The 139,343-nt window shown below is 51.9% G+C and overlaps 5 protein-coding genes, 1 long non-coding RNA gene and 1 pseudogene across 9 annotated transcripts; 5 read left to right on the forward strand and 2 right to left on the reverse strand.

The window, feature by feature from the left end:
- Positions 1-23,271: 23,271 nt before the first annotated feature.
- Positions 23,272-36,104, forward strand: LOC138071293 (long-wave-sensitive opsin 1). The gene is made up of 6 exons (XM_068962815.1): positions 23,272-23,383; positions 27,224-27,520; positions 29,736-29,904; positions 31,263-31,428; positions 32,631-32,870; positions 35,994-36,104. The coding sequence occupies exons 1-6, from the start codon at positions 23,272-23,274 to the stop codon at positions 36,102-36,104; spliced, it is 1,095 nt and encodes a 364-aa protein (XP_068818916.1).
- Positions 36,105-36,507: 403 nt separating this feature from the next.
- On the reverse strand, positions 36,508-46,376 carry TEX28 (testis expressed 28). Its single transcript, XM_068963167.1, has 4 exons — positions 46,365-46,376; positions 42,931-43,664; positions 37,149-37,284; positions 36,508-36,864 (listed from the first exon to the last, which is right to left on the reverse strand). Exons 1-4 carry the CDS (start codon positions 46,374-46,376, stop codon positions 36,508-36,510), a joined length of 1,239 nt encoding a protein of 412 aa, XP_068819268.1.
- Positions 46,377-52,491: 6,115 nt separating this feature from the next.
- On the forward strand, positions 52,492-79,857 carry TKTL1 (transketolase like 1). Of its 2 annotated transcripts, none has more exons than XM_068962614.1 (13): positions 52,492-52,625; positions 56,718-56,835; positions 61,131-61,228; positions 62,494-62,685; positions 62,766-62,893; positions 64,099-64,292; positions 68,012-68,176; positions 71,629-71,785; positions 73,241-73,371; positions 75,850-75,933; positions 78,100-78,196; positions 78,321-78,440; positions 79,685-79,857. In XM_068962614.1, exons 1-13 carry the CDS (start codon positions 52,492-52,494, stop codon positions 79,855-79,857), a joined length of 1,791 nt encoding a protein of 596 aa, XP_068818715.1. The 2 variants fall into 2 exon arrangements, with proteins under 2 accessions (XP_068818715.1, XP_068818716.1); XM_068962615.1 differs by having other exon boundaries at positions 56,736-56,835.
- A 3,325-nt stretch (positions 79,858-83,182) lies between these two features.
- On the forward strand, positions 83,183-90,980 carry LOC138071713 (large ribosomal subunit protein P1-like; annotated as a pseudogene).
- A 2,015-nt stretch (positions 90,981-92,995) lies between these two features.
- LOC138071455 (uncharacterized) lies at positions 92,996-94,731 on the forward strand. Its single transcript, XR_011144197.1, has 3 exons — positions 92,996-93,362; positions 93,472-93,577; positions 93,882-94,731. It is a non-coding gene; the product is annotated as an uncharacterized lncRNA (long non-coding RNA).
- Positions 94,732-99,833: 5,102 nt separating this feature from the next.
- FLNA (filamin A) lies at positions 99,834-124,891 on the reverse strand. Of its 3 annotated transcripts, none has more exons than XM_068962026.1 (48): positions 124,800-124,891; positions 121,414-121,822; positions 118,131-118,379; positions 117,945-118,042; positions 117,675-117,822; positions 117,113-117,231; positions 116,941-117,018; positions 116,686-116,848; positions 116,409-116,609; positions 115,741-115,878; positions 115,532-115,655; positions 115,279-115,415; positions 114,985-115,178; positions 114,790-114,903; positions 114,555-114,698; positions 113,558-113,681; positions 113,314-113,474; positions 113,136-113,226; positions 112,872-113,041; positions 112,493-112,610; positions 112,139-112,401; positions 111,322-111,919; positions 111,063-111,236; positions 110,814-110,976; positions 110,576-110,736; positions 110,317-110,487; positions 109,814-109,937; positions 109,567-109,723; positions 108,771-108,960; positions 108,591-108,614; positions 106,132-106,379; positions 105,929-106,024; positions 105,642-105,744; positions 105,412-105,552; positions 105,177-105,305; positions 104,839-105,012; positions 104,579-104,740; positions 104,277-104,480; positions 104,048-104,200; positions 103,809-103,931; positions 103,422-103,688; positions 103,153-103,290; positions 102,869-102,984; positions 102,209-102,341; positions 101,303-101,479; positions 100,920-101,138; positions 100,631-100,834; positions 99,834-100,297 (listed from the first exon to the last, which is right to left on the reverse strand). In XM_068962026.1, the coding sequence occupies exons 2-48, from the start codon at positions 121,784-121,786 to the stop codon at positions 100,110-100,112; spliced, it is 7,944 nt and encodes a 2,647-aa protein (XP_068818127.1). In that variant the 5' UTR covers positions 121,787-121,822; positions 124,800-124,891; the 3' UTR covers positions 99,834-100,109. The 3 variants fall into 3 exon arrangements, with proteins under 3 accessions (XP_068818127.1, XP_068818126.1, XP_068818128.1); XM_068962025.1 differs by having other exon boundaries at positions 116,409-116,612; XM_068962027.1 differs by lacking the exon at positions 108,591-108,614.
- A 4,594-nt stretch (positions 124,892-129,485) lies between these two features.
- On the forward strand, positions 129,486-131,753 carry EMD (emerin). Its single transcript, XM_068962705.1, has 6 exons — positions 129,486-129,672; positions 129,771-129,878; positions 130,046-130,123; positions 130,309-130,442; positions 130,914-130,960; positions 131,043-131,753. The coding sequence occupies exons 1-6, from the start codon at positions 129,591-129,593 to the stop codon at positions 131,377-131,379; spliced, it is 786 nt and encodes a 261-aa protein (XP_068818806.1). The 5' UTR covers positions 129,486-129,590; the 3' UTR covers positions 131,380-131,753.
- The last annotated feature ends 7,590 nt before the right edge of the window (positions 131,754-139,343 follow it).

Here is a 139,343-nt window from a genome sequence, read left to right on the forward strand (position 1 = left end):
GTGACGTCCATGTGTAGAGTCATCTCTTGTGTTGTTGGAAGAGGGTGTTTGCTATGACAAGTGCGTTCTCTTGGCAAAACTCTGTTAGCCTTTGCCCTGCTTCATTTTGTACTCCAAGGCCAAAGTTGCCTGTTACTCCAGGTATCTCTTGACTTCCTATTTTTGCATTCCAGTCCCCCATGATGAAAAGGACATCTTTTTAGGGTATTAGTTCTTGAACGTCTTGTAGGTCTTCACAGAACCATTGAACTTCAGCTTTTTTTGGCATTAGTGGTTGGGGCATTGACTTGGATTACTGTGATATTGAGTAGTTTGGCTTGGAAATGAACAGAGATCATTCTGTTGCTTTTGAGATTGTACCTAAGTACTGCGTTTCAGACTCTTGTTGACTATGAGGGCTACTCCATTTCTTCTAAGGGATTCTTGCCCTTAGATTCACCCATCCTGGTCCATTTTAGTTCATTGATTCCTAAAATGTCAGTGTTTTTTTCACTCTGGCTCTGTCTTTTCATTCTTTCACTTTGGCTCTGTCTCTTCATTCTTTCTGGAGTTATTTCTTCACTGATCTCCAGTAATATATTGGGCACCTACCAACCTGGGAAATTCATCTTTCAGTGTCTTATCTTTTTGCCTTTTCATACTGTTCATGCTCAAGGCAAGAATACTGGAGTGGTTTGCCATTCCCTTCTCCAGTGGACCACGTTTTGTCAGAACTCTCCACCATGACCCATCTTGAGTGGCCCTACACGGCATGGCTCATAGTTTCATTGAGTTAGACAAGGCTGTGATCCATGTGATCAGCTTGGTTAGTTTTCTGTGATTGTGATTTTCATTCTGTCTGCCATCTGATGGAGAAGGATAAGAGGCTTGTGGAAGCTTCCTGATGGGAGGGACTGACTGTGGGGGAATCTGGGTCTTCAATAATAATAATTACATAATTATCATTAAACAATATAGTCAAATAATAATTAAACAATATAGTCAACCTTTACTACTTGATTGAACAATATTGGGCTATAGCTCTTCTTGAAAGATAAGGAAGTCAGCCCACTGGAAATTTCTCCCTCCTCTTCTCCCTCTAACCCAGATTTCTTTTTCTGAATTAGTATTTCTGTAAAGTCACCCTTCCAGACACCGATGTTGCATTTGGTGCAACAGCTCCTGATCTTCATGGACTTCATACTCACCGTCCTTCTACAGAGTGTTTCCTTTCAGAATGGGCTGATTAAATCTGAAGCAGTTACAAAGATGCCCCTGGTCCCCCTCCACCCTGTGGGCTCACCACTCCCAGCCAGTTTGCCCCTTAGATGGACCAGTTCATTTAAACAGCATGTGCCTTGGCTGTACTCTTCAGAGAAGTGTGCACTCTCAGCTTCCCCCTTTCATAAATTAATAGAAAAAGCAACATTAGTGTCTGACAAAGGAGAATTCAGAGAATATGAAGTGGGACCCAAAAAGTATCATTTTATGTCAATGAGGAGAGTACTTTGCCATCAAGAAGTCACTGTGAAGAATCTTTATGAGCAGCCCTTCACTGAAGCAGTTTCCCTGGTGGCTGGTGATTCCCTGGGATTCCCTGGTGGCTCAGCTGGTAAAGCATCTGCCCACAATGTGGGAGACCTGGGTTCGATCCCTGGGTCAGGAAGATCCCCTGGAGAAGGAAATAGCAACCCTCTCCAGTACTCTTGCCTGGAAAATCCCATGGACGGAGGAGCCTGGTAGGCTGCAGTCCATGCGGTCGCTGAGGGTTAGACACGACTGAGCGACTTCACTTTCACTTTTCACTTTCATGCATTGGAGAGGGAAATGGCAACCCACTCCAGTGTTCTTGCCTGGAGAATCCCAGGGATGGGGGAGCATGGTGGGCTGCCATCTATGGGGTCGCACAGAGTCAGACACGACTGAAGCGACTTAGCAGCAGCAGCAGCAGCCAGTACTCTTGCCTTGAAAAGTCCATGGACGGAAGAGCCATGGGCTCCACTTGAGCTACAGTCCATGGGGTCCAAAGAGTTGGACACAACTGAGCGACTTCACTTTCTTTCTTTTCACTGAAGCAGAGAAAGCACAATTTACTGGAAATGCTCGAAGAAGAAATGGGCAGGAATATAATAGCATTTTTCTTGGGGCGAGACAGAGAAAGGGCTTTGAGTTGGTGTTTCATATTCTTTTAAAGGTTGATACAGCAGGTCCAGGCAGCAACAGGGGACAGGGCCCCAGGAAAATAAAGTGCCTTCCCTTCTCGGGTTCTAGAGACAGGATACTTGACCTGTGGGGCCACATGGGGAAGCCCCAGGGTGGTCAGAAGTCAGGAGAAGCTGTAGGTTAAGGCTGTTATTGGGGTCTCTGAGGGCAAGGCAGGACAGGATGAATAGCTGTGAACAGGGTGAAGACAAATGGCTGCTTTGGCTAGTCTCGGCGAGCTTTGGGCTGGGGGTGGGGGTCTCTAGTCACCTGGCAGCTGGCTTTGGGATGATGAGGGTGGAGGAAAATTGCCTTCCAGGCTGTCGAAACAGATGCATGAGGCCTGGCACTAAATTGGTTTGCACATCTAAGACATACACCTGTCTGGGCCCTTTGCTATCTCAGGGAATTGGATGGCCCAGGGAAGGGCCATGTTTCCCCGCCCAGAATGTCAAAACCCCATAATTTATAGAAACGTTATAAATATTTACAATAGCACACAGTCGGCTAAAACTCTCCTCCATGACATAGGTATGGACCTAACAGGGTATACTACCGGAAGACATGTTTTCCTGGTTCCCAGGAGAAATTGACAAAAAGAGCTCCCAATTGCTTCAAAGGAAATTGGAAGCAATCGCTCGAGTGTCCTGGGCTTGGAGAAGTGCCCCCAGCCACAGCTCCTACAATTGCCGCTGCTGTGCTGTACCATCCCACTCCACACCTGGGCTCTGCACTTACTCCAGGTGCCACCTCTCCCCAATGTTACAGGATCGAGAGATGTGCTGAGTTTCATCTCCCCACCCAAAGGTAAGTGCCACGGGGGCAAAGTGCGCCTTGTTCTGCACCCACCCTTGGCATTCAAACGTCAGTTGTCCCAACAGAGAAACTCCCAAGACACACCTGCTTGTCTATTGCCTTTGTTATCCAGGGCAGGAAGGAAATAGCATCTTTGTCATATCATCATGGTAGGGTCCAGGCTCCCCAGAGATGGGAAGCTGGACAGAGCTGTGGTCTGGCCTCTGCTTCTCAAGGAGCTCCCTTTCGAAGATGCCAGTAGGCATGGTCATGAGCAACTACTGGGAAACAGGGCTCCCTGGTTGGGCATCTGGCAGGGCTGGGGTGGAGACCCAGGACCGCACGTGTCTGTCTTTTACATTTTTTTTTCCCATCCAGGCTGGCGGCCTCCAGCCCTGGAACCTGGGGTTAGGCCTGACCCTCCTCTGGGGGCTCCTCCCCCATCGGTGCTTTGTTTCCCTGTAGCTCTTGCCTTCCTCTGTTGGGTTGACCTTCAGGTCCCTGAGATGAGTAGGCAGGAGGGACATTTACGAGAACTCACTGTGTCTGATGACGTCTCTATCCTGCCTATTGGGCTACTTACACAGTTTGAGGTTGGAAATGATTCTACTCTGGCATCTAGAGGAATTTGTGCCTTAGCTCTGGTTTCAAGGGTCGTGCTTCTGAATCTTGAGTCTTTCTCGTGACTTCTGGCCCCTCTCTCTGTAAATGTGTTGACTCTTCCCTTTGTCCTCAGTGCTCTGAATAAAGCATCGGGGGTGTTGCTTTGGCTAGTTTTCATGAGGCCTTCTCAATTTGGCAGTTCTTGTCCTGCAATTCTGGGAGAGTGATTGTAACGTCAGTCCCATCTGGATTCCCCAGAGAAGACATTTGTAAACCCTGGCTAGGGGCCCCAATCTGGGTACAGAAAAAAAAGAGCCTTGCCCTGTCCAGGTAGAATTTCACAACCCATTGACCCCTTGCTTGATCCTCTGACTTTGTTATTGGCTAAGTCAGTTTCCACTCACCCACGTTTTTTTTTTCTTTCTTTCTTTTTCATTGATTTATTTTAATTGGAGGCTAATTACTTTACAATATTGTAGTGCTTTTTGCCATTCATTCACATGAATAAGCCACAGGTGTACATGTGTTCCCCATCCTGACCCTCCCTCCCACCTCCTTCCCCATCCCATCTCTCAGGGTCATCCCAGTGCACCAGCCCTGAGGGCCCTGTCTCATGAATCCAACCTGGACTGGCGATCTATTTCACATATGGTAATATATATGTTTCAATGCTATTCTGTCAAATCATCCCACCCTTGCCTTCTCCCACAGAGTCCAAAAGTCTGTTCTTTACATATGTGTCTCTTTTGCTGTCTCGCATATAGGATCATCATTACCATTTTCTAAATTCCATATATATATATGTTAATATACTGTATTGTCACTCACATGTTTTCTCAGCTCACAAAATGTTGTTGCTGGGGCCTCAGCCTCTGCCCTCCAGTTTCGTGGAGATTCACGTTTTTTTTTTTTTCTCTCAAAAGTCTCTGGACTATAGTTTACTGAAGGGCAGAATTAGATACAGACGTGCAGTCTGCTCTCTCAACCTGAAATTAAACTCTGTGCATTTTTATGTTCAGTTCAGTCAGTTCAGTTGCTCAGTTGTGTCCGACTCTTTGTGACCCCATGAATCGCAGCACGCCAGGCCTCCCTGTTCATCACCATCTCCCGGAGTTCACTCAGACTCACATCCATCGAGTCCATGATGCCATCCAGCCATCTCATCCTCAGTCGTCCCCTTCTCCTCCTGCCCCCAATCCCTCCCAGCATCAGAGTCTTTTCCAGTGAGTCAACTCTTCTCATGAGGTGGCCAAAGTACTGGAGCTTCAGCTTTAGCATCATTCCTTCCAAAGAAATCCCAGGACTGATCTCCTTTAGAATGGACTGGTTGGATCTCCTTGCAGTCCAAGGGACTCTCAAGAGTCTTCTCCAACAACACAGTTCAAAAGCATCAATTCTTTGGCGCTCAGCCTTCTTCACAGTCCCACTCTCACATCCATACATGACCACAGGAAAAACCATAGCCTTGACTAGACGGACCTTAGTCGGCAATGTCTCTGCTTTTGAATATGCTCTCTAGGTTGGTCATAACTTTTCTTCCAAAGAGTAAGCGTCTTTTAATTTCATGGCTGCAGTCACCATCTGCAGTGATTTTGGAGCCCAAAAAAATAAAGTCTGACACCGTTTCCACTGTTTCCCCATCTATTTCCCATGAAGTGTTCAGAGCAGGTTTATTGTAACAGTTCCAACTGGAAACATCTCAAACATCCTTCAGAGTATGAATGAGAAGCCGACTGTGGTCTGTCACACAAGGGAATCCTGCTCAACAACAAAGAGGAAGGAAATACTGAAAGATGCAGCCACCTGGGTGAACCTCCAAGTAATCGTGCTGAGTGAAAGAAGCCAAGAGAAAAAAAAAGAGTCTATATTGTGAGTCCATTGATATGTTAATAAAACTCTAGAAAATGCAGAGAACAAACATATAGTGATAGAAAGCAGTGGGGGATTGCCCAGGGATTGGAGTGCTGCAAGGAGGGGATTTAGAGGGGGTGCAAGGAACTTTCAAAGTGATGGCTACACTCATCTTGATTGTGGTGCTTTCCCGGGTGTACATATGTGCCAAAATGTGCCATATTGTCACTTTAAACAATATGCTTTTCATATGTAAGTTATACTTCAATAAAGCTACTTGAAATAAAGCACGGGAAATATGTTTTACACTGTAAACAGCAATTCTGCAGTGAACACCTGGGTCAGCACTTGGCAGCTCAGTCAGCCCTCTTTCCACATCTTGTCTTCATTTTTGCAATCATCACGTCCTCATTCTTCTTTAGACCGTTGCCTGCTAAAGAAGCTTCCTGAACAAAAGTTTCCCTTGGCCTATTCTGGGACTTTATGTGGATGGAGTAACGCAGTATAGGTTAGTTTGTGTGTCTCTTCTTTCACTCGCCGTAATGTTTATGAAATTCACCCGTGTTATTCAACCCAGCTATACTTAAATAATTGTCATTCCAATATGATCTTTCAATGTCTGAATACAGCACAGTTGATTTCTCTGTTCTACTGCTGATGGGCACTTATGTGCTGTCCAGTTTTTGCTCAGGCAAAAGAGGCAAACGTTCTGTGAAAGTTCATCTTGGAGCCTGTGCCCAGTATGTCTCTCCGTTGGGCACAGACAGTCACCCAGGGGAGACACCTGCACCAAGTTACGGTCCCAGCAGCAGAGTGCTCCTGATGTCCCTTGCCCACTTGGCACTACTGTCAGAGCTGGGATTGTTCATTCTCGCCTACTTGGTGCGTAAGTCATGGTATCTTCTTGTGGGTTTTCTGTCTATCTTCCCCTCTGAAGAAGCAGAGGAATCTCAGGAAAAGACACCAGGGCAGGAGGGTGGGAGAAGCTTTGGGGGCCAGCGTGAGGTTGGAACTTTCACACGGGAGGTCCCCTTTGCCTGTCAACTCACACCGAGGAGTGCCTGAGTTCCTATGCATCCAATCAAGACCCCTATTTGGGACACAGTTGCAGTAGGGGGGACTCCTGTACTCATCAGGGTCCTCCTGGACAGTCTCCAGCCCACCAGAGAGTTCAAGAAGATACTTCTCCTGGGTTAGGACAAAGCTTTCTCTTCCACATGCATACCAGTGGGAAGAGTTTCCTGTGAAAGCTACCTGCTTCCAGAGGAAATGAACAAACAAAGACACCGAGGTTCTCAAAACCCCAGAGAACCCCTGTTCTGGTTGGTCTCAAAGAATCTCAGGACGCAAACCTTTTGAAGTGGAAGCTTCCACACCCACAAGGCTATAAAAGTCCTGCTCCCTCGAGGTGAAGACACAGAAGAAACCGTGGGCTGGCTCAGAGCGCTGGCAGGGTCCGGGCCACCTGCACACTCACAGCTCACCCCCAAGGGCTGGGCCTCTGAGCAAAAACCTCAGAGAAAGCTGCTGAGGTGGCTTTCCCGACAAGGACCAACACAACGGAAAGAGACTGTTCTAAATCATCTACAGTCCAGCATTGCCATCAAGCAGGCTGGCAAGAAGACAGCTTTACTTATCATTCTATTCTCTCAAAAGAAAATCATGTTTTCACAATTACTGTCCTATAAAGACGTGATCAGTGTGCAGCCAAAACGAAGTGAGAACAAGATAACGCTGTCCGCTCAAGTTGAAGTGATCATACAACAACAACAGAATTTTGCGGGCTTTTGTTGTTTTGTGGTAGTAGCCAACTGTTTGAAATGTGTAATTTGTTGGCATTTCTGGTTGGTAAACCTATTCAGATCCTTAAGTGAATTCAAGAAGTTGATCTTGTGGGGACCACACCACATCATGTTTTTTTTCTGTGGACAAAGACAATTTCTAAATGCTCCAAAAGGAAAAGAGAAACATTAATCAGTAACATCATAGAATTTGAGGTTATTATATTCTAATACATATTCAAAATCTATACCTAACCATATAAAACCAACTAGGCTCTTATAGTAAAAGTCTAAGCAGTAGGGTTTCCTCAATATGTGCCTTCTCTCTCTAAAAAGTTTTTGGAAGAGACAAAATGGAAAACTGGATTTTTTTTTTTCTGTAATTGTTGAAATATCCTGGTTGCTAAGTTACAGGATAAGGGAAAGGAAACACATATTGCTATCAGGCCAAATGTTAACAGAGACCAAGAAGCTTCAGAAACCCCTTCTGTATTAAACACACTTACCAATATGTCAAGGGCTTTAACAACATAAGAGAGATAAACAGGGCAGTGACCTTTGAGCCAAATTGGAATGGGAAAGCCAAGAGGTTTACCTGCTCCACACACCTCCAGGGGCAATGACCAGGCTCCAACACTTGGGAGTCTTCTCAAGTTCCCACCAGTCATGGGATTCTAAGGCCATTTAACTGGGTGGCCTCAGGTTGCAAAGACCCCAGTCACTGCATTCATCTCCAAATGACACAACCCTGTTTTAATCTTGTGATTAAAATGTTTGGACACGCGTATCAAGTCGTAGCCTTACTTGTACTCCACTTGATAAAATAAAGCCAAGGGAATAATCTCAAACTCCTAGTTCCTTCAATATTTCTATGCTAAGTAAATCCTTGAATAAATTGTTTTGTTAATTTTCATTTAAAAGATAGCGCTGTCTTCTCCCTAATTTTATCGCAATATAAAATACCATGAAAACACTACATTTGGGTTTTTGCAAGATTTGAGATGTATTTATTAATTTTTTACAAGAAACTATTAAATGTAACTTCCTAAACTCCTGAGAGTTATCCTATAGATCAGATATGTTAGGACTTCTTAGACTAAATAGCTACGGTTCTGTAAATGTAAACACATGATTTGAACTTAATTGAGTTAAAATAATGTGTTTTTAAACAATTGATCCTTTTAAATTTCCAACAATAGCAGTAATTATGTAACCCTACAAAGCTACTCCATTTTGTACAGTGAGTGACTCATTCATGAACTGTGATTGTAGTTTTCTTCTATCTTGACCCACTATAATTTCTAAGATTCCCTAATCCATTGACTTTGAGACCTTGGGTGAATAATAAATTGAGGTAATCAGCAAGTAATCTTTACCTGGACAATCTCCAAAGGAATTAAAATTCATAGAGACAGAGAATACAGAAGGACATGATCACTTTTTGCTGATACATTCTTGTCTGTGTATAAACAAAACTGCCCTTCATGACACTCAAATTCAGAAAATTACTGTAATATAAACATTGTTTTGTGCTCGGCATGGTGGTTTTCATTATACTCAAAACCTTAAAATCTTAATGGTTTAAAGACATTGCCACTGGAACATCTTTCACTGTCACTGTTTGTGTCAATTTGCATAATACATATAAAGTGTAATAAGTCAGTAAATGTTTTAAAAGCTTATGTATAATACAGTAGAAAGGCCTGAGCACGCAAAAGAGAAAGGGTCTTTAAGTAATCAATATCTTTTCAGCACAGGTATTCTACCGAGAGAGTGGAATTTTTTGCATCACCATACTAGGCACTGAGAGCTCAAAATTCTGCTAGCAGAGGTGCTGTCCTGCTGCCCCTGGGTATGGTTATTTCAGAACTGAGGCCAATTATAAGAAAATAAACAAGCAAACAGAACAAGTAGCAAAGGACCGTCCTTCACAGAGGAGCTAAAATTCTTACTGGTTATCGTGTTACTTTCTCCTGTGTGTTGTTATCTAATATTGTGACTCTGGTTACACTGTCAAGGCCACGGGCATTTCTGGTTCCAGGGTGCTTGCTGCGCTCTTATCCAGCAGTTGACCAGTCTCCTCTGACAGGGCTCGGAGAACAGCAAGGTTTGCCCCTTTGCCTGGCTTGAGTGACCCACCATACAGCACATGTGAATAACGTGGGGGGGGGAGGGGTCCAGGAGAAATGAAGCCTGATAAGAATGCACCATATGTATATTCCTATGGGCATTTTGTTAATTGCTTTGGATTTGTTTTTGTAGGTCTTTTTTGCCTCTTCTTTTGTTCTCTTGTGATTTGATGTCTATCTTTAGTGATATGTTTGGATTCATCTTTATTGTCTGTATATCTGTTATAGATTTTTGTTTTGCAGTTACCATGAGGTTTTTGTACAACAATCTATATATATCTATATGTTATTGTTCTATCACATACATATATATCAGGGAAGCCCTAAAAAAGTGAAAGTCACTCAGTCATGTCCAACTCTGCAACCCCATGGACTATACAGAATCTTGTGAGATTCTCCAGGCCAAAATACTGGAGTGGGTAACTATTCCCTTCTCCAGGGGCTCTTCCCAACCCAGGGATCAAACCCAGGTCTCCTGCAGTGCAGGCAGATTCTTTACTATCTGAGCCATCAGGGAAGCCCCTAAGTTGCTGATCTCTTAATTTCAAATGCATTTTAAAGTCCCTGCATTTGTACTCACCTCCCCTCATGAATACTGGTTTTGATGTCATATTTTATGTCTGATTGTTTTGTGTATCCCTTAACGGTCGCTCAGAGTCGGACATGACTGAGGGACTTCACTTTCACTTTTCACTTTCATGCATTGGAGAAGGAAATGGCAACCCACTCCAGTGTTCTTGCCTGGAAAATCCTAGGGATGAGGGAGCCTGGTGGGCTGCCATCTGTGGGGTCGCACAGAGTCAGACATCACTGAAGCAACTTAGCAGTAACTGCTTAAGACTTCCCTGGTGGCTCAGATGGTAAAGCATCTGCCTGTAATGCAGGAGACCTGGGTTCAATCCCTGGGTCGGGAAGATCTCTTGGAGAAGGAAATGGCAACCCACTCCAGTATTCTTGCCTGGAAAATCCCATGGATGGAGGAGCCTGGTAGGCTACAGTCCATGGTGTCGCAGAGTCAGACACTACTGAGCGACTTCACTTTCTTTAACTGCTTATTATGGATATGGATGATTTTAATACTATTGTCTTCTAACCTCCCTACTAACTTTGTGTGTAGATGATTTCCTACCTTTCTGGTGTGTTTGCTTCTACCAGTGAGATTTTCCATTTTGTCATCTTCTTGTTTCTGGTTGTGGCCTTTTCTTTCTCACCTAAAGAAGTTCCTTTAACATCTGTCATAAAGCTGGTTGGTTGATGCTGAATCCTTTTAGCTTTTGATTTCTCCATCAAACCTGAACAAGAGCCTTGCTGGGTAGAGTATTCCTGGTTATAGGTTTTCCCCTTTGATCGCTTTAAATATATCGTGCCACTCCCTTTCTGGCCTTCAGAGTTCCTGCTGAAAAATCAGCTGATAGCCTTTTGGGAGTTCGCTTGTATAGTATTTATTTTCCCTTGCTGTTCTTCATATTCTGGCTTTAATTTTTGTCATTTTGATTATAGTGTCTCTTGGTGTGTTTCTCCTTGGGTTTATCCTGCCTGGGACTCTCTGTCCTTCCTGGACTTGGGTACCTAATTCCTTTCCTAGGTTAGGGAAGTTTTTAGCTATTATCTCTTTAAATTTTTTCTCAGTCCCTTTCTCTCTCTCCTTCTTCTGCAATCCCCACAATGTGAATAGTAGTGTGCTTGATTTTCTCCCAGAGGTCTCTTAAACTGTCCTTATTTCTTTTCATTCTCTTTTCTGTTTGCTGGCAGTGATTTCCACTACATTACCTTAAATGTAAATGGACTAAACGCTCCAACCAAAACACACAGACTAACTGAATGGATAGAAGAACAGGACTATATATATGCTGCCTACAACAAACTCACTTTAAATCTAAAGATACATACAGAGTGAAAATAAAGGGATGGGAAAAGGTATTCTATGCAAATGGAAATCAAAAGAAAGCCAGAGTAGCAATATTTATATCAAACAAAGTAGGCTTGAAAATAAAGGCTGTCATGAGAGATAAAGAAGGACACTACATAGTGATCAAAAGATCAATCCAAGTGGAAAGACATAATGACTGTAAATATATATGCAGCCAACACAGAAGTATCATAATACACAAGGCAAACATTAACAGACATAAAAAGGGAAATTGATATACCATGATACCACAATAATAGTGGAGGATTTGATATTTTTGAAAATATCTAAATTATTGTATACATAAATAAATTATGTCTTTGATAAAAAGACATGGGTTTGATCCCTGGGTTGGGAAGATCCCCTGGAGAAAGGAAAAGCTACCCACTCCAGTATTCTGGCCTGGAGAATTCCATAACTGTATACTCCATAGGGTTGCAAAGAGTCAGACACGACTGAGTGATTTACACTTCACTTCACTTCAAAAAGGAATAAAATACTGCTTCATGCTACATTTTGGATGAATCTCAAAAGCATGATGCTCAGCGAAAGAAGCCAGACACAAAAGGCCACATATTGCATGATTCCAGTTAAATGGAATGTCCAGAACAGGCAAATCCATAGAGGTGGAAGGTAAAATGGGAGGTTGCCAAGGGTTGAGGGGAGCAGGAAATGGCGAGTGACTGTTAACAGGCATTAGATTTCTGTTTGGGATGATGAAAGTGTTCTGGAATTAGACAGCAGTGATAGTTGTACAGCACTGTGAAGGTACTAAATGGCACTGAATTGTACAGTTTCAGATGGTTAATTTTATGTTATATAAATTGCTCTTCAATAAAAACACTTAAAATATGTTTTGGCAAGTGCCTAACTTCTTAGGGTAAATTTTTTTAAAGAAAATTTTTTAAATGCTCCTATTTTCATGCAAGAGCTGAGATAAGCACAATGACTTTTATACCTGCTGAGAGATCATGCTCTGCTAAGTTGCTCAGTCGTGTCCCACTCTTTTGGGACTCCTATGAGCTGTAGCCTACCAGGCTCCTCTGTCCGTGGGATTTTCCAGGCAAGAATACTGGAGTGGGTAGCCATTCCCTTCTCCAGGGTATCTTCCTGACCCAGGGATCAAACCCGTGTCTCTTACGTCTCCTGCACGGACAGTGGGTTCTTTACCATTAGTGCCACCTGGGAAGCCCATGGAGCATATTCCAAGGTTTAAAATCCCTTTGCTTATTAACAGTCTTAGGGGTACACAAAATAGATTGTCAGGCCCAAGGTGGCTGGAAACACATGGCCCCACAAGACAGTATCATGTTGGGTATCCTGGCCAACTTTGAACAGTGTCTTCCTGGGTCTTGGGTTTTCTCTTAGATGTGAGCACAGGCAGCACTTCTCAGTGGATGGGCAGAGATGACCCCTGCAGTGGCTGCCATTCTGCACATCCTCCTGCAATACACCTGAACCACTCCTCCTCCCAACAAGAGGCAGAGTCTCTTTCCCCTTCTCCTGACCAGGTCTGGCCCTGCTACTTTCTTTGACTAAAAGACTGTGGCAGAAGTCATACAAGGTGGCTTCCAGGCCTAAGCAGAAGAGACTTTTCAGTTTTTGTACTTACCCTCTTGGAATCCAGTCCCATGGGAAAAAAGTCTGGGCTATTTTGCTTGAGAGGCCCCACAGAGAGAAAAACTCTGGAGGATGAGACGCCACGTGGAAGAGAATAATAAAACCCAGCTCAGCCAGTACCAACTGCCAGACATGGGACTGAGGCCATCTAGAATGCTTGGGCCTCCTTGGCTATGCACCCAGCTGAATCAAGTCACAAGAAGGATCCCAACCAATACCATGTGGATGAAAGAACACCCCCCAGACCTCAGCCAATACATCAACTCAGAAATAACAAATCACTGTGATTTCAGGGTAGCTCGGTAAGCACTAGAGAGCAGATAACACCTGAGATCCAGCCCAAATCATCCAATGTATGTAAACTCCTGAGAACAACCAGAAACCATGTGAAGAATCCATGTCAAGCAAGAGGGGACAGAAGCTCAAGATTTCTAGGATCAACCCTGACCAGAAGCAAATGACTTCCTGAGGTGGGCTGCTGGTCAAAGACCCATGAGCAAGATGTAATTATCAGAAACGATCAGGGAACAAGTGAAACTGATGAGGAAGAACCAGTTGTCACGGTCTCTCCTGGCATTTTGGGGGATTATCCTTGGTGTCCCTATTGCTAATAGTCACACACTGAAACCTTTTCTTCTCGCTCTTTCTCTTGTTCTCAATTTAAGAGGTTATGCCTATGCAGATTGTACTTCACAGCCCATAGACATCAGGATCACGTTAGATTTCCCTGATGTCACCATGTGAACAATAAGTATTACCATGGAGAAAATGTTCCAGAAAACCCAAAGATGATAACTACAGAGCCAAGTGCAGATTCACTGGAGCCCATGTGGATTCAAAAGCCCACAACTGTCTTTTGATAGAGGAATTGGTCTTTTGATAGTGGAATTGGTCTTTTGATAGTGTATTAACCTTGACTTTTATTCATTTATATCTCTTTTACCTTTCTGACCCTGGACCCCTGCCTAAAGACATATCCTTCTCATATGCAAAATATTATTTATTTCATCCTGACAGCTCCCAAAGTCTTAACTGGTCCCAGCACTGACTCAAAAGTCTAGAGTCCAAAAGTGAAGTGAAGTGAAAGTCTCTCAGTCATGTCCAACTCTTTACGACCCCATGGACTGTATAGTCCATGGAATTCTCCAGGCCTGAATACTGCCTTTCCCTTCTCCAGGGGATCTTCCCAAACCAGGGATCAAACCCAGGTCTCCCGCATTGCGGGCAGATTCTTTACCAGCTGAGCCACAAGGGAAGCCCAAGAATACTGGAGTGGGTAGCCTTTCCCTTCTCCAGAGGATCTTCCTGACCCAGGAATTGAACCAGGGTTTCCTGCATTGCAGGCGGATTCTGTACCAACTGAGCTACCAAAGCCACATGTAAATAGGATCTAAATGAGCTCTGTGTCAGACACAATATCCAATTCATCCCGAGGCAAACTCCTCTCCAGCTGGAAACCGCTGAAGGAAGCAAGTTCTGTGCTTCCAAAATACAACCACAGGACAGGTAGAGGCTGGACACTGCCATTTCAAAAGGGAGACATCAGAAGGAAAGAGCCGACAGGTCAAGAAGGTCTGGCAAAACATCAAACGCAAAGGCTCGAGTATCAGCTTCTTGACCCCAGTGCTCTGCCCACCAGATCCAGCCAAGAGGGAGCCCAGCCTTCCGGACTTGCTACAGGGTCCCTGTCCCCAGGGCTTAGCTGGGCACAGTCCACGCAGCAGCTCTAATTGACCAGGGTTGGGTGCCCGCAGCTCTTCCAGGCTCCAGTCACGTGCCTGTGGCTTGGCCAGTCTGAGGGCTCTGGGGATGGCCCCAGCCCCACAGCTGCATTGGGTATATTCCCCAGGCCGAGGCCCTCTGCCTTGGTCTCTGGCCTGCCCCACCAGTTGGATGGAGACCATCTGGCCTGACAAAACCCAGACAATTACTCCCCCCTCCGCCTTGGATTGGAGCAGGTAGTGCTGACGATCTCTGAGTAGCCTTTGGGGTCCACCCTGGGTCTTAAAGAATCGTCACACTGTCCCATCTCATAAACTCTGAGAAGTCCCACGGTCTCCCTTCACTCCTTCCTGTCTCCGTCCCCTTCAGTTCCAGCTGGGGTGGCCACAATCAAGCCAGTCTGCTCATCAAACACTCACTCAGCCACGCCTTTAGTACTCTCTGCAGAACACGTGTTCCTATTTTTTTGTGCTATGGGAAGGCTGATAATTTTCCAAAATGTTAAGTTCTGCTTCCCTTTGGATGAGTCATTCCATCTTTAAGTCATTTCTCCGTTTTCAGATTGGACAGTGAGCTTTCAAAGGAAGGCAAGCTGCACCTTCACCAAACATCCAGTTTCACACTCACACATTCGACCTTCTACAAAACACTAGAAGAACATGAACCCGGGATAGCCAAGTTCTTTGCCATTTTCCAACAAAGAGGGCCTGCCTTCCTCACTTCTGTTCTGCAACCTCATCAGAATGATCTTTACCATCCACACCTTTACTAACATTCTGCTCACAACCCCTTAGGCCTTCCCTGGGAAGACCAAGGTTCTCCTCTTTAACTTCTGGGTCCTTGTCAGACTCACCTCCAAACTCTTCCAGCCTCGACTCTCAAGAGGGTTCCAAAGCTGCTTCCACATTTTTAAGCATTTGTTACAGCAGCACCCCAACTATTCGTTAGCAATTTCCTGTCTTAGTCTGTTCAGGCCCCTGTGACAAAATACCATAGGCTGGAAGAGCTTATGAACCACAAACAGTGATTTTGCTCACTGATTTCCAGCACTAGGGGCTGGAAGTCAGAGATGAGGATATGAGCATGGTCAAGTGGGGGCCCTCTTTGGAATTTCAGACTTCTGTCTTTCTTCAGAAGGCAAAAGTATCTTCACATGGCAAAAGTCTCTCTCAGACTTTTTTTATGAGAGCATAGTCTCATTCACAAGGGTTCTGCCCTTATGATTTAATCAGTGTCCAAAGGCCTCATCTCCTAATACCAGCACATGAGCCAAAGTCAGTGAAGAACTTGACCAAAGGCAGTTGCCAAGGGTGTGCTGGGCCACTTCCCAAGGGCCACCGGGCTTCAGAGGAAAGCAGTCATTTGCATCGGTCCATCCAAGGTGAGCCTCTGGATAAATTGAATTCATAATCACAATCTCATCAGAAATGTCATTTATAAGGTAAAGGGCAACTGATCAGATTCAGACATCCAGACTTAGAGAAGAAAGCTCAAGTGGACCAGGCAGAAAATGGCCTGGGGCATCCCCTAAGGTGTGGAAGTTCACAGCCTCACAGAGGAGCAAACAGGTCACTTCCCCAGATAAATAGCGGCACCTTCCATTTGGCTCCCTGAATCAAAGACAGTAAAAACCTTTCCAGAACAGTGAAAACAAAGCAGCGTATCTCTCATTGAAGTGTGAATAAAAGGCAGAACAGACAAAAGGAACACACACAGAAACAGATAACATGAATACACACAATAAAACCACAGAGACCTGAGCTACAGCAAACAGTACTGTTAAAACGGCTTCTCCCTAGGCTTCTGTTTGGAATTTCATCCGTAACCAGGGTGGACAGTTAAAGGGAGTCATATTGCATATGCACATCTTGTTGATAATTTAATTGCATAAATAAATATTGGGTAAGCTTTTGTCTGATTTCCACTGTTTGTGATAGTGAAAATGTTTTAAAATTGTAACTGGGCCACAAATGAGATTCGTGATCTCAATACCCAAAGAACAAGGAAGACTGTGCTAAGGTACTAATGCCACTGAAGTGTACACGGAGAAATGGTTATGATGGTAAATTCTGTTATGTGTGTTTTACCACAATTTTAAAACTAATTTTTTTAAATGAGAAAAAAAAAAGACAATGAGATTTCTGGGTGCAGGGAGGAGTAGGGAGCAGCAAAACACCCGAACTCCTCCACTTTTAAAAGCGCAGAAACCCCCGCCACCCCCCAGTTCCCACTCGTGGAACCAGGAGGCACAGACAACGGGCAAATGGAAGAATCTGTCGGACAAGAAGCCACGAGGGCGTGGCAGGGCAGCAGGCCGGCAGGAAGGGTCCCAGGCGTCCCCGGGGCGCACCGACCGGGATCCAGCCCCTCCGGAGACGGCCCGATGCCGCGCGGGGAGCGCGGTGCGCGGACCCGAGAGGGCGCAGGACCGAACCCGAGCGGGGGTTGGAGGTGCAGAGGGCGGAAGCGACCCAGGGGGCCGCGCGCCAAGGCCTAGCCGGAGGGAGTGGCACACCGGCGCCAGGAGAGGGCGCCCGAGAGCCGGCGCCGGGCCCAGAGCAGATCCCTTCCAGGACCCGCCCCCCGCCCCCGGGACCGGGACCCCGCCCCCGCCCCGCCCCGGAGACCCCGCCCCTCGCCCCCGTAGGGTCCGCGCACCGAGAGATAGGGGTTAGAAAAGCCAAGTCGATCCCATCCAGCAAAGCATTTTTGCACGCCAGTGCGGACTCGGAGGCTGGCACACATGCCACGGCTGTCAGCGGTTCTGTTCGATGCTCAAAGGGTCAGCGGCGTGGCCGCGGGCAGCCCCTCCCACGCCTTCCCGCCGGTTCCCCCAAGCTCAGCGCCCCATCGCCGCACCAGCTGGTATGTGGGTTCCCCCTCCCACGGGACGTTCCTGCGAGATCAGACGCTTCCCCTGGGCCTCAGGTGGGCAGGGGCGGCTCCTATAAACCCCAGGCTCTGGCCCAACGCAGCTTCGAGCTCATCCAGATGCCTGGTTGGCCTCTTTGGAGTGGTCGCAACCCGGACACCAACACTTTCGAAGGGACAGCACCGCCCGCTGTCACAGACCCACAGAGACCTCAGTGCCAGCATGTAATGACTTCATGTTCTTTTTAGTCGCAGGGGAGTGGCTGAGCACTTCTCCCTTGATGGGGTATGCGTTGCCAAAAGTCACAACAGGGGTGTGATGTCATTGATGGCGTCATGAAGAATATATATATTTTTTCATTTGTATTTGCATCACACACTTAAGCTCATCATTTCTAAATGTACAGTTCAGTAGTGTTACATTTGGTGCAACCAGGGGCCATGAAACACTAACTCTATATCTGCCCTCCCCCAGCCCCTAGCCCCCCACCCTCCTACATTCTATCCCTATGACTTTGACTACTCTAGAAATCTCATTAAAAAATGGAATCATGTCCTTTTGTAACTGGCTTTGGAGAAGATGTCTTTTTCAGGGCTCTTTATATTCCAAACTAAATAGTTTAATTACAGTGGAAATTGCAGTTCAAGGCTTGCCTGTGAACTGGATTATAACTATAGATCAGATTGGAAATAAAACACTTTTCTCTCCAAGTAAAAAGGAGAAAAATAAAAATTCAAATACAAGGAAGAAGAAACAAAGAAAAGGCAACAAAATCCCAACAGGTTTTTTGGAGTTAAATTCCATAACATTGGAAATGAACAAAGCTGTGTGTTTCTCCTCAGTGGCGGTCACAGCGAGCAGAATTGGGGGACAGAGGCATGGCAACTTTTAACCCATTCAAATTTCAGATATTTGCACCCAAACTTTTTAGGTATCCCTTGTTAATTCTGTTGTTGGGGTGGGAATAAAGACCTACGGATGAGCTGCAAAGGTGTGGGAATTACTGATGACGGTGATACCAAAAGAGTCCTCATCCAACCAAAAATCAACTGAAGCCTTGTAGGGATGAGGAACAGAACAGAGGCAGTCCTAGTGGGGAGCTTTGAAGTTAGGTCTTCAGTGTCTTTATAGATACAGAGCTCTTCAGATTCCCTGTTTCCTCTCAGGCTCATTTGGTTAATTTGTGTTTCTCCAGGAGTCTGTCCATTTCATCTATATTTTCACATCCGTTGGGATCAAATTGTCAGCATGTCCGTCCTCTTTGGGTAACATCTGTGGGTTGAGATGGTGGCTTCTTGTCATTGCTCAGTTGGATTCCTGCCACTCAGACCTTCCCTTCACCAGCCACACCCCCACTGTCCTGACTTCTGGACTGCGGACCACTCCATTTTAGGCTTACTAAGTTCACAAGCCTTGGAGCTGGCTTTGACTCCTCCCTTCCTTCACTGGCTTCCACCGCAGCTACCCAGAGACTCCTAGAGCCCTGCTTGCTGGTTGCCTTGACACTCTATCACCTGGATGCCCGCAGGGCCTGTTACACAATACCCCTGCTACCTCCCTGGCCCCTAACACTCTCAGAACATCGACCAGAGGGAGTGTGCCATCATCTAAATCACTTTAGATGAAAGTGTTCACTTTCACTCCAAAAATCATAACATGCTCTGTATTTCATTCACAGTGAAAGCTAGCATGCTGAAAATGGCCTCTGGGACACACAGACACTGGCCCTCATCCCCTCTGTGATCTTCCGTTTCCTAGGCCCCACTAGTTCACTCTGGTCCAGCTGCCCTGGTCTCCTTACTGTGCCTCTACCATACCAGGCACGCTCCTGCCCCAGGGGCTTTGCACTACTTCCGGGCTCTCCCCTGGGATGCCCTCCTCAGATCTCCACATGGCCCCCTCCCTCCTTTGAGACTTTGCTCACATGTCCCTTTCCCAGAGAGTCCCACCATGCTGCCCTATGAAAAAGGACATCCGTTCTCTCCCCACCCTCTACATTCCATTTGTTCTCTTTTTTATTTTAATTTTAATTTTTTTCCATTTGTTCTCTTGTTCCCGTTCTCCATCCTGCTCGACACAGCTTATTTCTTACGTCTAATGTTCATGTTGTATTGTTCCTGCCCTCAATGAGTAGGGCAGCTGCAAGAGGACTCTGTTTGTTCACCCAGAGCCAAGAACAGGGCCTGGCCACAAGACGCGCTTGCTGGGTAGCTGTGGAATGAATGGCTAGAACTTTTCAAGAGGATGACCTCATTCAAGCATTACAGCAAGTAAATGTTCTCCCTATGTTTCCAATGAGGACACGCACTCTAGAGATGGTGGATGACTTGCTCAAGGCCCTGGAGGGTAGCCGCAGAAGACAGATGCATTAGAAGTGTGGGCCTTAGGTAAGCGTTTGTAGACTAGACTGACAAGGAACTTTTAGCAGGTTTGGGGTATCAGCCACCTGGATGGGTGAGGAAAATCTGATGGTTATCAGTTCTGAGATCTGCTGGAGAAGGGATAGGCTACCCACTGCAGTGTTCTTGGGCTTCCCTGGTGGCTCAACTGGTAAAGAATCCACCTGCAATGCGGGAGACCTGGGTTCGATCCCTGGTTTGGGAAGATCCCCTGGAGAAGGGAAAGGCTACCCACTCCAGTATTCTGGCCTGGAGAGTTCCATGGACTGTATAGTCCATGGGGTCGCAAAGAATCAGACACGACTGAGTGACTTTGACTTCACTATCAGGTGTGAGTGGAGCCATCGGGACTTGGTGGAATGGTCACAGAAATGGGGAAACAGCCTGCCCTTGTCTTTAGACTTCATATCCAAGGTCCCTGTTTACAGATATCTAAAGAGCTTAAGTTGGGAGAACTTTTCAACAGAAACAAAAATGGAAATGGAGTTATATTTCATCACATAAAAATCAAAATTCAATGTATATAAATCTTTGCCAAACACAAAGGCAATAGATGATCCTTGAAAATACCGTGTTAAGTGAGAGAAGGCAGACAACAAGGACAGACCCCATATGACTCCACTTGTATGAGGTGCCTAGAGTCGTCAGACCCTAGACAGAGAGAGGAGGACGGGGGAGGGAGTGTTGGTGTCTAATGGGGACAGAGTTTCCACTGGTGAAGATGGACAGTTCTGGGAATGGCCAGTGGGGATGGCCACACACCCACGTGAACGTACTTAATGCTGCCAAACTGGACACTTAGAAATGGTCAAGATGCTAAATTTGATGTCATGTATATTTTATCACAGTTTTAAAAACAAAAAAGGGCCAAAGGCAAACAGCCAAAGGATTCCTTGCCATGTTGTGGTGGTGGCCACGGACTCTTCATGACTAAGCCCCTGGTCTACTGGTCAGAGCCAAGAGCGGAATCAAGGTGACAGCTCTCGGGGCTGCTAATCAGCACCCTGCATTGTGTCACTTCTCCATAGTCGGATTAGAGACAAGTCTGGCATCTCCTCTTCTAGCCTGGCCAGAGGGGCCCCAAGTGGGGCAAGGGTGGGAGGCCCAGGGCCCCGTGGAGGGCCTCGCCTTGGCCCAGGAGCCCCAATTTCCCCAAGCACTCAAGCCTCCCGCCTTGGCCCCTTCTCCTTCCTCCCCAACCTCCTTCTCCAGCTGCTGCTCATTCACATTTTGGCCCCACCCTCCTGGTCTCCAGCTCCCTTCCAAGAACCCCGCCCCTTCTCTCCACCTTGGGTCTCATGCAGGACCCCAGTGAGCTTTCGCCAGGCCTCGGGGAGCACACGTGTGCACCCAAGTGCTAGGGGACTTTCCAGGGCAGTAATCTGCTTTTGGCTAAAACGGGACTTGATCTTCTGTTAGCCCTAATCATCAATTAGCACCCCCACTCTGCAGACGGTCGGCGGGGGGGGGGGGGGGGGGGTTGTACAAGACTCACTGCTATCACCTCTGCTCCCTCTCCCCCTTCCCCAGGGTCTGGGGGCAGCAGGTGGGATGGATCAGCTCTGAGGCTCTGGCTGGAGGCTCCCCCAGCATGTCTGGATGTCCAGCTGAGATGGCACTGCACATTCACAAAGGGCTTCCCAATGGGACAGCGTCCCTGGGAGCACCCTCTCCCCCATCCAACTGGCAACCCCCTGAGTGGGTGGGGTGGTTGGGGGCAGGCAGGATGGGTCTTCTTCCTTTAGACAGAAGGTGAACCTGGCCTGAGATGGTGGGATCATCCCACCCAAGACCACCCAGCCGGTCCATGGCCTTGCTAGCAACAGGCGGTCCTGCAGCCAGCACTCAGAGGGAGCACAGCTCTCACATTCTCTGATGTGCTGATTCTTTGACTCGGGTGGGGACAGGCAGATTGAGCCCCCTGCAATCTAGGCCCAAGAGAAAAGCATGGCCTTGGAAGTTGGAAGAACCTGGGGTGGCGTTCTTGGGATCTGACCTCGTTATATCAAGTGCCGTCGAACACACTCTGTTCATGCTGTGAACAAAAGCCCTGTCAGTTCTTTTGGGCATGTACTCAGAAGGACAATTGCTGAGTCACATGGTAATTCTATTTTTTAATCTTTGGAATTGCCCAACTGTTTTCCACAGTCGCTGTACCATCACCATCTAATTTTACAATTATTTCATCACCACCCAAGGCATCTCTTTCTCTACGGAATCCCTCTCCACACCCCTCCTCCCAGCCCCTGGCATCCACCAATCTGCTGTTTCTGTGGGCTTGTCTATTCTGGGCCTTCCACCATCTGAGATCGTTTGTGTCTGCTCCTTTCAGTTAACATCATCTTTTTGAGGTTCCTTCACGTTGTAACATGCATCACGATTTCATCCCTTGTTATGACTTTATAAAATTCCAGTACATGGATATACCACATTTGGTTGGGTGTCCATTCACCTGTTGATTTGACTTTGGGTCAGTTTGACCTCTTGTGAATGATGCTGCCCTGAGCATGTGTATATGCCTTCTTGTGTGGAGACAGGCAAGGCTGGAGAATCGAGCGATTTCTAGGTAACTGGTGCCCCTGCCAAGTGCTCAGCCAGCGGCAGCCAGACAGCAGTGGGTGCAATGGGACAGCGGAGGCAGCCTGTCTGGAACATTCTGCAGAGAGGTTCACTTTTGAAGGCACGTCTAGAGGAAGTCCTAGTCAAGGGCAGTTCAAGGAAAGTTGTGAATTCAGGGAAGGGAGAGTTGGACAGGTGGGGCCTGTGGGCATCCTCGGGGGCTTCAGGATGGCTGCTAGGGGGCCTGGATGAGCCCTCTGGTGACCAGGGGAGCTGTAGCTCATGGGGAGCAAGGTAGGAGGGGAAGGGAGAGCCAGATGGATGGTGGGATGCCCACCCCTTCCTGGGGAAGGAGCCCCAGTGGTCCAACTTGTATCCATCTGGGCCCTCAACGCAGCCTGACCCTCCAGGAGGCTCCACGTCCCGGCCCAAGGCCCCCAAAGTTGCTTGGGGAGGAGCCGCTGTGAAAGGCAGGGCTGGGCTCTGGACTGAAAAGCCTGCTGCTTGGGCCTGCCTGGCCTAGAGCAGGTGCTGGATGGTAGAAAGGAAGAGAGGACAGAGAAACAGGAGCGAGGGCCCACGGCGGCCCCCGCAGCACCCTGGCTCGGAGTTTGGCTCCCAGCAAATCCCTCTGAGCCACCCCCGTGGGCTCACCCAGGAGCCAGCAAGCCCAACTCTGGGGGAGGAGGAGGTCTAAGTCCCAGGCCCAATTAAGAGATCAGATGGTGAAGGGTTTGGGGGCTTTTAAGGTGAGGAGGCCTGGGCTGATCCCACAGGCTGGTATAAAGCGCTGTGGCCCCCCGGGCAGTGCCAAGGCTGGCGGGCATCAGGGACAGGGCTTTGCAGAGCCATGGCCCACACGTGGGGCCCCCAAAGGCTTGCAGGTGGGCAGCCGCAGGCCAACTTTGAGGAGAGCACCCAGAGGAGCATCTTTACCTACACCAACAGCAACTCCACCAGAGGTGAGCAAGCAGGCTGGGTCGGACAGGCTGGAATAGCCCTCCGGGGACACAGGCCCAAGTGGCTGCAAATGGGGTGCTGGCTGGCCACCCCTCCACCCCAGAGAGCCTTTGTACCCCATTGCTCCCCTTAGTTTTTATGATGCCATGAATGGTGTGTGTGGGGGTACTTTCTGAATACAAAAAGAAAGAAAGTGAAGTCGCTCAGTCGTGTCCAACTCTGTGACCCCATGGACTGTAGCCCACACCAGGCTCCTCTGTCCATGGGATTCTCCAGGCAAGACTACTGGAGTGGGTTGCCATTTCCTCCTTCAGGGGATCTTCCTGACAGGGATCGAACCCGGGTCTCCCGCATTGCAGGCAGATACTTTACTATCTGAGCCACCAGGGAAGCCCCTAAGGACACCATCATATCGAATGTGCATTTTTAAACCACATTGGCTTCACAGAGCCTCTGAGAATCCCTGTCCTAGACTGCTAGTGAGCGCTCATTGCCCTCAACCCCATTGCGTCTATGCGGGGGCTCTCTTCCTGGGGAGGGAACCCGGGCCTAAATCATCTTTGCATCTCCCAAAGCCAGATGGCCAGCAGGAGTGGGAGGCTCAGGTGGCCCAGAGGGGGGTGAGTGCCTTCGAGAGCCTAAGGATAGAAGAGGGCATGGTGGTTGTCTTGTCCAAGCTCACCCTGGAGCCCTTGGCCCCTGGCGGCATGTACTAGGGAAGAATTTAGCTCGGCTCCTGAAGAAAGGTGCTTCAGCCACACCAGACAGTAGAAAACTCTGTTGAGGCAGCTGGCATTCAGCCTTGGGCATGGCCCAGTCACAAGGCTTTGTCTGTCAGCCCGTCAGAGAGCTGAAGATACCAATGACCCCCAGCCCCTAACCCCACAGGTCCCTCCTTCCAACTGAAGACCTTCAGTTCCTTCAAATATGTCTCAGTTCAGTTCAGTTCAGTTGCTCAGTCCTGTCCGACTCTTTGCGACCCCATGGACTTCAGCACACCAGGCCTCCCTGTCCATCACCAACTCCCGGAGTTCACTCAAACTCATGTCCATTGAGTTGGTGATGCCATCCAACCATCTCACTCTCTGTCATCCCCTTCTCCTCCCACCTTCAATCTTTCCCAGAATCAGGGTCTTTTCCAATGAGTCCATTCTTCACATCAGGTGGCCAAAGGATTGGAGCTTCAGGTTCAGCATCAGTCCTTCCAATGAATATTCAGGACTGATTTCCTTTAGGATGGACTGGTTAGATCTCCTTGGTGTCCAAGGGAAAAATGTCTCACTTGCCACAATTTCTAGAAGACACATCGGCTCCTTGACACCCAGAGCAGGACCAGCAATAAGGTTCCCAAGCCAAACTGGTGGAGAACCGTGAAGTTCACATTGACCTGATGGTTTTCACCCCAGAATGTCCCTGATGGAGACCCAACAGTGTTCTTCCTGGAGGCCCCTGGGGCTTTGTCAATGCCCCAGATTTCCTTATTGTAAATTTTTTTTTTAACAAAAATTCATGTGAATGAAATGAAAATGAGGAGTAACTCCCCTTTATTATGACAGTGGGTCTACAGCTTTCTCTGTTGGAAGGAACTTTCTGCCACCACCATTTTAGCAGATTACTCAACCGCTGAGCAGATTACTCCAAATTTCTAGCAAAATAGAAGGAGAGGATAATGGCACTGGGTACCCATCACTTGTTCCCTCCACTAGTGTGTCCACCACTTCTCTTATTTCCTCTCTATCCTGTCCATTAACCACTCCTGCCAATTTCTGGAAGCAGATCCAAAACATCACATCGTTTCCTCTGTAAGTCTTCAGAAGGTAGCTCTAAAGAAAGGACTCTTTAAAAACATAAATGCAAACTCATACTTTTAGAAGTTTTCCCTCAATGTCCTTGCAATTTATTTGTTGAAGAAAATGAGTTGATTGTTCCTGGACTGACCCATGCCCTTCTGCCCAACCCCCTTCCCCATCATCCTGTTTCCATCACTTGCTGCTGCTAAGTCACTTCGGTTGTGTCCGACTCTGTGCGACCCCATAGATGGCAGCCCATCAGGCTCCCCTGTCCCTGGGATTCTCCAGGCAAGAACACTGGAGTGGGTTGCCATTTCCTTCTCCAATGCATGAAAGTGAAAAGTGAAAGTGAAGTCACTCAGTTGTGTCTGACTCTTAGCGACCCCATGGACTGCCTACCAGGCTCCTCTCTCCATGGGATTTTCCAGGCAAGAGTACTGGAGTGGGGTGCTATTGCCTTCTCCATCACTTAGTGGTTGAGTAATCTGCTAAAATGGTGGTGGCAGAAAGGTCCTTCCAACAGAGAAAGGTGTAGACCCACTGTCATAATAAAGGGGAGTTACTCCTCATTTTCATTATGTGTGTGTTTGCTCCAGCTGCCATGACAAAGCACCATAGACTGGGTGGCTAAAGCAACAGAAATTGATCATCTCCCAGTTCAGGAGGCCAGTGATCACGGGCTCGACAGGGTTGGCTCCTTCCAGTGGCTCTGAGGGACACTCTGTTCCAGGTCCCTCCCCTGGGTTATGGTGAGTGAGTGAAGCTGCTCAGTCATGTTTGACTCTTTGCAACCCCGTGGACGGTGGCTACCAGGCTCCTCCATCCATGGGGTTTTCCAGGCAAGAGTACTGCAGTGGACTGCCATTTACTTCTCCAGGAGACCTTCCCAACCCAGGGATCGAACCCAGGTCTCCTGCATTGCAGGCAGATTCTTTACCAGCTGAGCCACCAAGGAAGCCCAAGAACACTGGAGTGGGTAGCTTATCCCTTTACAGCAGAGCTCAGAGCTGATAACCATCAGATTTTCCTCACCCATCCAGGTGGCTAATCCCCCAAACCAGCCACCAGGGAACACCACCAGGGTTATGGTAGTTTCTGGTAATCTGTAGTATCCCTCCCCCAGTTTATGGTAGTCTCCAGCAATCCATGGTATCCCTCCCCTGGGTTATAGTAGTCTCTGGTAATCCACGGTATCCCTCCCCCAAGTTTTAATAATCTCTGGTAATCCGTGGTATCCCTTGGCTATTGAAACACCACCCTGATCCTTGCTTTCATTTTCACACGGCCATCTTCTCCTGAATGCGTCTGTGTCCAAATTTTGCCTTTTTGTAAGGACACAAGTCCTATTGGACTAGGGCCAGCCTAGTGACGTCATCAAAACTTGATCATCTCTGTACAAACCCTTTCTCTAAATAAGGTCACATTCTGAGGGAGTGGGGGTTATGATTCCCACATGCCTTTTTTTGGAAGGGACACAATCCAATCCATAGCAAAGGTCCTCAATCATTCATTCTCAGGGCACTGACTGTACATGCACGAGACACAGTCCAGTGAGGAAGACAGGACACGCACGTACAGAGCTCCAATATGGAGTTAAATCTCAGCTGGGGAATCTGGAAAGGGTCCTGGAAGGCAAGGGCACAGAGCCAGACTGGATGGTATGAACCAGCCGAGGACCCGGGTATGAGGGAGACCACGAGCAAAGATCTGATGACAGAATGATGTGTAGCGCACCCAGGCAACAGCACCAGGGCACCGGTGGGCTTTCAGGGGAGCAGGAGCCAGCCAACCACACTCCAGGAGTGGGTGGGCAACTCAGACCAGGGAGCAATACCTGGCATGGATGATGCTTTGTTAAGTTCAAGGATGCCCATGCAGGTGTTTCCAGCAGGTTGTGGCCTTGGGTCTGAGAGACAGAATCAAGGGAAGGTTGCCTGCAGATGAACAAAGCTAGGGGGAAAGGCCAGTTGCAAAGGCAAGGGCAGGTGTGGCCGTACAGGTGATGAAGCGGCTGCCCGAGTCCTCTGCTCACTCTGTACCTCCTGCCTCCAGATCCCTTTGAAGGCCCCAATTACCACATTGCTCCCAGATGGGTGTATCACCTCACCAGCGCCTGGATGGTCTTCGTGGTCATCGCGTCTGTCTTCACTAATGGGCTCGTGCTGGCAGCCACCATGAGGTTCAAGAAGCTCCGCCACCCTCTCAACTGGATCCTGGTCAACTTGGCCATTGCTGACCTGGCAGAGACCATCATCGCCAGCACCATCAGCGTTGTGAACCAGATGTATGGCTACTTTGTGCTGGGCCACCCTCTGTGTGTCGTGGAGGGCTACACTGTCTCCTTGTGTGGTAAGTCACCTGGGGGCCTGGGTTTGGGGGAGACCCAGCCTGCTGCACATAAAGGAGACCATCATGTGGCGAAATCGCCAGAGGCAGCCGTGGGACGCAGGCTCAGCACATCTTTGAAGGGGGACAGACCTGCTGGGGAAGCTGGGCTGGGACCATTAGAGGTGTCTGCTCTGAAATAGACCTGACCTGGTGACATTCAGTTTGAGACCATGTAGCTGGCATGGGTGGAGACAGACAGATCCACATAATCCCAGAACAGGGTGGCATAGGAGGCCTCTGGGCACCCCAAATGAGACTCCCACTCAAATCTGGGACACGTGCCCTTTCAGCTCACCTGTGTCAGTTTTTCCCTGGCAAGGAAGCAATTCCCAGGAGAGCTCCCGAGATATTGAAACTAGATCCTGCATCCCTTTCCCCAGCCCGATCGCTCATTTCTCCATGGGTCATGGCTCTACTGAGATCTCCATTGGCTGTCAAGCCCCTGTGTTCGTCACTCTGTGCTGTCAGGCATCTGGATAGTGAGAATATGGTGCCATCAGTCCTTAGAGGACCGGGACCTGGAGGAGGCTATGAGGGAGCTGGATGTTGGGTCAGAAGGATGCGAGGGCACTCACGCCAAGTGGCCGAGGAGGGTGGGGCGCCAACAGCTAGGCTGGTTGGGTGGCCAGAGGCTGGGTGGGCAGACAAGGGACGGAGAAGGCCCAGGATGGCAGGCTGAGATGGGGATGAGGGGCTCAGAGGGGGAGACCGAGAGGAGGCTCACCAACGGCTGGGAGGATGTGAGGAAACCAGGGCTGGCTGGCGTCTATCACATGCTGAGCACTAGGCAAGGCTGGGGCATGCTGGGAGGCCAGGTGTGCTTGCCAGGGGCCTATGAAGAAGAGGACATGGAGCCCTCAGGGGCACACATCCCCAGGAGAAAACCAAGGGCTGTGGGGTTGCAGCTTGGCATCCACCAAAGATGACAAGGAGTCCAAGGGCCCCAGTGCTCAGCACGTGTGCCCTGTCTCCAGGCCCCCAGCCATCAAAGCAGCAAAGGGTTGCAGCTGCCTCCTCCCGGTTTTAAGTTCCCATGGCCACCTGCTCACATGCCTGGGTCCTTGGCACCCACATCTATGTTGGGTTTGTCTCATTGCCTTACAGTGATCTCCAATTTGGATTCTCAAGAGATGAGCCATAGAAAGACAATAGGATTAGCGGGGCAGGTGAGAGGGGACCTGGTCAGTGACCTGAGCCATTGGCAGTGTCACCTCCGCTCACTGACCTGACCAAGTTCAAACCTTTCGGGCACCGTGGGTAGCTGGTGCCATGGCCCTCGAGTGGCTCCTCCATCCCATCCATCCCATCTCTGCTCGAGGTCTGCTCTCAGGTCACCAGTTTGGGGGGCCATAGATTCCCAAGGAAGCCGATGATACTGAAATACGGTTATTGAAGTATGAAACATGACTTAATGACAAAGTCCCTCATTTTTAAAGTGTTCATATTAAAAGTAGTTCGTAGAAGTATTCAGGACACCACTCCATGAAAGTATCAACTCTATCTGGCTGGAGAGCCCCTGAAATGTCAGCATGGTAATGAATATAGTCGTCTTGGCAAATGCCTGGCACCTCTGTAAAGTGACGAGCCACAGGTGCTGCTAACGCTACTGCACTCATGTTGGGAGTAAGGGAGGCCAAGTGTCCAGCAGACATTGATGGAAACGAACACATTGTTGCCCCATCCCAGCTCATGGAACCCTGAATTCCACGCAGATTGCTGCCAGGTAGGCAGTGCTGAAAGGCCTGGGCTGAGGGCAGGCATGCCCACAGCTACAGTGTGCCAGTCACTGGACACATCCTGTTTCCCGGCCTTGGCTGGGACAGTGGCACCTCAGTGTGGCCTCAGGGGTGTACATGGCCATCAGGACTTGCATTGACAGTATCATGAGAAAGGCTGGTGGCCAGATAAAAGAGAGACGAGAAGCGAGGTGGGCCATGAGGCTCAGCCAGAGAAGGCAAAGGGAGGCGGCTGCATGCACATCAGGGAAGGAACAGGGGACACAGGTGTTAGAGAAAGAAATTGACCAAGAGACCTGCTGCTCCATGGACCCAAAAACACTTTTTGGAGAATCAGGTTTTGCAGGTAGGTGGCGGGAGTGTGTGTGTGTGGGGCGTTCTCCCTCTTGATCTTGCAAAGTGTTGACTCAAAGCCCTCCTATGTCTGCTCTGCCCCAAAGGGATCACCGGTCTCTGGTCCTTGGCCATCATCTCCTGGGAGAGGTGGATGGTGGTCTGCAAGCCCTTTGGCAACGTCAGATTTGATGCCAAGTTGGCCATTGCGGGCATCGCCTTCTCCTGGATCTGGGCTGCTGTGTGGACGGCTCCACCCATCTTTGGTTGGAGTAGGTGAGGAGGCGGGGTGCCAGGAAGACAATGTGTGTAGAACAGGGCAAGGAGGGTCAAACTCGTCGTTCACTTTGAGACCTTGGGGCAAATCACTCTCTGTCTCTGGGCCTCTCTGTGGCCCCAGGAGTGAAGTGGAAGTAGACCTGACTCCTCCTGAGGGCTCTTCAAGCAGGCCGGGTCTGTGGCTATATGACTCTGCCTGGCTGCCACGTGGGCGCAGGCCCTGTAGTCTCCAAGCCTCAGCAAAGGTCTGTTTCTCCCAGACAGGAGCAGCTCATGAGAGCTCAGAGAGGAACACTGCAGGTTCAGGCCATGGGCACACTGGATCACTGGGCACACAGAGTCTTACCCACTCTGTCCCAGGCCTCTTTCTTGCACCTGCTAAGGAGCCCCCTTTGCAGAGGCTCCTTGGGTCGCAGCTCACCAGTGTCCTCATCAGGTGGATTCTTTGGGAGAAGACCCAAATTTCCAAGGAAGCAGCTCTGATATTTGGGTGGGCGGGGTGGGACAAGGCCGCTGCATTTCTGTCTTCTGCTGCAAGCTGGTGAACAAGTTTTCTTCGGGAAGCTTCCATCGTCATGGAGGCGAGGCTCTGTCTGTCACCCTCCTCCTGCCCCCATGCCCACAATATCTGGGATTGTTGAACACATGCTCATGTAATCCTCAGGGGCTCACAGCTGTTCTTAAGGCAAGAGGGTGCCTCGCCTCCCCTTTGTAAAAAGGGGATGTGATGGGAATGACGAAAATGTTCTAGAACCAGATTGGTGATGGATGCACAACATCGCGAATGCACCAAACCTCCTAATTATGTGTAAAGAAAAAAAGAAAGTAAAGTCACTTAGTCGTGTCTGACTCTTTGTGACCCCATGGACTGTAGCACACCAGGCGCCTCCATCCATGGAATTTTCTAGGCAAGAGTACTGGAGTGGGTTGCCATTTCCTTCTACAGGGGAGTTTCCTGACCCAGGGATCGAACCCAGGTCTCCCACATTGCGGGCGGATGCTTTACCTTCTGAGCCACCTATGTGTGTTTTACCACCCCCCCCCAAAAAAAAGAGGGGAAAATGAGATCAGAGATGGAGAAGGATTTACAGAAATTCTACCAAAGGCCTTCCTTTGGGGGGTGGTGATGAAAATGTCATGGAAGCAGACAGAGGCGGCAGTTGCCCCATACCGTGTATGTCCTAGATGGCTCTGAACTGTTCACTGCAAAAAAAAAAGCCAATTTGGGTAATGTGAATTTCACCACAATAATAATAAAAAATAGCCCAACAACCCTCAATCAAGTCACTGGGGTCCCGGGGTGGAGATCCTGGTCCCTGCCCATTTCAGCATGGGCTTCCGGCTCTTCTCTGCAGGTACTGGCCCCACGGCCTGAAGACTTCATGTGGCCCTGATGTGTTCAGTGGCAGCTCCTACCCAGGGGTGCAGTCGTACATGATCGTTCTCATGATCACGTGTTGCTTCATCCCGCTCAGCGTCATCATCCTTTGCTACCTGCAAGTGTGGCTGGCCATCCGAGCGGTGAGCACCTCACCCTTGCGGCTTCCCTCCTGCCGGCAGGATCTTGCAGGCCGGGGGAAGCCACAGAGGACTGCACAGTCTGCTCTCCTGCCTCCAAACCAGACGTGAGGCTCCCTTGGCCCTGCCTGTACAGGGTGGGCAGGGACGGCCCCCCTCTCTTTGTGGAGGGACCCAAAGCTGACCCCGGGAAGGTGGGTGGGGAGGAAAGCTAGCCACAGACGGCCAGATCCCAAAGCAAAACCTGCAAAGCAAGAGGTGTTTTCAAAAGGCTGCCACGTGAGGGCTCCCATCACAGGGCTGTCCAAGGGGTGCATTCACACCCTCCTCCCTGAGAAGCTGGTCCCCTCCCCCCAACCCCACTACCGGGGTGCAGGAAATCAGAGCAAGGCAGGAGAAGGGCTTCTGAGAACTCTGCACTCCCCTGAGTTGCCCGAAACACCACACAGAAGTCGTGCCTTTGTCAATCAGCTTGGCCTGAAGGTGCCTCCCGGGCCTGGCACGCAGAGTCGGAGGCCTCTGGGGTGGTGCCTTTCCTCTCCAAAGCGGCTTGTGCCCACAATCGGCTCAGCATGAGCTGTCGCAGCTCTTTGTGGAGGGGAGGTCATCTCGGCTGAGATAAGCTCCCCTCCCCCTGCCTTCAGCCTGTGATTTGCTCCCCCTTCTCGCTGCCCACCCCCACCCCCGGTTGGCAGTCAGGGATCAGAAGCAACTTAACTGACTTCCATGGACAGCCACACACAACTTGGGCTGGGCAAGTCATGAGCTGTGGAATCCGGGCTACAGGACACACCTCAGCCATCAGTCACCCTTGAGACCTGACCATGGGGTGGGGCGGTGGGGCAGGGGACACACTCTGATAAGGGACCAGAGGAGGCTGGAAACAGCCTCATTAGCTCCTTCCCCGCCTCCTGATGGGAACCAAGCGAAGCCAAGGGCATGGCAGGTGTTAGCCAAGCTCCGCTCAAAGCCTCTAAGAGCTCCCACAAGACCAGCCCTGGCCAGGCCAGGCACTCCCTTAGGTGGGAGTACTGGAGTGGGTGGCCATTTCCTTCTCCGGGGGATCTTCCCAACTCAGGGATCAAACCCGGGTCTCCCACATTGTAGGCAGACGCTTTACCATCTGAGCCACCAGGGAAGTCAGCAGCAGTGAATCTCCTGAGATACCCCTCACGGTCCCCAGGATGATTCTCCATCTCTCCCAGGTGGCAAAGCAGCAGAAAGAATCTGAGTCCACCCAGAAGGCGGAGAAGGAGGTAACCCGCATGGTGATGGTGATGATCTTTGCCTACTGTCTCTGCTGGGGGCCCTACACCTTCTTTGCCTGCTTCGCCGCTGCACACCCCGGCTATGCCTTCCACCCTCTGGTGGCTGCCCTGCCAGCCTACTTTGCCAAAAGTGCCACTATCTACAACCCCATTATCTATGTCTTCATGAACCGCCAGGTAAGGCACACAGTTGGCAGAGCAAACTGCAGATAGACCCTGGAAGAGCCCAGTGATGGCTCCCACCAGGAAGTGTGTCTGTGGGAAGCCTGAAAATGACCTCTGGGAAAATAACCTTGGGAGGCTCGGCACCAGTGACCCAGCCCCAGACAGCCGTCCCTCTGGATCCTTTTATGGTCTGGGCCTGACAGTGGGCACTTCCTGCAGGGCACTATGTGTTCGTGCCCATCCCATTGGCTGGCCTTAGCTGAGCCCAGAGCTCAGACACCCTAGGATTGCCAGAATGCATCTAGCATACAAAGTACCCTGGGCATGTGCGTCTTGATTTCACAGACACAACTCTTCTCGCGAACTTAATCTTTCCATATTCAAACCCTAATTCTGACAAGGACACAGAGGCCCTTCTTGCCTGTGCTGACTTTTGGCCTTCTTAACTTTGTGGATCAGTCCAGGCAGGACGTGCTGTGGTCTTGCCAGATGGCAGCCATCAGAAGCTGGCATATTGAGCCTCAGCAGTAAACTGCCCATGACTCCTAGACTTCTTGCAAAGTTACAGGTGACCATCATCACCTAACTGTAAGGCCCATCATCTTTGATAGGCCATTGCCTTATTCTTCCACAAATCCATCATGTCCACTCCACTAAGGTGTCGAGTAGATGTGATGTGGCTTGATAATCAGAAAGGTCTGCGGGTCAGAATACCACTCTCCCAGGGGCCTCGCATCTCACCATGGTAATGTTTAGGTTATCGAGTATGACCAACACCACTATGGAGTCCCCAGGACTTCACACCAAGAGCAGAGCTCACCCCTCGGCCCCCATTTCCTGTCTTTCCCATGGGTCTCTTCTGAGGTTTGGCTTTCGCTTGCGGAATCCTAGGCCATCTTTGTCTTTTATTGAGCTTTTCCATTCTCCCCTCTGGAACTAGCCCTCCTCTACCACTGTCTGCATTCCCAGATTCTCCAGGCTTTCGAACTTTGCTTTCACCCTTTCCACACTGTTATCCCTTCCTGTTGCATTCAGAGAGAATTTTCTGGAATGGAGCTCCACAAGGACATGAAATGTTGCTCTTTTGATTCAATGCAGATGCCCCAAGGACACATGGGTTCAGTGTGGATGCTCAGTATATAGATGCTGAATGTGTGGCCAATGGATCCCTCAGCCTCATCTGCTGGGTCTTCAGCTGAGTCTGTTCTGCTGCTCAGCCCAATTCTGGTGTTACTGACTTCAACAATTATGTTTTTGTTAGAGTTTTGATGTTGGAGGTAGTCAAGAACAGGCCCCAAATATATAGGAAACGCCTCTGCTTTGTATTCTCAAAGCATTGTTTTTAACTCAGTCATGAGATATAATCTGGGAAATGCATACATCCCATTAGGGGTTCAGTAGCAAAGAGCAGAGGGCTTCCCTGGTAGCTCAGCTGGTAAAGAATCTGCCTGCAATGCGGGAGACCCCAGTTCGATTCCTGGGTCAGGAAGATCCCCTGGAGAAGGGATAGGCTACCCACTCCAGTATTCTTGGGCTTCCCTGATGGCTCAGACAGTAAAGAATCCGCCTGCAGTGCAGGAGAGCTGGGTTCAATTTCTGGATTGGGAAGATCCCCTTAAGGAGCACATGGCAATCCATTCCAGTATTCTGGCCTGGAGAATCCCCATGGACAGAGGAGCCTGGTGGGCTACAGTCAGCGGGGTTGCTAAGAGTCAGACACAAATGAGCGACTAAGCACAGCACAGCACGGATCAGAGTCCTCCTGATGCCAGAAGACTCTTGGTTGAAAAGATGAGGTGGGCTCTTGCCTACCTAATCCTCACTTGGCCCCTTGTTGACAGAACAGAAACAAGACAACAGTCACTTTCCTTTTCACTAGAATGCCTCTGAGACTCTCCCAGACATTGGCCCCTTAGCTGGGATCATCTTTCGTCACTGTATATGTTTTGTGGGGCTGTCATAACAAAGTACCACAAGCTAGGGGTGTTCAAACAATAGAAATCTATTCTCTCTTGGTTTGAGATCAGGGTATGGGCAGGGTTGGTTCTTTCTCCTAGGTCCTGACAGGTACCCATAACCTCTGGTGTTCCTCGCGTTGGAGATGAGTCCCTGTGATCTCTGCCCTTTACCTTCGCATGGTGTTCTTCTGTGTCTGAATCCAAATTGCCTTCTTTTCCTGAGGACATCTGTCATTGGATGAGGGCCCACCCTACTCCAATATGACCTCATGATAATATGCACCTTAATCATATCTCTGAAGACTTATTTCCAAATAAGATCACAGTTACAGGCTCCAAGGATTAGGACTTGAACATATCTTTGGAGGAACACAATTTGGCCCACAGTGCTGCTGCTGCTGCTAAGTCTCTTCAGTTGTGTCCCACTCTGTGCGACCCCGTAGACGGCAGCCCACCAGTCTCCCCTGTCCCTGGGATTCTCCAGGCAAGAATACTGGAGTGGGTTTCCATTTCCTTCTCCAATGCATGAAAGTGAAAAGTGAAAGTGAAGTCGCTCAGTCGTGTCCGACTCTTCGCGACCCCATGGACTGCAGCCTACCAGGCTCATCCGTCCATGGGATTTTCCAGGCAAGGTACTGGAGTGGGGTGCCATTGCCTTCTCCGTTGGCCCACAGTAGTCACCATCAACGGGTCAATTAGATAACTCAGATAATCGAATATTCAGGGATAGACTATCCACCTGTGCAAGGAGTAACTGGAGCCTTCCTCCATCCTCCTTGTAGATTCTGAATGTGTAAGCTGTCAGTTCAGTTCAGTTGCTCAGTTCTGTCCGACTCTTTGCAACCCCATGGACTGCAACATGCCAGGCCTCCCTGTCCATCACCAACTGCCAGAGTTCACTCAAACTCATGTCCATTGAGTTGGTGATACCATCTAGCCATCTCATCCCCTGTCGTCCCCTTCTCCTGCCTTCGATCTTTCCCAGCATCAGAGTCTTTTCCAATGAGTCAGTTCTTCTCATCAGGTGGCCAAAATATTGGAGTTTCAGCTTCAGGCCTCATAAGCCATCAAGGTGACACATAAGGACTGCTGTCCCCACAGGACCCCTCCATTGCATTTAGCCTAGCACACTGGCCCTACCTGCTCTGCTATTCAATAACCCTTTCTGTCCTGCCAGTTTCGAAACTGTATCTTGCAACTTTTTGGGAAGAAGGTGGATGACAGCTCTGAACTCTCCAGTGTTTCCAAAACAGAGGCATCATCTGTCTCTTCGGTGTCACCTGCATGAGTCTCTGCCAGCCCTAAAAACGAAAACACCTGCCTCCCGAAAACGGAAAACAGAACCTGTCCCCACCTCCAGGGCTTTGGCCCCCATCCACCCCACCTCCCCACCCTTCCTTCTCCATCGCTGTGAAATAATCGTAGTTTCTCTTTGCCAAAAACAACCATGTCACGGGGGCTGCCACTACCATTTGGGGGCAACTGAGCCTCTGAGCATTGGGTCACTGGGTCACGGGAGGGCACGCAGGGTAGAGAGGGGTGCAGTACTCCACAGATGTTCATCTTTTATAAGCCTCCTGTCTGCAGGTGGGAAAGAGAAGCGTGAAGCAGGTGGGCATCACCAGGCTGCCAGGGATGAACCAGGAAAGGCAGAGCTGGAGAGGTGGGAGGAGCTAGCGAAGCCAGGCCCTTTAAGGCCCCTTGGGTGGAAGCCGAGAGGTCCTGGCAAACCGTCTCCACCTGGAGGGGACCCAGGCCTGCCAGTCTGGGGCAGAGATGGTGTGCCACTTCTGCCAGGCCAGGGTGCTGAGCCCAAGGAGCAGGAGCATGGTGTAGGTGTGCAGGCGCAAGTGCAGCAGCAGCAGGGGGCAGGCACAAATGCCAGACAGCAGGACCAGAAGCACCATGGCCAGCATCAGCAGCAGGCTCATCAAGTGGCACAGCATGTCCTGGGGCCAGCTCTGTGGGCACTCTGTCAGCCCCAGCTGGGTCACCTGCTGCAGAGCCTCGAGCTTGCCCATGCAGTTCTTGAAGGTCTCCATGACCTCCTGCAGGAGGAAGACCGTGAAGCTGGGACCCCACATCCCCACTGCCCAGGAGCCGGAGAGTCGCAGATTGTGCCCGAGTTCCCAGATTGCCTAAGCCGGCCCCGGCTCCGGGGGTGGGCAGCATGATCATAAAGACCAGGCGCTGCAGGGGCACAGTGCCAGGCACGATCCCTTCCCTGGGCTCCGGGGGTGTCAGAGCAGACTCCCTCATCTTCTGCTGGCCTGGTCCCTATCACCGCCTCCTTATCAGCCATTTCTCACAAAGGTCCCCCAGGGCTGCTCACCCAGATCTCCTTGGCTCTCTCATAGGACAGGTAGACCATTCTCTCCTTGGTGCAGGCCAGGTTCTGTTTGAGGTGGTAAACCTCGTCCAGGTGTCCCTGCAGGTGCCCATTTACCTGTCCTTCCAGCAGCACTTGTCTTGGGAGCAAAAGACAGTGACAGGCCCTGAGTGACCCTGCTCAAAGTCACACTAGATGTAGCTTCAGAACACGCCTTCCTCCTCTCTCCTCAAGCTGCGGTCGAACCCTGCCTCCTCCTCCAGGTCGGTCTCAGAACACCCCAGATGCACATCAGCCACACACACACACACACACACACCCCGATATTCATGAATCTTTCATATATATAGTCACTCTTTTGTAATGGCTTTACAAAAATAGTAATATATGAGAAGTAGAAATCGAGATCTAAACTGCCTGTGTATGCCATTAAATTCCATATATATACACACACATACATATACACCTACCCCAGTGTTTCGTGTGCAGTAGCTCTTCCCTAAAAATCATCTGTTGATTATCAGGATTGAACAGTCTCAAAAATCCACATAACTGTATGATTCCATGGATAGGAAATGTCCAGCATAAGCCAATCCATAAAGACAGAAGCAAATTTGTGGTTTCTGGAGGCTGGGGGAGAGAGGAGGTGGGGAGTGACTGCTAGTGGGGATGGAGTTTCTGCTGGGAGGGATGATAGGGTCCCAGACTGAGACAGTGGTGACTACAGCGCAGCTCTGTGAATATGATAAAAACACTGAATACGACAAAAACACTTTAAATGGGTGAATTGTATGGGATGTCAATTATATCTCAATAAAGCTGTTATTAAAACAGAAACCAAAATTGAATTGTGGTAGTGGTTACACAACTAAGTAAATTTAATAAAGCTCATTGAAACATACAGTTAAAATGGTACATTTTATGGCATGTAAGTAATATCTCAGTGGACCTATTAAAAAAACACACAAAACATCACTACCTGTTGTTTACAGCCACATATTTAAGTAGCAAAAGTCTAAAAATATGTCTGGAAAAACTAAGCACCCAACAAGGATAGCAAGGTGGGAAGAAGGGGGGAAGGTGAAGGGGAAAGTTTCAAACAACTCATCTTTTAAGCTTTTATTCCTTAAATAAAATTTGAATATGTTAAGATTTGAGAAAGCTGGGGGTGGGCAGATAAACTTGACCAAGTTATTCTCTGCTTTCCCTGGGTTTGGAATATTTCATGATGTCAAAAAACACTTTGAGGTCCCTCATTTGGGCACCAGCAAAGATGGGCTGGAAAGACACAGGCCAGACAGCTTCCGGCTCTTTAAGGAAAGCTGAGGAAAGCCTGACCAGAGCCAGGGTGACAACGCTGGATACCAGTGGGGGCCTGGAGCCCTGCAGAGAAGCAGAGGCAGGGATAGGAACTGGGAAGTGAGAAGTTCAGTTAGGTCCTGTTCAGGGACTTGACTGGCGTGCCGTGGAGATGGTCCCCAGGCAGCTGAGAAGCTGAAACACTCATTTGTGGAAGCCAGTTCATCAAGAGCCAGTTCATGATGGTATTTCAAGGAATAGTCCATCAATCTCTGCCCTGTTCCCTGTTGAGAAGAGATTGGTCTGACAACCTGACTGAGACTACTGCCCACAGAGAAGGGGAGAGAGTGGGGTGTCCACCCTGAAAGCAGATTCCCCCATGGCTGTCCTTCCATTCACATATGGGATGGCGATGCAAGGACATTCAAGATATCTACCACGTTCAAGTGTATATTCATGAATATATTCTTCATGAAGATGAAATTAGCAAGTGGATTCTTCATTAATATATTTCTAAGAACAAATGACTATACTCTTACACACATTCTTGCAGAGACTGTTGAATAAGACAATATTAACATGTAAGGCTGTTCCCTCTATCTCCCCTTATCAGTGGGGCCACAGTAGGGTCCTGGCTTGTGACACGTTCCTCCCTTGGTCAAGGACTCCTCTCTGTCTGGCTCCTACAGCCACAGAGGTAGAAGCACCACCACGGAAAATGCTCTTATGAGGGCAAAATGATGGTCGGTCAACCAAAATGCCCCTCAAATTCTTCCAAAGCTGTTAAGGACCCTGTCTGATACAAATGGCCTCAAACATCATTGCTGCTGCAAAAAAGTATATTCTTGTTCATAGCTGAGGATGGGCTTTGACAAACTGAGCTAGAACCTAACAGCCTGAAACATAGAGAAGTCTGAGATGGAGAGACTGAGGTGGGAAGGATGAAGCGGGCCAGATGGGGTAACCTGGTAGAGACAGAGCAACTCCTCCAAGCTCATGTAGTATATCACACACATCCTTAGAAGTGGAGGCAGCAGCAACGGTCACACCCAGAGGAAAAGGGCATGTGAAGATGGAGCACAGGGAAGGGGAAGGTGCTGGTCTGGAAGACTGCAGTGACAAGGCCACAAGCTAAGGAAGCCAGCAGCCCCGAAAGCTGGGAGAGGCTAGGAACAGATTCGTCCTTCCAGAAGGGACGCAGCCCCACCCACACGCTGACTTTGACTTCACTGTGCTGACCTCCCGAACTGATAGAATCCATCTCTGTTGTTTGAAGCCGCTAAGTTTGGGATACTTTGTTAGGATGGCCAGACGAAAGCCCTCCAACTGCATCTAGTGGGGAGAGAACAGGGATGTGGCTAAACAGCCCACAACACGTGGCATGGCCTCAGTACTGGCATTTTTGAATCACCTGGTCAAAAATGCCAGTACTGTTGAGGTTGAGAAAAAAACTGCGCTTTGGTGACATCATCTAGAGTTCTCGTCCACTAGGTGACACCTGAGTTTAGGAGCCTGAAACTTCAAAGACTGACCCTACCACCAAATATTGGCAAGAGTGTGCAGCAACTCAAACTCTCACAGACTCCTAATGGGAATGTAAAGTGGTAGGATCATGCAGGAGACCTGGGTTGGGAAGGTTGATTCCTGGATGGGAAGATCTTCTGGAGGAGGGCATAGCAACCCACTCCAGTATCCTTGCCTGGAGAATCCCATGGACAGAGGAGCCTGGAGGGCTACAGTCCATGGGGTTGCCAAGAGTTGGACATGACTGAGCAACTAAGCACAGCACATGCTGGAAAAGTTGCTTTAGATGTTGATCTGGCAATTCCACATATAAAAGCGTATGTTCACAAAAAGACATGCATAGTGTTCACAGTAGCTCTACTCCTCACAGCCCTAAGTGGTAGCAAATGAATGGGTCAATGCACTGCGTTCACATCACAGAGCACTGCTGGACAAGAAGGAATGAGCCACTCCTGTGTGCAATGCGGATAAATCTCAAAATCATTACACTACGTGAAGAAGACACAAAGTCTGATATAATATATGCTTCCATTTACATGAAATGTACCAGAACAGACAAATCCAGAGACGGAAAACAGATTGGTAGTTACCAGGGGCTGAGGGAAGGCAAATGGGGCATGGCAGTGTCTCTTTCCAGAGTGATGAAAACATTGGGGAACTATTATTGATAGATGTACTTTTCATTGCACAATACTGTGAATGCACTGAATGCCATTGTACACTTTAAAATCAGCAATTTTAGCCTTTCCAGCAGTAACAACCTCCCTGTGAGAACATGCCTCTCAAAAGGATCTCTCTCATCTCTCTCCAGAAGACAATAGGAAACACAAGAAGAAGCATCTGGTGCAGAGCTCCAATTCCTATTTCATGGATGTGAAATGCCTAGGATGTTATAAAATCATCACTGTCTTTAGCCATGCACAAACGGTAGTTTTGTGTGTTGGCTGCTCTACTGTCTTCTGCCAGCCTACAGGAGGAAAAGCAAGGCTTACAGAAGGCTGCTCCTGCAGATGGAAGTAGCACTAAAAGTAACCTGTATCAAGAGGAATGGGAAACTGTCCCAATAAACATGTTTTGGATAAAAAATAAAACAAAATTAATAACTTTTTGTTTTGTCAATTTTCTCTCAATTGAAAAATAAAATAGCCCTCTTGAAAGCAAATACATATAACCTGTGAGAAGTGTCACAGAACTCTCTAGTTTGAAACCTTAGTTTGTGACACACCAGAGAAGACATGACAATTGCAGGGGCCTGGGTAGTGCCCAGCTCTGGACACCGGGTGACACTTCATTGAGCTGAACATATGCCCTTGTGCCTGAGACTCTGTTTCCCCATTCGTAAAGTGGGTGCTGGATGGTACAGGTGATCAATGCTACACGCTCCCTGTCGTCACTGTGACTATGTTGTCTTCTTTAGCCCATTCACCATTTCTCTCAAGAAATCTGAGTCCTATGGACCTGCTTTTTTGTTTTTAATGTATATTAATCAAGGTAGGCTAACTGCTATGGCCAATGACCAGAACATCTTGGTGGCTGAAGATGATGCCAGTTTATTTCACAGTTCACTGGTGGTGGTGTTGGTGTGAGGAAGGTGCTGGCTTAGAAGCGCAACCTTGCACAATTCCCACAGAGTTTTCGAGGAGGTAGTTTGTTCTGCTCCCCTGCACAGCTGGCAGACACTAAAATGCTATGGGTTAAAAACTTTCTAGAGCACCACAGTCCCATTGGCCTAGGCAGTGTGGAAACATACAAGGAAATGCACAACTGTCCTGAGTTCTGGTCTTGCTTTACATAAATCCAACCTTGAAAAGAGGACCATAAAGAAGGCTGAGCACCGAAGAATTGATGCTTTTGAACTGTGGTGTTGGAGAAGACTTTTGAGAGTCCCTTGGACTGCAAGGAGATCCAACCAGTCCATCCTAAAGGAAATCAGTCCTGAATATTCACTGGAAGGACTGATGATGAAGCTGAAGCTCCAATACTTTGGCCACCTGATGCCAAGAACTGACTCATTGGAAAAGACCCTGATGCTGGGAAAGATTGAAGGCAGGAGGAGAAGGGGACAACAGAGGATGAGATGGTTGGATGACGTCACCAACTCAATGGACATGAGTTTGAGCAAGCTCCAGGAGATGCTGAAGGACAGGGAAGCCTGATGTGCTGCAGTCCATGGGGTTACAAAGAGTTGGATGCAACAACTACAACAACCTTGAAAAAGTCACCCTCAAAAGAAACCTGAATTGTGACTGGCTGCCTTACTTGACAGTGAATTGCCCCTTCATACTCCTTTAACTGCCCTTCAGGGATTGGTCCAGCGGTGTTAGTGCAGGTAGGATTTCCCTATGCAAACAGAGGGTGACTGCAGGGCTCAGAGGAGGGAGCTTGGTACCTATGAGGGTGGCTGGCACCCCAAGAAGGGCTTAATAGAAATGGGGATGTCCTTGAGAGACTGAGTTTGCCTTTTTTTTCCTATTAGTGGACCCTAGTCTGGTCTTGAAAGTAAAAGTGAAAGTGTCAAGTTGCTCAGTCGTATTGGACTCTGTGACCCCATGGACTGTAGCCCACCAGGTTGTCTGTCCATGGGATTTCCCAGGCAAGAATACTGGAGTGGTTTGCCATGCCCTTCTCCAGGGGATCTTCCCAAACCCGGGGATCAAACCCAGGTCACCCACATTGCAGGCCGTTTCTTTACTGTCTGAGCCACCAGGGAAGCCTCTTGGATGAATAAAATCAACCCACCGCACCAGGGGCTTGGGAGAAGAGAAAGCATTCCCTGGAAGGTGGTCATTTTTGGAACATATCATCCACATGGGAGCTTCTGCCTCAACTTAGCCATGAGCCCAGGTGATGGGGTCAGGGCAGACAAGGCAATTCCACTCATGTATCATCTGCTGCTCCGAGAGGAACACCGATACAACCCCCACCCTCCCCAGAGCCCAGGTGGCCAGGAGCTCCGCCTCACCTGGACTTCTCCTCCTGAAGGAACTCCAGGGATGCCTGCAGGTCAGTCAGATACTGCTCCCTGAGGCTCTGGTAGGACCCCTGCAGGCTCAAGTGGACCATCTTCACCTCTCTCAGCTCTTCCTTCATCTTCTGCCCCAGCAGGGCTTGTGGCTGGGCCCCACACTTGCTCTCCAAGGACCTCTGCTGCTGGCAGGCTGGGAAGTGAGTCTGGAGAGGGACGTGTCTGATGACGGTGGACAGGTTGCTGGATGAGCAGTCTTCTCCACCTGGCCGGGGGTGCTCTGCACACAGAACCTTCTCATGGGGCTGCTTGCAGTTGTTGTCCAGGCTGCTTTTGGTCCCCAGCACTGAGCCCTTGGGCCTGCAGCCCTCCTCTAGCTCCTGCAGCTGCTGGTGACACTGGCAGAGACTTTGCTCAATCTGGGCGATGGTGGCAGAGGTTCGCTGGTTCACCTTCTTGAAGGCTTCCCGGATATGGGGGGCCTGGTGCCGGTCGGCCTTGGATACCAGCTTGAGGTAGGCCACTGTGTTCTCATCGCGGCTGGTCTTCTCCACCCTCAGCTGCTCTGAGAGGTAGAGGATATGGTGCTTGATGCTGTCCTGTATGTTCCAGGTCAGCTCCCCATCTGAAAGGCTGGAGTGGCCACTGGGGCCATCCTCGCTGGATGACAGGGATCTGCAGGAGGGGACACCGGAGGAGAGGATGGCAGTTGGGCCCTTGGTGTATTCTGTCTGCACTGGGAGATAAGAATCACAAAATGGGTACTTCCGTAAGAGGGAAACAATGGGAGAATCAGACACATTGCTCCACCCCAAACAATACTTCCAGGTGTGAGCAGGTATTTACATGCCCTACATGCACTTCCATGTACATGCCTTCCATGTACTTACGTGTGCAAGAACATGTGTGAGTACATGTGACACAGAGTGGACATGCTTTATGGGCATGGCATACCTCACTACGACCTCCAGGTGGCTAGCACACCCTCCACACCTGCCCTGTCTGTTCCTGAACTTCTCTTCAAAGAATTACCAGCTGTGCATCTCATTTTATAGAGAACTGTTATTGTGAAGCATGGAATAAACTCATTTCCATCAACCCATACAGCTTGCTATATTGCTACTACCAGGTGGACAGAAGGGAGAGGCAGGGAGATTTGCAGCCTAACAGGTTCATTCCTTCACCTAATCATTCTTTGAACACATACTCCTGAGCCTGCCATGTGGAACAGAAGGCAGACACATTCTGTACTCTCATAGAGCTGACCATACAGGGTGGACGGTTCTACTGTAACACAAAGGAGTCTCTTACATGGAAAGGGATAATAGTAAGCACACTGCCTTGGAGACAGAGCCCAGTTCAAATCCTGACACTACCACTCTGAGACTTTGAGCACTCAGAGGGTCAGATTTCTCACTTCTAAAATAAAGATGGCCATACAGCATAACTGGAACACAGGAAACCAGGGCAGAGTGGACAGTGATGAGCTAGGAGAGGTAGGTGTGATCAGGACAGGTGGAACCTCTGTTCTATTCCTACTTTTTAACTAGAAACACCTTCATGAATGTGTTTGATCTGAAAATGCTCTCCCAGTGGAGAGCCAGGAGTGATTATATTGTAATAGATATTTTGGTTCCGTGTATTTTATTTTATGCAAATTATACCTTAATCTTAAAAAAGAAATGTGATACCACTATACACTGAGCAGAGTGGCAAAATTTAGACTAACGATAATAAATCTCAGACAGGATATGAAACAACAGGAACCCTCCATCACTCCTGGTGGGATAGTAAACGGTATAAAACTTTGGGGAAAGCATTTGGTAATATCATGAAGTTGAAGACATGCATGCTGAATGGCCCAGGTATCCTGGTGGCTTAGATGGTAAAGAATCTGCCTGCAATGCAGGAGACCCAGGTTTGATCCTTGGGTGGGGAAGATACCCTGGAGAAAGGAATGGCAACCCACTCCAGCATTCCTGCCTGGACAATTCCATGGATAAAGGAGCCTGGCAAGCTATAGTCCACAGGACCACCGCAAAGAGTCAGACACGACTGAGTGACTAACACACTAATGCTGAATGGCCTGGCAATTACATACCTAGATATACCCTTGAGAGACAAGTACAATAATACTCCCAATAATCAACTGCTAGAAACAACCCACCTGGTCTATAGATCAAAGAATATGTAAGTGAATTGCAATATATTCAGTAATATACTACAGCAATGGTGCTTCCCAGGTGGCACTAGTGGTAAAGAACCCACCTACTAATGTAGGAGACATAAGAAACATGGGTTCGATCCCTGGGTCGGGAAGATTCTCTGGAGGAGGGCATGGCAACCCACTACAGTATTCTTGCCTGGAGAATCCTATAGACAGAGGAGCCTAGCAGGCTGCAGTCCATGGGGTTACAAAGAGTTGGACACGACTGAAGCAACTTGGCATGCATCCACGCATACAGCAATAAAAATAAACTACAGTCTTAAAAACATGAATGAACAAGTATAATGTTAAACAAATGGAGTCAAACACAGAAGAATCTATACAATATATGGCTCTATTCATATAAAGTTCAGTTCAGTTCAGTCACTCAGTCGTGTCTGATTCTTTGCAACCCCGTGTACTGTAGCATGCCAGGCTTCCCTGTCCATCACCAGCTCCCGGATTTACTCAAACTCATGTCCATTGAGTCAGTGATGCCATCCAACCATCTCATCCTCTGTTGTCCCCATCTCCTCCCACTTCATATCAAGTTCAAAAGCAGACAAAATGAAATGATGTTGTTCAGGGATGCATACAGAGGAAGTAAAGTTATAAAGAAACACATGAGCTTTAGTAGCATAATCATCAGGATAGTGCTTCCTGAAATTTCCACTAGAGCGAGAGAAGGGGATTGTGATTGGGAGAAACATGTGGAAGCTAGGGTGCTTGATCTGAGTGGTAGCTAAATGTGTGTTTACCTTATCACTACTTCCTAAACTAAATGTTGAGGTTTTTGCACCTTTATATGCATATGCCAAATTTCACAATTTTAGAAAGTTTTAAAATGTTCAATAGATGGCTTTAATAGTGGATTAGAAATGGCTGGAGAAACAATTAATAAATTGTAAGACAGAGCTAAAGAAAGCATCCAGAATGTAGCACAGAGGCACAAAGAAATAGAAAACCTGAAAATACCGAAAAATAAGACACACTGAAGATAGAATGAGAAAGTCTAACAAAAAAGTAACTGCCATGCCACAGGGAGGGGACAGACTCAGGTAACAGCAAGACTTTAAGAGATAGTCACTAAGAACTTTCCAAAATTGATGAAAAATATAAATACACAAATTTAAGTAGCCCAAGATAAACCAAACAGGATAAAACACAAATATATACAAATCTAGACACAGATCTTAGAAGCAGCCAGATTTAAAAAGCTGATTACCTTTAAAACCATGACTTTTAGACTGAAAGCTGCCTTCTCAGTGGCATTAATGAAATCCAGAAGAGAGTTGAATAATATCTTCAATACGCTGACAGAATAACTGTCAAAGAGAAAAAAAAATAGGTCACATTCAAAGAATCAGAAGCACAGGAGGTGGGAGGGGGGTTCAGGATTGGGAACTCATGTACACCCGTGGCTGATTCATGTCAATGTATGGCAAAACCAATACAGTATTGTAAAGCAAAGTGAAAGTGAAGTTGCTCAGTCCTGTCCGACTCTTTGCGACCCCATGGACTGTAACCTATCAGGCTCCTCTGTCCATGGGGTTTTCCAGGCAATAGCACTGGAGTGGATTGCCATTTCCTTCTCCAGCGGATCTTCCCAACCCAGGGATGGAACCCAGGTCTCCCGCATTGTAGACAGACGCTTTATCATCTGAGCCACCAGGGAAGTCCATTGTAAAGCAAAATAAAGTAAAAATAAAAATTAAAAAAAAAAAAAGAATCAGAAGCGAGAATGTTTTCCGACTTTTCAGTGAAGCACTAAGAATTAGAAAACATTGAAGCAATGCCTTCGAAATGTTGGAGGGGGGGCGGGCAACAATTTTCTCACCTAGAAGTCTACAACCAAACTGTCAATTTTCAGGTTAGACTAAAGGTTTTTCCAGCATGAAAGAACTCAAATAGTTTACTTCCTCTGCATTCTTTTTTTTTTTTTCCTGGAAGCTACTAGAGAAGATGTGCCACTAAAATCAGAGAAAAACCTAAGAAAGAAGTAGAGATGGGATCTATGAAACCGGGGTCTCAAGCGAAAAAAACATCAAGTGCAATCTCCAGGATGATGGAAGGGGAGCCCAAGCTGGATGTGGGCCTGGAGGGAAAGTCAAAAGGCTCCAAGAAAGAGTGCTCCAAGTGAATGAAATCAATGGCATACTGTAGGACATCTTTCAGCAGCTGGAGAGGAGAGATAGCCAGTTTGGGAAAGTACTGACCTATGGTAAGTAGCAGAGAACAAGCAACTTGGGGGTGGGGAGAAACAGTGTTAACTCTAAGGAAAACAAAATATCAAGACAGGGGACTTCCCTAGCAGTCCAGTGGCCAAGACTCCACACTCCCAATGCAGGGGGCTTCGGTTTGAGCCCTGGTCAGGGAACTAGACCCCCCCATGCTGCAACTATGACCCTGCGGAGTCAAATAAATAAATATTTTTAAAAATATATCAAGAGAGAAAGGAAAAATAATCAGGGTTGTCATAGACTTGATAATGTGAACACCAAGGAATGACCTAATGCAGATCATTGTACACTGTCCTGGGAGGATGGGGGTGGTGAAAGAGCTACATCATCATCTTTTATTCTAAGAATAGTCAATAATTCCTAAAATCTAAAAACTAAAGAAATAGCACTATAAATAATTTATTTAGAGAATTGGAAGTAAATGCCAAAAGAAACAGCTAAAAGGGATGAATATAGTTGATTCTGGGGAATGGATGGATGAATGTGGGTGCAAGCAACAGATTGCTATTTTTGTAATAAACCTTGTAGGGGAACCCTTTTCCTCTTTGAACCAGGGGTTGGCAAACTCTGGGCTGGTTTTGTACACGGATGAGCTAGGTATGGTTTTTACACTTAAATGGTTGAAAAAATCAGAAGGACATTTTCTGGCATGTGAAAATGATGTGAGGTTCAAATTCAGTGTCCAAAGTGTTATTAGTACACAGCCACACTGGTTCATTTATATATAGTCTCTGACCAACTTTGTGTCATAACAAAGGTCCAGTTGAACAGCTAAAACAAAGAACATGTGGCCTCAAATATTTACTATCTGGCCCTTTATAGAAACAGTTTGCTGATCTCTGCTTTAAACTATGTTCATACATACCACAAATAAATGAAATAAGTATTTTTAAAAGAAGTAGGAAATACAGAAAATTAAAATTTGCTAATGACTTGTTCTATTGGGGAATTTTATAGATATATAAAACTCAAAATTGAGGTGACCTAAATTGGAAGGAAATCCAAAAAAAGAGAGGATATAGGTATACATGTTGCTGGTTCACTTCACTGTACAGCAGAACCTAACACCACATTGTAAAGCAACTATACCCCAATAAAAATTATTTAATTAACTCATTGACTACACTAAAGCCTTTGACTGTGTGGATCATAACAAACTGTGGAAAATTCTTAAAGAGATGGGAATACCGGACCACCTTACCTACCTCCTGAGAAACCTATATGCAGGTCAAAAAGTAACAGAACAGGACATGGATCAACAGACTGGTTCAAAATTGGGAAAGGATTATTTCAAGGCTGTATATTGTCACCCTGCTTATTTAACTTATATGCAGAGTACATCATGTAAAATGCCACACTGGATGAATCACAAGCTAGAATCAAGATTGCCAGGAGAAATACCAATACCCTGAGATATGCAGACAACACCACCTTAATGGCAGAAAATTAAGAGGAACTAAAGAGCCTCTTGATGAAACTGAAAGAGGAGAGTGGAAAAGCTGGCTTAAAACTCAACATTCCAAAAACTAAGATCATGGCATCCGGTCCCATCACTACATGGCAAATAGATGGGGAAACAGTGGAAACAGTGACAGACTTTATTTTGGGGGGCTCCAAAATCACTGCAAATGGTGACTGTAGCCATGAAATTAAAAGATGCTTGCTCCTTGTAAGAAAAGGTATGACCAACCTAGACAGCATATTAAAAAGCAGAGACATCACTTTTCTGACAAAGGTCCATACAATCAAAGTTATGGTCTTTCCAGTGGTCATGTATGGATGTGAGAGTTGGACCATAAAGAAAGCTGAGCACCGAGGAATTGATGCTTTTGATCTGTGGTGTTGGAGAAGACTCTTGAGAGTCCCTTGGACAGTGAGATCAAACAAGCCACTTCTAAAGGAAATATTCATTGGAAGGACTGAAGCTGAAGCTCCAGTACTTCGGCCACCTGATGTGAACAACTGACTCACTGGAAAAAGACCCTGATGCTGGGAAAGATTGAAGGCAGGAGGAGAAGGGGACGACAGAGGATGAGATGGTTGGATGGCATCACCGACTCAATGGGCATGAGTTTGAGCAAGCTCTGGGAGCTGGTGATGGACAGGGAGGCCTAGCATGCTGCAGTCTCTGGGATCGCAGTCAGATATGACTGAGCAACTGAACTGAACTGAACTGAGGGAGGCCTGGCATGCTGCAGTCCATAGGGTAGCAAAGAGTTAGACACAGCTGAGTGACTGAACAACAAAATGTAATTAAGAAAACTAAAAATTGAGAGAATAGGTTGGTGAAAAAAAGTGCAGGGCCACTAGTGGAAAAAAGAGACAGGTACATAACATCCAAATAATCAAGGGAAGAAAGAAAGGAACTTGATTAATTCAAAAAGCAGAAGGAAAGGAGGAACAAAAATAAATGGGATACCAAATATAAAATAGGATGGCAATAAGATGTGATTATCAGTGACTGTATATCATGTTCTCGAGAATAACACTCCATACTGTAAATATGTCAGTCCTCTACTTATTAATATATGAAAAATAAGTGAAAGTGAAAGTCAGTCAGCCATGTCTGACTCTTTGTAACTCCATGGTCCAGGCCAGAATACTGGAGTGGGTAGTCTTTCCCTTCTCCATGTATAAATTTAATAAAATCCCAATTTAAAACCCAATGGGACTATCTCATGAATCTTAGATTAGCTAATACCAAAATTTACTTGGAAGAGAAAATGAAAAACAGTAGCTAAGAAATTTCAAGAAAAATAAAGTCTTGGGATATGTGGCTATATATAAAATAAATTAAGTTACAGTGCTACTTTACATCACAGAGACATCAGTGTTCTAACAAACATCCATAAAGTCAAAGCTATGATTTTTCTAGTAGTCATATACGGGTGTGAGAGCTGGACCATAAAGAAGGCTGAGCACCAAAGAATTCATGCTTTCGAACTGTGGTGCTAGAGCAGACTCTTAAGAGTCCCTTGGACAGCAAGGAGATCAAACCACCCAACCATAAAGGAAAGCAACACTGAATATTCATTAGAAGGACTGATGCTGAAGCTGAAGCCCCAATACTTTGCCCACCTGATGTGAAGAGCCAACTCATTAGAAAAAGACCCTGATGCTGGGAAAGACTGAGGGCAGAGGGAGAAGGGGGCGACAGAGGATGAGATGGTTGGATGGCATCACCAAGTCAATGGACACGAGTTTGAGCAAACTCCAGGAGATAGTGAAGAACAGGGAAGCCTGGCATGTTGCGGTTCATGGGGTCAAAAACAGCTGGACACTACTTAGTGACTAAACAACAATAATAAGAAAGCCGAGAGAGCATAGAGTACTAAACATAAAAATGAAACTAAAAAGGTATCAGAAGGACACAATAGGAAATGTTTTTGTAATCTTTGTGTGGAGAACATCTTTCTGAACAAGTCAAGCCAAAATGCCATAAAGGAAAAGATTTACATACTGTACACGTACTACATTAAAAAAATTTTTTTTAATCTATAAACCTTCTTATAGTGAAAGAAGTATAAAATTAAAACGAAGCAACATTTCAGCTTGGTTCAAAACTTGCTCCTTAAAAATAAAGTATCTCCTGATAAACTCATTCAGTTCAGTTCAATCACTCAGTCGTGTCCGACTCTTTGCAACCCCGTGGACTGCAGCAGCATGCTAGGGTTCCCTGTCCATCACCAACTCCCTGAGCCTGCTCACATAAACTCATTAGGTGTTGCCAAAAAAAAAGTATCTCCATTAATATTTTTAAAAAGCAACAGATGAAAAGACCTGCAATACCTGTAAGAGACAAAGGACTAATCAACATAATATTTTTTAAATTCCTACAAATTAGGAAGCTAAAAAGAATTTACCAAACATAAGAACAGTAAAGGGTTGTTAACAGGCAATTCAGAAAGGATGAACTACGAATGCCAGTAAACGTACAAAAAAATGTACAACTGCAAGTAAATCAAGCAGACATGAAACGAATGATTAAAAATGGTTTTCTTATCCATCAGAAGGCCGGACATTAAAAATATAAACAATATTCATTGTTGACGGGGACCTGGGGAAAGGCGCACTCACATAACTGCGAATGACACAGAGGTTCTGGGTTTCATTGCGCCATTATCACTGCACGAAGCCTTCAACCCAGCAAGGACGTGGGTCCCTGGGAGCCTTCAGGGCCATTGTGGGAGCACTCGGGAGAGCGGCAGATTTGAACTAAGTGGCTGAAATAAGCGTGTGTTGGTGCAGAGAAGGTGCCAGGGGGACCACGGAAGAGCACCTCAGAGTCACAGGGACGAGCTCCGCGGCCTTGCTGATGGGGGCTTTCAGAAAGATGGAAAGTTAACGGCAGTCCCTTTAAGTTAGGCTCCCGTGACTGTAGCCTAGCGTTGGGCGCACAGCAGCTCAACGGTTCGACGGGTTTTTTTTTTTTTTTCCGACGGGGTTTTAAGTACAGAAGTTTCTAGAAAAAGAAACAAGGTCCGCGCAGAAACGCCTTGCTGCCTTAAGACGCTCAGACCGCTTCACCTTTTGTGAACCGCGTTCCCCACCCCCGCCCCCCCCCCACCTCGCCACCGCCCGACATTGGGCTTCTGTGGGGCTGGAAAGGGGGCAGCTGCCAACTGGAAAATTCCAGCGTGGCTTTTATCATAGTGTGAGAAAATGCACAAAACAAACTTAACCACTGTAACTCTTTTAAAGCTTGTGAAAGCACAGGCACTCCGTTATTCCAGTCAGCACGTCTCGCAACCATCGCATCATCTAGTTCCAAAAATTTATTATAACGCCCCCCCCCAAAGTAGACTCTGGTGCTGGTGCGGAGGCAGCTCTCTTTGAGTTGACAGGACAAGGGCAGATACAAAGGACTAATCTCAAGTTATCTCGAATAATGTGCAATATATGAATGACATATATTCAAAATCCATGGGATTGGAGGGCGCGCGGAGGGAGCGGCGTGCGGAGGGAGCGAGCGCGGAGGGAGCGAGCGCGGAGGGAGCGGCGCGCGGAGGGAGCGGCGCGCGGAGGGAGCGGGCGCGGAGGGAGCGGCGCGTTTGTACGCCGCGCAGCACACTCCGCTGCATTTGCTCCTCAGACGCGGGCTTGTTCGCAGCTATGGCCGACGCTGGGGCGAGCGCCGCGATGGCGGACGAAGCCAAACCTGACGCGAAGACTTTGCAGATTCTGCGGGACATGGCCAATCGCCTGCGCATCCATTCCATCAGGGCCACCTCCGCCTCGAGCTCTGGGTAAGGCGTCCTCGTCGAAGCTCTGGTCGTTGAGCGGCTCGCCCTGCGGGGACGCCTGTGGAGAGAGTTGAGGGAGCTGTCGGGGGGCGGTGAGGGCTCGGTTGTGGAGGCCCCGTTTCACGCTCTCCGGGATTGGCTGCCATATGCTCCGGCAGCCACCCCTCTCGGGTCCGTGGCCGGCCGACAGTGGCGGCCCTGGGCCTCCGGTCTCTCAGGTTAACGAAGAGCCTGGACGTGGCGGGTGGAGCGCGTGGCCCGGGCGGCTAGCGTGGGAGCGGGAGCGGGAGCGGCCTGGCGCTGTTCGTGTGAAGAGTTGTCCTCGTCGCCAAGGCCTCGAACCCAGTAGGTGGAGTTCGGCGAAATAAAGCTTAAAAGAAAGTGATGGGGGAGTAAGAATCTGAGCAAAGGGGGTATTCTGCTGGTATTTTGTTGATGTTTCCGTCAGTATTCATAAGAGATACTGGCAGTTGGTTTTCTTGGAAAGTATTTGTCTGCCTTTAGCATCGGTATAAGGACTATTCTGGCCCAGAGTGAGTTTCAACGTGTTCTCTTCAGGGTTTTTTTGTTTTTGTTTTCCTGGAAGAGTTGGAAGAGGATTGAGGATTCAGCAGTGAGGCCATCAGGTTCAAAGTTTTTCTTTGTCATGGAGCTTTTTTAGTAAGTTGTGAACTTAAGGTCTTCCCCTGGTGACTCCGACAGTAAAGAGCCTACCTGCAGTGCGCGAGACCCAGGTTAGATCCCTGGGTCCCAGGTTAGATCCCTGGGTCCGGAGGATCCTCTGGAGAAGGCAATGGCCTCCCACTCCAATATTCTTGACTGGAATATTCCATGGATGGAGGAGCCTGGCGGGCTACAGTCCATGGGGTCACAAAAAGTTGGATAGGACTGAGCGAGCTCACTTTCTTTCACTGTGCATTTAGGTTTGTTTGTTTAGTTGTTTTTTTTTTGTTTGTTTTCTTTTTCCCTTTGAGAGACTTTTTATTTATCTATTTATCGGCCTCACCATGCAGCTTGCAGGATCTTAGTTGCCGAACCGGGGATTGAACCAGGGCCCAGGGTGGTGAAAGCGCCGAGTTCCAACGACTGCACTGCCAGGGGATTCCCAGAGAGAGTTCTTTTTTAATGCAAGCCTTTATAGCTATAAACTTCTCTCATCACTGCTTTTGCCACATCCCACAAATTTTGGTATAATGTGTATTTCATTTGTCTCTAAAAGTTTATCAGCTTTTCTTGCAATTTCTTCTTTGATCTATTCATTTAAGTACACTGGAGGATTTTTGTTGTTTTCTTTTAAAATTGAATTATAGTTGACCTATTCATTTAAGTACACTGTGGAGGATTTTTGTTGTTTTTTAAAATTCAATTATAGTTGACTTGCAATATTAATGTCAGGTGTACAATACAGTGATTCAATATTTTTACAGATTATACTGCATGTAAGGTTATTTTAAGAGTGTGTTGCCTAATTCCCACAAATGTGTAAGCTTTACCATTTTGTGCGTGGTTCTGTTTTTTTTTTTTTTTTACACTTACATTTTGTTCCCTTCACCTTCTAAATTAATAATGGTTTACATTTTCTCAAGAGATCTCTAACAGGAGCATCCACTTAGGGGATACTTGCAGGACCAAGAGGTTTAACTCTCCATTTTCTGTTATTGTGAAATTTGAAAGGGGAGATTAGTAATACACATGAGCTGCACTTAAAATCTTACTCTTCTGACTTTGGGGGCATGGCAGGGCTCTAGAGTGCCTGCCTGGACGCCCATGAAAGCTGCTTTTTAAGAGCAAGAGTTGCTTCATTCTGTAAGGGCCTCAAGTTACTCCACCATGAGAAACTTCTCAGTCTGGCCATTTACTTCCTAAAAGAAATTCACTTTAGGTAGTAGAATGCATTTTATTCATTGGGGTTTTTTTAAATTTTCTTCCTCAGTGTTATTGGGATGTAATTGAGCACATGGGGCTACCCTGGTGGTTCAGCAGTAAAGAATATGCCTGCCAATGCAGGAGATGAGGGTTTGATCCCTGGAGAAGGAAATAGCAACCCACTGAGTATTTATTCTTGCCTAGGAAATCCCATGGACAGAGGAGCCTGGAAGACTATAGTCCATGGGGTCACTCAGAGTGGGACACGACCTAGCAAGTAAACAGTTGAGCACACAGCATTAATATATCAGCATAATAATTTGACTTAAATATATTGTAAAATGATGACCACAACAAGTTTATTTACCATCCACCATCTCATAGATATAAAATAACGGAAAAGAAATGTTTTTTCCCTGTAATGAAAACTCTTAGGATCTACTCTTTTAACAACTTTCAAGTGTATATCATACAGCAGTGTTAACTACAGTCATTTAGTTGTGTTTTACTTCCCATATCTGGAAGTTCATAGCTTTTGAAAACTTTCTCCAACTCCAGCTCCCCCCAACCCCCACCTCTGGTAACCACAAATCCTATGATCTTCTATGAGTTTGGATGTTTGGTGTGGGGTTTTTTGTTTTTAGAGTCTACATATAAGTGGGATAATACAGTATTTGTTTTTTTTTGAGTTATTTCAGTTATAATAATGTTCTCAGGGTCCATCTATGTTGTCACAAATGACAGAATTTCCTTTTTACGAGTGAATTATATTACATCATATATATGTACCGCATCTCCTTTATCTGTTATCTTTTTTAAAGAAATACTGTATTTTATTTATTTATTTAGTTTTGGTGGCTCAGCATGTGGGATCGTAGTTTCCTAACCAGGGAAATCCCCTATTCATCTATCAGTGGACACTTAGGTTGTTTCCATGGCTTGGCTACTAGAAATAATGCTGCTGTGAACGTAGAGGTGTAGATATCTCTTCCACATAGTGTTTTCATTTCCTTCAGATACATTCCCAGTAGTTGAATTGCTGGGTCATAAGGTAGGTTGTTTTATTGTTTGTTTTTTAAGATCTTCTTATTGTTTTCTATAGTGGCTGCTCTGGTTTACATTCCCACTGACAGTGCAGAGGATTCCCTTTTATCCACATCCTTGCTAGCATTTGTTAATTCAGCTTTTTGATGATAGCCATTCTTATGGGTGTGAGGGGATATCTCATTGTGATTTTGACTTGCAATTTCCCTGATGATCACTGATATTGAGTACCTTTTCATGTGTCTATTGGCTGTCTATCTTCTCTGGGAAAATGCCTATTCAGATCCATTGCCCATCTTTAATAGACTTTTTGTTGTTTTGTTATGAAATTGTGAGTTTTTTATATATTTTGTATGTAAACACCTTATCAGATATGTGATTTGCAAATACTTTTCTCCCATTCAATAGGTTGCCTTTGCATTTTGTTGATGGTTTCCTTTGCCATCAAGAATTTGATTCAGTCCCACTTGGTTTATGTTTGTTGTCATTTTATTGTTTTTGTTGCTTTTTTTTGCTTTTGCTTTTAGTGTCAGATTCAAAAAATCCTCACCAAGACTCAGGTCAAGGTGCTTAGTGCGGTGTGTTTTCTTCTAGGATTTTTATGGTTTCCAGTGTTAAACATTTAAGTCAATCCATTTCAAGTTAATTTTTGTGAGTGGTATTAGAGGTCCAGTTTCATGTTTTTACACGTGAATATCCAGTTTTTCCCTTACTGTTTGTCGAAGAGAGTTGTTCTTTCTGCATTGAATATTCTTGGCTCCCTTGTCAAAAGTTAGTTGACCACATAGGCGTGGGTTTATTTCTGCTTCATGGAATTTCCGATTAATGATACCACAAATGAATTCAAGTGAAATAACACTCAGATATTTACAGTCATCAGGTGAACCTCTCCAAGTATGTCGGTACTCCACTAATAGAAGGAGGCTAGTCTATGAGGCCTTGCTCTCTTCAGGGAGAGGAGTTGTGAGATTACTAGGCCTTAAAGCATCCTTAAAAGCTGTGAGCTTGAGGGGGTCACTGAGTGCCTTAGCATCCCTTTCCCTTGACTGGATTCTTCTGGGGCTGGAAGAAATGACTGCTGCTTTTGGTTTGAGGAGACCATGTGTTGAAAGGCCTCCTTGTGCACTGTGTGTGTCCCTGGTGAGTCACTTGCCTGTGAGAAATGACCTGTGCCATGTCTTCCAGCCACCCTACATCATGCAGCAGTGCTGCTGAGATCATGTCTGTGCTGTTCTTCCACGTCATGAGGTATAAACAAATGGACCCGAAGAACCCAGACAATGACCGTTTCGTCCTCTCCAAGGTAAGCTGGCACAGGAACCTAGGGCCAGTTCAGATACTCATTTTCAAAGCCACCATATGTCAACAAGGCCTGAGATGGCCTCTGTTTATCGTTTTGGTTCTTCTCTCTTTGCTTCATGTCTTCATTTGTTTAGGTTGGTGTAACAAAACATCAGAGACTAGGTGGCTTGTAAACAATAGAAATTTATTTCTCACAGTTCTGGAGGCCAGAAGTCTAAGATCAAGGCACTAACATGGTTGTGTTCTTGTGAGGGCCATCTTTCTAGTTATAGACTTCTCATTGTATTGTACGGTGGAAGGAGAAACGGTTTCCCTTTTTATAAGGGCACTGACCCCACTCCTGAGTATTCTGCCCTCATGACCTAATCACTCCCCAAAGACCCCCACCTCCTTATACCATCACCTTCAGCTTCAGATTTTCAACATAAGAGATTTGGAAGGAGGGGCACAAACATTCAGGCCATGGCAACTCATAAAGATCTAAAAGGTGTTCTAGCAAAAACTGCATAGTGGGAAGGATGACTTGCAGCAACTGGCAGCCCCTGTTTTCCTTTGGTACTTCATCTTAACCCATCTGGCACTAAGACCCCCCCTACCCAGAGTCACGCTGCTCCCATCCTATGCCACCTGGGTAGAGGAGGGCAACATTGAGCTTGATTTGGAGGTACATCCCACTCTGATCAGTCAGCTTTCTCTTCCATTTTTCTGCAGATCACCAGTAGGGAGTTTCTCATGAGTCTAGATATGGTAACCAGGTACCTCATGACATTGGAGGACAGGAAAGAAAAGGAATGTTAAAAACAAGATCGACCTAGGAGAATAAGCAGCTCTTTTGATGCTATCTGAAGGTTTGCTGTGTTCTGAGCAAAGCATTCAGAACTTAACTGGTAGAACATCATGTGCAAATAGAAGCCCCAGATCTAGGCAGTGGAAAGTAAAGAGAAGGCAGAGTACGGGCAGAGAATCTGGAGCTGTAGTTAATGACCCTTGTCTTGGTGTCTAAAATGTAATCTCAAGTGAGGTTTGCCCAAGGATGAATAAAAGATGTGTGTAGAGGAAGAGAGATAAAGCAGACAAGTGCAATTAGTAATAGCTAATAAAATCTAGGTAAAGAATATGGGGAACTTCATTGTGTTCTTTTTACAACATTTCTGTAAGTTTAGATTTCCTTCATTATAAAAAGTGAATAGCTATAGATATATAAAGTATGACTGTTTAGAGCTCTAGTTTGGTTTTGGGGTTTTTTGTTTATTGGTTTTGGGTGGAGCGGGGGAGTGGCTGCAGCATTCAGAATCTTACTTTCCTGACCAGGGATTGAACCCACGCCCCCAGCAGTGGAAGCGTAGAGTCTCAACTACTCGACCACCAGGGAAGTCTCTAAGTTAAGTTAGTTGCTTCAGTCGTGTCCGACTCTGTGTGACCCCATAGACGGCAGCCCACCAGGCTCACCCGTCCCTGGGATTCTCCAGGCAAGAATACTGGAGTGGGTTGCCATTTCCTTCTCCAATGCATGAAAATGAAAAGTGAAAGTGAAGTCACTCAGTCGTGTCCAACTGTTAGCGACCCCATGGACTGCAGCCCACCAGGCTCCTCCGTCCATGGGATTTTCCAGGCGAGAGTACTGGAGTGGGGTGCCATCGTCTTCTCCTAGGGAAGTCCCTAGAGCTCTAGTTTTAAAAAAAAGGAAAGAGGGACTTCCCTGGTGGTCCAGTGGGTGATACTCTGTGCTTCCACTGCAGGGGACTCAAGTTTGATCCCTGGTTGGGGAAGTAGGATACCCCATGCCATGGGATGCAGCCAAACAGAGAGAGAGAGAGATGTGGGAATTCCCTGCAGTCCAGTGGTTAAGATTCAGTGTTTCCACTGCCAGGGGTGCAGGTTCGATCCCTAGTCCAGGAGTTAGCTGCAAGCAGGACAGCATGGCCCCCCCCCAAAAAAATGCCTATATTATCTCATAACCGCTGCTGTCATATAATCAGAGTCATTAGCTTTAGAAGTATAGAGTGACTTTCTGGCATGCAATCGCAGGCTGGCCACTGCTTAGCTACCAGAATTTGTGTGTTTGTCAGATTTATGCAGCAGATAAAGTTAGAAGAAAAGAGAAAACACTCGGGTATAGTCCATCTCAGCTCTGGTCGGGAATAGAGTAAATGGACTTGCTAGAGGCCAAGATTCTTTACCATCTGAGCTAAGCCAGGATCTTCATAATCCATGCTCCCAGGGCACAAGTGTCTATGCAGACAACTACAGATGGAGGCCACCTGCTAAGGCCTGGCCATGGTGCTGACTGAAGTGCTCGGATTCCCTTGGAGCCCTCATGGTGCTCATGATCTCTCCATCCACCACCATGGCCTTAGTTTTTGTTTCACAAACTCTTTTGTTTTCTTCAGTGAAGCAGGCCTGGGAAGTAACCAAAAAGCCTGTTTGTAAACTTGTTCTTGAAGTGTGCTTTGTGTCAGAACAAAGATGAGAAATGCTACCTGGAAGAGAAGACTTTCTTTTCTGGGTGCCCTTGGCACACTGAGTGCATCTTTATTCTTGGCCTTGGGCTGCCTCAGTTGTGTGTCCCCACACAGTTTAGGAGTTCTTGGAAAAGAAAAGGGAACCCATGGGAAGGGTGCTTCCACCACAGCAGACGTGCTGATGCCCCGCCAGTCTCCTCAATCAATCCTACAGTTTCTTGCTGCCTGAGGGGGATTTTATCACCATCATACCCAGAAAGCAAAGCCTTGTGGGGGTGGTCTTACTTAATTGCCACATTAAACCTGGGGGCAGTGGAGTTGGTCTGAGCATAGAGCCCAGGCTTGGTCCAAGGGCACGCAAGGCACCTGGGAGCCAGAGCTTGTTATAGGAGTAAACTAGGAGCTGTGGGGGAGAAGACAGAGTTAGAAAGGTTGTCAGGAGGGATTTCATGGGACAGTTGTCAGAGCTAGAGGTGCAAAACAGAAAAAGAGTGAGGGCACGAAGCACATGGAGGGAGGTCAGGAGCCCCAGGAGGAGGAGAACCATAGGGTAGATCAAGACAGGAGAGGGATTCGAGAACTCACAAGTACCATTCAGCCATCCTGTAGTGACAACACTAACCAGTCTCTGCTTGAATGAAGCTGACATCTCAATGGAGGGAGGGGACAGAGAAGAAACTATCCCAGAAATAGCTAGCATGCCAGAGGGGCCAAGAATCCTAAATCCATAGGAAGTGGAGGGGCAGGAAGTACTAGGTGAAAGAGATGGTCCAGGAAGGTCTTGGTTTCGACATTTGAGCCGAGAGTTGAAAGGAGTGAGCTCTGCCCCTACTTAGGTGTAAGCACTGGGCACTCTGGGGGTAGAGGAAGGCACAAGTGCTGAAACCCTGAGTCAGGTGTGTGTGTGCCTGGTGCATTCAGAAGACAGCCAGGACAGCAGGCACCCGGGGCAGTGGGGGAGAGAGTGGGAGGTGATGGGGGTCACTGCAAGAGCCTGAGCTTTGCTTGACATTCGATGGCAAGACCTTGCACAGTTCTCCACAGCGATTGAGGAGCGGGCTTAGGTTTTAACATGCTCCGCCTGGTGGCTGTGTTGAGAATTGACTGTGGAGGGAAGTGGGGAGGCCACTGCAGTGACAAAGGGGAGAGAGGTCTGTGGACAGGCTGAGATAGTAGCAGTGGAAGCACTGACTTAAGTTTGGTGTCTCTTTAGAAGCTTGGGAGTGGGGCCTCAGTGCAGCAGACCTTTGACAGCACCTTCTCTCCATGGGACAGTGACAGCCTATGCATACAAGCAGGGTGGGGGGAAACAGTGGAGTGGTGGTAGAAAGGGATTTATTTCTAGCATGACCTTTTACATAACCCCTTCCCAAATCTCAGTTGACTTGAGTTTTACAAACCAGGGAAATAGAAGTCTTCAGTGTTTCTGATTCCTGTTTAAGAGCCCGTGTTCTTCAAAAACATTGAACATCTGGTTTGTACATGGCTAGATGAAAGGCCTTGAGAAAATGGCAAGGCTCATGTTTAGATGTTTTTTTTCTGGTTTGCTCTTGGGCTCTGCTTAGGCTGCCATGTGGAGAAGATGCCCTCTTCTATGTTGTCAGAGCTGCAGTCGCCCTCACCAGCTGCATAGATTCTCTGTGATTTCCTTGTCTTTGTAATGTTGATCTGAGACTTGGGGTGCGTGCGAGTGTGGGGAAGAGTAATTCCCTTGTAGGGTGGGAGGGGCTGCTGTGAAGAGTAACCTTTGTTTGGTGCCTGATCCTAGGAAGTTGGTCTGATACTCGTGCCCTGCAGGTGCACCTAATCTAGGTTCATTTGGTCCCTTCTACAGAGACTCTCATTTGTTGACGTGGCAACTGGATGGCTGGGACAAGGACTGGGGGCTGCATGTGGGATGGCGTATACTGGCAAGTACTTTGACAAGGCCAGGTAAGACACTTACTCAGAAACCATTTAACTCTCCAACTACCCCGCCCCTGGCACTTTGGCTTTGTTTATCATTTATTAGTTTGGGAATACAGTGATTTAAAAGTTCAGGTCACCAAGTATTCAAGCAGTAAAAAGAAATCATATTTCAGGAAACTGTTCTGGCATCGCTGGTTGGGTTCTAAGTGCTGCCTGCAGTATAGAAACTAGTTTGTTAGGATTCAAGTCTTTACCAAGATAGATATCTTCCTGTTTCCCATCTCTAAGTGAGCTTCACTGTAGAGTGAACAGATGGTGTGTTCGCCTTTCCATTTGGGACCCCTATATGTTAATAATCAAAGGTCTCTTTTTGGAATGGTTCCACCTTCCAAAAGACAGATTCATGCCTTTATTATAAGGGTGTGTGTCTGGGTGCTGCTGATAATAGAGCAGCAAAGTGGCATGTCCCTGTTGTGTGGTAAGTCGCTCTTTAAAAATTTCACTTACAGCATTTTTCTGCGCCAGCAGTGGAGAAAGCACAATAAAGTGCTTCCAGAGGGGCCACCTGGGCTGGAACCTGGGACTGAGGGGCCACAGACTCAGGTGCCCTGGGGGAACTGTGGGACTAGAACATATACTCCATGATGTGCTTTCTCCACTGCTGGGACAGTTGTCCTGCTCCATTTCCCATAAGACTGTTGACCTTTTTCATCTCTCCTTTTTGCCTCTATTAGTCCCTGTTGTGTGGTTAATAACTTTGTTAAAAGTTCACTTACAGCCTGGGGTCTGCATAATATTTTATTGGTGTAAACATTTCCTGTTTCTGCTGTGGAGGAGTTTAATATTTACAACAACATATGCTCCTGAAGTAGAATGTTTTGGTTGTTATGGTTATTGTAAATAAATTTGTAAGATCAGAAATAGAAGGTAGATGTGCTTTAAAAACAAGCTTACCAAGAAACTGTATGGGTGTTTAAGGGCCTTCTCTCCATCCTCTCTGGTTTATTGGACCCAGAGAAGTGGAAGAAGAACCTAGAAATAGTGTTTGCAGCTAGAATGAGGGAACTAGCCAAAGGTTCAGCCCATCTCATGAAGCCCAAGCTTTTAAAGCTGCAATTCCTCAGCTGTTGAGTTTGGGCAGCTTTGACAAGGGAAATTGTCGCATAGGAACCTGCTGATCTGAAGCACCTGCTTCATTCTCTTCCTCTGTTTCTCTTTGTGAAATGTACTTATTCGAATGGCTCAGAGGATCCCCAGGCAGGGTCCTAACCTCTCTTGACTTGCCCCAGCTACCGAGTGTTCTGCCTCGTGGGAGATAGCGAGTCCTCGGAAGGCTCTGTCTGGGAGGCCCTGGCCTTTGCGTCCCACTACAGTCTGGACAATCTTGTGGCCATCTTTGATGTGAATCGCCTGACCCACAGCACCACTTTGCCTCTCGAGCACTCCATAGATGTCTATCAGAAGCGCTGCGAAGCCTTTGGGTAATTGTCCTATTTGGTGTCACCTTCTTTCTGCTCCTTCCCCCTTCGCCTTGTAACCTGGCTGCTACTTCTGTTGACAGTTGGAATACTTTGGTGGTGGATGGCCGTGATGTGGCGGCACTGTGCCAGGTGTTCTGGCAGGCAGCTCAAATGAAGAACAAGCCCACAGCTGTGGTTGCCAAGACCTTCAAGGGCCGGGGCATTCCAAGTAAGGAAGTGTTGCTTTTATGCTTAGGGTTGTCAGCCCCTGCACAGCACATGAGGCGGAAGGAGGCTGAGGCTCGCTGAGCAGACAGACAGCTGACTTCATGTGCAGTGATTATGCTTCTAACATGTGCCAGATGCTCTCACTCTCCTTGATGCTTGTAAATAGCAGATCTGGTCAGGGCTGGGGAGGGGAAACCCAGATGCCCAGCAAGTGAGCACCAGGGAGCAGCTGGGAGGATAGTTCATCAGTTACAGACCAGCAGGGAACCATCTCCACGGGGCATGCAGAGTGAGAGAGGGTGTGTGAGCAGATAGGTAAACAGGAATGTGTGCACATGCATGCGATGGCCTGTGCCCACGCCACCTGGGAGGACACACAGGCCACTAGTAAAGTGGTCCCTCTGGGAAAGGCAGCTGTGGAACTGACGGTCAGGGGAGGAGGGGGGTTGAAAGTCATAACTTATTGCAAATTTCAAAGCGGACAACTACAGTTGTTCATCTCCAGTGTAAATAGTTGCAGTGGAAGTGATTTCTGGTGTGTTCTTAATATTAACATTTTAGAAGAAAACTATTCTCTGACTTCTCCTCAAAATAGTCTTCTGGTACACTCAGTTCAATAAATGACAACTTGGCCAATTTGCTCCTGTAAGAAACCTGGGTATTTCTTTGCCTCCACCTCTCCTTTATGTACCCCCCCCCCACACACACACACACCCACTTTGTCATCCATTCTAATTGATTCTGCTCCTAATGTATCTCTCAAGTCTGTTCACATCTCTCCACCTTTCTTGCCCAGGCCTAGTCTTCTCTCCCTTACTTCAGACTCTTCAAGCCAATCCCCATATGCCTGCCTTGGTGATCTTTCTACAACTAGGATCTGATCAGTTACCTCCCCCACTTCGAAACCCTTTCCCATCTTGCTTTGGGCAAAACTCAAATTCTTTGTACCCACAGGATCCTCCCTGCCTGTCTCCAGGCTCGTCTCCCTCACCGTTCCCTCCATTCACCAGCACATTGGCCGGTGGCCCCCTTACGAGCCTCTCAGCCTTTGTCCAGGCTGTCTCCTGCCACCGCAGTACCATGTCAGGCCCCCTGTGCCAGGTTTTTACTCTGTGGCTGACATCTTTCCTTTCCAAATGTCTTTCAGATGACTGAACAGGGGCTCGTGAGTTACAGAATAAATGTCTTTTATCCATTGGGTTACAGGTGTTGAAGATGCAGAAAATTGGCACGGAAAGCCAATGCCAAAAGAAAGAGCAGATGCAATTATCAAACTAATTGAGAGCCAGATAGAGACCAACAAGAGTCCCGAACCAAAAGCCCCTGTTGAAGACTCTCCTCAAATCAACATCTCAGATATAGAAATGACCTCTCCACCTGATTATGAAGTCAGTGATATGGTAGGCAAACTTTTTTCTCTGCTCTTGCTAAATACAGAGGACTCTTGTTTACTCTGATTTCCCCAAATGAACCAATTCTTAGGTGGTGTGACATTTAGCTAAAGGTTATAAGCAACAAAGATGGATTTACCTTGTCTTTTAACTATTTTGATATTTATTCTTTGATTTCAAAGTTAACTCGGGTCTGAACTTTCTTACCAGTCAGTCACTACTTATTTGCGTCCAGTGCTATGCAGCTTTTGCTTGCTTCCTAAATTCAGTCTGTAATCTGGCAGACCATTGTGCATGAATCTCCATGATTCTCTGTAAACTTGAAAGACAGGGGCCTAGCTGGATTGATGTTTTGGGCTTAATCCATGCTTTACACAAGAAAGAGCACCAGTTCACCAAAGGCCAGTTCTTCAAAAAGGAAACAAATTAGGTATGAAACCCTGAGTAACCCTTTCTGTTTTTATCATGATTTTTGTCTCCTGCCTTCTGGTATATTACAGCAGATCCAAAATAGGCAGGCTCTTCACAACCTAAGGAAACAAGGTGGTGAGCCTGGGAGGAAGGAAATTTTTCTGACCCTTGTTTGTTTTCCTTATTTATTTGGGGACATTTTGAGTGTTACTTATGTTTTCTTAGCCTGGTAGTATGGATTAATAATAAATGAATTGACTTTGAGAAATTAGAAAGCAAATTTAAAAGCAGAAGAAAGCTATTAATAAAAAGCACATATTAACAGAAGGTACTTTGGTAATATGTGTTAACACCAACTGTTCACACCCTTCAAAGTAGAAGTGCAACTCACAGGTATTTATCCTACAGAAATACCCGTGCAAGTGTGCAGAATAGAATGAATGTTGATTCTAGCATTGATTATGGTGAAGTGTTTATGTCTAGAAAGTATGTGAGATTATTGGAACTTTTTGTTTGAAGTGTATATATTTTATTAATAGAAATTAAGGACACAGGCCAATTGATTAAAAAGTTAGTAAATTAAAGAACAAGAAGTCACATTAATACACAAATCTAGGAGTTGGCTCTCTGAATTACTATTAAACAGTAGATAAGCCGTTATCTAGTCTACTTAAAGAGATGAAAACTATAAATGAATAAAATTAGTCACTAGAGGAGATAAACACAAATCGAGAGAACATTCAGAGAATTTTGAGAAAACTATGCTAATTGGTTTGAAAACCTTTTTAAAAAATGGACCTTCTTAAGGAGTACATAAAATACCAAAGTTAAGTAAAAATAGACAAAATGCTTAAGTAGGTCCGGGACTTCCCTGGCGATCCAGTGGTTAAGACCACGCTCCCAATGCAGGGAGCATGGATTTGATTCCTAGTCAGGGAACTAAGATGCTGCATGCTGCACAGTGTGGCCAAAAATAAAAATTTTAAAAAACACTTGAGATCAACAGCCATTAGGAAAATTTGAGAAAACTGTCTAGGAATTATACCTCCAAAGTGCCAGGTTCAGTTACTTACAAGAGTGACTTAATTTTAACCTTCAAGGGATAGATTAATTCCTCTGCTATTTCAAACCTTTTTGAATATGGAGAAGGTCATTTATGAAGCCAAAATGTTATAAAGCTAACCCAAAGGAAAAAACTACAGGCCAGCCTAACTTAGAAATATTGATTTAAAAATTCTAAATAAGACATTGCAAAGAGTTGGACACAGCTGTGACTGAACTGAACTAATGGAACTGAAATAAGACATTCACCAGCCTCAACTTCTTTAGTGCCTTAAAAGAAGTATTAGAATCAGTGAAATTCAAATTAGTAATGCAAATCATTCACCAATATTAAGAGAGGAGAAATTGTGGTCATTCACAATAAAAGACTCCATCCTAACAATGAGAAGGCAAGCCTATTTGCTGGTGGTAGAGTTGTATGTCTGGAAAACTCAGAATCGAAATCAGAATGAGTAAGAAAAGAAATAAGAAAATATGTTAGAAATAAGAGTCTAAAAAGAGAGCTTGTAGCTAAACTAATATATAAGGATTGATTGTTTTCTCATATTAATACAATCGAGAGATTATTCCTTTTTACAATATCAATAAAAGTAAAATAACTAAAAATAAATGCATATGGTCTATATTAAGGTACTTATGAAACTATAGCTTTAAAAGCTCACATGCCTTGTATGCATGAGATGCTCTGTGAGTAGACCATTCTCAAAAGGATACTTCACAACCCTATCATTTCCCTTACCTCTGGAGAGAGGAACTGGGAGAGCAGGAGGAAGATGGCCTCTTCATTCAATATCCTTTCATAACTTGACTTTTGTACTCATCTATGTGAATTGCCTGCTTTAAAAAAATATTTTTAAGAATGTTTAGATGAATGAACAAAGATAAATGAAGAGGCAAACCTTATTTTTTTTGATAACAGCTTTATTGAGATAAAATTTTCTCTGCAATATACCCATTTGAAGTGTACAATCCAATGGTTTTTAGCATATGACAGAGTTGTGCAACTATTACCACACTGAATCTTAAAGCATTTCAGTCATCCCATAGAGAAACACTGTATTCACAAACATTCCTCTCCATTCCCACCCAGCCCCTAGTAACTTCTAATTTACTTTCTGTGTCTGTGGATTTGCCTATTCCAGACATTTCATATAAATGAGATCATCTAATATGTAAACTTTATGAGTCTGTTATTTATCCATTCATCTGTTGCTGCATATTTGGGTTATTTCTACCTTTTGACTATTGTGAATAATGCTGCAATGAACATTAGTGTACAGCTTTTTGTGTGTTTGTATTTTTCTCTTGGGTAATTACCTAGGAGTAGAGTTGCTGGGTCATAATTGTAATTCTATGTTTAACTCTTTGGGAATATCAAATCTGGGGGTTTTTTTAATAGAAAAAATATAGTAAAGACGTCAGTTTTCCCCCAGATTAATCCATGGGTTCAGTCCAGTCTCATACAGTATGCTAATGGAATTATTTATTATTTGTATAATGATTCCAGAGTTCTCCATTTTAATATTTACAGTGAGTATTATCATTTTTAAAAACTACTTATTGTTGTCTGTGCTGTATCTTCGTTACACATGGCCTTTCTCTAGTTGTGGAGAGCAGGGACTACCCTCTAGCTGGTTGTGCAGCTTCTCACACTGTGACTTCTATAGTTGCAGAGCATGGGCTCTTGGGCACGTGGGCTTCAGTAGTAGTGCATGGGCTCAGTTGTTGCACAGCTGTGGAATCTCCTAGGAGCAGGGATTGAGCCAGTGTCCCCTGCATTGCAGGGCAGATTCTCAACCACTGGACCACCAGGGAAGCCCCTGTTACCAGCTTTATAATTAAAATAAGTCATAGAGGCATTTGCATGTTGGGAAATTTAAGTTTTTAATCAACTATAAGAATGAGACAAGAATAAATTTATTTTTGGGAAATTGATACCCAAGTGAGCAAAGTATGGATGTAAGATTGGCTAGCAATCCTGTTGTTTTAGATTTTTTTCCCTTTTGGTCGCATGTGTGGCATGTGGGATCTTAGTTCCCATCAGGGCTTGAACCTGTGCCCCTGCATTGGGAGCACAGAGTTTTAACCACTTGACCACCAGGGAAGTCCCAGCAGTCCTTTTTTATTACCCCAAAGGAGATTTTTGGTGAATTACAAATTTGCTTTCTTCATTAAGGAGGATGACAATTCATAATTCTACCAAATTTCACCTTCCTTCTAAATACATTCTAAGAAACTCTCCTGTTGACTTTCAGATAGCTACTCGGAAAGCATGTGGTTTGGCTCTGGCCAAGCTGGGCCATGCAAACGACAGAGTTATTGTGCTGGATGGTGATACCAAGAACTCCACCTTCTCTGACATATTCAAGAGAGAACACCCTGAGCGCTTCATCGAGTGTTTTATTGCTGAGCAAAACATGGTACGTGTGCGGAACATCACTTTGAGTCATCTCATTGACAAATGGTGACCCACTCGAGGAGGCCTGCCCCCCTTACAGTTTTTCTTTCCACTTACAAAGGCAAAGGAAGTGGAGGGAAAAAGTCTCAGGGGAAACAAGTAGAGAGCAGTCAGGAAGAGTGTGAGGGGTGGCTTCCAGGATTGTTGGGACAGGCATGGTTAGATGGCCCCACACTTTCTCCAGAGAGTCTGCAGGCTGCAGCCATCTGACCTCAGGGCTCCTAGTCTGAAGAATGTCTAGCTCCCTAGTAGCTCTAGGTGGCCCCTGGGATGTTGTAGGATTGCCTGGCTGTGGCCAGTAGGTGCAGAACCTCAAGGGATTATGGTTTGTCTCTCCACCTTGTAGTATGGGGCCTAATATATCCTAGATATTTCAGTGTTCATGGAAGTAAATGCCTTGACTTCTAAAGTTCTGCACCAGTGCAGAGGATAGCACACATTTACCCTCATATCACAGAGGCCAGAAACAGCACTGACCAGAAAGCTATGGGCCAGCAGGCCTCACGTGACCAGAGATATTTTGTTTGGAACAAATAGTATTTACAAATATTTTAAATTAGTTGCTAGCTTTTTAAAGTCAGGAAATTTTTATATGGAATCCAGATTTCTGGATTTTTCTTAAAGAATAGAAAGATCTGGCACCAGTGGAACAACATTCCCTCCTTCCTGCCACCAGTTGGCTGGAGTCAAGCAGGGGCACTGTTTAGATGGGCATCCACAGCCATCTCGCCATGTCCCTGCCTCCTGCTGGCCTGCTCCTTTGTTCATGGTGCTTCCCTGGCCCTATCAGTGTTGGAATCTAAGCCCCTCTGTTCAGTAAAGCAGGTCACTGCAATTGTAAGGATATGAGCATTTTTCAGTGGGTCTCATTAACCTATTTCCATTTTGAATGGAAAAAAAAATACAACTCATTTTTCTGAATTGAGCCTCAAAAAGTTTGCTTCCCTATGCATCAATTCTTTCAACCAGCAACTGAAAAAAAAAAAACCTAGTAAAGAAGCAGCCACCAAGTGAATAGTGTCCTGTGCTGCCAGATAAAACTGGTGGCTACAGGGAGAGCATGACTAGGGCCAATCAGGAGCAAGCTCTCAGAAGAGGTGACATTTAAACTGAGGCTTAAGTGACAAGGAGTCCGTCACATGCAGATCCAGGGATAGCATTCCTAGCAGAGCGCCCAGCTAGCTCTGCTGCATGCCCAGATTGGAGCTGTTCAGGGAGCAGAAGGAAAGGCCTGAGACTCTGGTATGGAGAAGAGCTTGTTGAGGGAAGTAGGGTAGTGGCAGGAGATGACAGCTTGGACCAGGTCAGAAGCTGTGGGGTTGGGGAGATGCAGACTCATGCAGGGTAGATGACCGGGTGTAACCAAGGCTGGCAATAGGGCATAGGCCAGAGCACCTGGGAGACAGACAAGACTAGAGCAGAAATGGGTTTTGGGGACATAGGAGCCCTCGCTGAGCCCTGAGGGGTTAGACTACCTCTTAGACTGGGGGTAGGGGTTCCAGGTAGGTCAGAGGATAGATCATTTATCTCCAGATGTGTTTGCTTTCCAAACCGCTGAATGTCTTTTTCTAAGTAGATCTAAAAGCTTTAAGTTAACATCTAAATTTTTCATTAAATTTTTTAAGTTCACGTCTAAATATATCCTTGGTATCTAGATGTAACTGATGCCGAGGACGTAACTTCCCGTATATTGTAGTTTATGACACTCGAATACTTAAATCATCCAGTTACACGAAGGCTCTCTTTGTCAGAAATTAAATGTTTTTCTACTTGAATTCTTACTTCCATTTTACTTCTTATTCATGAAAGCCTTTTACTGTTAATTCTGCAATAAACTATGCATATACATTGATGGTTTTTAAAATTTGTTTCCTACATCCACAGGCCTTAGAGCATTACCATTTTTTTCTTCTGGATTGAGATATGGCTATAATTTTTAGCTTGTGTAGCAGTAGTTAAGTACACTTATTAGAGCTAGAATGAGATAAGATTCAGAACAAAATCTATTTGTATTTAAATGATGTAAGTGCCAGAAAACCTTATTCAAGTAACTATGGTGCTAGAAAGGGTAAAAATCTTGTTGCAGCAACGTCATTCACTTCATTTGAATCCCGTTCTAGCTATAAGCCAAAAATCACACAGTGATCTTTCATGTCCAGTTGTTTGTGGAAAATTACTTGTAAAGGATTGACACTTCAGTTAGGTTCTCTTTCAGTTTTGTTAGAAGAATTGGAAAACCCCTGACTTACAGAAGGATTTGTTATCCAGTCTTTTGAGCTTTGTAGTTTTTCAAGGCTGCTGTGATTATTTCAAATTATTCTTTCTGTTTCTGGAGCTCTTATATTCCAGGATGTTGCCCCACTGAAGGAGCAACCCGAGGTGGGTGAGAGTATACCTTTTGGCAGTTAGTTGCTGGGAGGTGATTATCAGGGAGACATTGGGAAGGAGGCCCTGGGCCCTTTCCCTAGCGGGCAGATATGGGAGTCAAGGATCTTGATGTTGAGACCAGCCACAGCCATGCACCCTTTGAAAGGTCTTTGTTTACCTCTGAGATACTCATCTTCTAGTTTGAAGGCCACCAGGGTGTGTGAGCCTGGCTTTGCAGGAGAGGTGAGCAATAGAGAGACAGAGGAGACCTTAGCATCATGCAGATCAGAGTGACACTGTGGGACCCCATGCTGGTTCCCTGTGAAGGGGGCAGATGAGCAGGAGTGTGGCACTCAGCCCCAGGACTTAGTCCAGGTGCACCTCCTGGCAGATCCAGCCGGGGAGGGAGCAGCAACATCCAGTGAGGCAGGCAGTCCCTAGTGCTGGATGCTCCTCAGAGGTCAGATGTGATGCAGAGGAACTCAGGCAACCTCTTGCATTTGGCAGCTTCCAGGTCCCTCATGGGGATGGCGGCCTAGATGAAGGAGAACGTGCAGAAAGTGGGAAATGAGAGAGAGTGCAAGGTTTTCCTGGGAAGGAGAACATGGACAAAGGGCAGAATCTGGAGCAGGAGTGCAAGGGGAAATTGAGGGAGAAACTGAGGTAATGTGGGAAGGGAGGGGACAACTGCATGGTCAGAGAGCCCCTTGAGAAAGCAGGAGAAGGATGAGATTCAGCAGGGTGAGGAGAGGGGACAGAGGCAGGAGACGAGGAGAGTGGGAAGGAGACCCACAAGGACTGCAGGGCAGCCTTGAGTGTCCCGAGGTTCCCCAGCTTGGATTTGAAGAAATGGGGCCATGACTTCAGTTCCTCTCGTTTCTGGCAGTGTTCAGGGGACACGGTGAATTTGCCAGGTTTGGGATTTTCCCAGGTAGGTGGCTGGAGGAGGGGTGTGGCGAGGTGAGGGGGTGCACAGGATAGGTGATCCTGAGAAGCATACACTCTACACTGGGAAACAGGTTCTGATTCACCTTCTTTGTGATGCAGGTGAGTGTGGCGCTGGGATGTGTCACCCGTGGTCGCACTGTGGCTTTTGCTTGCACCTTCGCTGCCTTTTTGACCCGAGCCTTTGATCAGATCCGGATGGGAGCCATCTCGCAAACCAACATCAATCTTATTGGGTCCCACTGTGGGGTGTCCGTAGGTATGAGTTCTCAATGCCATCATCTTAATTGCCCTCCTCCTTTACAGAGAAAGATCAGCATGTGAGCAGTTGAACTGCCCAACATAGAGTTCTGTGATATTAGTTTGATTATTTGTAACCTGTTTTTTTAAAGGGTCATATTGTGTTTCAGAAGTTCCAGAAACTGGGTAACTTTTTAGCTGATCTCCTGGTATTACTGTAAAGTGCCCATTGTTTCAGTCATTGAGAAATACTTATCCTGAGTGCCTCTTCTGTGACAAGCCACATACTAGGTAGTGATTGGGCCACTCTGGCATCACAGAATTCTTTCCTGCTGTTTGGTCGCCTTAGTCTGAGTTGGGACAAACAGCTTGCCAGGGCTCTCCTGGGATAAGCAGCCTGGTCAGGTAGAATGGGAAGCCTCAAGGCGCCCAACATCGGGGCATTAACTGTGGATGGGCAACAGGGAAGCCAGGAGGAGGATGGAGGTGTGCATTAGCACTGGATAGAAAATGGAACGAACCTGTAAGAGCCTGAGCAAAGACGTCAACATCGCTGACAGGAGGAGGAGTCCCAAACTGCATGAGAAGCAAAACGCCAGTGCCCAATGGTTTCTTGCCTAGGAAACATCTGGGAGTTGTGTTTGTGGAGGATAGCAATGGGGACTCGAGAAAGATGGGGCACCTGACATGCCTGGGGCAGGGCAGGTCATCAAGGTAGATATGACTGACAGCTGACCCTTGCTGCCAGAAGGCTGGAGGGGAGGGCTGGAACTGCACGTCTGGGTGTTGTCCCAGGGACTTCCAGGGAGAGCTCGACTGGCAAAAGAGACTATGGGTGGGCCAGATTCAAGGGAAGAGAGGAGGGCCTGCACAGGGGCCTCTCCTGGGGCTGGCTGTAAAGTCAGTTTTAAAGTCAGCCAAGTGGAAAAGTGGTTCTAAGTCCAACCCAGAAGAACTGGAGTTCTTTGAAGAGACAATGGTCCCAGGCCAGGCAGTGTCCATGGTGACAGTCTCCTTCCTAGCTGGAAGAGCTCAGACACCCTGGTGTATGTTGGGTTACATGAAGTCCCTGAGTTCCAACAGTACCCCCAGGGCACCCCAAAGGTATGTTCTATAATGCTCAGCTACTTTGAAAGCCATGAGAAATGAGAGACCACTGGAGTCTGAAAATTTTCATCTCTTGATGGAAAAGGTAAAAGAGCAGAGAAGAAACAACAGAGTCTGGAGGGACCCTCCTCGGAGAATAGGACAGGGGCAGAGACCTGGTACTTGGACGAGAGCATGGGTCACCTAGGGTAGCAGTACCAGTCACACTGAGTGCCAGATGCTGGCGAGGCTTGAGGCCAAGAAGTGGCTTCTGCTGTGTTGCTTGCAGTGTCTGTAGCGACTGCTGGGATGGTGGCCCCCATGGCAGGCAGTGGAGGGCAGGCTCCTACTGGGGTCTCTTTGTTGAGCTATGGTTTTGCTTTCTCAGGTGAAGACGGCTCTTCCCAGATGGCCCTGGAGGACCTAGCCATGTTCCGAGCCATTCCAAACTGCACAATTTTCTATCCAAGTGATGCCATCTCGACAGAGCATGCTATTTTCCTGGCGGCCAATACCAAGGTATTTCTTAGAAAACACTGGTACAGACAAAAAATGTGTCTGGGCTTTGCTGCTAGTTTGGTACTGATGGTTTGATATTACTTTTCTCATCACAAAGGTAATAGATGTTTGTTACAGGTAATTTGGTGGCTTAGAGGTTAAAGTGTCTGCCTGCAATGCAGGAGACCTGGGTTCGATCTCTAGGTCGGGAAGATCCCTTGGAGAAGGAAATGGAAACCCACCCCAGTATTCTTGCCTGGAGAATCCCATGGACGGAGGAGCCTGGTGGGCTACAGTCCATGGGGTTGCAAAGAGTTGGACCTGACACGTAACTTAATTGTAGGCTTTTTTTGGCTGCACTGGGTCTTTGTTGCTGCACAGGCTTACTCTAGTTGTGGCAAGTGGGGCCTACTTTCTAGTTGTGGTGCGCAGGCTTTTCATTGTGATGGCTTCTCTTGATGCAGAGCATGGTCTCTAGGGTGCACACGGGCTTCAGTAGTTGCGGTGCATGGGCTTAGTTTCTCTGCAGCATGTGGGATCCTCCTGGTCCAGGGATCTAACCTGTGTCCTCTGCACTGGCAGGCGAATTCTTAACCACTGGACCACCAGGGAAGTCCTGTAGGATTCCCTTTAAAGATAGCGCCATTACCCCAAAAAGGGTAATGGAAGCACGTAGAACATGAACACATTTGCATTGTAAAAAAAAAAAGCAGTGCAGAACAAGGTCAAACTCCCAGCGAACTGTATGGGGTGAAACTTAGGTCAAGAAGAGGGGGAAACTTGGGGGCTCTGGGACCGGGAATCCTTGGCAGAGCCATGGGAGTGGGCTGCAGTGACAAGCCACCAGGTGTGGGTGTTAGACCCAGCCTGTGTGACTGCCACCTTGTGATAGCCAGAAAGCTGGAGAGTTGTCAGCTGCAACTGGAGATGAACCCTAGAATCCCCAGCCCTGGCCCACCCTCCTCAAAAACTGCTTAGAAAGGTAAGAGTCTGACTTCTGCCCTGCCTGCACCTCCTGAAGTCTCACCCGGGGCATCAGTTGGACACAACCTGGCTCCTGTCTAGAACCCAGCTGCAGGGGCTTCCCTGATGGCTCAGTGGGTAAAGAATCTGCCTGCAGTGTAGGAGACACAGAACCCCGCAGCTGTAAGAAAGTTTAGGGAACAGAATCTTTACCTTTCCAAACTCTCCAGCTAGCAGTCACTGGACTCACCTCACCACTACCACCCCCCAGCCCTGCACACAACCCTGTGCACGGTTGAGATGGGTCATGCAACATGCAGGTTCCATTCCTGGCATTTCCAATGTGTGTGACACATGAGTTTATTTGACTTTTTTTTTCTTTATTTTTTAACCTAAGTGGACTCACACATGGTTCTGTACTTTCCTACTTGATGTATCCTGGACATTATTTTATGTCTGCACATACAGCGCAAGCTCATATGTGCTGCAGTATCTTATTTGTGGAAAGTTCAAAAGAAACATCAGAATAGAGGTTGCTTCTTGGGTGGGAGAGAGGCATGAGGGAACTTTCTGGGCAAGTACAAATGCTCTCCAGACTGAGGAGACAGATACATGGTGTATAACTTGTCAGAATTCAGGGTGTGCTCCACTTAAGTAAATTTTACCTCCTAAAAATGTACTGAACAGAAGTGGTTCATAGCATGTAAATTAACAAAGGGAAGCAGTGTTTCTAAATTAATGTATTAGTTTATCATGTATGATTTGAATATGTATGTAAATCAACAATCTGGTTCTCAGGTGGCACAGAGAATTCGCCATTTCCCCCTGTCAGGGGATCTTCCCAATCCAGGAATTGAACCTGGGTCTCTTAGGTCTCCTGCACTGGGAGGCAGGTTCTTTACCACTAGTGCCACCTGGGAAGCCCCGTAGACAGAGGAGCCTGGCGGGCTACACAGTCCATGGGGTCACAGAGTTCAACATGACTTAGCATGCATGCACACAAATTAACAAATACTCTATAGATATTTGAGTATTTGTTTATAGTTCTATTTATATGTTCAAGGTGATGACAATGAAAAGAATTGACATCTTCTCATTGGAAGACGAGTAATTTTATGTTCTGGTATCTAAGGTATTTCTAAGAATGAAGTATTACATGCTGTTGTGACAAAAATTGCTTACCATTATGTTTTAGGGTTTCTATTCAAGGTAAGTAAGTGCTCATGCCCCGAGTTTATGTTCGGTTGAGACAGATCGGTGTGTATCTGAGGAAGCTTTCCCAAAGGGGTGAGCATGATAGCATGGAGAGCTTGTCACTGGGCATCCATCAGCTTCCCTCACAGGCTTTTGCCTCCTGATCAGTAACACCTGACCTGTTGCCAGTGGTTAGAGACGGTTATCCCTCGCTCCAAAATGCACATTGTGTTTTTCATACTAAGAATTGCTCAGTCCTTCCCAGCTTCCTTTTAAGGTTTATTAGTTGGAAATTTAGTTTTATTTTCTAAACTGTGGCTCTGGTATTCATTTACACCCTAGGGGATGTGCTACATTCGAACCAGTAGGCCAGAAACTGCAATTATTTACACCCCACAAGAAAGCTTTGCGATTGGACAGGCCAAGGTAAGGCCTTAATTAAGTTTTCCTGTATCTTCCAGTATTAGTTTGTGTTGGGAGCACTGTTCTTTACAGCCAGAGTTAGGAGCCCCAACAGTTGAGGCTTCATTCTTCCTTTGTTCTAGTCTTTAAAAAAAATCATGATATTTCCCTGCTTTTCTTCAGAAAGTAATACTCTGCCAATGTCAGCCTGAACTTAACTTTTCTCCTTTCTGAAAGGAGTCTCTATTGAACCCTTAAAGATAAATAACTTGAAGACTCTTGAGTTGCTTGGCTGTACGTTACCACAGACAGCATCAAGCTAAAAAAATAATAGAACCCATTTCAAATGAGTAGTAGATCTGTTAGGTTCTTGTTTTGCCCATTGGAGGCCAGGAATATAACAAACGTGAACCATCTTGCCTCTGGCCATTGTGTGGCCCTGAGGTTGGTTTTGTGGGATGTGGCCACACCTTCAGCCCTGCTGGGTGCTTCCTATCTCCTGTCTCCTTGAGAAAGCCTTGGAAGCACAGATAGTTAGCAGCTATATTTTGAAGATGAGGGACAAAGAAGGGTGAGTAGCAAGCCCAGTCAGCAACCTGCTGTCTGTGGGCCTGCCTTTCGGAGTTGTGCACGCAGAAAGCCAATAGCATCTGTGGAGAAAATACATGATTGTCCACCACCTAGAGGGCAGGCCTTACAGACGTTTGGGCATGTTTTCTTCCTGACTTTCTAGGTGTATATCTTAGTTGAGATCATGCTGCATAGGACTGTTTTATGTCCTGCCTTTTATCTTATAAGCCTTTTATAATACTCTTCTTAAGTATGTAAAAGAATGGTAGTCACTATTAAAGGAGCAATACATGACTTCCAACTTGATTGATAAAGGACTAGGTTGCACCAGAATTCACAGTGGTAGTGCTCAGAATGAATAAATGAGCCCTGAATAGCTTTAGTGCCACAGGAGAGCAGGTATATTCAGAACAGTGCCTAGCCCCCCATAGTTTCATTCCACTGAATGGAAAAGCTGAACTGTTCACTTCAGTGTGAAGTACAGGTGCTATTGTTCCATGGACTCCCACTCAAGGCCATCTGTTTGCCTCTAGGGGTGGCAGGGAGGGTGTCTCGGTGACAGTCATGTGGTTTTCAGAGTTTTCACATCTCTCTTGTCTTTTTTTCCCCGTGATGTTTGTCCTATCCTGACAAAATGAAGTAAATTTCCTGATGTGAGTTAAATTATGTGTGATGATATGCATGGCATGAATAATTCAAGGTTGGGTTTGCAAAGGGGCATATAGGGGTGTGTGTGTATATTTACATATACATATACATATATTTACATATACAAAGGCTAGGACATTCTTAAAGGATGGGGCAAGTGGTTTGAAGCCCTAGATATCTAGTCATAGTAGTGCTTATGCTACAGGGAAACCTATAGAGAGGAACGCAATGCAGACTAATTTCAGATGCCTTTGGTTGGGTGACTTTGAAAGAAACAAACCAATGAAAAACAGAGCAGAGAACCCTATCTGCTTACAGACTAGCAAGTGGTTGGGAGCATGGGCTTTGAATTCATACGGATCTGGCTGTTGGTCTCAACCCTGCCCTGGGCGAGTTCCTCCTGTTCTCAGGTTTGCTTTCCTCAGTCACAGAATGGGCCCACTAATGCATGGGTGTCACAGGGCACTTGGGCATGCAGGGTTCTTGGCACAGATCACCCCAAGATGCTCTCAAGTAGCCCTCATTAGCACGTTCATCATCAGAGTCCAATCTGCATGGATACCTCCAGAAAGAGGTCTAAGCAGTCCAGAGGTGGTGCCTTTTCAGATCCCTTGGTGGTGGTGAGTCCACACTAGAGCAGATGGGCTGTTGAATTTGCTTCTGGTCTTCTGTCTTTCACATTCCAGTTGGAAATCCACCTGCTTTAGTAAAGGGTCATTTTGCATACATACTGTAAAAGAACTTAGTGATTTGGCATTGTAAATCATGAGGAAAGGTAGACAAATTTGTTAAATAAACATGAAGTGGGGCTTATTAAAGAGAGCAGTCCTTATTGGTCAGTGTGCTGACTCAGCCTTTCGTATAGTGAACTGTGAAGCACTGAAATTGGTAGGTTCGAGAGAGCAGACTGTCCTCCACTTTGAGACTCAGTCTGTGTAGTAAGCGCAGCATTTTTTGTGGGTGCAACACCAGGTCATCCGTCAAAGTGTGAACGACAAGATTATGGTTGTCGGAGCTGGAATTACTTTGCACGAAGCCTTAGCTGCTGCTGATGATCTTTCCAAGCAAGGTCAGTTGGGGGTTGCTGAACACTGAAGTTCGGGCTGGAAGAGGTTGGGCTGCCTGTCTGCCCCAATGCATCTTTTTAGTCTAAGTCTGCTTGATACACTAAGCTGGTTATTGCTGTTTTCTAGATATTTCTATCCGTGTCATTGACCTGTTTACTGTTAAACCTCTGGATGCTGCCACCATCATCTCCAATGCAAAAGCCACAGGTGGCCAAATTATCACAGTGGAGGATCACTACCCAGAAGGTGTGTGCAAGCCTTAGGGGGGACCATTTTGAAAGTCTGGTTTGGTGGAACATGTCTTGTTTTCCTTGACCAGAAGTATGCCATGACCATGGGCAGTCCCTCCAGCCGACCACTCACCCTGTATTACTTGCTCTTTGCAAGGCTGTGGGTCTAGGGTCTCTTGCCCATCTATACTGGCTAAGGGAGGTCCCATGTCCATCCTTGTTGGTGTGTACTCAGCACAGTGTGTCCTGCCTGGTCCTTGGGTGGCTCAGTGGCAGTACAGAGGAATGTCTAACTTGGCATTGTGGCGGGAGGGATCGTAAGAAGCTTCACAGTTGCTCTTGTGTATTGACTGATTCATAGTTTGCCCCCTGCAAAAATGCAGACAGTACCTTGCAAGCAGAGAACACAGCAAATGCAGGAAGTGTGACCAGGGAGAGGGTCTGGGCAGTGTTCGGCCTGGGAAGGTCAGGTAGGGCAGAGGAGTGAGTGGGGAGCTTCATGTGTTCGTGTGTCAGGGGCTCCAGAGCAAGCCCGTGGTCTGCAGGGAAGCACTCTCCAAGGAAAGGGCACACACCAGGCAGAAGACACGGGTCAGGGGTGAAGACCCCCACACCTTTGGTTCCCTCCCTGCCTCCCTCCCACCCCCCTCCCTCCTTTGGGGGTCCCCCAGCATGCCCCCTTAACCAGCAGCAACAGATGCCCTCCTAGAGACCTAGGGAACCCACTCCAGACTCATTGCTGCGAGTATTATTGAGGGCTGATGGCTGCCAGGCACGTGCCAAACTTCCCAGCTCCCAGAGGAAAGCAGATGAGCCCCACAAACCACACTGTGGTGCCAACAGCTGAGGAACAGAGACCACTCTTGGCAGTAGGTAAAGTGTCTCATTGATGTCAAGGACTCGTACCAGCCTACTGCCTGGGCACCACCCCCAGGCCAGCCTTGCACGCCAGCCTTTCTGAAGTCAGCAGCTAATTCTTGGGCTCCTGACAGGTTTGAGAATCTGAGCTCCAGAGATCTTGCATCCATGGAGCCCCAGTGGAGATAAACCCCTGCCATAAGTGGGACTGGGAGCAATTTTAAGACTTGCACTTTTGAATGAGAACTCTTCTGGCCAGTTAGGGAACGGTTGTTTATAAATTAGTGCCTAGTGAGAAACATTTCTCCCTGGGAACCACACATTCAAAGGTCTCTACATGATGGGGTTTTGAGGCTGACTAACTACTTCCAGAATAGATGCTAATATCCCTTGCTTCTCCAGGTGGTATCGGGGAGGCCGTCTGTGCAGCCGTCTCCTTGGAGCCTGACATCATGGTCCATCAGCTGGCAGTGTCAGGGATCCCTTGGAGCGGGAAGCCCAGTGACCTGCTGGATATGTTTGGAATCAGTTCCAAACACATCATATTGGCTGTGAAACGAATTTTAATGAAATAGCTTAGCTGTTGGCCTTGACCAACAGATTGGCCTATTTACCTTACCTTACGTTTATGCTTGTTGCCAAATGATCACTTAAATCTGTTATTGTGCTTTATTCTTTTTAAAAACAGTGCAAGTTAACTGCTTTCTTGTTAAGCCATAACTATGTATACGTGTATAACTCTTACCTTTGAATCATTAAAGTGGATTATAAGATAAAGTTTGAAGTGACAGAATAGCTAACAAAACAACCACCTGATAGCAAGTTTTCTGATGAGACTAGAGATAACTGGGGTAGAGACCAACATAAGGTAACAGTTTCTTAAATGTGTGCATTTTCCTCATAAGTAAAAAAAAAATGTGAATTGAATTGTAGACTGCAGTCGCCCAAGTTGGGCAGCATTATACCACCATGCTGCCCACTGATGGCCTGTGCATGAGGTCAGGTGCTGCTATCCTACCTGCAGCCTTCCAGGTACTGTGTGACTGCAGTTGATGGGGAATTTCCTCTGGTGTTTGCCTTCATCCCTCCTCTCCCGTGCAGAGGCTGTGGAGCACCAGTGAAAGCTCTTAGGATGTCCTGTGCTGTTTAAAGTGACTGTTCTGTGAAGAGAGGACACAACTTGGTCTGACCTCCACACTGTGCTCTTTGGTCAGATCTCAGGAATGTCTTATTTACCCAATGACAAAGCCAAACTGTTAGCTCAATTGTACTCATCTACTGACAATATTAAAGTTGACGTTAATAAAGCAATGAAGAACTGGCTAGCTGTTTTGCTCTGTTTGTGCCTTGTATGTGTGATTTTGTTTGTATGTGTGATTTTGTTTCTCCTTGATAAAATCCTAAATAAGGAAGAAGCTGTTCTTTAAACCAGGAGAGAGATCCATGTCCCCAACAAGCCCTGGAAAGGGTAGTAGGCAGGAGGTAGACCACTAAAGGACAGTATGCAGCCTGAAAAGCCAGCCCTGAGCCAACTCCTTATGTTAGGTCAGAGCATTTAAACCATGTGGTTGGAATACAAGAGAATACCTGCTAGATAAATGAAAGATAGACCAGAGCTTCAAAACTAAAGTTGGCTGGATATATCTGGTATGTCGTGGTCCTTATTTCTATCATTCTCACTAACTGGTCATCAAGGGGTTTTTGTTCTAGAATGTTTGGTAGAGATGGAAGAACCAGTCTGCCACTGAGTCATCTGCAGGGCCTAGTCTTTCTGTTGCTGGCTTTTTTAACTCACTAAGCTGGTTCCCTGGCCTGTAAAATTAGCATCTTAGTTAGTATGCTTATTTCATAAAACTTCAAAAACTTTTAAAATAGTTGATATAATTGATAGAAAATATATCAAATGTATCAAAATACAAAATTATTTAAAAATACCAGGGACTTCCCTGATGCTCCAGTGGCTAAGACTCTGCACTCCTAATGCAGAGGGCCTGGGTTAAATCCCTGGTTGGGGAACTAGAGCCCACATGCTGCAATGCTGCAAGTGAGTCCTGGTGCAGCCAAGTAAATATTAAATAGTTGACATTTTTCTATAAAAATAACAGTTGATTATAGGGTCATATAGAAAATTGATAGAATGCAAATCAAAATTTTACCTCACTTAACTGGACATCTCACATTCCATGCAGTTCACCCATTGAAAGAATACATTTTAGTGGTACTTAGCATACTCAAAGAGTTCTATAACCATCACTGTGGTTCATTTTAGGACATTTGTATCACTCCAGAGAGAACTGTACCCCTGAGTAGTCCGTCCCCATTCACTGTCCCAGCCCCTGGTAACCACTCATGTGTTTACTGTTTCTAGGGATTTAACATATTCTGGACAGTTTGTATGAATGGCATCATACAGTAATGTGACCTTTTTGTCTCCTAGCTTCTTAGCATAATGTATTTCAGGTTCATCTACACTAGAGCATGTTACAAAATTTCATTCTTTTTTATGGCCACATAATAGTCCATCCTCTGTATAGACTGTTTTGTCCATTGGTTTACTTTTTGTCTGTTGTGAATAATGCTATGAACATTCCTTTTCAAGTTTGTGGATTATAGTTTTACTTTGGGTGTATATAAAGCTAGGAGTTGCTGGGTCATGTGATAATTCTGTTTACTCTTTTGAATGTGTATGTGTGTGGGAGTAGTTAAAGCAGATTCACGAGGGGTGAATGAAACAATGACCATAATGGCACCATGACATCTTTAAAGCACTCTAAGGTAAAGCTGTTGTGAACACAGATTAGCTGGGATGTGTGACCATGCACTGTGCACCACACCAGCTTGTATTTAGATGTATAATGCCTGATTTGGTGATGTCCACAACAAATACTGTGCAGCAGTGCACTGTTGAAGCCTAAATGGAGTTCCAAATACAATCCATGATAAAAACTCCATTCCAAAAGCCTGAGTTCAGGCCCCACCGGTGTTGGGCAAGAACAGAAGAGCTGACCTTAGGAATAGGGACTGGGAGGAGAGAATCATGTAGGGATGGGAGTGGCCCAGTTACACCTCCAGGGTGCAGAGTAGCCCAGGTTATAGGGGACAGGAGCGCTGTCTACTGGTCTAGGTGCTTAAGTGTCTGTCCCTTGATCTGGAGCCACAGACTCGGGTGACCCTGCCGCATGATTCTAATCCGCAGGTTGCATACACGTGTATGTAAAGCTGAACTAAAGTCACCCGCTTTGACCTCAGTTTCATTTGTCAAAGGGGATGACAGTGCTGAGGGTGGGAACAGCTTCTCCCATAGGGTTGTGGCCAGGATTTTAGAAATGCCATATAAATGTCCCCACTGAGGACTACCCTAGCTTGTGGCGCGTTTGTACTCCCCAGCAGTGCCCTCCAGACTCCGATCGCACCCATGCACGCCCCAGCCACTTTCCAGCCTCAGTGGGATCGCCCAGGGCTCGGCAGGGAATCGGCCCCACCTTCTCCCTCTCTGGTCAACCCTCTCCTCGGCAGCCTTGGCTGCTCGAACCTCCCCCCACCTCCGACCTGCCTGTACCTACCCACCATTTGGCCACTGCCTGGCGAAGGCCTGCACCCCACCCGCCCCGCCGGCTCTCCGCATACCTTGTGCCCCACTGCCCGGGGCCGGCCAATCCATGCGGCCCGGGCCACGTCATTGGGTTTTGTCCGGTCATTCACTGAGCCTTAGCCAATCAGCATCGCATGCACCACCCTAGGGGGTGGGGCCTCCCTGAAAGGGGTGAATCTGATGGCGTGAGGCTGCAGCCTCGGCCCCCGAAGCAGAGATAGGCTTGCAGTGGCCTGGGTCCCCAGAAGCAAGCCGAATAAGGACAGTGCTCCCAACCGAGAGCTGACAGCTGGCAGAGAGCAAGAGGTATGGCCCGAGAGAAGAGGAAGCTGAGGTCGGTTGAGGTAGGGGTGGACGGGTGGGGTGGGGGCGTGGTGGCAGATATGCGTGAAGGTGCACAAAAGGCTGGTGGCAAAGGTGTGCAGCACAAGCCCTCCCGGACATAAAAGGACAGAGAAAGTGATGCCACTTGGAGAGTTGGGGTCTGGGAGTGGAGTCCTCCAGTTGGGGCACGCCCACCTACAGACATGCCTCCCCAAGGACAGCTTTACCAGCCACCAGAGAGGAAGACAGTTACATTCTATCTCCCTACTGTGGCACAATACCTTGCTGGGCCATGTGCAGGATGAGAAACGGGGTGCCTGACACCCAGTAATCCTGAAATGATCCTACAGGGTTCCCTGCTTACTGAGAACAAACAGAAAACTTGCAGGCCACTCAAGCAATAAGGGAGGAGTGTAGTGGAGAGCCCCCCACCCTTACTGTATCCCTGTCCCCTGGGTCATGCAGTAATCGGACCCCACTTAGGGGTCTAAAGGGCTTCCCTTGTGGCTCAGCTGGTAAGACACCTGCAATGCGGGAGACCTGGGTTTGATCCCTGGGCTGGGAAGATCCCCGGGAAAAGGGAAAGGCTACCCACTCCAGTATTCTGGCCTGGATAATTCCATGGACAATATATCCATGGGGTCGCAAAGAGTCAGACATGATTGAGTGACTTTGACTTCACTCACTTCACTATGGGTCTCGTGGCAACAGGACATGGTGGCAGAGGGTCTGGAGGACAACTGGTGTCCCCTTGCAAGGCATTGGCACCAGGTGAGGTAATGACACAGTCCTCAAAGGACAGAACACCAGCCTCCCAGACACAGCTGGGCAAGCTACTTCCGTCAGCAAGGGAGGCTTTGCGGGACTGTCAGCTTCCACTGAGGGCAAACAAATATCCCAAGTCTCAGTTTTTAAGGCCCCACTCATCCACGCAGTGGAAGGCTGCACAGGCGCCGGCCTGAAGCCTGATTCTGGGGGAGGTCGCTGAGGTGACCACACGCGGACTGCCCACTCGAGGAGCCCCTTGGACGGCTAGGGAGCCCGCACCCACACGAAGACAATTACCTGTGGTGAGCTGAGTGCCAGGCTGTGACGGTGCAGGAGCGGCCAAGAGGAGCTACCCCACGCCCAAGGCCAGGGGTGGCAGCTGAGAGGAGCAACCCCATGTCCAAGGAGCGGTGGCTGCGTGGGTGCAGGAGGGCCAAGAGGCGCTATTCCACGTTCAAGGTCAGGAGGGGCAGCGGTGAAGAGATACCCCTCATCCAAGGTAAGGAGCAGCAGCTGTGCTTTGCTGGAGCAGCCATGAAGAGGTACCCCACGTCCAAGGTAAGAGAAACCCAAGTAAGATGGTAGGTGTTGCGAGAGGGCATCAGAGGGCAGACACACTGAAACCATACTCACAGAAAACTAGTCAATCTAATCACACAGACCACAGCCTTGTCTAACTCAATGAAACTAAGCCATGGCATGTGGGGCCACCCAAGATGGGTGGGTCATGGTGGAGAGGTCTGATAGAATGTGGTCCATTGGAGAAGGGAATGGCAAACCACTTAAGTATTCTTGCCTTGAGAACCCCATGAACAGTATGAAAAGGCAAAATGATAGGATACTGAAAGAGGAACTCCCCAGGTCAGTAGGTGCCCAACATGCTACTGGAGATCAGTGGAGAAATAACTCCAAAAAGAATGAAGGGATGGACCCAAAGCAAAAACAATACCCAGCTGTGGATGTGACTGGTGATAGAAGCAAGGTCCAATGCTATAAAGAGCAATATTGCATAGGAACCTGGAATGTTAGGTCCATGAATCAAGGCAAAGTGGAAGTGGTCAAACAGATGGCAAGAGTGAACGTCGACATTCTAGGAATCAGTGAACTAAAATGGACTGGAATGGGTGAATTTAACTCAGATGACCATTATATCTACTACTGCGGGCAGGAATCCCTCAGAAGAAATGGAGTAGCCATCATGGTCAACAAAAGAGTCCGAAATGGAGTACTTGGATGCAATCTCACAAACGACAGAATGATCTCTGTTCATTTCCAAGGCAAACCATTCAATATCACGGTAATCCAAGTCTATATCCCAACCCATAATGCTGAAGAAGCTGAAGTTGAACGGTTCTATGAAGACGTACAAGACCTTTTAGAACTAACACCCAAAAAAGATGTCCTTTTCATTATAGGGGACTGGAATGCAAAAGTAGGAAGTCAAGAAACACCTGGAGTTAACAGGCAAATTTGGCCTTGGAATGCGGAATGAAGCAGGGCAAAGACTAATACAGTTTTGCCAAGAAAATGCACTGGTCATAGCAAACATTCTCTTCCAACAACAGAAGAGAAGACTCTACACATGGACACCACCAGCTGGTCAACACCAAAATCAGATTGATTATATTCTTTGCAACCAAAGATGGGGAAGCTCTATACAGTCAGCAAAAACAAGACCAGAAGCTGACTGTGGCTCAGATCATGAACTCCTTATTGCCAAATTCAGACTTAAATTGAAGAAAGTGGGGAAAACCACTAGACCATTCAGGTATGACCTAAATCAAATCCCTTATGATTATACAGTAGAAGTGAGAAACAGATTTAAGGGACTAGATCTGATAGACAGAGTGCCTGATGAACTATGGACGGAGGTTCATGACATTGTACAGGAGACAGAGATCAAGACCATCCCCATGGAAAAGAAATGCAAAAAAGCAAAATGGCTGTCTGGGGAGGTCTTACAAATAGCTGTGAAAAGAAGAGAAGCAAAAAGCAAAGGAGAAAAGGAAAGATATAGCATTTGAATGCAGAGTTTCAAAGAAGAGCAAGGAGAGATAAGAAAGCCTTCCTCAGTGATCAATGCAAAGAAATAAAGGAAAACCCAGAATGGGAAAGACTAGAGATCTCCAAGAAAATTAGAGCTACCAAGGGAACATTTCATGCAAAGATAGGCTCAATAAAGGACAGAAATGGTATGGACCTAACAGAAGCAAAAGATATTAAGAAGAGGTGGCAAGAATACACAGAAGAACTGTACAAAAAAGATCCTCACGACCAAGATAATCACAATGGTGTGATAACTCATCTACAGCCAGACATCCTGGAATGTGAGGTCAAGTGGGCCTTGAAAGCATCACTACAAACAAAGCTAGTGGAGGTGATGGCATTCCAGTTGAGCTGTTTCAAATCCTGAAAGATGATGCTGTGAAACTGCTGCACTCAATATGCCAGCAAATTTGGAAAACTCAGCAGTGGCCACAGAACTGGAAGAGGTCACTTTTCATTCCAATCCCAAAGAAAGGCAATGCCAAAGAATGCTCAAACTACTGCACAACTGCACTCATCTCACACGCTAGTAAAGTAATGCTCAAATTCTCCAAGACAGGCTTCAGCAATACGTGAACCGTGAACTCCCTGATATTCAAGCTGGTTTTAGAAAAGGCAGAGGAACCAGAGATCAAATTGCCAACATCTGCTGGATCATCGAAAAAGCAAGAGAGTTCCAGAAAAACATCTATTTCTGCTTTATTGACTATGGCAAAGCCTTTGACTGTGTGGATCACAATAAACTGTGGAAAATTCTTCAAGAGATGGGAATACCAGACCATCTGACCTGCCTCTTAAGAAACCTATAGTTAGAACTGGACATGGAACAACAGACTGGTTCCAAATAGGAAAAGGAGTACGTCAAGGCTGTATATTGTCACCCTGCTCATTTAACTTATATGTAGAGTACATCATGAGAAACGCTGGGCTGGAAGAAGCACAAGCTGGAATCAAGACTCCCAGCAGAAATATCAATAACCTCAGATATGCAGATGACACCACCCTTATGGCAGAAAGTGAAGAGGAACTAAAAAGCCTCTTGATGAAAGTGAAAGAGGAGAGTGAAAAAGTTGGTTTAAAGCTCAACATTCGGAAAACGAAGATCATGGCATCTGATCCCATCAATTCATGGGAAGTAGATGGTGAAACAGTGGAAACAGTGTCAGACTTTATTTGGGGGGGCTCCAAAATCACTGCAGATGGTGATTGCAGCCATGAAATTAAAAGACGCTTACTCCTTGGAAGGAAAGTTATGACCAACCTAGATAGCATATTCAAAAGCAGAGACATTACTTTGCCATCAAAGGTCCATCTAGTCAAGGCTATGGTTTTTCCAGTGGTCATGTATGGATGTGAGAGTTGGACTGTGAAGAAAGCTGAGCGCCGAAGAATTGATGCTTTTGAACTGTGGTGTTGGAGAAGACTCTTGAGAGTCCCTTGGACTGCAAGGAGATCCAACCAGTCCATTCTAAAGGAGATCAGTCCTGGGATTTCTTTGGAAGGAATAATGCTAAAGCTGAAACTCCAGTACTTTAGCCACCTCATGCGAAGAGTTGACTCATTGGAAAAGACTCTGATGCTGGGAGGGATTGGGGGCTGGAGGGGAAGGGAACGACAGAGGATGAGATGGCTGGATGGCATCACTGACGCAATGGACATGAGTTTGAGTGAACTCCGGGAATTGGTGGTGGACAGGGAGGCCTGGCGTGCTGCGATTCATGGGGTCGCAAAGAGTTGGACACGACTGAGTGACTGAACTGAACTGAACTGACATCTACGCAGTGCCCTGCCTTTCACCTAGGAAATGCAGACAGGCTGGGAATTCAAGCGACCTGGGCATTCTGCAACTGACATGGTGGAATGCTGTGTTTGATTTCCAGCCCTGTCAGCCCTGCAGGCACGGGAATTAACAGGCTGCCATGAAAGAGCTGTGGCTGTCATCCTGTGACTTGAGCCGAGAGGTTAAGGCAGGTGTCCTTGACAGTTTCCTCCCAGGGACACTGTAGTCACCGCACAGCCCAGCCTTGGTTCCCGGCGTTCCCTCCATGACAGTTCAGGGTAGCAGCCACTCTGGCTCCTTGGGCACTTGCTGCCCTTGGCCCTTCACCCCAGTCGAGCGCGGGGGCAGCATGGTGACTGCTGAGACCCCCACAGGTCATGAGAACCTCAAGCATAGGTGGTCACTCAGGGATGGCTCGGAGGGCTGAAGGCACGCAGCGAGTACAGGAATCAGCTGCCGCCCCAGACCCGGGGCAAGAAGGGAAGGGGTTGACGTCATCGGAAGCCCGGAAGCCAGGATGAGGGGCCACGAAGACTGGGCCATCTCTCCTCAAGGTCACTGCCTTGTCATCTTCCGAGTCATCTACCTGTGGTTTGATTCATCAGCTGAGATTTTTATTTCAAAGACTGGTTTTGTTTCTAATGTCTAAAGTTATTTTTTTAGTTTTAAATTCTGCCTAGACTTTTAGAATTTGTCTTATCTTTTTTATTCCTTCTTGTGTATCTACTTTTTTAAGTTTATTTTTAATTGGAGGATAACTGCTTTACAATACTGTGATGGTTTCTGTTGTACATCAACATGGATCAGCCATAGGTATACATATGTCCCCCTCCCTCTTGAACCTCCCTCCCACCTCCCACCGTGTGTGTCTCTTTTGGTGTGTCTCGGAGGCTAGTGAAGATTTGGGGAGTTGCAGTAGCCTTCTATCACAGGAATGCAGATGACTGGTAAATATCCATGAGAACTGCTCTCTGATCTCATGAGAATTTCAAAGTCCCCCCGATTAGGCACAAGAGTACAGGTGTTTCTCTTTCTCACCTCCTTCCTTTATGGACTGGTCCAAGGCCCGGGGATATTCACTGGGACTCACCTCTGATGCCTTCAGGACAAGCTGATGTGTGATATGATGCCCCAGGAACCTCCTTGGGAGCCAGATGGAAAATGTAGCCTGCAAAAGGGCTTCCCTGAGCGCACAGTTGGTAAAGAATCCACCTGGAATGCAGGAGACCTCGGTTTTATTCCTAGGTCGGGAAGATCCTCTGGAGAAGGGATAGGCTACCCACTCCAGTATTCTTGGGCTTCCCTGGTGGCTCAGCTGGTAAAGAATCCCACCTGCAATGCAGGAGAGCTGGGTTCGATCCCTGGGTTGGGAATATCTCTTGGTGAAAGAAAAGGCTAACCACACCAGTATTCTGGCCTAGATAATTCCATGGACTCTATAGTCCATGGGGTCGCAAAGAGTTGGACACGACTGAATGACTTTCACTTCACTTTACAGCCTGCAAAAGGAGGTCAGGCTTAGAGGCCAATGTCCCTATCCACCCCTCCCTCCTGCTAGCTAGAGATTCAGAACAAGCTGCTCAAGCCTTCCGTGTCCTCATTTGCTCATCTGGAGAAGGGGGTGACATGCTACTGACTTCCTAGGGCCACCGCGAGGCTGGGATGGGTGAATCCAGGCCCGTAGCAGACACTCCCAGCCCTTACCGAAAATTATATCATCTGGCCTCTGACAGTGACGCCCTGGGGACGTAACAAAGCCACTCCTCTCTCTGAGGGACCTGCCAGCGTTCCATGAGGATGGGTGGTGTCTTCAACGTGAGATTGCAAACCAGTCTTCAGCTGGCCCTCTGGGAGTCCTGAGTGGGAAGCCAGAGGTAAGGCATCCCTTCTGGGAGCATTCCCTCTGCCAGGAGCCCAGCAGTACAACCACAGTGCCGGGGATCGGGGGCGGGGGGGAACCTCCCTCAGCCAGTGGTTTGCTGAAGCCCCACTGTCTGTGGCAGCGGGATGGAAGCCCCTGCTTGTAAATGACGGGAACCGGTCTTTTGCTCACTCAGACACATGCTGGGATGGACCCAGTTCCTTTTACAGCCTTGTGCTTCCTTCTTACGGTGCAGGTGACCTTCAAGAGCAATGGTTTTAGGTGGATTCTCGTTTTTTATTTGTGCTTTCCCCATGGATCTCGCTTGCTCACTGGCGGGCCACCTATGCATTTAAATAATATAAAACACTTCATGTACAGGTTTCCTTGTCTTTTCCCCAACTGACCTGGCATCCCAGGAGTTCAGGGGCACTGGCCCCAGTCCTGGCCTACCTAGCTTGAGATCATAGGACACCTCCTCACACACACACACACACACACAGTAGTGGGGCCAGCAGGACAGCAATCAGCCAGCCTGGGTCCACACAGCATCGGGTGTGGGAACTTGGAAATTCTGCCCTGAGTCACATGACTCTCCTCACTTGAGGCAGGGCTATTTTGTGCCCAAGATACACAACCCAGAAATCATCAATCTGGAGTTTAATAATAATTTGGTCACATAAAATTGTGTAACTTCTTGACAGCCAAAACCAGCCGGCCTAGTCTTTTGAGACAAGAGACAGGAATCCCACAGCGGTCCAGTGGTTAAGACACCATGCTTCTACTGCAGGGGCCGGGCTTGGTTCAATTCTTGGTATAGGAACTAAGATCTGGCATGGCATGCTATGCAGCCAAAAAAGGAGATCCCTTTCTTCCGCAGCCCCTAAGGTGCTTGGTCCTTCTGAGAAGTCAAGCCCGTTTTGGGGTGAGGCCCTCACTTCATCTCACGACTAGCACTGAGCCAGCAGCCCCACCGAGCACTCACCCGCACTGTGGCTTCTGTCTCGGAGCTTCCTTGCACCTACTCAGCCCTCATTCTGCCCAGTGAGGTGATGGTCACAGAGGATAAGATCAGTGCCCTCGTTAAAACAGCCGGTGTAAATGTTGACCCTTTCTGGCCAGGCTTGTTTGTAAAGGCTTTGGCCAGTGTCAGCATCGGCAGCTTCATCTGCCATGTGGGGGCTGGTGGACCTGTCCCAACAACTGGTGCTGCACCACCATAAGGTCCTGCCCCCTCCACCACTGCTGCCCCAGCAGAGAAGAAGAAAGAAAGAAAAAAGAATCTGAAGACTCTGATGATGACATGAGCTTTGCTCTTTTTGACTAAACCTCTGTAGTAACTTCTCTGGTGGCTCAGATGGTAAAGTGTCTGCCTACAACGTGGGAGACCCAGGTTCGATCCCTGGGTCGGGAAGATCCCCTGGAGAAGGAAATGGCAACCCTCTCCAGTACTCTTGCCTGGAAAATCCCATGGGCGGAGGATCCCGGTAGGCTACAGTTCATGGAGTCACAGAAAATCAGACACGACTGAGCAACTTCACTCACTTTAGTAACACATTCAAGAAGAAACTGAGCTCTTTAGAGAGAGACTGAGAGAAAAATCTCTGCAACATATGGAGCACAGGGCTAACAGCCCTGCTATATGCCGATCAGGGTCTTTTGGGGAGGCAACTGCTTAGTATCAATAAACATGGTAAATGCCCATAGGTTTTGACCTGGTAGTTCCACTTAAAGGTAATATCTATCCTGAGGGAGATTTTCAGATCTTCAGAGGTGCTAACAAACAAACAAGAAGAACAGAAAAAGTTATACTACATCAGTTGGGGATTTGTTATGTAAACTATTGTACATGTGTTCTGTTCAATACCTTGTGGCCAGAGATGACATGAGCTAGACTTTTGTGTAGTGACAAGGAAGACTTTTGCAGATATATTATTGCTAGTTAAAATCACACTGAATATACAGGGTGTGTGTTTTTTTAACCTGCGTGAGGAACTATGTAGGTGATCCCATAGAAGAATATAGTTAGAGGTGAGAAACAGAATTGTTAACAGTCTTGCCTAAAACAATGTTTTGTAAAAATCTTCAATTATGTGCTTTAAAAATATCCACGGTGGTAAGGTAAAATGGTCCAGCCACAGTGGAATGCAAATTGGCAGTTTCTTCTAAGGCTAATCGACCACTTCCTTAGGACACAGCACTTGCACTGCTGGGCATTCATGCCAATGAAATGGAAAATTCTGACCACAGGGAAGCCTGGATACAAATGTTCAAAGCAGATTTTTTCTAGAAACCTAAAAGTGGAAACAGGCAACAGTGGGTGAAGGCTTGAACAACTGTGGCTGACCCACACCAAGGAAGAAGGCTAGCAATACACAGGGAGAACTGACCGCTGAAACCAATTGAGATGGATGGATCTCAAGGGCAGTGTGTGATTTAAAAAAGCACACCCCGTTATCAAATTGCATGGTTTCATTAATGTACTGACGTGTGTGTGTGTGTGTGTGTGTGTGTGGCAAGGTATGCAGCATCCTAGCTACCCATCCAGGAATCGAACCCAAGCCATTGGCAGCGGGAGTGTGGTGTCTTAAACACTGGCGCGCGCAAGCGCACACACACACACACAGAACCCTGAGCAGCTTTCCGATGGTACCAATGCCACTTCCTGGTGAGGGCCCACTGGCTACGCAACACGCTGGTACTGACGCAACAACGGGAGGGGCGTTTCCCTGTAACTTCCCGTGAACTTAACTCCTTCAGAATACAAGCTCACACCAAAGGCACACAGCAGGGCTTGGCGTGTACACTCGCGTGACTCTGCACGGAAAGTCTGAATCTCCCAGCGGGAAGGTCCACGAGCCCACAGGACGCCCGCCTAGGGACTGAGGAAAGAGAGCCCGAAGGCCGAGCGGAGGGCGGAGCTCACGCGATCGGCCTGCTCTGACTGGGCCATAGAGGTGCCCGTCACAAAGCGGGACGGGCTTGCTCGGAGCTAGGGGGCGGGTCTTCCCAGGAGTCTAGCATGGTCATTGGCGAATCAAGCCGGAAGAGGTGGGCAGGAAGGCGGGGCTCCATGTCTTCCGGTGGGCGGGCTGAGGCGGGGAGCCAGAGATGACCGCCGCGGGGGCGGTCAGCGCGGGGCTCGAAGCGCGGAGACGGCCCCTCTGCTCCGTGTCCCCACCCTCCATCTCGGTACTCGGCCGCCCGCCCTCTGGGTCCTGGGCGGGGCCAGAGCCCCGCAGTTCCCTGGGTTGTGCGCCCTCTCTTGCGGGGAAGGCGAAGAGACTCTTCCCCCGAGCCTAGGGACCTGGAGACCCTGGGGATTCCGTCGGGGCCCGCTCTCGGCAGGACTCCCCCTGATGCACTGAGGGCGTCTGGCCCTCGAGATGGCCCAGGACAGTGTATTGGGGGCGCCCAGTGACCGGGGGAGCAGGGAGGGTGGGCGGCAACCCCGCCAGGAAGCCGAAGGGCAGGGTCAGAGGGTCTCCGCTCGGCCCCGCCCTCCAGTCCTGGCCTCTGAGGGCGGCCTTGCCCCGCGCTCCTGATGCCTTCCACCCTCGCAGTGTCTAGAATCTGGCCGCCTCCAGCCGCCCCCACCCCTTGCCCGGCGCACCGTGTTCCACCGCCCGTGAGTGTGACTGGGATGATTCTCTGTGCAGCCCGGATCCGGTCCCCCTCTCCCCGCCCGACACGGAATAACAAGGGAGAGGTGGGCAGAGCTGAGCCCAGTGCCCAGAAACGTGGAGTCGGCCAGGGGTGCCGTGCTTCTGGAGGTGGGGAGGGCCCGAAGTAACAGTCTTCCCCCTGTCACTCGACAGGTGTGGCCCGCTGGGAGGGAATCTTGCCCAAGCACTCCTGTTCTCCAGGACCACCTATGGTTGCAGCCCTCAGTGCCTGCTGCCTGCCTCTTCCCTGGAGGTCAAGGTGAGTGAGCCCGGCAGGGAGAGAAACCTCCTGGCTTCACTAGGAGTGGATGCGATCAGAAACCATCCATCCCGACGCTGGTTCTCATGCTGGAAGGGTTGTGAGAACACCTGGAGGGCTCACTCAAAGCCGGCTGTAGGGCCCCCCGCCCTAGAATCTCTGATCTTGCACATCTGGGGTGGGGCTTGAGCATGGTGCTCCTGCCACTGCTGGTACAGAAACCCCACAGTAAGCGCGCTGCTCTAGAGGCCTGAGACTCCTAGGTGTGTGCCCCCTGCCCTTCTCCTGGACTGGCTCTCTGCAGGGTCCCGGCAGGGTTGGGAGAAGCCAGGAGGCTGGTGGCTCTCGAGAGATCTGTGGCTTCCCGTTGAGCAGTCGTCTCCCTTCCCTGCCTGAAGCTGAAGGAGGGGGCTGTCCACAGCCCAGGCTGGATCAGGTGTCAGGTTTGTCGAGTTGCTCAACAGCTCCTCACTTGGACTGATAACATCTGGGCAGGTAGGAGGGTGGGGCGAGATCAGATCCAGTGCCTGGGTGTGGGGATGGAGGAACTATCTGATGAGGCAGAGGAAAAAGGCGTGCATGCCGAGGTCAGGGATGGGAGAGGAACATCGGCCCTGAGACCAAGTGTGGGTCTGGGGGAGCATGGAGACCCGAAGTTTCCCAGGTGGTGCTAGTGGCAAAGAACCCACCTTCTGATGCAGGAGACGTAAGGAGATGCGGGTTCAATCCTTGAGTCGGGAAGACCCATGGAGGAGGGCATGGCAACCCACTGCAAGATTCTTGCCTGGAGAATCCCATGGACAGAGGAGCCTGGTGGACTACAGTCCATGGGATTGCGAAGAGTCGGACACGACTGAAGTGCCTTAGCACACACGCAAGGGGGTTGTCTGCCCAGGAACTGCCCTGACAGTTGTCTGGTCTGCAGGTGTGGTCAGCCTTCTCTCGCTGGTGGGAAGCCACTGCCTTTCCTGCCACACGTTCCTCACCAAGAGGATCTCCCAGCTCCTGGGTGATGCTGTCCAGACCTCCTCAACACCCAGCGCCACCACCCACTTCTTTGGCCAGTCTTTGCCGAGGCTGGCCTGTCTTTGGCTCCAGGATGGCCCGCCATCCAGTTGGAGCCACAGATGAAAAGCAATGCCAGTGTCCAGCTGCCCCATGTGCCCAGAACCAGCAGCTCTGGAACCCCAGCCCCCGAGTACATTCTTGCAGTGGGATCATTTCAGGGGTGGGGGGGTGGCGCTTTGATTGGCATTTACCAAGGCCCTCTCTTGCACCCTTTTCCTTTGAGTTGTTAGTCTTTTCTTATTGACTGGTTCAAGTTCTCTATACATTAATGATATGAGCCCTGAGTCACATTCTGGTAATATTTTTTGCCCCACTTTGTCACTTGTCTCTTAACTTGGTGGTTTGGGGTTTGTGTTTGACTAGGCAGACGATCTTAGCGTTTGTGTCATCAGACTTTCCAGGCTCTTCCTAATGGTTTCTGGGGTTTTTTGTCGGTTTATTTTCTTCCAATTGACTTAGGGTGATCTTGTCCATTTAAAGTCATCGTGTATAAATTATCCATTGCTGAATAACAAGGGGCTACCCAGGTGACGCTAGCAGTAAAAACCTGCCTGTCAACATAGGAGACATAAGAGACATGGGTTGGGAAGATGCCCTGGAGAAGCCAATGGCAACACACACTAGTACTCTTGCCTGGAGAATCCCATGGACAGAGGAGCCTGGAGGGCTACAGTCCATGGGGTTGCAAAGAGTCGGACACGACTGAAGTGATTTAGCACGCAAGCATGCATAGCAAATTACCCCAAATGGAGTGTAGTCCCTTAAAACAACCAGCACTCGTGATCTCCCAGGTGTCTGAAGGACAGGATTCTAGAAGGCCTGGCTGGGGCTTCTGGCCTGGGGTCCATCACAGGCTGCGGTCAAGGCTTCTCCAGGGCCAGAGCCCTCTGGTCTGCCTGGGGTGTCGGAGTGGGAGGCGGGTAGGCTCTGCTTCTGGAGGGTTCACGGGGCTGCGGCAGGGGACGGTCCCTCCCCACCGGGCCTCTCCACTGGGCTGCTCGGGTCAGGCCTTCCCCAGATCCAGCGATCTCAGAGAGACAGAGCAGCCCCGAGATGGAAGCCAAAGGGTTTGTCTCATAACTCACTCCCTCGCCTCTGCTGTGGTTTTATGGTTCACACTGGTCACCCTGTGGAGAAGAGAGCAGTACCTGTGTGGGCCTGGGTTCTTCACGTTCGTGCCACATGAGAAGGCTCCAAGGAGTGTCCCTGCCCCTGAGCCCGGGTGTGGGACTCCCAGGCTGCCCAGACCCCTCAGGAATGTGTCCTTTGTGGAAGCAGGGGTGGCGGGTTGCAGCCCGGAACCAAGCCATGCCAGGTGTGTGTTGTACAGGCAGAGTGGCTTTTCACCTTGAAATGGTTGCAGACCAAACACACAGAAAGCCAGAGAAAGAGAGACCGTGTGATGATCCCAGCATGGCCCGCAGAGCCCGTGGCGTGTGCCCTCTGCCCTCCTCCCAGGAGTCCGCAGCCCGAAGGGCCATCCCAGCTGGTGGTGCAGCCCTGGGCACGGGTGCAAAAGCTTTCTCACCCTGGCAGCCCGTGCACGCCACGGCTGTGCAAGTGCACACTCAGGCCTGAGCCCCGTGCTCTCTGACCTCCGAGGCGTCCCCACCCTGTGGTCAGCCCTGCCCGCACCCCCTCCTTCTCAGGGGCCCCCTGTTGAGGGGGTGAAGGCTGATGAGCCCCTTTTCTTCAATGACTGTGCCCGGTAGCCCTGGGCTGGGCTGGTGCCAGCCTGGGGTGGCAGCTGAGTGTCCCGTTGGTCCCAGGAAGGCGCTCCCGCTGTGCCCATGGGGGACGTGCCCACTGCCCCACCTCCTGGCTGGGACTGAGACGGGACTCCTGGTGACACGCTTGGTGGCTCTGAATGTGTCATGCAGCTTCTGTGGGTGGTGAGGGCTCCTCCTGTTGCCTCTTGCTTCTGGGCAGTGCTGGGGCCCTTGGCGAAAGCTCCTGGCCCCATCCGTGGCCACTACGCTCTTCTCGAGCCTGACAACCCTGGCCTCGGGAGAGCCGGGCTCTCTGTCTCCGTCCAGGGGCAGAAGCAGAGGCTGAGGCTGAGCTTGCGGGGCCTGTCCTCGGGGATCGTGGACGTGGCTCGTGGGGCAGGATGTGGGGCCACCGCAGGGTCCTGGGGTCTCCTGGAGAGGCTCAAGCCCCCTGTGGTCCCAGACTCCTGGGCCCGCTGACTGTTCCCCTATGTAGAGCTGCCTTGCAGCCCCTGAGCCCCAGGCACAAGGACTGACAAGGGGTCGGCTGCCCTGCCATCTTTGCCCTCCTCAGGCCTGCCTTCCTCAAGCCTGCCCTCAGGCCCAGGGCTGCGTGGGCACTGTCCTTCCTCTCCTGCCTCCCAGGTGCTGTGGCTCGCGGAGCTCCTGCAGGTACCCGCCTGGTGGACGGGCACAGTCTGGGCAGTGGCCCAGCCCTGACCCCACCCCGCTGTCTGCCTGCCCCGGGCTTCACCCTCGTCCTCATCCTCCGCCCGCCTGGCATGATGGTGCCTGCCCTCAGGAGCTCAGGCGTCTGGAGCAGCCCAGCCTCTGCCAGTGCTGGGTCCTGGAGCAGTCCCCCTCATTCAGCCCTGCTCCCTGGGCTGTGGCCTCCCTGGGCTCATGGGGACCTTGCAGACATCCGTGGCGAGTGGTGGAGCTGGCTGAGGCCACCCTGATCTCTGAGCAGCACAGCCTGCCCTTGCCAGGTGCAGAAGTCCTCCTGAGGGTGCCCCTGGCCTGTGGAGGAGGCTGCTGTAGGTGGCGGGCCTTGTCCTCTGGGGACCTGTCCACAGCTGGGACGTGGAGCTGGATGATACACACAGACACACAGATGCACACACACTCGAGTTCCTGGCGGCCAGTATCCATTATGTATGTTTGCTGACTGTTACTTGTCCACAGCTGGGACCTGGAGCTGGATCACACACACACACACACACACACACACACAGGAGCTGGAACACACACACACACACACACTGGAGCTGGAACACACACACACACACACTGGAGCTGGAACACACACACACACGCACACACACACACTGGAGCTGGAACACACACACACACTGGAGCTGGAACACACACACACACACTGGAGCTGGAACACACACACACATACACACACACACACACACACACACTCGAGTTCCTGGTGGCCAGCATCCATCACTCTTCATGTTCACTGACCCTGACTTATCAGCTGCTCCCCCCTCGGCTCACTGCCTCCGTCGGGGTTCCAGTGGGGTGCCCGTCAGTGCCCTGGCCCTGTGCCCTCGAGTGGGGTGTGGCTGCCCAGACTGGGGGCCGTGCAGGACTTCCAAGGGTCTCTAGACCTCTGTCGCCATCATTGAAACACCGAGGCTCTCTCTCTGTGGGTGGGTGGTCGTCCCATCCTGAGGGGCACTGTGCCCCTTGCTTCACCTAGGTCCGGCCCACCCTCCTGGGGGAGCGGGCACCAGGGAGAGTGAGTTGCAGGGGTGCCCCGGGGTGGCGGGGGGGGGGCCAGGTGTGGTGTGAGGGTGGTCAGTTCCCCTGTCCCCCTGACTCAGAGCAGACAGGACCTGCAGGATGCGGGGGCCACTCCCCACAGGGTGACCAGACACCCCCTCCCCAGGCTTAGTAGGAAATAAGGGCCCCGGCGGGCGCCTGTGGCTGGACCCCTCCTCTGCTCCGAGGGGGGCCAGGTCTCATGCCGCTTGCCCCCAGCAGATGGGCTCCTGGTGCCATCTGCATGTCCCCCTCTCCAGAAGCCCTCCAGAGGTGGCGCCGTCTCGCTCCCTCCTGCCTGACTGGTCGAGGCTCTGGCCTGGTCTGGCCCGTGGCCTCTCTTCAGGGCTGTTCTCAGGGTCGTTCCCCCTATAGGTTCCAGCTTCTCCCCTTGCTGCCCTGCGGGCCTCATGACCATCTGGGTGCGATGTGTTATCCAGGGAGGGGACAGGAGTCCTGGTTACACTCTCCTCTGGGGCCATTCTCCCTCTGGGGGCCCCCACCAGCCGGGCTTTGGAACAGGGGATGGCAGGGAGGGCTGATGGCAGGGAGGACTGTCTGCTCTTGGCAGGCTGGTCCAGGCAGCAGGCAGGAGAATCTTGGTGAGTCCAGGTAGGGGAGACTGTTTCTTGTGGGCCAGCAGAGGTGAGAAGGGGCTGATTGGGGGGGGGGTCCCCGTTCCCTGCCCCCACCCCAGGGTGGGACTTCTCCAGGCTTGCATCTGCCTCTTTTTGCCCCCTTGTCCAGCTGAGCAGCTTCTAGAAGTGTTTTCTGTAGACCAGTGGCTGTACGCACTCTGCCTGCTCCCTCCATGGCAGAAGGGGCTGGGGGCTGGGTGAGCCCTTGATGGGCCTGCAGGAGCTGGCCCCTGGCCCGTCTGATCCTGTTTCTCTCCTTTCCTAAGCTCACGCTCATCACTGAGGTGGCCGACAAGCAACTGTGCCATGAACCCTGGGCTCATGCTGGCCCAGAAGTTGCTTCCAGAAAGGGGTATGGCTACCAGGTGCCCCATTGAGAGAGGAAGCCTGAAAGCTGGAGCCCTGGCTGGCTTTAACAGCCTTCCTGACCTGCAGACCCGGGGCGGGCTGTGTGGAGAAGGTGGGAATTCTGAACAGCTATTCAGAACAGCATGCTAAGGGGCTGAGATTGCTCTACCGTGCCGAGGGCACAGCTCACCCAGACACAGGTCAGACGTGTGGGTTCAGAAGGACCTAGTGAGGATGGGCAGACGCTGGCCAGGGGGCAGGGCTTTGAAGGTGTCCACCTGCTGCCACCTGTGTGGCTTGGGGACAGCCCCTTACCAGGGGCTGGTGGCACATTTAAGATGCCTGGGTCATGGCCAGGAATCTGCTGGGATTTGGCCTTCTGTTTACCTGGCCCTCCCACCCGGCACACAACCTCCTGTAGCCTGGTCGAGGCCTGGCCTTCCCCTGGGACAGCATCTGTTCCTGGTATGATCTGGGACAAGGACAATCATGTCAGGCTTGGTTCTTGGGGCACTAGACACCCCTGGCCTGCATGGATCGGAACCCAGGGAGGCAGAGAGGAGGCGGAGTCCCCAGGTACCCCTTAGGTGCTCAGGCAGCAGAGGGGGCTGGAGCGGAAGATCCCATAGCCTGTGGTCTGGGCCCGCCGCTCCAGCCACCCTGTCGGCCCTCTTTGCCACAAAGCTTGAGTCATGCTCAGGAGAACGGAAGCAGAACTTTTATTCCTCTTGGCTAGGGGAGAGAACTAGCGGGCAGGTGTGCATGGCCCCCCCCCTTCACCCCTTCCAGAACCAAAGAAGACAGGCAGGCTGCCTCTGCTCGCCTCTCTCCTTTGCCCATGTGGAGGCAGGTGAGCGCAGCACAGGGCAGGGTCAGGCTGCAGTGACGGGGTGGCCAGGGCTGGCCGGGGCTGGGGCGGGTGCTGCTTGGGTGGCGAGGGGCGGGCGCAGGGGCACTTCTCGTCCTGGGAGCTGGTGGCTGGCAGGCGCACAGCACTCAGGGCACCAGGACTCGGTAGGGGCTGCCTGGGATGTGCTCGTCACCCCACTTGACCACCAGAGTGTACTCCCCCTTGTCCTTGAGCAGGTAGGACACGCTGTAGAGCCTGCTGCCCACGTGTTTCACCAGGATCTCCTCACAGGGCGTCCGGGGCCCATGCACGCCAACCAGCAGCATGTTGTTGCCTGGGAGTGGGGGCCAGAGCCTCACTGCCAGGCCCCAAGCTCCCTCCCGTCAGTGGTGACTGCAGCGACCCGCTTTGTTCCTGCCCTGGGTCCTCCCCTTCCCACCTTGCCTGTCTTGGGGTGACAGCCCTTCTTAAAAACAGCCAGCACCCTGTCCCCCCAGAACAACCAAAGAACCTGCAGTTCCTCCAGGGCCCTGGAGGGCAGAGGAACTAGCAGGGGGGCCCAGAAGGCCCCCAAAGTGGCCTTCCCAGCCGCTCTTTCCCAGGCACGGCCTCTCTGCTTTTCTCTCCAGCCTCCCATTTTTGGAAGGGCTGGGGCCCGCACACCCACCTGCTTTGCTGCAGTCCACCGTGAAGCTGCTCTTCTGGCCCATGTAGGCCTTGCTCAGCCCCACGCCTTTGGCCAGCACCTTGCTGGCATCAGTGGGACCCGGGCCTGGGGCACTGTGCTGGGGGACGGTGGCAGTCTTGGTCAGGGAGTCCACAAACACGGATGACGTCTCATGGAGGCTGTGGTTGCTGACGAGGCGGTGACCTGCAGGGCAGAGCAGTGGACAGCCAAGAGGTGGCAGGAGTGCCCAGCAATGGGTTGTGTAGCAGCCGTCTGGCACCAGGCTCACCTGTGACTCTGGCCTTGAAGGGGCTGCCCGCAATGTGGTAGGGGCCACCGTACTTGATGGAGATGAGGTAGCTGCCAGGTGCCATGGGGGTGTAGGTGACACGGTAGCCCTCAGGGCACTCATGGCAATCCATCTTCACCTTGGAAGGCCCGTCGATGGTGACTGAGAGGGCACCAGCGCCCGCATTGCTGGTGTTCACGATAAACTCAGCTGGGCTCCCTGGGGGCACGGGAAGGTAGGTACAGCTGGCCTGGCCCGTTGCCTCACCCCCCACCCCAACAGAGTCTTGTCACCTCCGCACGCCACCTGTTGTCACCAAGAGCTTGGAAGAGGGAACCCTAGTCATTGTGTTCACACACCAGAAGCCACCCATGCTGACCTACCTGTGATGCCGCCTTCCAAGCCAGCTCCATAAGCAGACACCAGGCCTGGGTCCCCTCCATGCCCAGGCTCCCCAACTCGGATCTTGAAGGGGCTCCCCGGGATGTGGGTGCCATTGAATTTGACATCAATCAGGTAGATGCCATTCTCCCGTGGGATAAAGCGCACAGCGTACTTATCTGAGGAACAGAGAAGTAGGTGGTGGGCCTGGGGTCCCTCCTCTAAAACTGAGCAAGTGGCATGTGCCCACCAGTATGAGTCTAGCAGGTCTTGGGGCCCAGTTAGCTTCTTCTGGGAACTGTGCTGGGCACCTTCACCCTACTGTACAGAAATCCTGAAGCCCGAGGGATGAAGCTTTAGATGCCCAAGCTATTGACAGATGCCCAAGCTCACTTTAGATGCTGCAGCATTTGGACTGAAGTCTTTTGTAAGCAAGACACCTGCTTCAATGCCTCCTTGGAAAGGCTACCCTGAATGTCATATCCACCACATGCTAACTGGGGCCCAGAGATAGGCAGGAACTTGCTCGAGGTCATACAGCCAGCAAGGGGCAGGACTTAGCCATGGACGAGTCAAACTGAGCAGCTCCTCCCACCCCCAAGCCTGTCTGTGAGTTCCAGGCCCTGGCAGGACCAACTGCTAGACTTGGGGTCTCTCTTGTAAGAGATGGCAGGATCATGCCTCCAGAGGGCTTTGTCCTTTCTAGCAGCATGGCTGCTGAGCCCAGTCCCCAAGGGCTTGGGTCCCAAGTAGGGGGCGGGGGGCCCAGGCCCTGTCTCAGCTGCTTGCAGATTATGTGTCTTGCTTTACACTCTCAGCCTGCTTCCAGCCAGCAGGGCCGGCCTGGGGAGGCCCACTGCTCCCAGCAGTGCCCGGGTGGATGGCTGGGTGGCCGGGCAGAGCCTCACCTTGGTCGATCTCAGTGACATAGCACTCCTCCAGGGCTCCTGAGGGGCTGTGCACCTTGGCATCGATTGCCCCCTTGGCCCCATTCAGGCTGACTGCAAAAGAGGCTGGCTGGTTGACCTTTAGCCCTGACTCCTGGAAGCACAGCAGACATGGTTAGGATAGCGGAGGCTGGCGGGGGGGCGCGAGGGGAGGCTGGGCCCCAGAAGCAGGAGGCCCAGGGGGAGGCACTTACCCATCTGGCGTCCAAGTGGGTTTAAAGAGGGAGAGCCAGTGCTTCTCGAGGGGCAGCAAGCTCCAGGCACACACCCCAAACTCCTAGCCCCACGCACTCCAGGCACACAGCGGGTAGGCGGGAAGCAGGGCGGCCCCTGGCCCACAAGCAGCACTCAGCAGCCCTGGCAGGTGGCTGTCCCTCTTTAAACCTCAGCCCTGGTGCTCAAGGGGCACAGGCTTCTGTTCAAAGCCTTTAGACCTGAGACACGAGAAAAACTCCACGCGGCCGTCAGGGGTGCGTCCTGCCGACCCAGGCATGGGCTGTTCCCGGCCAGAGCAGAAGCAGCCTAGCGCCCTGAGCTGGGCTGGCTGGGTCCCTGGACACAGGGACTCTGGTCTGGCCGGGCACAGGAGCCCCAGGCGGGCGGTTTCTCTCAGTGCCTCACCTGAAGACTAGAAACAGTAAGGCGGCGGGCGTCACCAGACGGAGAAGCCACAGGTACCACGAAAGGGCTATCAGGGATGTGCTCCTCGTTGAACTTGACTGACACCTCATAGTCACCTGGATGGGGAGCAAGAACAAGATGGCCATGCATGCCTCCCCCCGACAGCCCAAGAGGCCCTGGGGCCTCAGGGTGTTGAGAGGGGGAGAAGGTGGAGCTCTCTGTAGAGACCTGGACGGGCACCCACCCCCAGGGGCAGCCTGCCGGCCCCAGCCAGACCGCAGTACCTGGCTCCTGGACCACATAAGCCACGCCACAGGAGCCATCCTTGCGGTCCTCGAAGGAGATCTCGGCCTTGCTGGGGCCCTCGACAGCAATGGCCAGGCCCCCCGCACCAGCTTCCCGGGTCCAAATGCTGAACTCGGCTGCAGGAAGGCAGAATGTGTCCTCATGGAGGGCTGTGCTCCCCACCCCCAGCAGGGGCTGCTGGAGACTTCCTCCCTCCCACTGCACCCCCAGCCGGGAGCAGCCAGAACCCCGAAGGAAGCAGGCCTACCTGGCACTCCAGCTTCAGCCCTTTCCAGGCCAGGGCCCCCGGCACGGACCTTGTGAGCTCCCCCTTCCCCCAGGGGCCCCACAGTGAACTGGAAAGGGCTCCCGGGCACGTGCTGGCCCTTGTACTTGACGCTGACTGTGTGCATGCCCATCTCAGCAGGCACAAAGCGGATGCAGTAGGTATGGTTCTCCCCTTCCACGATCTCGGCCTCATGGCTCTTGCCTGACGGGCTAGTCACCTGCGCTGTCATGTCCTGGATGCTAATTTCTGCAGGTGGGGGAATAGCCAGTTGAGCAAGAGACCCAGGCCACGCCTCTCTGTCCAGGGGCACCCTAGAGCTGGTGCTTAGGCCTCCCTGGGACCCGCCCAGGCGGCCACGGCTCCCACCTGGGATCTTGAGGCTGAGGTCACAGTGACTACCAACATTAGCCACCGATGGGGCCCGTCGCCTGCGCGTGATGCTCTCTTTTACGCGCCCCTCGCCTGTCACCTTCACGGAGAAGGGGCTACCTGCAGGAAGAAGGCACAACCCACACCCCAGACAGGTTACCCTCTGCCGGGGGCCCCTGGAGTGTGGCATGGAGAGTCGCCCAGCAGTGGGGGAGGTGCATGGGTGCTGTACCCACCAGGCACGTGCTGGTCAGCAAACTTGATGTTGATGATATAGTTGCCAGGCTCCGTGGGGCAGTAGGTGACCCTGCATGTGCCATCCTCCAGGTCCTCTGTGTTGATGTCTACTTTGCTGGGACCCTCGATGGACAGGCTGAGCCCCCCATAGCCTGTGGGCGAGACATCCCTGAGCCAGGGGGCCAAGTATGGCAGTCTGACCCCAGCTCCCAGGTCCCTACCGCCTACCTGCATCGCGTGTATCAATGATAAACTCTGCTGGCTCAAAGGTGTGGCCTTCGTGGAGGCCCTGGCCTGAGACCCGCACACGGCTGGCATCCCCGATCTCTGATTGGCTGATCACCACTGGAATGGGGCTGCTTGCCACATGCTGCCCATTCTTCTTCACGTGCACCAGGTGTTCTCCTGTCTCCTTGGGCACGAACGAGATCCCTAGGCACAGAGCGGGGCTGTCAGCCAGGGAAAGATATGCAACCACCCCCCACCCAGCTTCCCTCCCTCTCGGAAGGCCCTGCCGCCCAGCCTCTTACCCACGTGGCCGTTACGCAGCCGCTTCAGCAGACAGGGTTCTTCCCGGCCCGAGGGGGGCACCACTGTGGCAGTCAGCAGGCTGAGGTCCGTCTCGGAGATGTTGATGGGGATGTCAGCTGCAGAGCCCACCTTCAGGTGGGACATGCGCATGGAGTCATCACCTGGCAGGGGTCAGTCACTGTGTGTCCAGGCACCGAGAGGGAGACAGCCCCCCCACCGCCAGCTGCCTCCTTTGTCACCACTGCAGGCCATCCCCTACCTGTGACCCTGGCAGTGAAGGGGCTGCCCGGGATGTGCTGTTCGTTGTACTTGACCAGGATGCTGTAGTCACCAGGTAACACGGGCAGGTAGGAGACACTGCACGTCCCATCCTGGTTGTCCGTGCAGCTGATCTCTGCTTTGGAGGGGCCCTCAATGGCCAGGGACAAGCCCCCTGGAGAGAGTTGTGAGTGAGGGTACAAACTGTGCCCGGGGACACTGCACCAACCATGCAAGCAGAGGCTGGGGGTGGGGTGGGGAGCCCCGTTTGGGGAGCATCTCCTGTGTCCAGCCCCCCCACCAGATGACAGCATCCTCACGATGAGAGCTGCTGCTCACCCTCGCCCGCATCCTTGGTGTTGACGGTGAAGATAGCAGGCTTATTCACCACCCCATGTGTGAGGCCCGGCCCATAGGCTGTGACGTGGCCACAGTTGACATAATCCACGTAGAACTGCAGGGGGCTTCCTGTAGCAGGAATAGGGACCACATGGACCAGGGCCTCCCGTCATCCCCAAGTCTGTCCCACAGCCTGCCCCCCAAGGAGGTGGTCCGGCATGCTGAGTGGACGTACCTGGGATGTGCATGTTGTCATAGCGGATGTCCATCTCGTGCAGGCCAGCTTCACTGGGGGCGTAGCGCACAGTCACGGTGCCATCCTTGTTGTCAGTGATGGCGGGCTGTGCCACCTTGCCTGAGGGCATCCGCACCTCCCCTGCAGGGGAGAGGGGGGCCTGGGTCAGGGCAGCCCATGGGCACCCTCCGGCCTCTGTGGCTCCCTAGCCCCTTCCCAGCTGCACTCACCAGTGACCTCGCCCTTCTTGATGGTAAAGGGGATGACAAGGTCAAAGGGCCTCAGGCTGCTCACATCCAGCCCATTGACCCCGACCAGGGGCCTTTCTGGGGCCTGCGGGGGGCGGAGACACAGAAGGCCTGAGTGAGGAGCTGGAGAGAAAGGGAGTCCCGAGTGGTAGGCTCCAGGGTCCCTCCCTCACAGATAGTGGAACAGGGCCTCACGGGACACCCAGCTGGTCCATCCCCAAGTGTCCCCGAGGGCGGGGTGAGCTGGGAGGCGGCAGGGCAAGCCATACCCAGGTCTGCTGGCCCCCCTGGGCGTAGGTATATGGTGGTGCCAGCTGCTGAGGCCGTAATGGCGGCTGTGCCGTGGGCTGGTCTCCAGCCAGAGCCTGCAGAGCAAGGCACAGAGCTCGAGGCTGTCCAAACCCGTGAGCCCCGTGGGGGCGGCGAGCCAGGTCCCTGCCCAGACCCCCACCAAGCCCCAGTCCCTCCTGACCGTCACTTGGAAGGGACTGTTGGGCACATGTTCACCACCGAAGCGCACGCAGATGACATATTTGCCGGGCTGGGGAGCCGTGTAGAAAATGTCAAAGGTGCCATCCTCATTCTCAACCACGTCCACATCCACCTCAGAGCCGTCGGGCGTGCACACGGTGCAGGTGACCTTGCCTTTGCCCGCCGCCTTGGTGTCCACGGTGATCACGGTCTCCTCCCCTATCTGGATGGTGGGGCCGATGCCAGCACCTGGTGGGGCAGGGTGGGTCCCCGAAGGGGGGGCCGGGGCATGAGCTTGGTGCTCAGGCCGCGGCCATCCACGTGTCAGCCGCCCAGGCCTCTTACTGCCAACCACCAAGCACAGCCAGGCCTCCCACCCCCCAAGCTGGGATGGTGAGTGATTTCTCAGAAGGCAGGAAAGGTTCCCCTGAACCACCTCAAGCCCGGGAGTCCTGTCTCGGGGGGTATCCCTGCCATGTGGGAAAAGCCCAATGGGGGGCATCCAAGAGTCTGAGAAGAAGAAGGGCCTGGAAAGCCCCGAGGCCACTGCCAGGGCCTAAGCATTTGCTGCCATCTCCCCTGCCAACTTGGCCTCAGCCAGTGGTGCCCTGGACCATGCTGACTAACAGCTGAGCCTCGGGCTGCCTTCACCCCTGTGGCCATGCCCTGGCCCCCAGTGCCGTGTGCGGACGCGGTGAGGCAGAGTCCTGCTGCAGCGTGGGGCATGTGACACTTGTTCCCCACCCCTGGGGCCTGAAGTTGCAATTGGAGTTTCCTGACAACTGAGAAGGCTCGCTCGACCGGAGGCTTGCAGAGAAGGGGCAGCCGGGCATGGCTTGGTGCAGGCAGGGAACCGGGAGCAGGGAAGCAGGAAGGCAGCGGGGTTAGCACCCAGGCAGCGCAGCGCAGCAGGGGGGCCAGTACCCAGAGGGCAGGGAGGCAGGGGGCCCAAGCCAGAGCCACGGCTGCGAGGCGGTGAGAGCAGAGGGGAGGGACAGTGACGTTATGATCTGGGCTCAGCCATGGAGGCTTGGGGGGCTAGGGACCATGAGGCCTGGCAGCGAGTGCTTTCTGGAGCCCAGCCCCTGCCAGGGAAGCAGCTGGCAACACCGAACCCACCCCAGGGCCAAGTTCAAGGGGGTCCCCAGCCGGCCACTTGGCCGGCCCCTGAACTGTACTGTCCACTGAGGGTGCCCACTTTGCGGGGCTCCAGAACACTACGCCTGGACCCCCACCGCCCACCCCCAACTGGGAGGCCTCACCTCACACACAGCCACACCTGCTCTCCCTGGCTCGGAACCTGGACCCACCATCTAGCAAGTGGCCTGGGCCCAAACCTCAGTTGACCCCAACTGCCCGTGCTCCCTGCCCAGCACCCAGCTCTTCAGCAGGTCTGGGCTGCTCCATCCTTGAAGCCCCCCACCCCTTGAGGTTCTCCCCTCAAGCCCCACCCACCCACCAGCAGCCTAGCCCAAGCCAGCCCTGCAACTGATACCGAAGTGACTTCGGTTCCCCAACTGGGCTCTTTGCCTCCGCTGGCACATGGCGGCCAAGGTAAACCAAGACCGCTCTCTCGGCCCCAGTCTCGACCCTACCCCTGGTCCCCAAGGTCCTACCCCCTGGCCCAGGCACACGGGCCTGTCATTTCAGACCCCGAGGCCCCCTGGACGGAGTCATCAAACCCCTGCCACCCTCTAGCTTTCTCCAGGGCCACCTTGGCCAAGGTCCAGGCCTCCAGCCTCCAGAGGCTCCCATGTGCTTGTGGCCTCTTGCTGGCATCCCTGGCTGGGGCGGGCCTCCCCTCCCAGGTCTGGTTGGGGACCATCTGAATAACGTCACTGCTGGGAGGGGCAGGAAGGGAGGGAGGCGGAAAGAGGGTGGGCCACCGAGTGCACTTTGGCACTCTGAGGCTGGGCTGGGCCCCGCCATGCTGGCCGCCCAAGCAGTCAATGCTGGTGCTACGGCACTACCAGCCAGCCCCACCCACTCATGCACTGGCACCTCCCCTGACCCGGGACGCGGAGGCCCCTGGGAGGTGGGGACGGGGGTCTGTGGATCTGGCCGGGGCTGGGGACTCCCGCTGCTTGGGGGAGACCCTGGATTCAGAAGGAGGAAGTGAAAAGAGACCGGGCCTACTGCCTGCCCCCGAGAGTGCCCCGGGGCGCCAAGATCCCCAGACCCCAGAGCCCCCAGGGGGGTGCCTCTCAGGATGCACCTCGCCCCAAAGCTCACAGCTGCAACCCGACTTCTCAGGTGGAAAAACAGAGGCCCAGAGAGGGGGAGGGCCGGAGCACTCATGCCCAGCTCCAGAGGCCTCCCTGGGCCCTAACCCTCCAGTACCCCCCCTCTGTCCCTGCCAAGAGCTGCAGCTGGAACTATCCTGGGAATCAGCCGGAAGAGGAAAGGAAGCTGCCCTCTGGGCAGAAGGGGCATTGGGAGTGGCCCCAGCAAGCAGCTTACCTAGCCCGTGACCTCCGATTGACACTGAGGTGAGAGGGCAGAGAGCAAGGAGAAAGGTCAGGTGAGTCACTCAAGGGGGCGGCCCCCACTCCCACACGCCGCCCCAAGCAGCGAGCCCTTGCACACAGGCAAACCCAAGCCCCGTGCTGAGCGCCATGGCTGCTGGCACGCTGGGCTCACCTGTGACAGTGCACTTGCTGGCATCCCCCGTGGGCACGGCGCGGACACGGTATGGGGAGAAGGGGATCTCGTCACCACCATACTTGATGAGGATAGTGTAGCGGCCTGTCACGTCTGGTACGTAGGCTACTGTGTACGTGCCGTCGTGGTTGTCTTGGATGTGTGTCTTCTTGGGCTTGCCCTCCGGGTCCTGTGTGGCAGAGCACAGGGAAGAACAGTTGGTCCAAGCTCTCCCTGGCCCAGGATTTCCTCAGGCCCTCTCAGAGGACCAAGTGTCAGGCACTGCTGCTGCAGGGTCAGCCACCATGGTCCAAAATGGCTGCCTGCATCCAGCACTGTCCTTTACTTACTTCCCCACAGGCAAGGTCCAAAAGGGAAGCCCCCGATGACAGGCATGGCCAGAAAACTTGGCACCTATCCTGCTTTATCCCCACAAACACTTCTCAGCCCTAGTCCTCTACCCCAGGGCCAGCCCCAGCAATAGGACGAGCTCCTCTGAAAGATCCCAGAGTCCCAGCCTTATACCTGGCCCCGGAGAATGTTACAGGCAGAAAAGTTGAGGCGCTAAGGGCTTTAGTGACATCAGAAGTGAGCAAGTATGTGTGTAGGGGAAGCCTGGGTCTGTGACCACCATCCTAGAGGCGGGGGCCTGGCTCCCAGGGAAGACCAGAGACCCCAGACTGGCTCATCTGCCCCAGGCTGTGGACTTCATGCCTGGGTCCCTCCCCTCCCCACCTGCCATGGACCCAGAGCTGCGAAACAGCAAGGCCAGGTGGCCCTCACGTGGCCCGCTCACCGTGATCTGGACAGCCAGCAGGCCCTCCCCAGCGTCCTTGGCATCAATGGTGAACTCCACAGGCAGGCTTGCAGGCACACCGGTGGTGTTAAGCCCTGGACCGCTGGCCTTGACCTTGCTGGCGTCATGTGTAGGCAGCACCTTAACCTTGAAGGGGCTGTCGGGCCAGGATGTTGTGGGTGGTTAGAATGGCTCTTGGTGCCCAGGCCAGGGCCCCTCCCCTATGACAGAGGGCCCTGCTCCTTACCTGCGGGGTACCTCTTCGTCTCCATACAGCACCGAGATGCTGTAGGGCCCCTCACGGCTGGGCACATAGTTCACAGTCTGGGTGCCATCGGCATTGTCCACCACATCCACCGGCTCCACCAGGCCTGACCCCAGTCCCAGAGATAGAGTCTCAGCTGGTGCTCTGGGTTCCCAGGCCCACTACACTAAAAAGCCAGATCTGAGCCATGTATACTCAGCCCCCACCCCAGGCCTAGCCCTGCCGTCCCCAGGAACAGCCCTAAGCCTCTGTGACATGAGACACTAATCTGGGTACCACCTGGGCCCTTGCCCTCTCTCCTTCCCACCTCTGCTCAGTGGTCTATGTCCTTTTGGTCCCCTTCACCAGGTCACTGGCTCTGGTGTCACCTGAGGCTCCTCTGTCAACTGCCTGCCCACCTGCGTCCCACCCCAAGGTGTGCGAGACGCCCTCCCTCAGGGGACCAGGCCCTCCTGAACTGACCCCCACACCCCACACACACTCACCTTTGGGCCCCTGCACTTTGACCTGCAGTGGGGCCATGCCAGCCTTGCTCGTGTCCACCTGGAAGGACTGAGGGAGGTTGGCACGGACCATGCCCGGGCTCAGGCCAGGCCCAGAGCATTTGACCTTGGACGCGTCTGTCACATCATGCACAGGGACCTTGAAAGGACTGCCTGTGGGGGCAGAAAGGTGGCATTTCTGAGACAGGCTGGAGGGCAGGCAGGTGGCCCCAGACAGACCCCAGCTGACCCGATTGCTCACCTGGCACTTGGTGGCCGCCGTAAGTGACGTTAAGGCTATAGGTGCCGGCCTCGTAGGGGACATACTCAACCGAGCAGCTGCCATCCTTGTTGTCCATGCAGGACATCTTGGCCTCGGAGGGGCCCTCAACAGCCAAGCCCAGGCCCCCCGTGCCAGCTCCCCTAGTCCAAACAGACAGTTCGTTATCCCCCAACTTCTAAGGCCCACCGCAGCCCCTGCTTCTGGGGCTCTCACCCACCTGGTCTCCACAGTGAACTTGTTGGGCTTGTTGGTGGTGCCGCTTTGGATGCCTGGCCCATGGACACGCACTCGGGAGGGGTCGCAGCCTTCAGTCACTGGCACCTGGAAGGGGCTGCTGGGCACAGGACTGCCGTCGTAGGTCACATCCACAGAGTGGAGTCCTGCAGGAGGGCGGGCTGACTTAGAAGGGTCCCAGACTGCCCTGCCCCCTCACCTCCCACAGTCCCTCTGGCACCCCGACACGCACCCTCCTCATATGGCGTGTACTCCACTTTGTACGTGCCATCGCCACAGTCCTGCACGTATGTCTCAGTCAGGTTGCCCGAGGGGTTGGCCACACGAGCCTTGACATGGGGCCCTCCAGTCTGTGTCAGAGCCCGGGCATCCACACTGAACTCGGTGGTGGCTTCTCGGAAGACACCTGTGGGTGGGGACGTGAAGAGGAAGATGGGGGCTCCAGGGGGCCCAGTTCCCCCGCCCCCATGTCCCACGGCAGAGCCTCGCACCTTGACCCTCAATCCCAGGCCCGTAGCACTGGATGCCCGAGGTGTCCACTGCAGGCTCCACCTGCAGCTTGCTGGGGAAGTTGGGCACGGGCTGGCCGCCGTATTTGATGGTGACGGTGTAGGCCCCAGGGCACAGGGGGATGTAGGTGATGGTGTGCGTGCCGTCACCGTGGTCCTGGATGTGCACCTCGGCCGGCAGCCCCGCCTCGGAGCGGATCTCGATGGTCAGCTCTGCACTGCCCGCACTCGAGCAGTCCACATGGAACTGCCCGGCCTCCCCAGCCGTGGCCCGCTCCAGCCCGGGGCCCGAGCACTTGACCTTGGACGGGTCGAAGCAGGGAACCACGTGGGCCTTGAATGGGGAGCCAGGGATGTGGGTATCGGCGAAGAGGATATTGATGTTGTAGTCCCCGGGCTCAGTGGGCACATAGGACACAGAGCACGTGCCATCCCCGTTGTCCAGGCACTCGAGCTGAGCTTCACAGGGGCCTTCGACTGTCAGGCCCAGGCCGCCTGTGCCGGCACCCTTTGTGTCGATGGTGAAGCGGGCAGGAGACCCTGCACTGCCCCCCTGCAGCCCTGGCCCGAAGGCTTTTACCTGGAGGAAGAGGGGCGGGTCAGGAGCCCAAGCTGCACCAGCTCTCTGATCCTTGACCCTCAGACCCCAGCCTGACTCCATCTGTCTCTCTTCTCATTCTGGCTTCCCTCCCCTACCAGGTGGGCACAGGCCTGAGCAGGGCCCTCGCTCAGAAGGACCAAAAGGAGAAGGAGTAAGGTCCAAAGCAGACATGGGCTGTGGCCCCGGCAACCCCCTTACCTTGCTAGGCTTGGTGGGGGGCACGGCTTCCAGGGAAAAGGGGCTGCCGGGCACAGGTATGCCGTCATAGGTCACCTCAACCTCGTAGGGCCCCTCCTCACGGGGCACAAAGCGCACCACGCTGTTGTCAGCCCCGAGGCCTGGCTCCACCTTGCAGGGAACTGCTGCCCCTGAAGGGCCCACGATCTTCGACAGCACTTTGCCCTGGCCACCGGCGCCCTTGGACTTGACTGTGAACTCCTGGTCTTTGCCAACATCCACCTCTGTTGAAGCAATGGGGGGAAGACAGGACTATGAGGCCACTTAGGCAGCCTGGGCATCGCCAGCAGCTATGCCAGGGCCCCAGCAACTTACTTTCTCCCAGGCCGGACACCTTGATCTTGCTGAGGTCCAGGCTTGGAGACACTCCCACTGAGAAGGGGCTTTTGGGAATAGCATCACCTCCATAAGTGACATTGATGCCCACTGGGCCCTGAGAAGGGTACAGAAGACAGGGTCAGAAGTCATGGCTGAGCTCCCCTGTCCTGTGCCTTTCCAACTCGGGCATGGGGGTTGTGTGGTCAGAGACATTGGACCCTCCAACTGCTGTGCCCACTCTGTCCCAAGTGAGAAACCAGAGTGGGCACAAAGTCTCTTGGAGCCAGCCACCCAGCCCACCACATGAAGGGGCCCGCAGGCTCAGCAGGTGTACAGATGGGTGTGGCCACAGGGGGTTATCAAGGGAGCTGGCTACCTGCTGCACAGGCGTGTACTTGACGGTATAGGTGTTGTCATGATGGTCAATGATGTCCACATCACGCACTGCATCCCCTTTGGCCAGCCCCGAGAACTGGACATCCAGCTTGCCTTTGCCGGCAGCCTTGGTGTTGACTGTGAAGTGGGTGGGTTTGCCAAGCTCGACCCCTGAGGAGACACAGCAACCCTCTAGGGGCTCCTGCATGTGCACATACATACCCCATTCGGGGCCCCAACCTCCCCACAGGGTCCCCGTCCTCACCGGTGCGACTGAGGCCGGGACCCTCTGCCTTAACCTTGCTGGCATCATGGGAAGGCTCCACCTTGACCCGGATGGGGCTGGTGGGCGTAGCCTGCAAGGGGTGGGAGGAGAAGGGCTGAGAGGTGAGCAGCACCCCAACACCCAGCCATCTTTGGGGGCCAGGAGCAGCAGCACCCACCTGGTCAGCAAAGAGCACCATGATGGTGTAGCTGCCAGCCCCACGGGGGGTGTACTTGACCGTGAAGGTGTCGTTGTCGTTACGGATGATGTCGAAGTCGATGTCGGCCTCAGCAGGGCCCACCACGCCCGGGGCACACTTGATGCCGATGCTGACGTCACCTGCAGTGGAGGAGAGCATGGGGCTAGGGACCTCACAGGGATGCCATGCCCACCGGCCACCCACTCCTGAGGCAGGGAGTTACCCTGGCCAGCCTCCGTGCAGTCCACAGTGAAGTAGGTGGGCTCATGAGCCTTGAGTCCTGTCTTGGCCACTCCTGGACCATATACCTTGACCTTGTTCGGGTGGCTGCCAGCGCCCACATTCACCTGCAGGGCACAGGGGCAAGTGCAGGGTCACAACCAGCCCAGAGGACAGGCAGGGGCTTTCTGACCCACCGCCGGCGGGCATGCAGAGTGGCACCACCACCCTCGGAAATCATTTGATGGCCCCTCAAACACAAGCAGACTTCCCTGGTGGCTCAGAGAGTAAAGTGTATGCCTACAATGCTGGAGACCTGGGATTGACCCCTGGGTCGGGAAGATCTCTGGAGAAGGAAATGGCAACCCACTCTAGTATTATTGCCTGGAAGATCCCATGGATGGAGGAGCCTGGTGGGCTACAGTCTGTGGGGTTGCAAAGAGTCAGCTACAACTGAGCGACTTCCCTTTCCTTTTCCAAACACAAGCAACCATATGATGCTGCAATTCCATGTTTTGGTATCTATCCACCCAGAGACATGAGATCACTCGTCCCCTCTAACACCCATTCTGGACCGTTCATAGCACAGCTCCTGCCAACCAAAAGGTGAAAAAACTCCCAAATGTCCATCAACAAATGACTGGAAACAGAAAACGTGGTCTATCCACACAATGGTGTATCATCCAGCTGTTGAGAGGCAAGAAGCAATGACTCATGATATACAGGCCACAGGGGATACGAGTCCCTCCCCACCCAGCCAGAAAGCAAAGAGAGGAGAGGCTGCTTAGGCCAGGGCAGGGGGCCTTTAGAGGGTTGCCGACTTTCTTTAGGGGGTGGTGAAAACGGCCTCATCTTCCATTGTGGTGCTGGCTGCACAACTCGGAACTCACCCAAAACCACCAAGTTGGATATTGGAAAGGGGTCGACTGTATGGCGTGCAAGTTTCATCAGAGTTGTATCAAACGAAGCAGGGGCCCCAGGGAAGCAAACTAAAGGCTCACCCGGAAGGGGCTGTTGGGGATGCTGACGCCTCCCCAGGACACCATGGCTGTGTGCTTCACTGGCTTCCGGGGCACATAGGAGCAGCTGTAAGTGCCGTTGCCATTGTCCTTGACCGTTGCCTCCACTGGGCAGCCCTCATTGTCCTGCAAAGTGGGCGGGAGCAAGAGGCCTCCTGGTCAGTAACCAGGTCTGGGCGCCTGCCCAGCCTGCTTCTGGCACGGGGGAGCACCTCACCTGGACTTGGACCTTGAGAGGAGCCTTCCCGCCATGCTTGGCATCCACTGTGAACTCTGCTGGCTTGTTCACAGCCACGCCAGTCTTCTCCAATCCAGGCCCACGTGCCTTCACCTGATGGGAGGCCACCCAGTTCTCAGGGCACAGAGTGTCGGCCCCCTCAGGCCCCCCCACCCAGCGGCACATGCTCTTTACCCTGTCTGGATGGAAATCCTGGGGCGCATCACGGATGTCAGCCATGAAGGGGCTGAGACGGATGTCCTCACTGTTGCACAGCACATGCACCGCGTACTCACCGGCCTCCTGTGGCCAGTAGCGCACATCGCAGGAGCCATCGCCCTTGTCGTCACACTCAATCTTAGCTTGCGATGGGCCCTCCACTGAGAAGCCTGACAACAGCCGCCAGCTCGTGAGGGCCCTGGAGCCCCGGGAGGATGGCCCTCGCCAGCCTCTGTCCCCGGGGTACTCCCATTGCAGCCACCTACTCACCCAGGGTGCCCACGTCGTCACCAATGGCCTCCACAACAAAGTCTGCAGACTTGCCGACGACACCGCCCTCCAGCCCAGGGCCCCATGCCCGCACCTTCTGATTGCCACACTCGGTGCCCACTTTCACCTCGAAGGGACTGCAAGGAGAGAGCCACCCAGGGGAGTGCCGAAGGCCCCATCCTGGAGGCAGGCTGGCCTGAGCCCTGCAGGGGAGGAGGTGTGCCACCTCTAAAGCGCTCATCCAGGGCCTCACCTGCGCCCGATATTTTGGCCACCCCACGTGATCGTGACGGTGTATGTGCCGGGGATCATGGGGTAATACTCGAAGCCATAGACACCATCACCCAGGTCCTTCTGCTTCACACGCTCTTCGCCCTCTGTCAGAGACAAGGGGAGGCCTCAGGCCTGCTGAGCAGTGGCCAGGGGCTGGTATCGCCCTACCCCAGCCACAGGCCAACTTACTGGGGCCCTTCACGGTGACCTTCAGCTCTCCGCTGCCCGCCCCCTTTGTGTACACTTTGAAGTCGGCTGTCTCCTTCACTCGCACACCCTTGGGCTGGAGACCCCGGCCGACAGCGCGGCAGGCACCTGGATTACAAGCTGTGAGCAGAGGACTGGTTGAGCTGCTGGGAACTAGTGCAGGGTGATCCCCTCCCTTGTCTCCCACCAGACTGGGCCGGTGGGCTGCCCGGGATGGTGAAGGCCGTGTAAGAAAGAACCGGAAGGGACCATGACCCAAGGACCTGGGGCCCACAGGCCCGGACGTGGCAGGCCTCCTTCCCTGTGCTCCATCCACACCAGCTCCCCCCGCAGCCCCCACACCCAGCCCACCCACCCCCGACCCCCGAGGAAGACAGATCCAAGTACCGTTGACCCTGTGGGCAGAGCAGAGAGCAGCAGGTTTCTAGACAGCTGGAGCGAGCTCTTCCGAAGGTGAAAGCGTGGAGAGAGAGAGAGAGAGAGGGAGAAGGCGAGAGGAGGAGGAGGAGGAGGAGGAGGAGGCCCCAACAGTGGAAGCACAGACGTCCCAGGAGCCAGGGCAGGGCTGCAGCAGCACGTGCCCGGCTGCCCCCATCCAAGACCGCCCGGCTGGAGATGTGCCCTGTGGAAGGCAGCTGGGGCTGGCCTACCTTGGCCCACAGTGACTGTGTAGGGGCTGCGAGGGATGGGCACCCCAGCGAAAGTGACGTGCACCATGTGGACGCCCTCCACGCTGGGCTGGTAGCTGCAGCGATACGTGCTGTCGCCCCGGGCCTCCAGCTGAGGCTCCACGGTACCCTTCTGGCCTGCTGGGTCCTGGATCACCACCTCCACCTCACCCATGCCCGCACCTGCTGGGAAGCAGCGGCTCAGTTTCCAGCCTCTCGTCCTCCCATGGGCCTGCAGGCCTTAGCACCCTCCACTCACCGGCCGTGAAGATCTCAAAGTAGGTGGTCTTGTTGGCGATGTTGCCGCTGGGCTCCAGGCCAGGGCCCTGGGCAGTCACTTTGCTGGCGTCTCCCTGGGACTTGTCCACATACACCTCAAAGGGGCTCTTGGCAATGTGCTGGCCAGCAAAGAGCACGGTGACCTGTTCCCAGGAGGGGCAGGCCGTGAGGCCAGGGTTGGGGTTCCCCCGGCCACAGCTTTTGCTCCCAGCCTCCCCTCAGGCTGAGGGCTCACCTTGTGAGTCCCCGTCACCTCGGGGACATACCAGACAGAGAAGGTACGGTTCTTATCGTTATTGGCGGTCACTTTGGCCTAGGGTGGGAAGGAGCCTGTGAGTCTTCATTCGGAGCAGCCCTTGGCACACCGAGGCCTGGCAATGCGAGGCCCTACCTGCGGGCTGCCTTACCTCCTCCTGGTGCCCGGCCGGGTCCTCCACGTATACCAGCACCTCTCCCTGCCCGGCGCTTCTGGTCTCCACAGTGAACTCTGCCCTCTTCTTTACCATGTTGCCCGTAGGCTCAATGCCTGCCCAGGAAGGGTGAGGAAGCCACGGGTTGGCCGTCAGGGCCACCCCCTCACCCACACGGACTCAGCACCCCTCCCTATTCCCTTCTGAACTGGTGCTCTTGTGCGACAGGCCTGGGCCTGTTTCTAGAATGCTCGCTTGAGCATGCTGGGACTCGGGCTCCTGTCAGATAACCTGGCTGGGTCTCAAGTTCACTTACAGCAAAGTGGATGGGTCCTTACTCCCTAAACACACTCTGCCTTGGGTGGGTGTGACGTGGGGAACATCCAGCCAGGGGCTGCTTTTGATCAGCCCTGACCCACTCCTGTCTGACTTGCAGAGGGCAGTTGATAACCCGGCGGCCACATGATGGAAGATTCCCAAGGAGCTGACATTTCCCAGAGGATGCGGCCCCACGGGGAGAAGGTGACCTCACAGGAACACTTCTGCCTGGCTCCCTCACCTGGCCCGTAGGCTCGGGCTTTCTTCGGGTTGAGTTTGGGCCGCAGGGGAGCCCCCGGTTTCAGCTTGGCCTTGGGGAACTGGGACAGGTAGGTCATGACGGAGTGCTCATCCACGTTGGGGTCCACAATCTCCTCGGGGGTGATTACCTTCACAGACAGAAGGAGGAGCCAGTGGGCCTCCAAGCCTTGGGCTCCTGGGACACTCCACCTCTCCCCATGGGGACCTCGGCCCCCATGCAGACCCTGCTGGTCAGAGTAGGGGGGCATACCTGAGGGATGCCCAGCCAGTCATCAGCTTGTTGCATGGCTTCCCGTGCATTGTTCACGGGCTTGCTGGCATCCCAGGAATCCCAGTCAGGGCACAGGCCTGCAGATGGAGGAAAGTCGTCAGTCTAGGGACCATGGGACCTCGCCACAGGCCGTCCCCTTCACCCCCAACACCTGACACCCCTCACCTGGGGCACAGCTGTCGACCAGGGCGCCCAGGGCTCTGCCACTCTGCCAGTCGCGGCTGAAGTTGGTGATGGGCAGCTGTGGCAGCTTGTTCTGGATCCAGCCCAGCAGCCTCTGCTTGGGGGTCTGCTTCTTGGCCTCCTCGTCCTCCTCCTCATCCCACATGGGCATGGAGATGGAGTAGTGCAGGATCAGGGTCCAGATGAGGCCCAGGATCAACTTGAGGTTCCCGTCCACGATGGCCTTGCTGTCTGCAAGGGCAATGAGTGGCAGCGCTAGGTGGGCACGGCTGACCCGGGGCGGGGGCTGGGCACAGGCACAGACGCATGTGCACACATGGCTTCGGGGGTGGGGGTGCAGAAGTGCACACACGGGACAGCAGGCCACTCCCAGGCACTGGCGAGTGTGGGAGACAGCGGGCCCCAGGGAGGAGGAGGAGGCCTCCGTGAGGCAGGGTGGGGTGCAGGTGCCTGTGATAGCATCAAGGAGGTTCAGGGGTAAAACCTCCCCAGACATGCAGTGCCAATACAGCACAATCAGGGGAGCTGCCAGAAGCCCCGGGGCCAAGGGGGCCCAGAAGACGGACAGGTGACAGATCCAGGCTGCAGACGGGGCCCCGATCCCCAAAGATGGTTCCAGAGAGAGAGGGTGGATGAGTGCTTTGCAGCCGCTCAGGCCCCTCTCCAGAGGTCTCCAAGGAAGGGGCAGGGGGAACAGCTGGACCCCGAGGCCTTGATGCCAGGGCCCCTGGGCAGGCACTGGGGAAGAGGAAGGCAAGTGGGGGTTGGGTTGGGAAATACAACTGCTGGCCCAGGGTTGGGGCGTGAATGGCTGAGGCTGGGGAAGTTGGGCAAGGACCCTTTGGGTGGAGGGTGTGAACCCCCACCTGCCCCTACTTCCTTCATGCTCACCCCTCCCCTGACAGAGCCAGGCTGGGGGTTGGGCCATTGGCCTGGTGCAGGGGAGGGGCTGGGCGCCCCAAGGAACCAGCGGTCTGGCCCTGACTCACTGGGGCCCAGCAGGGATGGCCTGCCAGCCGGGATGCCGAGCAGGACACATTCCAGGGGCCCCCTCACCCAGCCCGGTGGGGGCGGGGGTGGGGCCCGCCAGCCTGGGTTGGGTGCCCAGGGCCCCTCGCTTAGTAGGGGGTTGTGGGTGGGGTCCCAGAGTCCCGCTGTCTCAGCAGTAGGCTCAGCCACTGCCCGCCCTCCTCACCACTTATCAGGCCGCTGGGCTGCAGGCGGGTGGCCACCAAGTTCACCACAGGGGAAGTGGTTAGGGCAGGCACCCTGCACCCCATCACCATGGCAACCCCTCAGGGCCCCACCCAAGGCCCTTCTGGGTGTCAGTCTCAAGCGCTTGGGGACTGGGGCTTAGGGCTGGGTCTGAGAACGCAGGAGGGCCGCTTATCTTTGGAATCCCTGCTGATGGGTTCCACTCACCAATAATCAGGAGAAAATGCTTGTCCAGCAAGTCAACTGGCGGGTGGGGACCAGGCAGCCTCTGAACCCAGCAGGCCCCACCTCAAAGACCAGCTCAACACCACTCAGAGCAGAGTGGCCTCCCAGTTCTCAATGGGGGGCTCGTCCCAGTCCTATACCACTGCCTCGCACTATTGCCAAGTGGCAAGAGAGGGGGTCTCAGGCTAGGGATGACTGGAAGGCTCGGAGAAGATCAAGTACATGGGAGCACTTGTGCTTTCCCACCAGGTTCCCATCCCCAGAACCCTGAGCCTGGCACCAGAGCCCTCGGGAGGCCTGAGGTCCACCCAGACCCACGAGGGGACACACAAGGCCAAGCTCATCGGTCCTCCTGGGGCTGGGCCCCCCCACCCCGGTCCATAGGAGGCTGGCTCAGGCCGTCCCATCCAACTCACAAAAGAGGGCTGGAAGGACTGGGCTAAGTGTTGAGAGACTGACTGGTTGGATGGCCCCGCCCCATCCCACCCCCTTTCCCCAGCCTCGGGGCCAGCCTGCCCCCTCCTTCCCCTAATCACTGCTGCTTTCCAACATTTTTTTGCCTTATATGGCAAAGCTCTGGGAACTAGGCCTGCTCCAGCCAGCTCACAAGAGGAGGAGAAGAAGGGCGGGGGGGGGGGGAGACCCCCCCCAGACAACTGGGGTGTGGCTCGCCTCCCCACATCCGGTTGCCCCCCCCACCCAAGGCTCAAAGATGACTCAGCTTGGCTAGACTGAGTATGGGACTGGGGAGTGGGCCTCGGCCTGGACTTGCATTCCAGAAAAAGAGGTGGGGCCCTTGAGACCTGCTCAGAGTGATTGGGGGCACCTGAGTCTTGGTCCCTCAGTTTCTCAGGCTCAGCATGGACCAGGCCCGGACTGCAGGGGCCGCTGGAAGTTCTCTTTGACTGCTGAAGAAAATAAAGCTGGTGCCCCTTTGCTCCCTGTCTCACATTGCCGCCCCCCCTCCAAAGTCACCAGTTCTGGTGCCGGTCCCTGTGTGGCTCCCATCTCGAGAGGTGCCTAGGAATGATGTGGTAGGCCTGGTCAGTGCCAGCCTCACCAGCCCAGTGACACAGACACTGGGCTGGCAGTGAGCCCAGCATATGTTGGAGTACCTCCCAGCAAACTCCTGTATTCTAGATGCAGAAAAGCAAGTCCTACATGGAAGCAAGAGTTTGGCCCGCAATCAACAGTAACTGGGTGTCTAAGCAACTACAAGCCAGCACCCAAACCTATCTCAGGTGCTGTTTGGCTAGCTATGGTCCTCTCTGGGCCCCCAGTGCCCAAAAGGAGATCTAAACTTGGAGCAATCTTCAGTTGAGGGATCCTAGACAATGGGACCCACAAGCTCCAAGCCTCTGTTTAGGAAACACAACGGTGTCCGGAGGCCCAAGAGCCATCTCCCAACTGCTATAGGAGGTGGAGAGTCCTGGCCTTCTCCTCGTTAGAGATGGGGCGCTGGGCGTACGGCCAGAGCTTGGCTAGTGCCCACCGCACCGCCTTCCCACTCCCCCCCTACCCCGCCCCGGCCCTCTCCCACCGCAGGCGCAGCGGCAGGGGCGCGGCCTGTGGAGGATGTGAGCTCAGCCTGGGCGTGGGCCAGCCGGGGACCGGCGGGCGGGGGCGCGTAGCGGTCCGCACGCACCGCTGGGTTGCGAGCCTTTGTTCTCGAGGCCCGCACGCAGCTGGGCGGCCCCGAGGGCCCCCGGGGCAGCGCCGCAACTTAAGAGGATGTCTGCTAGGGGTCGGCTCGGGGAAGAGGGGAGGACGCGCGGAAACCCCCGCCCTCGCCCCGCCAGCGCCACCGGGCGGCCCGCGCCCTCACCGATGGACACGAGCTTGATGCTCTCGCGGTCCAGGAACTCGAGCGCCACCGACACGTTCTCGAGCTGCATCTGGCGGAAGGTGGGCCTCTGGTTGTGCTTGCGGTGCATCTTCTTCTGGCTGAGCACCTCGAGCAGTGCGATAAGCCGCAGCCCGTCGCTCAGGTCCGTCTGCAGGTTGGCGATGCGCTTGCTCACGCACTTGAGGTGCTCGTTGCACCAGCGCGTGAACGTGTTCTGCTGGATTTTCTTCCACGGCGCATCCTCCGCCAGGTCCTTCTCAGTGGCCGGCATCTCGGCGTCTCGTGTGTCGGCGCCGATGCCCAGAACCGCTCCCGCAGCGCTCTGGCCCGCCCGAGAGTGGGAGCTACTCATTTTGAGGCGCGAGGAGCCGATGGGCGGTGCTGCAGCCTAGACGAGGGGACGGCCCTTTAATTAAAGCCGCAGGCACCTCAGCGAGCGCAGGGCGAGGCAGACAGCTGAGGTTGCGCTGCGGTGAGAGCGAGCCCTTTAAATGCTGATGAAGGCGGGGCCAGGAGGCGGGGCCGCGGCGGGGTGGGGCTTCGGGGCCGCACCCGCCCCGCCCCTCCCCACCCGTTGGAATGCCCCCCTGAGTACCCCCCCCGCCCCGCCTCTTTGACCCGACCCCCAGGCACCGGGAAGGGTCGTTGGCCCCGGAGCGGGCGAAGCTGCGAGAAATGCTGAGGTCTCCCTCCCGCGCTGTAGGAGATGCTGCAGCGATGAAAGGCTGAGCAACGTCTAGAGTGGGGGACCGCTTGGCCTGCAGCGGGCACACCATACAAGGGACTTTCCTTCCCCAAGGCCCCTGCGGGGGGGTGGCTCGCCCTCCGTGAGTCACGTGGACTCCGCTCGGTCCCCGCCGCCCCCTCCCCCCTAACCTCCGGCGCTCGGGGGTCCCTGGCCGCGCCACAGCCAGCCGCCTCGCCGGCAGCCGAGAGAAAGGGCCCGATCCGAAGGGGCGAGCCCTTGGAGAGTGCGGGTCCGGAGTAGGCTCTGCTGCCCGCGCCGGGCGTGCGTGCACCACGCCAGGGAAGCCCGTAGCCGCACGACCCTAAGCCGCCCCCCAGACCCCCAGACCCCCAGAACCTTCCCGCTCTGCAGGATCCTGGCCTGCGCCCGCCGGTCCCAACCGCCTCCCTCCCTCCCCCCTGCACCCCAGAGGAAATGGGGCACTGGGCCAGGAGGCCACCGGCGCTCCAGGAGCCAGCAGCCTTGGAAGGGGCCCGGGCATGCCAATGGGCACTGGCACGGGGCGCCCTGTGATGCGATGCATGCAGAGATGGCGGGTAAGCCTGCCTCACCCACCGGCAGTCCACCAGAGGCGCGAGAGGCTTCCCCTCCGTGGCAGGGATGGCCCCTGAGCCCAGCGTGACCCAGGAGGCTGCCAGAGGGACCTGCCCCGGGCTTCCGATAATGCACTCTGAGCACCTGGGTCTCAGTGGGCTTCAGGGTCGTGGGAGAACAGAGGAGGCCTCCCGGACAGGGGGGCCAGGGGACTGAGGGGGGCAAACCATGAAAGGCAGCTGGGGCCTGCCGTGGAGCCAGGACTGGGTACTGGGGACCTATTCGCTCAAAATACATTTTCTTGTAGATAACTGGAGACTATGGGGGGATACTAAGACCAACAAAGGCACAGAAGCAAGAGGCCTGTCAGGGACAGTCACTGCCACCTTCTTCAGTCTGGAGAAGCCAGCCTACTGGTGGCTTCGTCCCCAGAGTGGACTCACTTTCCTCGGTCCTGTGTCCTTCCCCTCTGCAGGATGTTCCCTTCTTCACATCTTTTTTTTTTTTTTTTCCCAGAAAGGTATGTCTCTGTCCCTCCTGCTTCGTACTTAGATCGAGCTTCCTACTAGCAGTACCTCAGTTCTCTGCTAAAGACCAGTGGGAAAGGAGCCCCTAGGTCAGCATGCCCAAATAAGGCCAACTCTCACAGCCCTGGGGACTGTGTCACCCACAGTAGGGCTGCAGTCAGCACCTGGCCTCCAGCATGCTCTCTTTGGGGCTGCCTGGTACCCCACACTGGTTTTTGCTCACCAGTGACATTTTTCAGTCTAAAGGCCTGACCACTTTAGACACACCTGTGCAAAATTCCACACCATGGTGTCTGGGGACTGGGATGGAGGTGGGAGGGACAGCAGTAGAGGGGGACTCCTCCCTAGCAGGCCCCACCCAAGCAGAGATGAGAGCCATCCTTCTGATCCCTTGCCCCCCTGAAGAGCCAGTCCCCCAAGGAGAGAATCATACTGAGAGTTCATTGTCACTAAACAAGTGCCATCCAGTTGCATTATCTGTGTTCTTTTCTTAATCTGCAGAGAGCAGGGAAACTGAGTCAGCGTCAGTAACCAGCAGCCAACTCCAGCAGAAAAGGGAACAGAAGCCCTGGCTGCCAGCCTTAGGCTTCTTCCCTATTTGGGGGGGTGATAAGAGATGGGGCTGTAACGAGTTCTTGTCCCCAGGGGACATAGTATCACCACCAGGTGGCGCCCCATCCCAAAGCCCCCAGATAGGGCAGTCCCTGGAAGCTGAAATACAGCTCTTTCATATTTTCCCTTATTTGGAGTCGATTTCTTGGATGTTGTTAGACACACCCCGCCTCCCACCCCCACTCCTTCCCTCAGACCCCAAGCCAGGCCCTCCCACGGCTGGTGAAAGAGGCACAGGGTGGTAGGAGAGTCTGCCCAAGCCCAGGTGTGGCAGGCAGGCTGACAGCGCTCCAGGGCTGAATTCCCACCTTGACTGCGCTGCTAGGAGCCCGTGCAGGTGGGTCTCCCAGCGGCCGTCACCTACTCCTCCTGGCCCAGGAATTGGGGCGGGTGAGGGGTGGGCGGGGGCTGGCCTTCACATCCTGCCTGGCAGTGAACATCCAGCTCAGAGCCAACCTGGGATAGGGCCCAGCCTCGAATCTAGCATGGCCAACCCCGTGTGCCCTCGCCCCAGTGGAGCGCAGCGGCCCAGAAGCCAGCTCCGCACCTCTACCCAAAGCAGCCAATGCCCAGAGCACTGATGTCAGGGAGGAACCGACCGTCGACATCCCTCCTGGGGGCATATTGGCTGCAAAGTGTCTTTCCAGGTGGCCTCTCGCCCTGACCCCACACAACGTCCTGCTTCAGAGCCCTGCCTTCCTGGACAGTCATGCAGTGACCTGCCCCCCAGTTCACTCTCCCAGGGCACCCCCGTGGCTGTTGGGCTCTCACACTGCGGGGCCAGACCCGGATTCCCCAGGAAACCAGGGAAGGCGGCTGCACCATCACACCCCAGCTTGCAGCTGGCCCCGGGCACCCCACCACCAACTCCGTGAGCTGCCCGCCGACCACTCCGCTCGGTGCCCGCCAACCGCTCCGCTCGGTGCCCGCCGCGGACGCCTCACCTTCTCTCCCTGCGGGCGGCCGGCGGCCGCGGGGTGGCGCCTGGCAGATCTTCGAGCCCGCGCCTGGCGCCTCGGGGCTCTGCTGGCGTCTGCTGCGCGCCGGGCGCCTCCACGCGAATGGGCCGCTGCAGCCCGCCTTCTTGTTGGCCGCACCCCCGCCCCGCACCCGGCCCGACTCGGCCCGACGAGAAAGCCTTAATTGGTAAAAATCACCCAGGAGCGGGGCGGGGGGGGGGGCGTTTCGAGGGGGGGGGCCCGCGGGGGCGCGCCGTGAGCTCAGGCGCCTGGGCAGCCGGCGACGCCCCCCCACCCCCGTTGAGATGAGCTCACCCTCTGCTGACGGGGAGGGGCGGCCTGGAGGGTCTGCAGAGCCCACGTCTCAGCCCAGCAGCGAAGGCCACCTCCTCCAGGGAGCTGCCCAGTCTTGAGCCGCCCCCCCACCTTTACCCCAAGCCTGGGGCTGGTCGGGCAAGTTGGATTCTACCTTGGAGGGGGAAGTGCAACAGGCCCTAGCAGGTATGCACTGAGAGCCTCCCACCTGAAAGTCTGCACGGGGGCAGGGACCTGCACGGGGGCAGGGACCTGAGCCCCAAGACAAGCCAAACAACGTCCCGGGCTGGCATGGGTTTGGCCCCTGCCCAGTGCCAGGCCTGGCCTGGAAGCAAGCAACAGAAGCGGACTGAATTCTCAGCAGCACAGTTAGCTGCAGTCCTGAGGCCTGGGCATGGACAGTGGGGTGCAGCCGAGGAGCCAAGCGTCTGGGGAACTAGGTGGGCACAGCCACACCCTGGCACTGCCAGGCTCCATCTTCGTCTTCTGTGTGCCCATTTCCTGGTATTAACAGCGTCGTATTCAGCTCAAATGTCACTTCCTCGGGGAAAGCCACTCAAAGCAGTGTCTTCTCACTGTGCCCACAACCCCCACAAAGAACTGCATCTTACATCCTGAGCCAATATTTGCAGGCACACACGCAGATCGACACAAATGGCTGAAATAAACGTTCCACCAAGTGAGACTGTCCCTTACCACCTGAAAAGCACTCTGATCTTTCTTCTTTTATTCTACTTCATTAAAGGAGAAAAAGCAAAGAAGGGAGCTGCTGCTGCTGCTGCTAAGTCGCTTCAGTCGTGTCTGATTCTGTGTGACCCCATAGACAGCAGCCCACCAGGCTCCGCCGTCCCTGGGATTCTCCAGGCAAGAACACTGGAGTGGGTTGCCATTTCCTTCTCCAAAAAGAAGGGAGGGAGGGAGGCAAAAGGGGAGAAGCAGGAAGGAATAGGGGGGGAAGAAAGGAGAAGTCTGCTGTCACCTGCTAACATAGTTTGATATCTACAGCTGCACACTAACAGGAAGGCACTGATTGCCCTCCAGGCCTCTCCGCAGCCACTGCTGCCTTTGTTGGTAATGACATCTCCACCTTGACCGCAGGTGAGATCGCCTAGCAGTGGCCTCGGTCTCTGTTTCTCCCCGCCCCATCTAGTGGGATCCACCCCTCCGCCCCTCACGGCAGTGGGTTATCCTCCCTTGATAGATGAGCAGCCTCAGTTTAGGTCCACAAGATAGCTCATGGCCAAGGCTATCCTTCAAGGAGGGACACCCACCTGCCAGAGGCATTGCAATGGGAATCAGTGGTACAATAGCTGGGGTAGCAGAAAGGAAGTGATGGCTTCATGGCTGGATCTCAGGACCCCTCACCTCCGTTTTAATCCTCTCTTTACTCTCTCCCCTCCCTCCACACCCCTGAGACACATGCAACTCAGGGTCTCTACTTTTCCAGGTCTGGGGGGAATGAAGGTTTATATAGCACCAGCTCTTCCCTGGTAAAAGATTTTAACAAAGGCTTTTGCTCCTTGTGTTGATGGAGAAGGAAATGACAATCCACTCCAGTACTCTTGCCTGGAAAATCCCATGGACAGAGGAGCCTGGTGGGCTACAGTCCATGGGGTCGCAAGAGTCAGACAGGACTTAGCGACTAAACCATCACCTTGTGTTGAAGGTTCCACAAAAGCACTAGAAGCAGCTCCATTCCTGCTGCCATGCCGACTGTCCCAAGGCAGACTGATGTGTCCTAGGACTGGAACACAAGGTGTCACCTGAGAGGCTTTTGGTCGGCTAACCATTCCCTGCTATATATTGATTGTGACAACCTTCCAAACGGTCATTTTCACACTAGTCACCATCTTACAACTTTTGTTACCATCTGAGCCATGTTTTAAAGCATTCGACTGCTAGGCCAAACCCAGAGGATCTTTAACATCCTTAAAGGGAAAAAGTAAGCTTTGTATTGTACCAAAGGATTCAGGTTCTGATCTTAAAACATTAATCACTCAGTGAATGTCTCCTTGGACCTGTTGAAAAATGTATTCATGTTGATATTACTTTTCCTTACATTTTTTGATGTTGCTAGGATCACAAGTAACATAATCTATTGCTTAGAATCCTAGTCCTTAAAGGTGAAACTGTCTTGTTACTGACTTGGAATCAGTGGCTTCCAAGCCCTTTTCGCCTCAGCCAAAGTTCCAAAGAAATGCTTCCTTTTAACTCTGCCCACTCTTCCCAGGAAGACTCCCCTCAAGGCCCCAGATTTCCACTAACAGCTCCTCTGCTGACTCAGAATCCCCAGTGGGCCACACTGTCCAGGTTATGACCCCGAGGGCTAGGTACTGGCTAGGGGAACATCCATGAATGAATTGCTGCACTGGGTGCCCCTGCATAAGTCCCCTCCTTCTCTGGGCCCTTAATTCCTCCTCGATGTGATTGTGGCAGTGCCAAGGGCCTCTCAGCTCTGATGGTCAAGGGCTTGCCTGGTTTCTGGTGTTTTGAGACAGGTCTGCCTGCAGTGGGGCTGGCTTGGGGCTCCAGGTGGGCTCGTGTGCAGGAGACCATCACAGGTCAGCCATGTGGTGCCATCTGTGGTGGGACCTCATAGTGGGGCAACTGGGGGAGAGGGAAATAAAAGGCAAAGGGCCAAGGCAGGTGCCGGGGAGGGGGTGCTCCCAGAGGAGAAGGCAAACTTAGAATTCCTTGACCTCATAAGGAAACGGCTTGGGTCTGTATGGGGCGGGGGTTGGCAAGGGGAGGCTGGCCTCCGGGACAGGGGCCAGCACTGCAAAAGAAGGCTTAGAGAGGTGCTGGGGAATCTGATCTGGCCCAAACTCCAAATTCCGCGAAGCCGGCTCTGAGGAGCCCAGAGCCCAAATGCCATTTCCCTCCCTGCTCGGAGATAAGCAGCAAGACCCTTGCCCTGCCTGGGGCGCTGCCCCTCATCTGACCATGCATACGTGGGGCCCTCATATTTTGGGAGATGGAGAAAGCCTCATTTCTAAAACCTGGCCAACAGCAACCTTGAGGAGGGGCTTCACATGTGGTTAAACCAGGGCCCTATCTTCTCTCCACCCCATGAAGGAACTTTTGCTGAGACCGAGGCTGTGACCCTCACCAACTGGGCCAGTCTGCCAGCCTTCATCTTAGTTCCGGGAGAGGCACTTGTTTCCCCTCATTCCATTGGCTGGCTTTGTTAGAATGTGACTGTCCTCTTCTTCCTAATTTTCATGGGACAGCTCTTTCCTGACCAAGGCTCTCACCAACTCCCTGTGACAGGCCCTGGCTGCCTTCCATGGTTTGCCCCCCTCAGTCCCCTGGCCCCCCTGTCCGGGAGGCTCCCTCTGCACTCCCACGACCCTGAAGCCCACTGAGACCCAGGTGCTCAGAGTGCATTATCGGAAGCCCGGGGCAGGTCCCTCTGGCAGCCTCCTGGGTCACGCTGGGCTCAGGGGCCATCCCAGCCACGGTGGGGAAGCCCCTCGCGCCTCTGGTGCACTGCCGGTGGGTGAGGCAGACACCCGCCATCTTGGCATCACAGGGCTCCCCGTGCCAGTGCCCATTGGCATGCCCGGGCCCCTTCCAAGGCTGCTGGCTCCTGGAGCGCCGGTGGCCTCCTGGCCCAGTGCCCCATTTCCTCTGGGGTGCAGGGGGAGGGAGGGAGGCGGTGGGAACCGGCGGGCGCAGGCCAGGATCCTGCAGAGCGGGAAGGCGTGCTGGGGCAGGGGGTCTGGGGGTCTGGGGGGCGGTTTATGGTCAGGTGGCTACAGGCTTCCTTGGTGTGGCGCGCGCGTGCACTGCGCGTGCAGCAGCGCCTAGTCTGGACCCGTGCTCTCCAAGGGCTTGCCCCTTCGGATCGGGCCCCTTCTCGCAGCCGCCGGCGACTCGCCCGCCTGGGGCGCGGCCAGGGACCCGCAATTGCTGGAGCAGAGGGGCAGTTGGGACCGAGCGGACTCCACGTGACTCAGGGAAGGCGAGCCCCGCCCAGCGCGCAGCCCCGCCCAGCTCCCACATCCTGGCCAGTTTCTGCCGGTTGCATGGCCACAGGCCCCGCCCCTCCACCCTTCTAACCCAAATAGCCGAGCGGGTGACGTCGCGGCTCGAGGGCCCCGCCCCGCTCCCAAGCCGGGGCGGGTCTAAGCTAGTTCCCGTCGCGCCCAGGCCCCGCCCCCTCGCTGGGGTCCAGCCCTAAATGCGCCAGCGTGTGACGTCTCTGGGCTCGCGAGCCCCGCCCCTCCCCGCCCGTTCGCAAGGCTCCACCAATCTGCGCTGGCAGCTCTCTGCGAGGCCCCGCCCCGCTCCGCACAGCGCGCGCTGCCCGCGGAGACCGCGACTGTGACGCGGGCGTGACGCGCGCGTAGCCGCTGCCGAGGCACTCCTGTTGCCCCTGCCGCGCTCCGAGGCCATCGTCTCTCGGCCGGTGTTGCAAGGCCCAGGCCTCCCCCAGGCCTCCGCCGCCCGCTGCCCGCCATGGACGACTACGCAGCCCTCTCGGACTCCGAGCTGGCCGCCCTGCTGCGCCAGTACAACATCCCACACGGGCCCGTCGTCGGTACGCGGTGGACGGAGGGCGGGCCCGCTCCCCGCGCTTAGCCCCGCGGCCCCCTCTCGGCCCGCTCCCTGACCGCCCTGTGCCCCGCGTCTGATCAGGTTCCACTCGCAAGCTCTACGAAAAGAAAATCTTCGAGTATGAGACCCAGAGGCGGAGGCTCTCGCCCCCGAGCTCGTCCGCATCCTCTTTCTCCTATCGGTTCTCGGGTGAGGTTCCCGTCCCAGGGCCCCGCCTGGCCGCCCTTGGGGACACGGTTTGGGGGACGCTGAGGAAGGGGTCGCGGGGGTGTGGCCAGGGCACTGGCTGGAAGGGGCGCGGGGGAAACGGGAGGGGACCCCTGTGGGCCAATGGTCCTAGCCCCTCCCCCATTCAGACTTAGATTCGACGTCCGTGGACTCGGATATGTATGATCTGCCCAAGAAAGAGGACGCCTTACTTTACCAGAGCAAGGGTAAGGCAGGGGTGGGGTGGGCACTCTGACACCTTCCTTGCAGTGTCAGCCAGAACCTGAGACCTCAACCCCACGCGTCCTGCAGTAGCCCTGCAGGCCCCCCCCCAATGGGATTCAGATTAGGGCCATCGGGCCAGGTGGGGACACCGTTGCCCCTTCTGCTACCGCTGACCCCCCTTCCTAAGGCTATAATGATGACTACTATGAGGAGAGTTACTTGACCACCAGGACTTACGGGGAGCCTGAGTCTGTGGGCACATCCAAGGGCTTCCGCCAGCCCTCAGCTTCACTCTCAGATGTTGACCCCTTTCACCGCCAGGTGAGCTGAGTTGTTGGGCACTCTGTACTTGGGTACAACCTGAGGGGGTCCTCATGGGGTTTGGATGAGTCAAGGGAACCACTGGGCGCAAATGGTGGCTCAGAAACCTCCAGGGAGAGGCGGGGCCTGCAGACACCTGCCTGGTCAGGACCTTTGGGGTGGGGGAAGGGGCTGTCAGAACTGTTTTGACTAGTGTGCCCCGGACGTGCCCTGGCTCTGGTCTGGGATCTAGGTTTGAGATCTTTTTGAGAATACTGGGGCAGAAAGTAGGATGCAGGCAGCCGGGACAAGTGGCACGGCCCTGCAGACATAAGGCTGAGGACCAAGAAGGACGTCTGGAGGGTGGCAGGGCCCAGGCCTTTAAGCAGTGTTCAGAACAGGCTGGGAAGGGCAGTTTGGACTGAGGGTATGACCTGTCATACCTACACCGACCCTGTCAATAGGTATCCTCACTCTGATTCACTTCTGTAGGTCCGTGATGACAATCTTTTCTCTTTGGAAGAGGAAGGCAAGGATCGGTGAGTATTAAGGCGAGCCAGGGGCTGGGGCTGATTCAGGACTCAGGCCCTCCTGGTCTACCTACTGCACTCTTTGCCTCAGGGAACGCCTCCTTTATGGCCGGGACAGTGCCTACCAGAACATTGCACACTACCGCCCTATTTCCAACATCTCCAGAAGCTCCCTGGGCCTGTCCTATTATCCCACATCCTCCTCCACCTCGAGTGTGTCCTCATCTTCATCTTCAGCCCCTTCGTGGCTCACCCGCAGAGCCATCCGGCCTGAAAACCAGGCCCCTGGGGCTGCCGGCCTGGGCCAGGATCGCCAGGTCCCGCTCTGGGGCCAGGTGCTGCTGTTCCTGGTCTTTGCTGCCTTCCTGCTCTTTGTTTACTACTACATGCAGGCCGAGGATGGCAACCCTTTCTGGGCAGAGCCCTAGGGGGTCTGACCTCGTACCTTGGAGGCCGGCTCCTCTTGGAAGCCCTGGCTGACTGCCTTATCAGTGTTTGTTGGGGGAGGGGGGTTGGGGCTTTTCTGTGTGTTCTAGCTTGGGGTTACCAGGACAGGGGCAATGTTTGCTGACCCCTGCCCTGTCCTGCCAGGGAGGCAGCAGGCCTGGGCCCTCTGTGGCATGGTGGGCCTGGGTGGGCCTGCCTCTGGATCCTCCTGGCCCTGCTTGCCTGTCACCCTTCGGGCCTAGGAGGGCAAGACCCTTCTCCTGGAGAGGAGAACATGGTTTTGGTCATCGCATGCCTCCTATTTGTCGTCACCTCATGGGGGGATTAACCAAAGGCCACCCTGAGTTTGTTTTCATGGACACAATAAAAGACCATTTATTTTTAACGTGTGGGTTCTTTTCTTTAACGTGGGGAGGGGTTGGGCTGCCCCCCTGCTAAAGGCTTCCAGGCCTTGGGTCTCCAGAATTGCCATCCAACTTTGTCAGTTCATCCTTTCGTCCTTTGAGCCTGAGATAGGGATCATAGGCTACCCATAGACTCATTTATGTTTTGCTTTTGGTGCCCGCTCCCTGACATGTTACCAGAAGCTCTTGTAAGTGCTTATAAAAAATAGTCACACAGAGAGCCCACTGGGAAACACAGGTGAGGCTGCTTGCACCGTGTCAGTTCTGGGTGTTTCAACTGGGACCAGCAGACACCAACCGTGGTGTCCAAGGACAGAGTGATGGGAAGGAAATGAGGCATCTGCTTGATGGGCTGTTTCTGCTGGAAGGCTGGTTGTCTAATGACAGGGGAAGGCTCTCAGTCCTCTGGAAAGTTTCATCTCCTTATAGTAAACCAGTTCCTCACCTGGGTATTACCACAAGGTTTTCTGCTGTGGGCATTTAACAATTTTCACAGTTTACATGTGATTTTAACATCGAGTTGGAGAAAGAACTGGCAACCCACTCCAGTATTCTTGCCTGGAGAATCCCATGGACAGAGGAGCCTGGCGGGCTACAGTCCATGGGGTCGCTAAGAGTCTGACACGACTGAACGACTATCACTTAACATCAAGTGCTAAGGAAACATGGAGTAGAATGCCACGCTGTGCGTCTGGGCTCCGCACTGCCTGTAGAGGGCAGTAAAGTCTGGAGAAACAGGCACACAAAAGGGAAGCAGAGGCACCCCCTGGACCACCATTGGGTGGGACCCTGGCATCTCAGCTCTGGCGGGCTCCTTCCTACAGGTGGCAGGACTTGGCAGGGCCTGCCCTCTCACCTGCACGTGCACCATGGGCTCCTGAGCCTTGGGGCTCTCCGCTGTCTATGGCTGCTGGGTAAGCTCTGCTCAGGGCCGGACTGGAACCTTTCTACCAAAGCTTCCAGACATTTCTTTTTGCTGCATCCTAGTCTCTGCACTTTTATGGGGTGGGATGGGGTGGGGTGGGATGGGGTGGGCGTTTTCCTAAAACCAACAGGCTTGCTTTGTGCATTTCAAATACACCAAAAAGAAATGGCTTCTCATATTCTCACCCCTCCCAGAGCCCCAGCCTCCCTCGTTTGCTGCTAGGCACTCCCACCTGACTCCTGTGGCACCCAGTCCGCTGTGGCCAGGACACCCCTGGGCCCCCGGCATCTGTCTCATGCCATCCTAGACCAAGAGCTGAGACACGGATGCTCCGTGGTGGGCGGTGGGCATGGGCAAGAGGTGTGGCCTGCTCATCTGTGACCACAGGGGCAGGTGGTCAAATCAGTGAACTGGAGGGTGGGAGAACAAGGAGTCCCATCGTCAGGGCATCAGAACTCCGCAGGGGCGTGGCGCAACATCTCATTTCGGCAAGTGATCTCAAGTGCTCCTCCTGGGGGTTGGCTGTGAAGCGGGAGACCCACGGGGTCCTGGTGGAGAGGAGGGATTGCAGGGAGGAAGGGGAGAGAGATGGCATGGCCTCTGCACGGAATGGTCCCCTCCGGGCTTCAGATCCTCCATCTGCAGGGCCGAGGGGGAGGCTAGATGTGCTTGGCAACCACTGCTGTGTCTGAAGGGAGACAGAGTTGCCTCCCAGGTGACACAGTCTCCCCCTTTTATTTCTCATGGGTGACCATATCCATTGATCACCATGCACCAGACAGAGGGTTTCTGAGGGCCTTGCTTCAAAATCACTGCTCCAGGGCTCTGAGATACCCGCCTCCCAGAGAGCTCTCCTGAGGACTCTGGACCTCCCTCCAGACTCCCACCAGGCTTAGCCTTGCTTCCAAGGCCCTGGACCCCCATAAGGGTGCCTGAATGCCTCCAAGTGCTCTGGGCACCCCAGCCCAAAGCTTTTGAGGGCTCCGTGAGCCCCCAAGAAACGTCAGGCTTCCAATTCCCCACCTAGGGCTTTCCAGGGCTCTGAGACCAACCTCCAGGCTCCTGCCTGGACCATGGGCTGCAGTGGTACTGGGAGCACAGCAGGGGGTAGCAGCTTCCTAGCGTGCAGGGCATCTCCTGCCATCTTAGGTACCACCAGAGCGGAGTCGGGGGATGGTAGTGGTGGTTGGCAGACATGGAGGAGCCCAGGAGGCCCTGGATGAGGCAATTGAGCTGGTAGCTTGGGACCCTGCCAGACAGCCTGAGCAGCATCCCTGGTGGAGCACAGAGAGAAGTGCCCGGGAGGTATGGCAAGCAGGGGGAGCTCCTGATGCCACCCTTGACGTCAGCCGCACCCTCCCCCCGCCCCCAGGTCTAGGGGAAGTAGCAGACAGCATTTCACCATCTAGGACCACTCCGACCTTGACCACTCTACTGGGCTAGTCCCAGCACTGAAGAAGCAGCCATCCAAGAGTGGGTACAAGCCTGTGGGTACAAGCCCGTGGATCCACGAGGATGAACCTCCCCAAGGAACTAAAGAAAAGGAGGGTGTCACTGTTACTGCCCCTGGGGCTGGCCTTTGGCCTTAGGCTCAGCATACCCATGCCCTGGAAACTAGCCCCAGCCCCTCCCCAGGGCAGGCAGGAACTCAGTGAAGTCCCCTACCACTGGGGAGAGCCAGGTAGGGAAGTCCTCCCAGAAAGCCCTTCTCACCTCTGCCGGCCCATCAGGCACCAATCCCCTACCTGGACTCACCCAGATTCTCCTGCCTGCTGCCTGGACCAGCCTGCCAAGAGCACACAGTCCTCCTTGCCATCAGTCTACCCTGCCATCCCGTGTTCCAAAGCCTGCCTGGTGGGGGCCCCCGGAGGGAGAATGGCCCCAGAGGAGAGTGTAACCAGGAGTCCTGTCCCCTCCCTGGATAACACATCGAACCCAGATGGTCATGAGTTCTGCAGGGCGGCAAGGGGAGAAGCTGGAATGTGTAGGGGGAACGACCCTGAGGACAACCCTGAAGAGAGGCCATGGGCCAGACCAGGCCAGAGCCTCGACCAGGCAGGGGCAGGAGGGAGCGAGACACGGTGCCACCTCTGGAGGGCTTCTGGAGAGGAGGACACGCAGATGGCTCCAGGAGCCCATCTGCTGGGGGCAAGCGGCATGAGACCTGGCCCCCCCGGAGCAGAGGAGGGGTCCAGCCACAGATGCCCGCCGGGGCCCTTCTTCCCTACTAAGCCTGGGGAGGGGGTGTCTGGTCACCCTGTGGGGAGTGGCCCCCGCATCCTGCAGGTCCTGTCTGCTCTGAGTCAGGGGGACGGGGGAGCTGACCACTCCCACACCACAGCCGGCCCGCCCCGCTCCGGGGCACCCCTGCACCTCACTCTCCCTGGTGCCCGCTCCCCCAGGAGGGTGGGCCGGACCTAGGTGAAGCAAGGGGCACAGTGCCCCTCAGGATGGGACGGCCACCCACCCACAGAGAGAGAGCCTCGGTGTTTCAATGATGGCGACGGAGGTCTAGAGACCCTTGGAAGTCCTGCACGGCCCCCAGTCTGGGCAGCCACACCCCACTCGAGGGCGCAGGGCCAGGGCACTGACGGGCACCCCACTGGAACCCCGACGGAGTCAGTGAGCCAAGGGGAGAGCAGCTGATAAGTTAGGGTCAGTGAACGTGAAGAGTGATGGACGCTGGCCGCCAGGAACTCCAGTGTGTGTGTGTGTGTGTGTGTGTGTGCATGCGTGCGTATGTGCCTGTGTGTGTCATCCAGCTCCAGGTCCCAGCTGTGGACAAGTAACAGTCAGCAAACATACATAATGGATACTGGCCGCCAGGAACTCGAGTGTGTGTGCATCTGTGTGTCTGTGTGGATCATCCAGCTCCACGTCCCAGCTGTGGACAGGTCCCCAGAGGACAAGGCCCGTCACCTACAGCAGCCTCCTCCACAGGCCAGGGGCACCCTCAGGAGGACTTCTGCACCTGGCAAGGGCAGGCTGTGCTGCTCAGAGATCAGGGTGGCCTCAGCCAGCTCCACCACTCGCCACGGATGTCTGCAAGGTCCCCATGAGCCCAGGGAGGCCACAGCCCAGGGAGCAGGGCTGAATGAGGGGGACTGCTCCAGGACCCAGCACTGGCAGAGGCTGGGCTGCTCCAGATGCCTGAGCTCCTGAGGGCAGGCACCATCATGCCTGGTGGGCGGAGGATGAGGACGAGGGTGAAGCCCGGGGCAGGCAGACAGCGGGGCGGGGTCAGGGCTGGGCCGCTGCCCAGACTGTGCCCGACCACCAGGCGGGTATCTGCAGGAGCTCCGCAAGCCACAGCACCTGGGAGGCTGGAGAGGGAAGACACTGCCCATGCAGTCCTGGGCTTGAGGGCAGGCTTGAGGAAGGCAGGCCTGAGGAGGGCAAAGATGGCAGGGCAGCCGACCCCTTGTCAGTCCTTGTGCCTGGGGCTCAGGGGCTGCAAGGCAGCTCTACATAGGGGAACAGTCAGCGGGCCCAGGAGTCTGGGACCACAGGGGGCTTGAGCCTCTCCAGGAGACCCCAGGACCCTGCGGTGGCCCCACATCCTGCCCCACGAGCCACGTCCACGATCCCCGAGGACAGGCCCCGCAAGCTCAGCCTCAGCCTCTGCTTCTGCCCCTGGACGGAGACAGAGAGCCCGGCTCTCCCGAGGCCAGGGTTGTCAGGCTCGAGAAGAGCGTAGTGGCCACGGATGGGGCCAGGAGCTTTCGCCAAGGGCCCCAGCACTGCCCAGAAGCAAGAGGCAACAGGAGGAGCCCTCACCACCCACAGAAGCTGCATGACACATTCAGAGCCACCAAGCGTGTCACCAGGAGTCCCGTCTCAGTCCCAGCCAGGAGGTGGGGCAGTGGGCACGTCCCCCATGGGCACAGCGGGAGCGCCTTCCTGGGACCAACGGGACACTCAGCTGCCACCCCAGGCTGGCACCAGCCCAGCCCAGGGCTACCGGGCACAGTCATTGAAGAAAAGGGGCTCATCAGCCTTCACCCCCTCAACGGGGGGCCCCTGAGAAGGAGGGGGTGCGGGCAGGGCTGACCACAGGGTGGGGACGCCTCGGAGGTCAGAGAGCACGGGGCTCAGGCCTGAGTGTGCACTTGCACAGCCGTGGCGTGCACGGGCTGCCAGGGTGAGAAAGCTTTTGCACCCGTGCCCAGGGCTGCACCACCAGCTGGGATGGCCCTTCGGGCTGCGGACTCCTGGGAGGAGGGCAGAGGGCACACGCCACGGGCTCTGTGGGCCATGCTGGGATCATCACACGGTCTCTCTTTCTCTGGCTTTCTGTGTGTTTGGTCTGCAACCATTTCAAGGTGAAAAGCCACTCTGCCTGTACAACACACACCTGGCATGGCTTGGTTCCGGGCTGCAACCCGCCACCCCTGCTTCCACAAAGGACACATTCCTGAGGGGTCTGGGCAGCCTGGGAGTCCCACACCCGGGCTCAGGGGCAGGGACACTCCTTGGAGCCTTCTCATGTGGCACGAACGTGAAGAACCCAGGCCCACACAGGTACTGCTCTCTTCTCCACGGGGTGACCAGTGTGAACCATAAAACCACAGCAGAGGCGAGGGAGTGAGTTATGAGACAAACCCTTTGGCTTCCATCTCGGGGCTGCTCTGTCTCTCTGAGATCGCTGGATCTGGGGAAGGCCTGACCCGAGCAGCCCGGTGGAGAGGCCCGGTGGGGAGGGACCGTCCCCTGCCGCAGCCCCGTGAACCCTCCAGAAGCAGAGCCTACCCGCCTCCCACTCCGACACCCCAGGCAGACCAGAGGGCTCTGGCCCCGGAGAAGCCTTGACCGCAGCCTGTGATGGACCCCAGGCCAGAAGCCCCAGCCAGGCCTTCTAGAATCCTGTCCTTCAGACACCTGGGAGATCACGAGTGCTGGTTGTTTTAAGGGACTACACTCCATTTGGGGTAATTTGCTATGCATGCTTGCGTGCTAAATCACTTCAGTCGTGTCCGACTCTTTGCAACCCCATGGACTGTAGCCCTCCAGGCTCCTCTGTCCATGGGATTCTCCAGGCAAGAGTACTAGTGTGTGTTGCCATTGGCTTCTCCAGGGCATCTTCCCAACCCATGTCTCTTATGTCTCCTATGTTGACAGGCAGGTTTTTACTGCTAGCGTCACCTGGGTAGCCCCTTGTTATTCAGCAATGGATAATTTATACACGATGACTTTAAATGGACAAGATCACCCTAAGTCAATTGGAAGAAAATAAACCGACAAAAAACCCCAGAAACCATTAGGAAGAGCCTGGAAAGTCTGATGACACAAACGCTAAGATCGTCTGCCTAGTCAAACACAAACCCCAAACCACCAAGTTAAGAGACAAGTGACAAAGTGGGGCAAAAAATATTACCAGAATGTGACTCAGGGCTCATATCATTAATGTATAGAGAACTTGAACCAGTCAATAAGAAAAGACTAACAACTCAAAGGAAAAGGGTGCAAGAGAGGGCCTTGGTAAATGCCAATCAAAGCGCCACCCCCCCACCCCCGAAATGATCCCACTGCAAGAATGTACTCGGGGGCTGGGGTTCCAGAGCTGCTGGTTCTGGGCACATGGGGCAGCTGGACACTGGCATTGCTTTTCATCTGTGGCTCCAACTGGATGGCGGGCCATCCTGGAGCCAAAGACAGGCCAGCCTCGGCAAAGACTGGCCAAAGAAGTGGGTGGTGGCGCTGGGTGTTGAGGAGGTCTGGACAGCATCACCCAGGAGCTGGGAGATCCTCTTGGTGAGGAACGTGTGGCAGGAAAGGCAGTGGCTTCCCACCAGCGAGAGAAGGCTGACCACACCTGCAGACCAGACAACTGTCAGGGCAGTTCCTGGGCAGACAACCCCCTTGCGTGTGTGCTAAGGCACTTCAGTCGTGTCCGACTCTTCGCAATCCCATGGACTGTAGTCCACCAGGCTCCTCTGTCCATGGGATTCTCCAGGCAAGAATCTTGCAGTGGGTTGCCATGCCCTCCTCCATGGGTCTTCCCGACTCAAGGATTGAACCCGCATCTCCTTACGTCTCCTGCATCAGAAGGTGGGTTCTTTGCCACTAGCACCACCTGGGAAACTCTTCGGGTCTCCATGCTCCCCCAGACCCACACTTGGTCTCAGGGCCGATGTTCCTCTCCCATCCCTGACCTCGGCATGCACACCTTTTTCCTCCGCCTCATCAGATAGTTCCTCCATCCCCACACCCAGGCACTGGATCTGATCTCGCCCCACCCTCCTACCTGCCCAGATGTTATCAGTCCAAGTGAGGAGCTGTTGAGCAACTCGACAAACCTGACACCTGATCCAGCCTGGGCTGTGGACAGCCCCCTCCTTCAGCTTCAGGCAGGGAAGGGTGACGACTGCTCAACGGGAAGCCACAGATCTCTCGAGAGCCACCAGCCTCCTGGCTTCTCCCAACCCTGCCGGGACCCTGCAGAGAGCCAGTCCAGGAGAAGGGCAGGGGGCACACACCTAGGAGTCTCAGGCCTCTAGAGCAGCGCGCTTACTGTGGGGTTTCTGTACCAGCAGTGGCAGGAGCACCATGCTCAAGCCCCACCCCAGATGTGCAAGATCAGAGATTCTAGGGCGGGGGGCCCTACAGCCGGCTTTGA

Source organism: Capricornis sumatraensis, chromosome X (genome assembly GCF_032405125.1).
Source record: "Capricornis sumatraensis isolate serow.1 chromosome X, serow.2, whole genome shotgun sequence".
Classification (NCBI taxonomy): domain Eukaryota; kingdom Metazoa; phylum Chordata; class Mammalia; order Artiodactyla; family Bovidae; genus Capricornis; species Capricornis sumatraensis.

What these genes read in the sequence shown, in the direction of transcription:
- LOC138071293 (XM_068962815.1), top strand. Translation starts at nt 23,272, where the DNA reads ATGGCCCACACGTGGGGCCCCCAAAGGCTTGCAGGTGGGCAGCCGCAG. An exon ending in CCCATCTTTGGTTGGAGTAG is followed by an intron (nt 29,905 to 31,262) that starts GTGAGGAGGCGG and finishes TCTTCTCTGCAG; the next exon opens with GTACTGGCCCCACGGCCTGA. An exon ending in TGTGGCTGGCCATCCGAGCG is followed by an intron (nt 31,429 to 32,630) that starts GTGAGCACCTCA and finishes CATCTCTCCCAG; the next exon opens with GTGGCAAAGCAGCAGAAAGA.
- TEX28 (XM_068963167.1), bottom strand. An exon ending in CTTCAGGAGGAGAAGTCCAG is followed by an intron (nt 37,285 to 42,930) that starts GTGAGGCGGAGC and finishes TTTGCTCCCAAG; the next exon opens with ACAAGTGCTGCTGGAAGGAC. An exon ending in AGAGAGCCAAGGAGATCTGG is followed by an intron (nt 36,865 to 37,148) that starts GTGAGCAGCCCT and finishes TTCCTCCTGCAG; the next exon opens with GAGGTCATGGAGACCTTCAA.
- TKTL1 (XM_068962614.1), top strand. Translation starts at nt 52,492, where the DNA reads ATGGCCGACGCTGGGGCGAGCGCCGCGATGGCGGACGAAGCCAAACCT. An exon ending in ACCTCCGCCTCGAGCTCTGG is followed by an intron (nt 52,626 to 56,717) that starts GTAAGGCGTCCT and finishes CATGTCTTCCAG; the next exon opens with CCACCCTACATCATGCAGCA. An exon ending in AAGCGCTGCGAAGCCTTTGG is followed by an intron (nt 62,686 to 62,765) that starts GTAATTGTCCTA and finishes TTCTGTTGACAG; the next exon opens with TTGGAATACTTTGGTGGTGG.
- FLNA (XM_068962025.1), bottom strand. Translation starts at nt 121,786, where the DNA reads ATGAGTAGCTCCCACTCTCGGGCGGGCCAGAGCGCTGCGGGAGCGGTT. An exon ending in CTTTGAGATCTTCACGGCCG is followed by an intron (nt 116,613 to 116,685) that starts GTGAGTGGAGGG and finishes GCTGCTTCCCAG; the next exon opens with CAGGTGCGGGCATGGGTGAG. An exon ending in GGTGTCCGGCCTGGGAGAAA is followed by an intron (nt 112,402 to 112,492) that starts GTAAGTTGCTGG and finishes TTGCTTCAACAG; the next exon opens with AGGTGGATGTTGGCAAAGAC.
- EMD (XM_068962705.1), top strand. Translation starts at nt 129,591, where the DNA reads ATGGACGACTACGCAGCCCTCTCGGACTCCGAGCTGGCCGCCCTGCTG. An exon ending in TTGACCCCTTTCACCGCCAG is followed by an intron (nt 130,443 to 130,913) that starts GTGAGCTGAGTT and finishes TCACTTCTGTAG; the next exon opens with GTCCGTGATGACAATCTTTT. An exon ending in GAAGAGGAAGGCAAGGATCG is followed by an intron (nt 130,961 to 131,042) that starts GTGAGTATTAAG and finishes TCTTTGCCTCAG; the next exon opens with GGAACGCCTCCTTTATGGCC.